General features: G+C 33.2%; 2 protein-coding genes across 2 annotated transcripts; one reads left to right on the plus strand and one right to left on the minus strand.

Moving 5' to 3' along the window:
• Positions 1-6,374: 6,374 nt before the first annotated feature.
• Fbxl4 (F box and leucine-rich-repeat gene 4) lies at positions 6,375-34,880 on the minus strand. The gene is made up of 13 exons (XM_068777331.1): positions 34,578-34,880; positions 33,702-33,795; positions 27,704-27,896; positions 26,478-26,644; positions 23,214-23,335; positions 15,057-15,209; positions 13,985-14,082; positions 12,796-12,905; positions 10,284-10,439; positions 9,769-9,934; positions 8,695-8,880; positions 7,628-7,697; positions 6,375-6,700 (listed from the first exon to the last, which is right to left on the minus strand). Exons 1-13 carry the CDS (start codon positions 34,800-34,802, stop codon positions 6,587-6,589), a joined length of 1,854 nt encoding a protein of 617 aa, XP_068633432.1. The 5' UTR covers positions 34,803-34,880; the 3' UTR covers positions 6,375-6,586.
• Positions 34,881-36,177: 1,297 nt separating this feature from the next.
• Spx (Spliceosomal protein on the X) lies at positions 36,178-40,503 on the plus strand. The gene is made up of 6 exons (XM_068777323.1): positions 36,178-36,316; positions 36,505-36,588; positions 37,810-37,907; positions 38,633-38,809; positions 39,399-39,583; positions 40,023-40,503. Exons 1-6 carry the CDS (start codon positions 36,283-36,285, stop codon positions 40,474-40,476), a joined length of 1,032 nt encoding a protein of 343 aa, XP_068633424.1. The 5' UTR covers positions 36,178-36,282; the 3' UTR covers positions 40,477-40,503.
• Positions 40,504-144,179: the final 103,676 nt, after the last annotated feature.

Below are 144,179 nucleotides of genomic sequence, written 5' to 3' on the forward strand. Positions count from 1 at the left end.
TTGACGTAGCTCGAAGAGTCACACGCCTGAAATGATTAGGGGCGGAACACACCGCTTATCCAACCGGCGATAGTTAGGGGCGAAAATTTCCCAAGTGGCGACCACTAGGTAGACCGAGGAAATAATTAAGATCGTGAGAAAACGCTGGATGTAGACAACGCAGGACTGTAGCGATCTTCGAAGGTGGCCTATGCCCTACAGTGGGCGTCTATTAGCTGACATGTATCAAACCTTCGAGTCCAGAGATTTAAATATTCTTTTTAGATAACTTAAACATTTCCGTGCAATCAACAGTATATAGTTTATTATGATATAATTTGCAACAATTTCTCCAATTCAGCATCTTCGACTTGACGCAGGCTTACCACACAGTTCTTATTGGAAATCTATACGCGGGGCGAAGTCCAGCAGTCGTCTTATAGCTTTAATAATGATAAGCGTCTCCGAATATCTATGACCTTCCTTTACGCCAACATCGAAATCACCGTCTTTGAAGCGATGAAACCAATCAACTTTTTTGACTCGCCATATGCAACAGTGTTTCAATTTTAACCAGACATTTTTAATTAAAACTATATGAGACCACAAACATTAACGTTATAAAGCAGTTTGTTTACCATATGTCTACGTTTGATTCATGACGTTTTAGACGTTAATATAGGGCAACAGCGTAAATTTAGTTGTGCTAATACAAGAGGAAAATTAAAGCAATCCTCAAAATAATAACCTCATCGATTGAATAATCTTAAAGGGTAAGGAGAAATTTAAAATAAAGGTACAGAAGATTTGAATAATATTTTATTACATACGAAATGGTACATCTAGCATATATGTAAACGGATAGAAACATTAATACTTCGCCTTATACCTATGACTGACGTTGCCTAGAAGACATTGCACTGATACCCATCACCAAGGTTTTAGGCAAAGGAATAAAGCTTATCGGCTATAGTGCTACCGAAACCGCAGTACCGTGCCTTAGGCGAGCGTGGCGGGACGGGAGGAAATATCAACATCTTTGTTAGCCCGCTGGCAAGGGTCGCAGCGGCACTCGCACTCTTTCCTCGGCCCCCATTTCTCAGACTTCCTAAGACACGGTACAGCGGTGTCGGCAGCAAAATAACAACGGATTTAAGACATGAAGCTACAAATAACAGTTCATTTCTTATTAAAATTACATTTTTCCGTCTTTATCCTTCCTACAATATGATTTTATTTGTTTATAGCACTTTTTTAAGTCATGAAATGTAATTCTATTGAAAATATAACACGTCTATAAATACTATAAAGTTCATTATGAACTACACTTATGAGAAGAGAAACATACGAAATATACAAAATAGGTTACAGTGTACATCCAAATGCTAGTTAATTATTGGAAATACATTAATTAAATGATCAGACACTGGTAAATTATAAGATAAATTATTTAAATTGATTTTAATAACTTAAAGAATTTGCTATTTCTCTCTCTCTCTCTCTCTATTTATCTATCTCTTTCTCTCTAAGTCTCTTCATGGGTTATTCACATAAACCTGATTTCTCGACTCAGACGTGACGATCAGCATTGTCCTCCAAGATCAGTGTAACTATATACTTGTATTCAAATTTTTTAACTACTTTACGAAAGCTCTAGAAAAACTGCAAAAATCGCGTGATTATGATTTTGTAGAGCCTTGTGTAATAAAAAGGACTGATAGGTTACTAAATAGGGCAAAATATATTATAAATAATTATTAAGAACAAATTTAAGTTAAAGTTTTGGTGCATGAAGTGAAATATGATCCTTCTATTACGATTCGTTCGAAGCTTTTAAGTCCGCCATTAAACACGTTATGTTAATAAATAAATAAACTAGAGGTATAGGAACATTACTAACTTTGAGTTTCTAGAATCCAGTATGAATGTCAGTATTAAAGACGGCAGGAACCTGCTTTAAAGAAATATAAAACCGTGTCTGCAAAAAATAGATATAAAAGTACAATACACAAACAGAGATCTCTCTTAAGTTCTGCTCTCTCTCTACTAACAATACTTGAGGATATTTAAGACTAATGTCAGTCACATCAGAATTCATGTTAGAATTAATCTTTAACACAAATTGGGATTGGCTAGTTGATATAGGCCACATGGATAGCTGGTACCCATGTAAGTCTTCGGAAAACGCTGGATGCCACCCCTAGTGGGAATCTATGGGAGAGGCCTTTATCCAGCAATGGACTTCTTCTAGAATAAAGATGATGATTCGTTATTTGCTTCAGTTATTCCTGAATCACCACTAATAACATATACTAATTTCGATTTTTGGCCACTAACAATAGACATATTATATAAAATATTATTATATAACTTGAATTGACGTGTCGTTTCATTGTGTTATTACTAACTTGAAAAACGTTTGTAAAAGATTATATACAATTATCATTCAGACTTCGTCGATTTTTCTAGGTTACGAAACGTCCTTATAATTACATTAAGGATACTTTAGACAATATAGTACCTAAGACATATAATACATTTACGTCTTAAAAGTTTTAGGAATTATAGAGCGCATACAAAAATAAATTGCATTGTTATAAAATATCGACTTATCGATACATCGTTGTAAAGCACAACACTATCTTTTATATATCGATATTTGCTTGGATGAGTACCGTAATCGGTAAAAACAATTTTTTTTTCAAAAAAATAAAACAAATTCTGTTATGATTTTGAAAAAACTTATGTGATTAAATCAAAACAGTTTTTACATTAAAAGGTTATTTTTTAGACAAACGAGCAATATAATACATATTTCTCTAAATTTCATCAGAATTTCAATAAATATGACAACACGAAAACAACCACTATATCTATTTCGGTTCAGCCAACGATTTATTCAATCTAGTTTTTATTAATGGAAGTTATTATAAGAATTTACCTACAATAAAATATTCTTATATTATGATTGCAAAAAATTACTGAGAAATCAATTTAACTATACATATTTCTAAAAAATATTTCAATAATAGCTAAAAAATACAGATAACGTGTGAAATACAGATCGCCTTTTATATACGATCAGCGTTATAAGCATAGATTTGATATTCGACACCATATTCGCAAAAAGTTATTTATAAGAAATTATGAAGTTGGATACAACGTGTCACTAGAAAATAAAGTAACAAAATGAACTATTAACGTACTATTATTATTCCATTTTTCGAAACAAAAGTGCTTTCCATATCAAGCCAACTCTTCTACTTTAGGTTAATATGGATGCAAATATCCGGTCTCTGGTAGCCTTGTCATATTCCTGTAAGTATTCTATTAAAGAGAGAATACATAAGACTGCAATCATAGACAAACTTTATAAATGCATTCTATGTCGTGTGTATGTGAAATGTGTTTTCTTAACGAAAAACCATCTAGAACCAAGTTTCTTATTTACATTGTCATACAAGACTTTGCAATAAAAAATCTTGTTCTTTTTGACATTGAGAAATGCTTTGTACCTATTTTTATTTACTGCTTCATTGGGTTTTAAGGTTCAGAAAACTTCCAAGCCTTACATCCAAGCCTTTAGTTACTTAATAGGTCCTGCACTCGACGCGGTTTAAAGTTGATGCAATAAAAAAATAGACGTTCACAATTCCTTAGCGGGGTGCACGAAAATTTATTTACTTTCGTTAGTAAAGAAATAAAATGTTTGCTTGCTCATTGACAGTTTTAGGTTAGAACACAGTGTTAGGAGTCGAGACGCAAAGTGCCGCCGCTGCCCAAAACACGTATTCTGACGTTCAAAGGGACGTAATACCTTTTTCGTTTGTGCTTGCAGACTAATTCGTAGTTGAAACTCAACTATAGCGCAAACTTCCATAGCAAGAACTAATCTTCACATTTTATGTGAAAGTGTAAAAATGTCTGGGAACCCAGGTATATATCAAGATGTTTTAACGAATAGTGGGTAGTTAAGAGAAACAGAATAGTATTAATAAATAGTAACAAAGCCAAGGAAGCCATCTAGGTTTCTTCAGCTCAGGTAATTACATTATTTAAAACATTGGATTGGGAGGCCGCAAAGATATTTAATCACTTATACGGATACAACATTAAGTGTCCATTGAGGTGTCCATTGAGTGATAAGGGCCAAAGCAAAAGCCGGGGGTGCCAGAGCTACCGAAACCAGTGTAACCACGCCTTAAGAACGCGCGGCGAGGTGAGATTGGAGGAAAAAATACCATAAGACGTCAGTATTGACTGACCGAACAGAACTTCCGATACTTTCTCTACCAATGAAATATTGTGAGAAAAATCCTATTTTACCGCAGCGCTGTGGACGGTTTTTATCACTTGTTATACGGTAAACACCTAGCTCGCTACATGTACATATAAAGGATAATTTACATTAAAAATATTTAAGTAATCGTAGCAAAGTTAAAAGTACATAAATCAGTCTTTCCGTGAAGATCCGTACTTCTTACTTAATCTAATTCATAAACTGTACTGAAATATTAAAGCCTAAATTTAGAATCACCTAATTACACTAAAACATTTGAGTGCCAGAACAAAATATAATAATTCCGTGTAAGCTAACTTTTCACAAAAGGTCAAACACCGTCAACTATTTAAGCTTGGTGCAATTTTACTAAATATGGCTGTAAAAGCTTTTTCTTTAAAGTTTTTTTTCCAAATTGTGTATCTATTCTTATATAAAAAATGAAAATTCCATGTTCAAGTCAAATCTTACGAAAACATTATTTTTTGGGATAAACAACGAAATATTTTAGATAGTAAATATTTTAAACCACGAAAATATCATGGACTATTTTATTTGAAAACTTTCAACTTCAAAGGCTGTTTACTACAGAAATAAGCGCGATTTAAATCACACAGGCCTAATGGTAGACTTAATTTTAAAGTATCCCAATAATTGTAAAGAATCTCATTGATATTTCTTTACAATAAGTGGAATTATAATGTTTTGTACTGACACTCATCATTTATAAGTAGAGGTACGGAATTTTCGCAAAAAAAATCACCAATTTCGCATTTAAATTTTTCAAACATTTCAAATTTCGCATTAATTTCGCATTTATACTTTAAAACTTATTAAATTTGTGGTAATAGGCATTTTTCGACAAAAATTTTTCAATATTAAAGGTGCATGCCTTAACATTTGACAAGTTTCGTTAATTAAAAAATCGTAAAAAAATTAATATTCGCAACCTTAAGCGTTCTTTTTTAGTTTGTTACGACGACATTGTATATTTTAAAGATGAGTTAAGCGTCCACTATGTAAAGTTGGATGTCAAATACTCTGTATTAGATTCTGCTCCATCAAAAGACGAAAAGTTGCATTTGACGGCCAACAAATTGTCATGCATATTATGATTTATATTTTTATTAATGAGTTCATGGATTAGTCCATTGATGGCAGAGTTCAAAAAAAAGATAAGGCGTTTTTTTAAAAATTAGGGATTTTCAACTGACCAGAGGTCTTTTACACAAAACAAAGAGCTTCTTAACTGATAAGTAAGCCAAGAAATATATCCCGTAGGCCTTAGGGGTCTATGATACGGGGTTGACATCACTGAATTTACCTATGAAAGTGTGTATATTCATCAATTAACTCGTTTAAAAATGACCTTGAAAAACAGAAAAATTGCATACATTTCGCATTTATTCGCATTTATAAGAAATTTTCGCATTTATTCGCATCTATTTCGTAAATACGAAATTTCCGTACCCCTATTTATAAGTCAATAAAAGGGTATTTCCTTGATTTTTAGAGTACTGTTAAGGAGTAATATTATATTTAATTTTTTCAAAGTTTTCAAAAACAAACAGTATGCCATAATAAAAGTTTTAATCAATTCATTATATAATGCTGAGAATATACTGTTCACCTACTGCGACAAACAGAAGTCAATGATTGAATACATTTACAATGATAATAAATAAATTATTATAAAGCTAATTTTTTATAATGATTATAAAAGAATTGATTTAATTATCTTATTGCATTAACAATTATAGTAATGTTGAATTTTAATCATTTCCTTCTTAGCCGATAAAAGCCCACTGCAAGGCATTCAAAGTCAAAGTCTCATTGGGTTACGTTATGCGGAAACCTTTTGTTTACCAGTTTACTCAATAATTAACTGTCATGTCTATAGTAGATTTAAAAAAGGCTTATCTTAAAAGCAACATATTGTCTTGAGAGAGTAAACAAAGTGAGATTCAATGAAATTGTTATTTGCAAATCCAAATGCTATAATATATCAGTAAAACATAATTTTAATAAATATTTTTAGCTTTCGATTTTTAGGTAATTAAAATGGAAAACGAATTTAAACGAATTTGGTTTCGTGGATCGATGAGATAGTCAAAGTGATGATCAATATAATGAAATTAGTAGGAGTCTTATGACTAAGTTATATTTGGAAAAATTCTATAAATATTGATAAATCAATTGACTTCTGATATATACGCAAATAAACTTTACTTCTACACAAAACTCATTGAGCGTTGAATCATGTCATTATGTTTTTCTTAATCATACATATCAATATAAAAATATAAATTATTGCATGAGAATCGCAGGTCATTCTAGACTAGGTATGAGGAACAATTGGTTGGGCTCCCCTCCACTTAGGTTAGCAGACTGGAAGGAGCGCTTGATGCTTACGTGTGGGTATTTTATTCGCCATTCGAGTACCTGCGGGCAAAGGGATTATAAACTTAATATAAAAATAATTACAAAACAAGTTTATTCACAACATCTCGAAGTATTTACCTTAGAGCTCATATTCGTTTGAGAAACAATAATAAAATAGTTTTTTTTTATATTAGTTGCGTAAACACTAGCACATGTACAGGATGATTGATTATTGGTGTAAAAGCTTTAAATGGATAAATGCGTAACTCATTTGTAAGCAAAAAGCTTTATAGCTTTTACACCCATTTTCAAACATGCTGTATAAAGTTAAATATTATATAAGTTAAATTTATTCATATTTCTATAGGAATGCGACAGACCAATAACTTCTGGAAGCAAAAATCCTATAGGTATATATAATAACACATCATTAATTTTAATATGTAGTTATCCGACTTTTGTAGTGGTTTTTATTAATAAATTATCGTAATGTTTTATATCACTATCGAAACCATTGATTCTTGGATTGAGTGTACCATATTTAAATTGACGGCATTTACCCCTATGAAGTTTTTATCTTGTTTGGACTTTGGCTTTGGTTTACCTTTATATTATTTAAATTATTGGCCATCGCTAGCAACTTTCTTTCGACTGCCAGAGCTCGACTAGCGATAAGTCGACGGCGGTGACGAGTGGTGACCAAAAGCCGGAGGACGAGGCATGGGTAGACCCCCCCCCCCACCTCTAGATGAACCTATGACATGGACAAGATCGCGGGATGTCGCTGGATACGAGCAGCGGAAAGAGCAGTCATCGTTGCAATCTTTAAGGGAAGCCTTTAGTCTTCCTATTAGAGATTTACAATGTTGAGCGTTGTTATGCAGTAGAACTAAGTTTTCCTTTGTACCTTTGCTGGCAACACTTACTGCTGGAGTCATATATTGTTAACAGCGAGAACTTAATTGCACACTTTATCACTAGACTTACTTGAGATTCCAAGATCTGGTCACAAAAACTGACGTCCAGTAGTTTCAACTCGCAACAACTGGCTAATATACTGAAAACAGATATATTTTTATATTATACATTAATATTTAATATAACTGGCTGGTTGTAATAAATTTAAATGTTACTTTTATAGGTGATGATGCGATGATGACTTATGACATATATTGACGAAAAAGTTGAAGAATTTGAATTACCTTGTTAATAAAAATAGTGTACTGTGATAAACAGTATTTGATCAAAAGTATTTTTATTAGAACAAATTAAATGTCGTTTATTTGTCGACAAAGATACTCAAGTTATCACAACTTTAAAAGAAATATTTAATTTGTCGGAACTCAATAGTTTCGGCTGACGCTGATAGATGGAGCTAGTAGTTTTCCCGCGTAAGTAAAATAATACACCGCGAGGTAGAATCGACATATTAATCAGTAAAATTGGTATAAAGAAAATATTTCATTTATTACTAATCACATCAACATAACAATTGTAATGATACAAAAGTTTGAAGTAATAAATTTATTTAAAATTTGTGGTTCCGTTGTTCAAACCTTAGTTCTTGTATTACATTTGTTGTCTTTATAATGTATAATGAACTGGGTGTACCCGTTCACGTATTACTGTGTCTAAATAAAAATCTGAACGAAAGTATAGATACCTCAATCATAAATGATAAAAAAATCTTTCAAAAACCTTTCTGTTGATATACCTAATAATTTACCAAATTTTCAGACTGGATGTATGATTTGTAAACATATCAAGTACAGACAGACAAACCCACATTCTTTATACCTCGATTATACCCGCATATAGAAATTATTATCTGTTTACCTTAGTCACGTGAGAAAGTCCTATCGATTTTATTCATGGTTTTTTCATAACTTTCATTAGTTGTATGAGAAGGCCAGCTAAGAACAATTTTACGAAATTTCCATATTCATAAAAAATGTATATTTAAATGAAGCTCTTGTAGATATAAAATTCGGCATTTATTTTTTGGCATTTTAAAAATTATCAAAGAAATGACAGCAAGTAGTTTAAATACATACTCGCTACATATATCGGGAGTAACCGCCCTTACTCCCAGCAGGTCGAGTTGTGCCAATTTCGGTGTCCGCGGAATCAAGGAACGCAGGTCACGATCGCAAACACCGCGTAGGGCTCCAAGGAACAACTTCCGAAGCTCGGTCCCCGCCAGCGAAGCCAACCATTCGCCCGAATTGCCAGCTTGTAAACTGCAATATCAAACATCCTAATTATATTTCTGGAAAGTCAAACAGCCGACATATCGGTGTGGGTTGTCCCCCCACTAGGTCGACCGAAGACGTAGTTAAGCTCCCGGAGAGCTATTGGAAGTTGCCAGCGCCTTGTGGGCGTAATCATCAGATATGATGATGATGAAAGACAATATTATATATTGAACAATAAAACTGATAGTGTTATGTAAAGTAAATAGTAGTTACGCAGGGTTTAGCGGTACAAAGTCGATAGGTATATGACAATCTTGTTTATGTTTAATATTAATAAATACAAGAAAAATGTTGAAAAACACTAGAAATAAAGATAAGATTATTCTACCTTTCTCTAGGCTTCTTAAAATTAGTAATTCCTTTGTGGTAAATAAAAGCAAATAGCTCGAATACTGTATTAAAAGTGATTTCAAAAAAACACATTTAAATCTTTAATTTATACAATTAAAATCGTTAGGAGTGTATATTTTTTTCTTAATGTTAGTTGTTAGTACTGTAAGTATTTTTGTCTTTGATTTGGATCGGTAAAGACCTCAAAGATTTGCTATATATATGAAATATACTGTATTCTATATGCAGGAAATATGCCATATTTTATATGCATGAAATATGCTATATTCTACATGCATGAAATATGCTTTGTGCGTGAAATATGTAATATGATATATGCTATATGAGATAAATATTTTTTACGAGAAAGTTTTAATTCAATATCTAAGTTATAGTTAGTTACATCATACTAAACGCACTTGGCTTTTTTGCATCTGACTTGCTCTGCTACCCAAATGGTATTTGCAGATTCCGAGGGTGCAATCAATTCCAATTATTACGTATAGATTTAATGTAGGTATAATTATAGAAATATACACTTACCACCAGCCCACATCCAACTCTTGGAGCAACTTGCAGTTTCCGAGCGCCCTGATGCCTGTAGCGGTCAACGAGTAGGACTTCCAAAAATCCACGGATATCAGCCCTGGACAATTCGCACCCAGGGCTATCGCGACGTCATCCATTGCGGAAATCATTTTACAAGAACCTGATAACATTGATAGATTTTATTTTTAATTTTAGTAGCAATTATTTATAAGTTGATCTAGCATTAAAACCTCTAAGTCGATACATGTAAATATATACTTAATTCAATGCCAGTTTCTTAAAAATGGTTACATTATTCTTCACGTATACAAGTTATAGCTACAAGTTACCAAAAGCACGACTTTCAATCATTCCGTACTGAGCCGGCGTTGAATTACAACACTACTCTCAAAAGGATGTAATACAGTACTAATCATAATAATAAAAGAGATTCGTAACCATTATATTCCTAATTTAAATTTGTAATATAAGTTAACAAATAGATAAAATATTGAAAAATAAACGCGTACCAACATTAACATGACGTAGGTTAGCGTTGGCGCGTACCGTAGCCACTGCCGCCGCCGTACCGATGTCAGTTCGGTACAAATCCAAACGACGTAAATGTTTCAGCGAGGACAAACAGATCCAATCCGTGCAACCGATTATCGAACGCAAACATAGTTCTGAAACAAAATCACTCAATTCTTAACACCTTCAATATATTATATGCTTTATTACCCACCGTTGAGCCTAACGAACTCCATTCGGGCAAAGCAAAAATCAGGAAATCAAATTTTATTATACATTAGGATTTAAAGTATGTAAATTGTTCTATTTACATATAGAATATAACGATGAATCTTGTATGTGGCTAACGGGAGACTTCTATGGCTTAACCCTTCGTTTGCCACAACATGGCGCCTGCCAGTGTCGGGAACGAATTGTTTAAAATGATAAATGAAATATTATTTTTTATAATTCCTTGGTTTGGTAGTACCTCCAGAGCAATCTATTTTAAACTATATTTTTAAGGTGATTCGATATAATGTAGCCTACTTTATTTTGGACAGATATGACCCGTACGCACCCGAGGAATTCGGACATATATGTACATAGGCAGTTGACAGGTTAAACGATACAGTAAGAGAAAGCTCACCGTTGAGCTTCGTGGCCTTTATGAAAATACTGGATTTTTAACATAGCGTTCTAGGTATTGATATCTTGTACAATAAAATGGAAAGAGTTAGATGTCTTGGAAATATATTAGAGGATAATTTTGTGTATATCATACATGGAGTTGAACACCAATAGTTCTAAAACAAGAATCGCCTCTACGCAATTGTTCACGATAAGATTTTAAAACTAATAAGATGCCACAGAGACATTTATTTACCAAGATAGGTTCAATTTTCTAATCATCAATTTTTAAGATTTAAACGTCAGTTTGTATAATGCTCTTATATCAATGTTTCCTTCTTTGCTTTTAACAATTCTAATCGACAATCCGTTTGGTTAATATACTTTTGACAAATGGCCAAATATGATAAAACATGTATTGTAAGGTTGGCAACATGACCTACTTCGCGAACAATTGCTAATGGTTGGCAACAACAAAACGCATTCCATCGCCACTAGATAGCTACGCGTGATAATGTACTATTTTTGCATTGAATATGGTAATGTGAAATAGGCTTTATTTTGATTCTTGTTATTATTAGACCTCGTTATCTCAAGTGTAACACTTTTATATTTCATCATCGTCATTTCAGCTATAAAACATCCAGAGGTGGAGATTAGGCGAGAGATAGGCTTGCATTAAGTGTCTTCCGACGACCTGTACCAGTTCGTCTGTCCACCTTGAGGGTGAACTTTAGAACTCTAAGACCCCGGCTGCCAACGTTATTTATTGTAAGTTGAACAGTATAAATAACGAAATGTTATCGAAATATTAAAATAAAATATTTTTTTTCCTTTTAATGAAAATTTACTCTATTACTAAGATTATTGTGAAATTGATATGCAAGTGAACCCGTCGGAATTTATTATGGGTTCTTACACTAAGATGCACTTGTATCCCACGTTAACTCTATATTCAAAAAATCATAGCAAAAATAAAGTCATACTGTGATTCTTGTTTCGATCAATTTAGATTCTTCGGGCATTCTCATCAGGTAGACGAGTGATCACTTTTAATGATTCTAACTGTATAATACTATAAAGATAAATATTAATAGAACTATCACTAAGTCTATATTCAATAAAAAATTAGTACTAAGTTATAATAATTGTTGTTTAAAACCTTTCAAACGCAACCGAACATGACTAACCGATGACATCATGTTTACCAAACGATTTTTAGATTAGATTGCTTAAGATACGGGTTGTGTCATATGAAATGTAATTTTAGAACAATAGTGCCATAAAAATCACTTTCCTTGCCTTATCTAGACATATACTAACGTAGATTAGCGAGGTGATTAATACGCATAAACATGAAACTTTCAAGGTAACAAACTTAGCTGTTACACTTGAAGTTACATATGTTATCGCAATTAAGTCTCGACCGTCAATAAGCTGACAGCATTGTCTTGTGCGCTTACGTAATTCAAATAACACCCTAAGTTCACCGCTTTGACAAAAGTCGCAACATCAAGTCACTAATACGCACCGCAAATTTGGGAACCCTTCATGCTATTATTCACGCAAGGGTATAAATATAAATAGCTATGAATTTTGTCAACACTTGTCTGCCGTTCCATATGGAACATATATGCAGTGTGATGCGGGCCGTTTCTAAGTGCACGTATAGGGAATCTATGCAATCCTATGTCAAGCAATGAACTCCTTATAACTGAAATAATGATGATATTTATATTAAATTCTTTCTTAAAATATTTTGGATTTATGTTTATTTGTAATTTAAAACGCAATAAAAATGTAAAGATTGTTGTGTTTTATTTATTGTATGTGTACTTTATTTATACTCTGTTGACGTTTCCAAATAAATAAAATATAATAATAATAAAATATATCACTAACCTTGTAAATAAGCACAGCTCTCGACCACTGTTCTAAGCACTGAATTGTCGACAAATTCACAGCAATTCAATCTCAAGTGTGTTAACTCCGAGCAATTATCTCTCAGGAATCTGCAAATTGATTTTTATTTACTAAAAAAATAATTAATAGTCAAGCTAGTTTAGTGTCTCTACTTTATATATCACATACAGTTTAATATTTAATTGCATTGCTATATTGAATAATTGCATTGCTAAATTGAACAATTACCGTTGTAGATAATAATCGAAATAAATTTTGACAAACACGAAACTTAGTCTTTGAACTCTTATTTTTTACCATTTTCGACGCCATGTTTGAAATTCGTATATTTGTACAGATAAAAAAAATTCTGACATTTATTATATCTCTAGTCTAAAAAATATATCGTCTATTATTTATTACGTTTTTTAGATTGATTACGAAATTATTAATTAATATGATATACGACTAGTTTACTTTGTTATTAACTCTTAAGACACTTTAGAAAATTAATAAGGCTTTTAATCTTGTTATCTTTACTATAAAGCAACATAAAAAGTGTATATTATTAATTAATTTATTGATTTTATTTTTTACTTTGGAAAGTTTCCGACTTGTGTATGTTATTAGAAAAGTGACAAACATTCCTATTTGATAGAAATTAGCTTTAGACGTAGTTTTTTGTAATAACCAACAATATCCTAACTAATTATCTCTAAAAATCCTTCGAGCTGTAATATAATGGTAGTAAAATAAAGGTCTAAACCGACAATGTAATCAAAATGAATCATAATCATAAAAAAAACAATCTGCGAACTTAGTCCATCATCATTATCATCATCATGTCAAGCAATAGACGCCCACTGTAAGACAGAAGCCTCCCACAAAGATGGCCACGGTGACCAATTTTGAGCTGCTCATGATCAGCGACTTGATGTAACCTAGACAATGCCATCGGTTTAAAAATAATTCTTAAAATTACGGTTTACCGAAATTTCGTTTACCAAACATGTGGCATCTGGAAATGAAAATAACAATTCCGTTGAATCGAACAATAGGAATCTTACTTTGTTTTCTCACACAATTCAATACTTCGCTTTTACAAGACTTTTATTAAATCCATAATAGACATGCCAATTAATTATTGAGTAAACAGGTAAACAAAAGGTTTCCGCGTAACGCAACCTACTTGATAACGTAATGAGACTGTATCATGCGATGACTGCCGCACCAGGAGAGGTCGAGCTTCTGTAAGAACTTGCAACGCGTCGCCAAAATCCCCAGAACCTGAAACAACAGTATCAACTGATGCAACCATCTTCATCATGTCACCCGATAGACAACCATGGCAATGCCTCTTCCAAATTTTACTACGATGACCGGTCTTCCGCTTCCCGCAACTTTGATTATGTTGACCATATGAATAATTCTCTTGAATAGATGATAGCCTACTATGTCGTCTCCAATATAGCGATTTTCTGCCATCAAATTACACAGCTAATGTGTCATGCTATTTAAGTTAACATTGATTTTGGTTTTCAAAATTCTCGCTTCTATAACACGGGAGATTAATTCCACGCGCATATGACCTTTTACAAAGCGTAATGTACAAATAGTATACGTTTACCTATATTTGCACAAGTTTGTTTAAATCTAATATTTTAATTTCATAAAAATACGAATGGCACAGTGATTAGACGTACGATGAAATTAATTATGGACTGTATAAATCGCTAATAATTTCACAATGAAAGAAGTTCCCGTCTTGATCTTTAAACCGAGAGGCCATTTTTTGTGAGCACCTTCGTCTTGTCACTACATGTCTCCTTGATAAAAGATCTTTGATCGAAAATCATTGTCAAAAACAATACGTATAGCAAAGCGGGTTCTTACAGTGGTAATGCTGATTAGAAAGAGACGTAGCTTTTTATTATTTAATGGATTGACTGTGTGGGTGCAAGGTATGATGTTCGAGGACTGAGAATCCCATGTTGCAGGTTTAAGAAGATTTCTCTCCCTTTCTAACCAATTTTAAATGGCCTTACCAATTCTTCCTTAGAAGTCCGTTCCGAAAATAGGTCATGTTCACTATTGACAGGTCTGAGAAGTAGAAAATATCTTATACCTCTCGCTTCTACCTTTACCTCGATCAAAATAACTATGAATTAATTTCCAGTTATTTCGTTGACTAGGTCGCAGTATATTTTTACCTTAGTTATGAGCCATTTAAACGATATATGTTAAATATATAACATACACACCTGTGAACGAACGCAATGCCAGTAGGGACGTAGATCGATGCATCGATAGAGTATCGCATCCAGGGCCAGCCTGTTGAAGTGCCTGTTGACTTGAGCACAGCGGCAAAGAGACTGCATATCCAGGTACCTCATTATTGTTAAAATGGTCTCATCCTATAACAAACAAACAGTCAAACACTGTAACAATTTTTTTTATGAAACAATTTAAATTTATTCTAGAAGAGATGTATTATTTTTTTCAATGTAAATTCAATTACAATTTCAAATACGTGTCGGCGTATTTGCGTTATAAATAATTGTTGATGTTAAACAAACATAAGTTGTTTCTTGGAGGGTATAAACAACGACGCACCGACGGCTCAAGAAGATAATCGTTTTGTTGATTTCTGAAGACATTATTACGTTGTTAGTCGAATGTAAGAAGATTCTTCGTAATCTAAATTAAAATATTACTTCCAGTAATTCTCGGACATATTTTAAAAGAAAATTATCGTTAATTCTCTTTAATTTTAACTAAATAAACCTTATGTAATGTTAGACGTCTGTAAGACATATCAAACATCTATTGAAATATGATGGATGTGTTTTCACAGCTTGATTTTAATCCTAGAATAACAAAAGATGTCTTCGCCTTAATTGCAATCAAAAGAGACCAATCCAAACAATTTACACCTTTAGGCCGCGGATCTTGGGAAAACGGTTTATAAAAACCAATATTCCTAGTGTAGTCTCATAATATACTTATGATAATATTTTATGAGGCGAAAATAACCAATAAATAAATAAATTCAAAAAAATATAGGACATTCATAGTGTATTTACAAGGCGTGAAAAAGTGGATATGCTAAAAATCAACTGCTAGAAATTGCTAATTGTAAAACACGGAATCAGATTTTTAGTGAAATCCGCAACACATTGACTTCCATTTACAAAATTTCAAAAAGCACAAAGGTAAATTGATGAAAAAGCCGTGTTATTCATTAAATGACTAGAATCCTTCGCACCTTCGCAATGTAACTTGATTATTTTGATTTCATTTAGACTTTATTTGATAAAGTGTAAATGTATAAATCTGTATTGTTTAAAAGATGTGTTTTTAAAGCTTTTCCCCTTAAAAAAAAATTATCAATGAAAAAAAAGTTGACGATCAATAAGAGTCCTGTAAGATTATCTTGTATCTTTATAGCTAAGTACAATCATCGACTTAAACAGCCCAGCGTTATCCATTCGGATATTTTAGCAAGAATACCTGATAATAACTGATAATCACATCGTGTAATATATATATATATATATATATATAACAAATTATTTACACTACATATGTAAATTAATACTGGCATAGTATATTGTTTAAAAAAAACCTAAAACCTAACCTAACCTAAAAATATTTCATTAAATTTGCTATCAGTGACAGTGATAAGACGATAAGGTTTATCGGTGCATTTTAGTAGTTATAAATTTGATCTAAAACTGTTTTTTACATTATAGCTACTTATACCTACTTCATTAACCGTTATTTGCTATTTAAACAAAAGACAACTCACAAGACACCAGTATAATGAAAGACGAATAAAATTGTCTGCACGTATGATATCGTGCTATGGGAGTCCTGATTGAAATGAAGACGATGATGGTTATGATGAAGGTACAGTCTACGTAAAAATTTAGTCTTTATCGACGAAAAGTAGACTTAAAAAAATTACTCGTAAACACCATTACGCCATTACTTTGACCTCATTCTGATATTGTGACATATTGCGTTTTTATTATAAAATTTTAGGTATTGACAAAAATAATATACGCAATAATAGAAGTTGATACCACTTGTAATTGCGCCTAATGAAGCAATAGCTCGGAATTGTGTCAAAAATGTGCGTCATACAAGGAGTGATATATGATACGAAAACTTTAAAGGGAAGCTATTTTCGTAACGAAGTTTGCATTAATGTTGAAAGTTTGTTCAAGTAATTTAATTTTTAAAAACTAGATTTATTTATCTATCTATATATGATCTGAATCAGATTATATAAAATCAGAATATGACACTATCATCGCAGTCTCCTGGTTCAGGTATTACTTGTGGTTATAGCTTCAACCAACGCTTAGCTTACTTATTTAACATCACCGTTAATTATGTTTAATCTAATGAAGATGTAACTTAACTTAGATCTACTTGGCTAGATTTACCTCGAGACATTAGGACCACAAATATTATAATTATATTTTTAATGTGTTGATATATAATTGTTTAAAATTCTCTGAATTATAACTTATAGGAACTGATGAGAATATTTTTAAAATTAATCGCGTGAAAATTAAACATAAGGGCCTTCTCCGGGGCCGTGTATCTATAAATTAAAAATCTCCCATTATATTTCTTTTGCGTTCAAAACCAACTCAGTTAACTACACACTAGGTGAGCAGTTAAAATGCCCATATATACACAAATACGCACATATATCTATGTATATGTATGTATGTATATATTAAGGGGGCAGAGGGAAGGTACCACGCGTACATGTATTTGTTCATCAAAATCAAACCAAATGTAAAGACAGCGATCGCATCAATGGCGGCGAATTTAAATCGGCGTTCGAAGGTCAGTTCAAAAGCGCAAAGATTATTTAAACCAAAATGTTATTGTCGCCGTAATGGCCAGCAATATGAAGCGTTTTTACGTGGACGCTATACAATCAAATTAATTTAGCAAGTTTACAGTACTTTTATAACCCGTTTTCATGTCTCCCGTATAACAACTTCGTGTGCCTTATAATGCGGGGATCCCCTTGTTATATTTCTGTATTGTGAAGTTTATAATGAATAAACATGAAATTGAACTGTTTGAAAAATTGTCATTTATTTATAGTCTACTTATAGTTATTTATTTATTATAAATTCTTAGTTTGATATCATTAAGACGCACATACTCTGTTCATAATATACTTTTTCCCCAACATTCAATTTAAACAGAATTTAAGGCGTAAAGTCCAACGTGAAACTTTTTTACATTTTGGGTCATACGAAAGCACAAGAGTGCGTTGTACGATACTACTCGTATAACGCGTTTTAATCATAATATGGAACTAACTTAACGCGTTATACGAGAGTTTACAATGATCAGATATTTGGATGCATATTTACAAGAAACAGAAGTGTTGGATTAATATAGAAAACACTTCTGTGTTAAAAATATCTCTGGATGATAATAAACTAATGATACGCTCAATTATACCTTTTGATAATGAGATGCCAAACTACACCGGCTATAACTATTTTGTTTTATTAATTTATATATAAGAATCTAACTTATTTGCTTAAGGAACGCTTTCACAACATACCGAGTCCAACAAAGCAACATTTCTATGACTGACATTTTCGCAATTATAGGAGATAGTAATATTCATAACACAAAACTAACTAAATTGAATTTGGAGCCGTTTACATTATTTCTTGAATAAAATTATATAAGTCAAATATTAGCGTATATCACTGAATGGCAGAAAGGAAAATGCCATGACGTCAATCGTGTGAATTGTTCGCCGCCTGTAGTACTCGATAAATAAACGATCGATAATTAGTACCGATGACACGCAATGTCCGCTTGTCGGTACGAGGCACACGCGTGGCTAGGTCAGGAACGACACACACGCCCCATAAAAAAAGTATTTATTAATATTTATGAAAATGCAAGTATGACCTGCAGTTATTTTTTTAATTTACACTTACTGAAATATTTCAGTCTCCTTTTTATCAACATTTATCCACCAACCTCATCAACATTTAAAAAACAAAACACCTTTGTTAACAAACGACCAATTTTTTTTTGTAGAAATCAAAATACGCATTTGTTTTCAATTTAACATTGTACACTTTATGTAGATATCGATATTTTCGCTATTCATCATCAGTATTTCATGAGTAAGATGTCCGCAGCTGAACAAATGCCTCCCCAATAGCTTTCTAATACTTTAATAAATTTATGAAGACTTTAACAACGTCATCTGCTTAGGAGGTCATTCTACACTGCGCTTGCCAGTCTGTGAGCTTTATTACAAAAACATAGGCACCAGCGGCCACCAGTTCTGCACGCTACGTGGCCTGCTCATTGTCACTTTAACTTGTAATTTCTTTATGTCGGTTACCTTCCTTCATCTACTAATGTAGTATTTGTCTACGAAATAGAATCACTAATTCTATTTCGTTGACAAATACCACTAATAGCTATTTCCAAAGGCGCGTTGAACGACTATGAGTATGCCTCGTGGATTTGATAATATAAAATTAACAAAACCTTGTCCTATTGTAAACTTAACCTAGAATTAAACTGTTACGTCTTGAGTAAATATTTATTTAAAGTATGAAGGTCAAGTTAGTTCAGCTTGAACGGACTGACTAACACCGAGACACTTGTACCACTCGGAATTATGTCAAATAGGTCGAACTCCAGCTGAGTTTATATTAAAAATAGAGGCCTTTATATAATATAGAAGTAAATATTATATTCAATTTGATATATCTTTGATAATATAATGATTCAATGTACATCATCAAATTTTAAAATTATGATGAAATTTGCAACACGTGCTTGGAATGGTACTCAGGAATGGGACTTGATCCAATTTAACTTTTGGTTTTATATATGTTATTTATCGTTGAGTAATTGAAATGTATAAATCAGGATAAAATAATCAGATAGTAAATCAGTTTACTTAAAATGTATGTTACTTCTATTGACCAACGCTCAAGACAATAAAAAAATGTATTTAAAAATTTTAAAAGGATTTATGTGAAATTTTTGTATTTAAACATTAAATTAATTTTTGTTGGACAATCATTAATGTAAATGATTGAGTAGTTTACAGTAATGTAGTGTAAAATTTGAGAGTTTTTCTTGTGTCATTTTATCAATTTAGTTCATGGCTACTGACATCTATTTATCTGATGTATTCCCTACTTCTTTTAGGCACGCCATGACTTACGAACGAATTTACTAATACAACTTTTTATACAAATTTCCTACCACTGTAGAATGTTTCACCGAGGAAAAAAACAACACTAGGCAGAAACTCAGAAAATGTTATGACTATTAAAACTGTGAATAAATTTGCAATAAATTTCGCGCTTGACAGTACACGCGATGACAATTTTAATTAACGTTTAACAGCCGTATCAGCCAGTATTCATAAATCGCAAAACTTATTTACTTAATTGACATTGAATTGATAAATAAAGTTATCACTCATATTACGATAATTTATTTTATTAACTTAGGAATGCGAAAGGCTTAACTTTTGGCAGTACAATCTATCAAAACAGCATAAATAGTATAAAAAGAAGTCTAGTTTGAGTACAATAAAAAAATATTGTTATATTCTCGTAGTAAAACAATCTAGAAGTATTTTCAAGACTATATCGCACTAACTATTAACAAAACGACTGAAGCACGCTAACTGCATGTTAAAAATATTGGCCTTAAAACACAAGAGCCGCGTTATACGATGTTTTTGTGACGTTAATTCACTGTACGTCTCACTGGAATAGTTCCTGCTGATTGGAGTTAGAAAAACGCTAAAGGCGTTTACTTCAATTCTCTTTTTTAATATCTAAACCCGAGAACTCCTTCATGAACCTCAACATGCAGACTCTAATTTTACTGAATCGGAAGACTGCGGAGTTTTTAAGTTTGAGCGGACACTTCTTGGAGTGACCAGGCTCGAATGGCTTAGGGCTTAAACTGTCTCTTAACACGGATTTTGCGTTTCCAATCAGTGCAGTCCGCCCTGCTCAGCACCCTACCTGGGCAGGACGGATCTCAGGTCCATTTATTCGTATATTGACTAACCAAATTAACGAATGCACACTTTTTCGGGGTAAATCATAAATGTTCTTTGTTTCCTGTTTTTTAACCAGGCATTTGTAGTTATTATTTTAAATTATATGCGTAGCTTGGTTGGATATCCGGCATTTCGATTATTCAATGCCTCTTGAATGAAGACTTGTTTTATAAAGAAAGCAAATGCCTTATGTTTTTAATTATTATTTAATTTATTTTGTATTCTTTTGCGTATGTTAAATTGTTTTTTGTATGGTCTATTACCACGAAAATTATTTTTTTTTAAATTTAGTTTGACTCCTGCAATCGTTTACCGTTTTGTTGGTTTTACGTTAATTGTTTTATTTAAATGAAATAATAAACGTGTTTATAAGAATTATACCAATCTGTAATGAAAAACAGTGACGCGTTCAATCGTAATATACTATTCAAAATTACAATTTTACAGAAAGTAGTCTAAAACTTAAAATATTATTTTTTTGTCAGCAAATAAAACGTACTCAGAGTTCTCGACCGAATATAATTCATAAATAATCCATAAGTAAAACTAAATACGTCGGAACCGTCTATCTTGTCACGCGTCAGTTCCACCAGTCATATTTCCAGCTTAAACATAAACCATATGAATATAACCATAAGCTCGAAAACAGGTCAATATTACGTTAACCGAAGATAAATTTAGAAAATTTTCCACAAGTTTTTTTCCAGTTGTTTCTCGGCTGATGCAAAACGCTGAATATTTTAGAACTGTGAATATATTGATATACATTCAGACAAACTGGATAAGGAAAACAAACGTATCATATAACTTCAAAAAAATGCAGTTTTTAAAAAATAAACATTTTTATAAACGTACCTAGTACGTATAATTAGTTTGAGCTAATATTAAAAGAAAAATTCTCGAGTGGCGATAGTTTGGCATCAGATAACAATGGATAGAGCTACGTTCGCAATTTCGAAAGTTCCAGTTCAAATTCAAGATTGGATCAGAAATGAAGAGGTTCGAGCCAAAGTCATCGACATAGGTTGCGAAGAATTGCTCGTTTGAACTGGTAGGGAGCGGTGAAACGTGGTGAACACGAGCCGGTAGACGCGGCGTCAGTAAGACTCCACCAGGTGGACCGGCGAATTAACAACGTCGCAGGAAGTAGCCAGCTGCGTGCAACGCTAGACCGGCCATTAAGACGATCTTAAGGGAAGGCCCATGTCTTGCTGTGTACGTCTATCGGCTGACATAATAATGTTAAATATAGCAAAAACTATACAAGTTACTTAGATATATAAATTACACGCTACCGACCATTATATCTAGTCTTCCCGTTTAAAAAGATAAACATATAAAACGGTATAAATGTATTCAGTGATCCATGTAACATCCATCCCATATCTTATTTAGATTGAAATATTTATAATTTAGTTAGAGTATCTTTAAAGTTACAATAAAACATTTCAGCGCCGTCACGACAAAAAGTAATTACGTAACTAATTAATGAAACCTATTGAAAGAAACAAAAGATCAAAAGAAAATCGGAAAACAGTACAAAGTTTTTATTTTTCTGGCGGATAATACTAAATGTTCGATTAACCAATGTGTGATGAGTATTAAATTGAAGTATTGTCGTGGTTATGTTACTAATTAAAAAACCATGTAAAGCGAAATCAAACATTTTTCCGCTGATACTACTCGCATAGTTCCTTCGAAAAGGATTTATACAAAACATTGTTTTTTTTTAATTACAATAACTAGTATAATTCAGAGATTGACGATGTGGACTCCAAGAGGTCACAATCGGTTACCCAAGGGGTCGTCGTTTTAGGCCATAGACGACCACTGCAAGGCATAGGCCTCACAAAAATATCTATAGAGGGATGGATATACTATAATCGCCACGCTTGGCAGGCGAGTCGGCGATCGCAGTGTAGTATTATGGTACACAGAGGACGCTGCTGTCCATCCTCTAGAAAATCGTTTGTGAGCTTAGACTTACTTCGAGATATTACGACCGCCTTTTATATTTTATTTTATGGACCCGTTATTGAGGCCTCTCATTGTAACCCTGTAGGTATGGGCAGAGACTTTATTATACACTGGGTTCGTAATTCTTTTAGTTTTGTTTCTAATTCGTCTTTCATACTTCACCTTCCTAATCTATCATTCTTTCTCTTTTCCATATCTTTGAAATGTCGTCTCCCATCCTTCTCCACACTTTCCATAATCTAGGATCACCTCATGTAAATTTAATAACTAAACAAAGTAAGAGGAGAATGTAAAGTGATGTATGTTCATGTTCTAAAATTAAAATAAATGTATATAAACTCACCGGTAACATGTGAAACGCGCCGAGCGGAGGTCCCGTGTCGATAAGTTGTTCCTTCTGCTGTACCATCATTGGCGACACTACTTTTTCATGCAAATTCGAAGCTATTACTTTATCGAGGAGCCCTAAAATAAAATTGCACATATTATACAATTGTATCAACATACACGATGATTGGATATAGTTGTGAAAACCTTAAAGGGCTAAATATAAACCTAATTTGTCAGATGAAAGCTTTAAAACTTATACACCTATTTCCAGTCGCCTTGTATAAATTTATCACCCTGAAATACATTTTTTTCTATTGAAATGTGACAGGCCTAACACTTCTGGCAGTACAAACTGCACAGGGGTAGATGGTAAACAATAAATCATTTTAAATGAATTAATGAATACGTTGTTTGTTATTTCGGAAATCATTGATTATTTGATATGATGTACCATACATTAATTGAGAGCAAATGAGCATATAACCACCCTGTATATGCATAAAACTAAATCACTAAGTACTAAGGGGAAAACTAAAAACTATAAAAGCCACCAATTGGATTAAATTTCATATTTTTGTTAATTCACTAGCGAGAAATGGTGACCTAGTAGTAGAGGATTGAGACTAGCTATCGTAAGTCGCGGGTTCGATTCCCGGGATATAATCTTACATAATTCACACATTTGCACTAATTATTTAAGATTGTCAGGATTCACTAAAAAGTTTCCTGAGAATGGGTAGCAGCGTTTTTTAAGTACTGTGACCGCCAACCCGTCTGCCAATCGTGACGATTATAGAATATCACCCCATAGATATCTTTGGGAAGAACCTATACCTTGCAGTAAGTTGCAGTATGGATAAAAAAATCTATGCAAATGAAATATTTAAAAATTATAGGAAATTATAAAAAACAAGAATTGAAACACGTGTTTACTAGACGCTAGACGATAATATGTACAATATAAATCAATTAATTTAATATTAAAAATTTAAAATAATTTTGGTAAATAAGAGTAAATTACATAGCTAGTATATAATAATGATCGAGTCAGTAGTAAATACTCCTAAAATATATTTTAAAGCTAAGAAATTATGGAAGCGGCTATCAGTTTAAACCTAAAGAAAAGGACTATTTTCAGAATCTCTGTTTGCAAATGTACTACGTCATCGTTATTTAGCTCGTTCGCTGGTAGACGCCGCGTGGGCAAGTTCTCCCACTAGGTGGATCGACGACATAAATAAGGTCGAGAGAATTCACTGGATGCAAGCAGCGCGAGACCGGTGATCGTGGCGATTTTTGAGGGAAGCCTATGCCGTTCGTCATCCCACTTGCGAGGAGCCATCCGTCTCATTCGCCCATTCACAAAATAATCTTTAAAGTGCTTTCCGTACTAAGCCAACACTTCAACTTCAGATATCAGCACCCGAATATCCGATCTCTGATAATAAACGTTGGCAATAAATCTTTATCGCCATCCACTTAATTATGACAGACGATATAAATAAAATTTCATTAACATTACTTGGAAAACATACCGATCGATACCAGTTACCTTTTTTTATTAAATCAAATACAATTGCATTGTTGTCAACCTAATATCCTCTGTACACATTTTATATAGTAGATAATCGACATTATGACTTGATTAAATATTAATATTCCCGAACCTTATGTAGTTCGGGTTCGGGAATTTTGAATTAATTTAACTAGGTAAGCCTATATACGGTAGACGTCCTAGGGCTGAAATTATGAATGTTTTTACAAATAATTCTGATCGATAAAATCTATTTTCATACACATTTTTCTAATTTTTAAGAAATTTTATTTAACATGTCAGTTATACTTTTTGTTCGAAAAAAACTAAAGAAGATGCTGGGTGTCACCACCAATCCAAATTGCAATCCTTTGTTCTCTTACCGAGGTGAAAATTTTAGAAGAAAATATACGTAACATACAAAACACAAGTAACATATATATATATACAACTATTAGCGCTTTTATAGGTTCACCATAAACAATTAGACAGAAATAACATTCAAGGATAGCATTTATTTATTACTGTCCCTATTATAATATTTATACCTATTATTAAACGCGTAAAATTAACATTAAAAATAGAAGCAATGAAACTTATGATATAATGCCTGCATTTTAGTACCTTTTAAAATGTTAAAATGATCGAGAAAGGTCACTGAAATAAATTTGTTTCCTGCGAGTAATTAGTATCATATCCATTTAAAGCGTAGTTAATTTGAAATAAACGTAACCGCGGGTGGCCATTAACAAAACGTACATAAAAAAGATTTAAACGCAATATAAAAGCCGGTGTACTGGTTTAATAGTCACCATCTAAAGCTTGATTTACATCACAGTATAATGTTGCCAACAGTTAAAAATTCTTTATACGTACTAAATTATGCAAAGAACGCTCCCTTCAACTCGCATGGATGCACAAAGGCCATATACAAAGTAGAAGATACGTGGAGATGCAAGAAACAAAATGTTGTTATAATGTAGCGAAATAGTCGATAATAATGATCGCGAATAGCTTTTTATAACAAAAATGTACCATTAAATTGTTTTGTTTTTGTAAGAAAATTATCATGACGCCATATTAATTTTCTTGGAATTTCGCAATTTCATAAACCTACTCACCATCCACTTTACGCTCACTAAAATTAAATATGTATTGTTTATTTAATTCGTCAAAAAATAAAACTTTAAAGCTTTTACACCTATTTCCCATCAACATGTATAAAGTAGTCGTTTTTTTTTCTATTGAAATGTGACAGGTCAATAGCTTCATGTAGAACAAAGTCTGAAGAGACAGATATTAAACAATAATTAAATTTAATATGCAGTAATCTGAATTAAGAAAACGGTTTTTTTTCATTACGTTTTTATTTTTCATATGGATATGGTGTACTATTATTATTAAGCTATACATTCACCTCTTTAAAGCTATTGCACCCATAACCAATCAACCTGAATACAAATATATAAGAGATTTGTCATAAAGGTAACAGAACCATAAGACTTAGAGACTTGAATTGTTATAAATATTCAGAACGAAGACACACAGAACTACGAAGAGAAGAAACACTAAGAACAGATATTTTGAAATTCCACCAGCAAATATCTAGTAGTAGGCGGGGCATAGCTAGAACATTTTTGGTGTTATCTCTAGCATATCTACTAAGCACAGGCTGTCTTAGATAAATTTACAAATTAACATAGATTTACATTAATAAAAGTAGAAAAGTGTTATATACACCACGTTTACCTTTATGTGGAGGCGGTTGCGTTTTCTTATAAAACAATGATGAATAAGAGAAGTTGTTTTTCATCTTAATCATACTCGCTGGCTCTCTTCCGCGTAGCAACACAGCATCCAGCTCTGTATAATACGGCAATAGTCGATGGTTGAACTCCAAACGAAGAATCCTGCCCATAGATATTAACGTTAGTTATTTATTTTTAATTTAACCTATAAATCTAAAATAATAAGGAAAATATCTTTAGTTCCGTTCGTCACGCACTGTAACTTGAAACGAATTTCATCTTTCTTTTATAAAATTCCTAATATCTTGGTCTTAAAGTAAAATATAAATTTAAGCGACACTTGGATTTCTAAAGGCGATAAATAAATTGCAAGAGCAATTGACTATTCGTTGCATCCATCTTACAAACTCCATATTTTTCACATGATAAATCGTATTGAAAATCATCCATGTTATTTATTTATACACCGGAAAATATTACTAACAATTTGCACATCAAAAAGAATTACAGCAAACAGCGTGTGTTTGAAATAACCACTTTGTAAAGTCCTGCTTTGATTACTCATAGCTAAAACAAGACGTCTGTTGGCTCAGCCGGTCATCATCATTTGCGTCAGAAAACGTCCACAGCTGGACCTAGATTTACTCTATAGATTTCCCACACATTTGATTAAAAGCAACCTACATCCAGAGTATTCCGACGATCTAAACAAGGTCGTCTGTCCACCTGGTAAATAGATATCCTTCGCTTCACTTCTATTAGATAATAACAGTTAAATAAACAATACTGGCGTAGGCAAGATAATTTTATTTACCGAACAAAATGTATTCAAATAATATTTATAAATTTATTACTCTTGCCTCTTAGATCTTTAAGAGTAAAACGTAAAAGATTTTGTTTCTAATATCAAATCACTTGCTACTAAATGAGTTGTTTAACCCGTTGAAGTCACACTCTTTTTCTGGCATTTATAAAAACTACGTTAATGATTATTATTTCCTATACTGCTACCGAAACCTCTGTACCGCGCCTTAGGTATGCACGCGATGTGACGGAGAGAGGTGTATCATCTGCCAGTCCGGCGGCGTTCATGTTCTTATACTAGGTCTTTAAGTTGTACAGAGGTTTCGTTAGTGCTATAGTTCCAAAATCAACAACATGAACAATTTGACAAATTTATAATTATGTATGTAATATTTAATTTTAGACAAATATCCTTACCTAGTCGGAAAATTAATTTGTTTTATAGGCGGACTGAAGATTCGCGGTTTATCGCCAGCGTATTCGGGTTCGCCTTCCCAAAGCAGGTTCCAAGCACCCAATCCCAACGCCCAGATTCGAACCAACGCACCGGGATTATAGGTCTCGAATACAGCAACTTCCAGTGGGTAAACGTCTCTCTCAAACGATACTTCTGTCAACATCAATAAGACATGTAAAAAAAATATTGGCGAATGTACCACAGTTGGTACACTAGTTGAAATCCCCGTGTATATAATACTATAACTATAACATAGTAATAAAGGCATCAAGATGCGTTTAAACGCAATTATCTTTTACACGGTACGCGTTGTTATATTGATTGTTCCTAACATACTGTGAAGTTGATGTTACTAAAGATGTTTGTTTTATTCAGTGTTCATGTAAACGAATCATTATATTTATATACAATTGTTACCACCCACTATGTTTTTGTTTCATTCACTAGCTTACGGTAATGTTGAAAAGGAACTATGTTAACTCTTTACGGCAAACAGCATTTATTACTAGTTACCAATTTTGTATTTATCAGGGTCATGATGTTTTCCTTCATCACAGAGAAGGGAATATATAATATATTTATTGATATATATTTGCATTATATGTCAACAAAAGCTAATACAGTGAACTGCAATACATTTTAATAAATCATTTATTTATTTATAATCACACTATGGATCATTTATAGTGATGACTACAAGACGCAAATCTAGTAGTCAAGAGAAGAATAGCCCAATTTGATTTTAACTGGAATCAAATTGTAACTCCTTCTCTATTTTTTGGACCAAACTGTCACTGCTGCCCAAATGGCATTAGCAGATTCCGAGGATTTGAGGTTGATAGGCGCATAGGGCGACTAACCTAGGATCTCTTTTACAGTAAAAAAAGTAGCAAAGCTCAAGGACTACCTACGAAGCCTCAGCTCGAAAGTGCTTCGTTTATTTCAGCGGATTGAAAGGCCGCCGTGCTCTTATATGGCTTCAGTGGTCACTCCATGGAGTGAGTAGTTTCAAGGACTTCCATAAAGGGACTTCAGCTATGGCCGTCATTCGTAGATAATATCCCCTTAACGTATCGATACCAGGCCGCCCGAGAGGCCCGAATCTCAGCTTGGTCGATTGCTATTGCCTGGCTAATACGCTGGGAGAAGTGGCGAAAGAAACTTCAGTAATGCTATCTAGTATAACCGAAGTTGGCCTCCCCTGTGAGATACGATTTGACCCCGTTTCTGACGAGACTGGCTAGAAATCGAATGGCGACGATGACGGTGTATAGTGTACGTGGCTTGACTTATCATCGTGTCGTCCGGAAACTTTAGTAGTTGTTACGGTCTCAGGAAAGTGAGGCGTTTGAACACATCACGTGTGGCGCCAATTAATGACTTCGTGCATTGGCCGAACTGGGCGATGTTGCCAGTTCCAAGTCGACTAGCAGCTCTTCGTTGCGTACCTACCACGGTGTGCTCGTTACTCTACGCATAAACCTGTAAGCTCTCCTCTACCTTTAAATATAGCTATGAAGGTTTTTAATGCGTCTTACAAAAAAAACTAAGTAATATTTCTTTTGGAAATACTTTTATAAACGTCCGTAATATAGTAGTGAGGGCGATTTATTCCCATCGTGTATTATCACTTATAATCCTTTCACACTAATGTCTGATTTCATTTCAACTAATATCGACGAACTATTTCAATGTGTTTACTTGGAAAGATTACATGCTATAGAAAGTGTACATATATACTGTTATTGATCGTAGGTACTACCACGGCATTTTTAACTACCCCCGAACAATAGTTTGTTATCATTGAGATAACGACATATGTTGCCTCATGTCTTAAAGCGACGATAAAAAATAGAGTTCCATGGTATCTTGTGTTGCCACCAAACACACCAATCCACCGCATCAAACCACCAATTATAGAATTAATTTTGATATCTGCTCCTCATAACGACTAAACCTTTACCAGAGAATTATTCGACATTTTTCGCAGTACTTTTTAAAACCGTATATCACCCACAGAAACCAAGTTCGGCTTTTTCAGACACCCTCGAATAAGAATTCTAAACGCGATTTGAGTGACTGCCCAAACCGAGGCTCTCTCGTCGTGACACTTCATGGAGCATCTCTCTATGTAACCTCAATGCTCGGTGTACTAATCCAATGAAATATAAAATGTAACTACCCTACTCGGGAATCTCAAGGAAGTCATCGAGACCAGTAGCAGTAAGAAAAACCAAGCTCTGCGAGCTCATTTAGTAAAGCTATAAATGTCAAAGGACATACAGCTTTTCTCGATGACCAATAAAAGCAAGATTTTGTATCATAAATTTGTCATCACCTATATCGTCATTTTAACTGTACAACGTCCACTGTTGGACATAGGTCTTTCCATTCGGATTTTCGATAGGACCGGTTGGTAGCGCCTATGATCCAGCGATTTTCTATGACCTTAATAAGGTCGTATGTCGATCTTGTGGGTAAACGTCATACGAGCCGCTGCACTTTTTATAGCCTTGACATATTAGCATAAAAATAAAAAAAAATCTCCAAACAATTTCATGCACGACCTGCGATCATAAACCCCTACAACTAAGCTACTTATAACGTTATCTTTATAAATATTATAAGCATGACTGCGTTGTTATTAAATTAGAACAATTTAATTAATTCTAATGAGCATTAATACAACGCACAAGGAAGTCTTATTAAAGTAAAAAACGTCAACGCGTTTCGTAACCGAGCAACGCAGGGGACCTAACATGTGCAGTCCATACTTCATAACATGAGAGTACATATAGACTTTCATCCACTGTAGGCAGATTCCGGTGTGTATAAAAACAAATTAGGTAGCGTAACTGGAGACAAGCACGAGTCATATATTTTTTTTAATCAAACGCGTCTGGATACATTGCAATGCATGTACGTGGCGTCACTTCAAAATCATTGCCACGGTTAGTTAAGTTTTTACGGATTAATCTAATATATAAAATTCTCGTGTCACGGTGTTCGACTTGAACTCCTCTGAAACGGCTTGACTGATTTTTACCAAATTTAATATGCGTATTCAGTAGGTCTGAGAATCGGCTATTATCTATTTTCTATACCCCTAAGTGATAAAGGTTGTTCACACTTAATTTTTTTTAACGAAGTTTTTTGTTTTTATTTCTTTATGATACAGCATACAAGAATATATACAACCATAAATTTTCACCCCTCTACGATCAACCGTTATTTTTTATTTGTAAATTAAAATATCATTATTTTTTTGCAAAACAACGTTTGCGGGATCAGCTAGTATAAATATATGCAGGGCACACCGTTCGTGCAGCTTACGGTCGTCGGAGCCGAAAGGTGGCGACCAAGAGCCGGTAGACGCGGCGTAGGTAGGCCCCCACTAGGTCGACAAACGTCATAATTAAGGCCGACCGATCGACCGACGACGACGTCATAGTTAAGGTTGGAATGACGCTGTATACCAGCCACGCAACACCGGCCAATGTGGCGTCTTTTTACAAGGTCTATGCCTAGCAGTTGGCGTCTATGACTAAAATGAATGAAATATTATGTTAAGTGTTTATTTTTTCTTCTCTTCTCTCTCAGTAAAGTACGACCTTCATCGAAGTTGATTTCATGTTTTTTTATTTCTTATTTTATGGTCATTAGTTGATAAATTTAATCATAATATTCTAACATAATACAAGATGAATAATGTTATATTAACAATAACAATACGTTACAGATATTAGTCCCTATGAAGAGTGCAAGAATGAAACTCACAAATAACATCACAATGGAATAAACACATAACCTCGTTATGGTTTTCAATTTTAAATTGTAACTGGCATAAATAACTGGCATTCATTTTTCCAAATTTATATTACATATATATATATATATATACACACATGTCTACATATATATACATACATGTATATACATACATATACATACATACATACATACATATATATATATATATATATATATATATATAAAGTAAACGCGTATTTATTAGCTTTACTAAATATAAGTCGAAAAAGTTTAAGGGCAATAAATTTATAACTGGTACTTAGTATAATTTACCCAAAATTACCCAAAAAAATTTACTCTTAAATGTATATATTTAAGAGTAAATTTTTTTGGGTAATAAAGACAATGTGAAGTAGTTTCTTTCTTTTTTTAGTGTATGGCTTGAAATTGATAAACAAATTTTAAAAATAACCATGGCTTAATGGTGGCTGAGTTATTTAAATAGCTATGTCATGGGTCTCTGTCATCTCCCACATAGATTTGCTATATGACTGGTATGAAGTTGTCTATCCACTGGACATTCTATGCAGCACTTCCAGATTTTTGGTCTAGCTCCAGAGTCATATGCCCCAATCTCTTAAGTATATATGATAGATAGTATATCTACTAGATATATATGCAATGTAATGCAAAATGTAATACACATTGCTTATATATCTAGTATTCATAAAAGTTTTTTCATTTTTTCTTTCCAATCGTTGTGTAAACTACTTATAAGAAATTTAAAATGAAAACTACATTTAAAAAAGTAGATTTATTGAATGAGTCAAATGGAGTATAGCGATAGTCCAAACAGTTATGCATGTGATAAGATTTGCAATGTTTCCATTTCCTTTGAGCAAACTAGGTTATTTAAAATACTGCACTATGCGAAGGCTTGCATTAACAGCTGTAAATAGTTTTTAAGCTTAAAAATCAACATTAATAAAAAGTAGACACTATTTAAATTTTAGTAAAATAATTATAATTTATTCGAGTTATTAATGTTTAATACATTAAGAAAAGAATCATAAAAATGATTGCATGTTCTTTTAAAATTAAAACAATAGTTCAAATTAAAAATCCTAAAATGACCTTCATATTCATTGCAATTATCTGATAAGAGTGTGTCGTTAATAAGTGTGTATAAAAATATTAAAAATGCATTTAAGAATGACATCATGACATACACATAAACAACAATAATAATGAAATGAAATAAAAAGCTTTGACAATATTTATTATGTGTTACCATCTTAAATGTTTAAAAAAGTCAAATATAGATTATGCAATATATATGCAAAATATGTCTTGTTCAAAATTGATATAGCGTAGTTTTTTTTAAGTAATCAGCCAGTTTTCTATAGTAGTTTAATAAGTGCAGTTAAATGTTTGATATGAATTCCAAAAGAAAAAAAAATATTCTTTTAGATTTAGCTAGATAATATTATAAAAACAATAGAAAGATAATTATTAACTGTTTAATATTAATCTTACTTAAATATACTACTTTAATCAAAAAATAACATGAAATTATCATTTAAAAGCAAGGTGGGCTGCATCCCAAAAATCAATGATTTGGTGCTTGAAAGTCATCAATCGACAATAATTGATGCACTGATATTATTGGAAAGTCATTTGGATTACCCCAACTACTTTGGAGGATGTTTTGAGTCTTAAATGTGTCAAGTCTCAATTGGTCAATGTCATGCTGCATTGATTATGCCAAAAGCTCAATTCATATCATTTCGCATCAGCCATATTTACCTCATTTGGCTTCATGCGACTTATGGTTATTTAGCAAACTCAGAAATACAATGCGGAAATGCTGTTTAGACATGACTAAGGAGATAAAACCTAAAAAAAATCAAAGAAGGCTTTAAAGACTATACTGGGAGAAGACTATCCCACCTATTTCGAGGATTGGAAAAAGCAATGGCAAATGTGTATTTTATCTAATGGGGATTACTTAGAAAGGGAAGTTGATTTCAAAGAATAAATAAAAAAAAATTGATTTTATAAAACCAATTCACTTTACTTTTTGATCACAGTATATGTATATTTTTAAATTAATGTCATAATTTTAAACCTTAACAAAAAACAAACAAGGATCAATAGATAGTACTGAAGTAATCACTAGTAATATAATAATGATATAGTAATACTTACCAACATAATCTTGGCTTTGTATTGAGCGACTGTTTTGTGGCATATAATCTTCTTGAAAAGATGGAGCCTCATCCCACCATTTTCCATAAGTCCTCTGTAAAAAAAGAATCATTGTAAGAATCTCTTTTGCTCTCTTATTTATTTTGAAATGATACCTGTATGTGTCAGTGTTATAAAAATCTACAACAAATCTCTTGTACAATTAGTAAAAAAGAAGAGAAAAGAGTATACCTAAAATTAAAGTTTTAAAAAAGACTACATTAGATGAAGTAATGATATGTTCGTAACTATACAAAGTCACTCAAAAGAATTTGTTCTAAAAACACAAAAGATACTTATCATATTAATGATAACTTTGCTATGCAAATCACAAGTTAAATTCATAAATGACAAACAATGACTATATAAGAAAAATATGTAAAACCCAAATAAATATAATTAACATTTGTACAAGACATTAATATATATTATAATTAATTCACCATCCACCACAATTTACATATTATTGTATGTAAACATGTATTGTATGTGTAAATGATAATAATAAAATCAAAAATAATAACTCCTTTTTATATAATTTTTACTTAAACAATTGTTAGAAATCAATGTTTACAAAAAGCAATAAATATATTAATACATATGTTATATAAAGTTTTTTATGAAAACTATCTATAAATGTAAAGTATGAAAACTACACATAAGTAAAGTTTTATTGTATAATTATTATAGTCATTACCTACACTGCGGGCAAACTTAAAACTCATTATTTTATAGATCTAAACTTACGGATTTATTTTTTTGGCAACCAAACTTAAATTGTTATAAAAATATTGGAAATTTCTACGTAATACAATGTAAGTAATTATATAGTTTTACCATAACGAAAGCTTGTGGATAGTCTCCATAATCTGGAAAATTTGAAGGCGGTCCGCGAAGATTGAAAGCAGTATAGGAGACACTAATTTCACTTCCATACTGAGAGCTAAAATCTTCGACGTTTTGAACAAACTGTTCTATTATTTGAGTATTGCTTTCTTCGTTTTCATATTCATTTTCATTAAGCCACAGTAATGAAGATATTATATCAGACGCACTCTGCATTTTCCAAACAAAGATGTCAATTTTTAATAATTACACAGTAGAATACAAATACGATTTTGCCGCAATTTTTCTGAATTCATTCAGAAATATTCAACGATCAATGGACTGTCGTAAACTGACTATTGACAGACTGTCACAAAGCGCTTTTGTTACTGAGTGTAACTGTTTGACGTTCGAATCGTCTAAATATGAAGATAACTGCTGTCATCACAGAAAAATAAGTAGCGTTTCGTTAACTGAATAAATTTTATCAATATCATAAAAATTAAACCAAAACTAGGCTTAAAGTATACTTTACTTTAGCTAAATAAAAGTATACTTTAGCTGCAGCAATAGCTAAGAAATAAGCTGGTAGTTTCGAAGCTATTCAGCATGCATTATTTTATCCAATTTTAAAATCATATACTTCAAGTTAATTGACCGTATCAGAGTTATTAATTAGTAGCCACTTAAATGATAAATAGTTAGGTCAATACAAGGAAACGCATCTACGTGGAAGATATTTTAACTTTTAATACTTGAACATAATTTATTTCTTTCATATCTTCCTGAACGGCAAGCATGGCTAGCGCAGATATATAAAATAATCAGTATAACTGCATTTGTTGCATCCAAAGGCTGCCTGTTATTGGCGTTAATATTTTAAGTCCGTTAAGTTTTTTCTGTATTATTAACTTGAGATATAAAACGAATTAATAAAGTATTTCGTTCGTTTTACTTCATCCATATAATATTTTGCAAATTTTAACAAAAAAACTAGGTGGAATACCAACTCATGTTTACCATCGGTCTCGCTGGACAGTATGTATATGTGTTGAAAATAATTTTTCTATGAATAACTTATGGCAATTGGCCATAATAAAGTTAAATAAAATATTTAAATTGTTAGATTTGAAACGGGGAGACGATGCCTTTGATGATTTGACTCCGTTTTGTATGTCGATTTATATAATATAATAGAGTTTTGGTGGTACGTTCATGAACAGTCCTACTATTAAATTAAACGGATTTGGAAACTATATTGTTAAATAAGAATTGGATAATAAAACATTGGTGATGATCAATCAACATTGAACAATCATCAAGCGAATTATTATATAATTGTTTATCAGGGCTCGTTTAATAGCCAATTTATAATTTACATAATTTATATACCAAATAAACAAGCATATAGTCATTAGGAACAAAGATAAAAGTATTTGAATTTTTCCTCAAACTTAGTTTCTTTTTCAGAAATTGTGATATTTTATTTTAGTTGTGAATTTCCAGAAACGACAATTTTTTATCGTTTGAAAATAAATGATTTATGTAATATTGTAGGTAATAGACACATAAGCCATAGAGAATATAATGCATTAATGTGTACTGCAAACTGTCAAATTTGAGACAAGCGGACGTTGATTTGTTTGGAATTATTCAACAAAATATTTTAAGATTTTCTTTGTTAATGGGAACTTCTTGGATCTTTTGTTAAATAACAATGGCGGCCGGCCCTATCGCTGAAAGGAATCAAGGTATTAAATAGTAATAAAACTTTATGAAGATATCATTTGATGTTTGAGGTTATCAGTTTACAATGTTACTAAATATTTGAATTTGTAAAAAAAGTAAAAGAAACCACAGAATTGTCAAGAAAAAAATAATATGGTGTTTTATAACAGTAAAGTAACTTAACTTATTGTTTACATATAATCAATTTCAGATGCCACAATTTACGTCGGAGGTCTTGATGATAGAGTATCAGAGAGCTTGCTATGGGAGCTATTTGTACAAGCTGGACCAGTGGGTTAGTATCTTAAATGCTTGAAAAAAGTAGTTATATGTCCCATTGTATAAAGAAAATATTGGTGTTAATTTGGGTTTTGTGAAGATGAAGTTTTTGAGTGAAAACTGGTGACATTTCTAAATAGTTATTATATCATGAATATTCCTATATAAACCTACGATGATATAGCTTAAAATAAAAGTAGTAGTTAAAATAAAAAAAATGTTATGATTTGTGATAGATGTCTGTTTTTTGTATTTAAAGCAGACTTTTAAGATAAACTTATTTTTGGTAACAAGTCTCAATAGTACTCGCAGAAGCTTTGGCTTAGATCATTACATTACCCTTTTGCTGTGATACTCAATTGGGGTAATACAGGATTATTTTAGATATAGCTTTAAAGAGGTAAATAAGTATAAAATATGAATGAATAACTGATTTGCTTGTTTATTGGATATATATATATATATATAGTATATAGTATATAATTATTGGAAGATACACCATATCCAAAAATTAAAGGTTTCAGAACCACTAAATAATGTTATGATAATAGTAAAAAAGTTAAATTTTTTGAGTAGTACTTATTTAAATATATTATTGTTAACAATCTATTTCTACAGACTTTGTACTGCCAGAAGATATTGGCCACATTCCAGTAGAAAAAAATAAATTAATGTAATATATTTCAGTGATCACTTTATATAGCGTGAATGGAAATAGGTATAAAAACTTTAAGGTATTTTGCTGATAAATGAGCTATACGTTCACCTCCTTCAAACCTGTTGCATCTGTAATCAATCACACTATTTATAGTATTTTTCATTTTATTAGCTTATAAAGGGTTGCCCATTGTTATTAGTTGGTCACTAGAAATTGGATGTTTTAGTTGCAATCTAGTGCATCCCTTATCTATTGCATCACTATGGTATAAGAAAAATACACAAAATTTTATCATAATTTGCTTTAGTATTTTACTTTATTAACTTAAAGTGTAAGATAGTGAAAGATATGAATACACTATTTTATGTAATAATAATAAATTCCTGCATAACACAGAACATTTTTGAATAAGTAAAACTATTATTTACTTAATTTTTAGGTATCATATTTTTTAGATAGGTTAAGTTATCCTTTGGAAATTATTAATTAATGGAAATTATTAATTATTAATAGGAAATTAAAAATTAAGTTGTTATTAATTAACAATTTGGTTTAAAAATCACACATTTCTATTTACAGTAAATGTGCATATGCCCAAAGACCGTGTAACCCAAACACACCAAGGATATGGATTTGTTGAATTTATGGGTGAAGAGGATGCTGATTATGCTATAAAGGTAATTTTTTTGCTATTATGTGTATATATATTATATTCTTATGCTATTATAATAGGATTCTTATACTATATAATAGGAATATCTGTGATGAATTATTTTTAAATATTTATCAGTAATAGCTTTAATAGTAAAATATATGTACATGTACAATATTTTTTTGTATAAATGACTATCTGTGTATATTTGTAAAGAAAAGATTTACAAATAAGTATATTTAGATACACATCTCTGTAAGTTGCACCTGCTTGGTAATCCCATGTAATGTTGAGAAATTTAGTCATGTAAATCACTCAAGCACCTGGAGGAATTACTACCATGACAAGATTAGAACTCCCATGTTAGCACAATTGCATTGTTAGGAATTTTATAATGTTATATAGATGTTTACCATATATGTTTCGCTTAGTGGACTTTCTAATATATTCTTTATGTTAAAAATATGTTTTAAGACCATGAATAATGTTCATTATATTTAATCAAAAAAAGTAATCTTACATGGATTATTTCATCTACAAATTTTGTAGACGTTTTTAACTTTGCACCAAAAAGTAGTACATTATGCATAGACCATCAAAACTGTTTGTTTTTTAGTACTTTATGACAGAAATTCACATTTCAAATGTTGCTCTTAAATATTTTTTAAAAACAAAACATTTCCCTAGTTTCATATGTAATATTTATTTCATAATGGAAAAAGAACTTTATGCATTTTATAATGTTCTCAGGTTATGAATATGATAAAACTTTATGGCAAGCCGGTAAGAGTAAACAAGGCATCAGCACATCAGAAGAATCTTGACGTGGGAGCTAATGTGTTTATTGGTAATTTAGATCCTGAGGTAGATGAAAAACTACTATATGACACATTCTCTGCTTTTGGAGTTATATTACAAACACCAAAGGTACTTTATATAATATTAATATTGATAAAATACTGGTATGTAGTATGTAAGCATTTATTTCCTGTTTTTTTATTTACAAAAGACTAGATAGAACAAGATGTATCAGTTCTCTCCAAGTCTACCGAGAAAGCCCTCAAGCCTAAAAACGATGTTTAGATTAAGGGTTTGGAGTGTTCCAAATCTGCAGAATCAGTTAATGCCAGTAAGGCAACTAGTAAAGATTTGTCCAAAAATTATATTTTCAATTGAACATTTTAATTAACATTTTCCTTGAAATATGGAATAGTCAATAACAATTTGTGTTAATGAAGGTTGTTAATGAATACGCAAAAATCTTAAAATTGATCCATGTTACTAAAAAGATAAATATAAATCTAAATTGATTTTTTGATTGACATTTTCCTAAAAACTTAATTAACTAGTATTTTAATGCAATTTTCGAAACTATGTGTAAAGTGGTTTCAGATAATTATTAGGTCCATTGATTAAATCTACTATTAATAATTGTAACCATAATATTTAACAGTCATTATATTGTTTACTCAGTATACTTTTTTACTCAAACTTAATAATAAATTACTTTGTACAGGTAATGAGAGATCCCGAAACAGGAAATTCAAAAGCATTTGCTTTCATTAACTTTGCTTCCTTTGAAGCATCAGACGCTGCAATAGAGGCCATGAATAATCAGTATCTTTGTAATAGACCCATTTCTGTGTCTTATGCATTTAAGAAGGATGTTAAAGGAGAGAGGCACGGTTCTGCCGCTGAAAGGTATGCTTCTAATCAACATTTAAACTTTTATATTGCAATTGCCAAAAAATATTAAGAGTAAACAATAAACAAACTCAAAAATTTTAAGCTACTATTCTATTATGTCGATGAAGTTAGTGCTGCTAGTCTTTAAGCTTTTACAGCTTCGCCAGATATCAGTTCATGTAGAAGAAGGGTCTATAAACTATAAAACTACCATTGCTTAACTTTATCTCTGCTCACATCTGATGTTAAACCAAAATATTAGAGATTATATTACTATACCACTACTACTACTACTATTAAATATATTACTTGTAAAGAGTTTGGAAACATTAGCTGATGATGTTTTGTTAAATGAAAACTGTATTGAAATTTTGAGTAATTATGAAGTAAACATCTTATTTAAGGATTATTTTGTTATACAGGAATTTGATAAATAATACTTTTTTCCTTGCAGATTGCTGGCAGCACAAAATCCTCTGTCCCATGCAGATCGTCCGCATCAATTGTTCGCGGACGCGCCTCCTACTATGATGGGTCCGATATTGATGGCACCACCGCCGCCACCGACGCCTTCCCCAATGCCACCACCTGGACCACCTATGAACGCGCGTCCCCCACCTCCATTACCAATGGCGGCACCTCCACCACCTCCTTCCTCAATGCCACCACCAGGGCCCCCACCTCCTCCCGGACCTCCACCACCTCCACCACCATTCCACCACTTCCCGCCTCCTCCATTTGGTCCGCCAGGATTCGGTCCACCTCCTCCACCAGGAGCACGTCCTCCCCCTCCATGGCGGCCACCGCCACCACAGTTCAGGCCGCAGTTCCCGCCACGTGGTCCGCCACCATTTGGACATCCACCATTTCCTCCGCACCATCCGCCTGAACCAAACTATAATTACTAGATGTTTTTAAAATTTAATAAATTTATATTAATACGATTTGTTTTTATTTGATATTTACCAATTTTTGCTAGTCGACTAAATATAATCTAGTTATATCTGAATTGGCAGAGGGCAAGGCCCATTCCACGTGCAATCAATGGCCCCTGGGGCCAAAAGGTTCTAGAGTCGCTGCCATAAGGTGATTGACGCGGCGCGGGTAGGTCCTTCGCTGGACCAACAATAAGTTAAGGTTGCAGAAAGTCGCTGGATGGTTCCTGCGCAAGGCCGGTCATCGCGGCGACCTTTATTATGCCCAACAGCCTTGAAGTTTGTATCTACATTAGTCCTGGATAAATATCATATTGTAGTTGTAAAACCAGTAGAATGACAAAATGATTTTGATGAATGAGAAACTTATACTAAAACTGATGGTGTCAATTATTTCCTATCATAGTTACAGTTCTTACTTTAATAATGAACTTATATAAATAATGGCTCTAATGAATAGTACAATTTTTAATTATTCGCCTACACCGCATACGTGAACGTCTGTGGGCCTCACATAAGCATGTCTTAATGCCATGAGCGTTTTCGAGCCAACCTCGAGAGGTTTGGAAAAAAAACTGGGACATGTGAAAGTTAAAGTTGTAGTAGAATTTATTTTAATTTATAAACAGTCATATAACAATAAATGCCTATTTATCTTGAACATGCTATAACTTATCTTTACTGGTTTCATTCAACTGTTTTCGTACTTTGTAGATTCTACAATGTGAAAGGTTGTTATGAATAATAAATGGAATATTCGACCCAACTCCAACTTATTACTATATCAATTTTAAATCAAGAAAGCAATAAGAACAAAATATTTCCTTTATTTTTAAATTTATTTGTTTGATAATAATCATGTGTATTATTGAGTAGATGAGCATTTAAGTAGTTTTCAATATTCTGTGAAATTGGTAAATTTGTAACCAATTGTGTCATAAGTAAAAAATAATACCAATATTTTACAAATTGAGAACGAATTTTATTTAAACAAGATTTAAAACTTTGTAGAAGGTTTTATGGATAAAACTTGTGCACAAACTAACGTGAAAAATTTCATAAAATGTAACGACTATTGAATCTCTGCTTTTGACAGTTCGCTTTAAACTTCGCGCGTTTGGCAGTTAACGCGCGGCATATTTATATTCTCGTTTGACAGATGCATGTACATCTATCACAAAATCAATTTATTTTATACTTAATTTAAACACATTAATATTTTTGAAAAATGTTACATAATATTTTTTTTCTTTTAAATGCGACAAGGCATTTGCGTCGCTTTGATTGGCGGTCTCCGCAATTTTAACTTTGCGAATATTTTCTTGGCAAAGATCAAATTTATTGACTCCAGTAACGCTACCAAAACGTTCTCTTTAACCACGTGGCCTTGCTAATTATATACGATGGTAATTCTTTGAATTGCAGCTGCAATACTGGAAGCTATATAACATGTACATTTTGCAATTACATTTCATATTTCAATTACCTCCTCTGCAGATCGCATCCCTTGCTTAAGGAACTGTTGTTATGTGTTTACTGGCACCTATTAATTCAATACATCATAGTACAAGCCAATTTTCTAGAAAAGAAAACTCATAAATATAGTAGATGCTATGTTTTATCCGCAAGGCTGGCATCATTCGCTACTAGTCTTATATATATATATTATCTTAGTATTGTTTAAATGAAAAATTTATAAAACAGAGACAGAAACAATGACCCTGGGGTGTCCCCAGGAATTTTATGAGACAGTGTTATCCTTTTCCCATTCCCGGTTAAGACACGCTTCTTGGAGTATGCCTTACAAAACGAACTAGACCTCCACATTAAACTCGGAAGAAACATTCACATTCAAAGCGATCAGAGGAAGGAAAGGCTTGCAGAAGCGTCATGGCATGGCATGTCATGGCTTGCTCACGACTGTATACAATAAATTTTTAAAACGTGGGAATTAAATTGGTTAAATTGTTTCAAAAAATAGATACTAATAGTGTTGAAGTAACGTTGGCATAACTAAATAGTTTAAGAAGGGGCTAGACTCGCCTAAGCACCAATATAATAGCGAGATTATTTCGTATACTAAAATTATTAATTAACTTCAGCTAAGAATTTTTCAACAAACGAAAGAATGAATAGTAATTTAAAATGATTTTTTTTATTAAAAATAATTTTTTAATCACTCGATATTATAATTTAACATTGAATAAATAATTAAATGACGGTTTTATTGGTGTTATCGTGGAATTGTCTAGTTATATTAGTGTATTTAAATCTTTGAAAAAAATAAAACAAAACGTGAAATAAGCAAAGATTTTAAATATTTTATTTATAATACCTTATAAAGACCATTCAAAAGCATTTTACTGTAGCATAACCACTTTGCATCCGTTCCAAGTTTAAATTTCGATAGAAAACGAATAGAATTTCACACCGTAGGGTCGGGAGCAAGAAGCATTTGGGTTAAATCCTTTCAAATAGAAATAGTTTACGAGCCTATCAGGAATTGCGGTCAACGAATGGTTACCCAAGTCTTTATTAAAATACTTAGGTAGCTCTTTTCATTTAATAAAGAATTTTGCTAACGAAATAGTTTGTTTCATTTTACACATTTTAAAATTAAAAGATATAATAACCATACACTAATTACATGGTTTCATTTATATTAAAAAAAGAAAATGACATTAGAATAGCCTTATTTTGACACAAATACTTATCAAAAACGAACTAATTCATTCTACGCAATTATTTTGCGTAATGGAGCTATTCGTTTTGAAAAGTATCTTTTTATTGCATAAACCGTGTATTCCTTTTAAGTTTGCGATAACCAATTAAACTTTAATTTAGACCTTTTTATTCAATTTTGACCCTGAATCAATTAAACTCTGAATTATCGTGATAATACAATTAAAAAAATAACATAAAAGTTGTTTAAAATATTGACTATTTACAACGCAAAGGATTCTTAAGCGAGTATCATTGTACCTTGGGAATATTTTGTAATTTTTGTTGACTGTAATTAAGAATATTTTTGTGTGAAAGTAATCATAAATAAAACCTGTAATGCTGTGTTGTACTTGAGCTTGTTCTCAGATGGTAGTTAACTTGAATTTTATATTGACATCGAATTATTTATACGAATATATATTATTGAAAATTTAATGGAATTCGAAATAGAAATAAAACTTTTATCGTGAATTCAGAATATAAAGCTCCAGGGTCTAAAGTTTATATCGACCGTTTCTTATTGGTTGCGTTCGTCTATGCAGCAACTGGACAGTACGCGCTTTTATGTGGAAAATTGTACTATCTAGTGCTTCGATAGTGATTTAAATGCAAAAATATATTCCTGGAATATACAGTCTATTTTGTTAATGTTTATGCTACGTTAATATGAATTGCGATGCGCTTAGTGTGGAAAAGTGCATGTATGGCCCGTTGATGTTTATTAAAATGTAGCATTTTATTAGATTAGATACATAATTAAATGTTAAGAAGTTTTAAATATCGAAATTTGTATATTATAAACAATCTAAATTGCCTTGTATCATAAATACACTACACTGTTATACACAATGGTTATATATTATTTAATGTGACATTTTTAACGCTTGTTCCAATCTCAAAACTTTGATAAAATAACTAATGTAGTTAAAGGTTATATATATTTATCTAGATATTACGAGATAAAGAAAATGCGATTATTTATAAAAAGTTTTTATTATTATACTTCGTCGTTACCTCCGTATAAGTCAGAAAAATTTATTTGATTATTGTTTAATAGCTATGTAAGGATCATTGCTTTTAGCCTGTAGACGCTCATTGCAAGGTATAGTCCTATATGACATGCTAGACGGGTTGGTGATCGCAGTGTGGTATTATGGTATACAGAGGACCCTCCTGCCTATACTCTGGAAACTTGTTTATGAGCAGTGGCAATCCTACATAACATTAATGCACATGGTGTGAACTGTATAAGACTATATCCGGGAAATCGAACTCGTGGCTTACGATCGCAAGTTTCAGACCACTGTCATGATACAAATTCTAAAATACCTGTGCCTTTGTGCACAAAATATTAAGAACATTAAAAGTTTGAATAAAACGCTTTCGTTATATATAAGAAACACATTTAAAAATTTATTTGATGATATTAGACCTTTATTGTCTTAGTCAATTATATTCAAGAAAGGAGTATATGGTTTTGAGTCTATTGTTCTCAGGACAAAGTCGTAAGTGTCCGAATACCGCAACGAAGTTACCTCAAACCCTTATATCCCTGAACAAGCCTTTAGGTCCATAGGGAAAGTCATAGGATTTCATTATAGAGACGAAGCTTTGGCAACAACCGTCAATGGACGGAAACTTTTGTCTCAAGGTATCGTCTTGTTATTAGTTTATTAAGAATCTTTTGTAGTGATACATACAGCTAAACAACAGTTAATGGAAATTTAACATCAGAAAATAACCTATCATTTACAAAAGGCAAATAAAATTTATAAAAAGTTTCTCGAATCTTCATATTAAATTCGGAGGCACTTTTCCTCTTAACCTATTTTAATTTATTATTCTTACAAATGTAATAATTTTATAAAAGGTAGTATTTTTCATTAATGGCAACACCACTCGACCCCGTCACTCATTTGTGACAACTTCCGGTAAAAGGATTGACAGTGGTGGGGTTAAAACATCGTTTTGATTATTGAGTCGGGAGCTCGGTGACTCGTTCGATAACCATCGAAGTGATAAGTTGTCTATTGGAAACTACTCGTATGCTAGGCCTCTAAGAGTATTAAGAGTGGAATAAAAGTATTTACTGTGCTGTGAATTGGAGTTTTTTTTTAATACAAAGGTCAATAAAAATGAGCGATAGCCTTTATTTCTTTTATTAAACATAGTTCAAGTTTTCGGAGGGCTCGCAGAATTCGTGTCTCAGTTTTTGTTTCAAAGTGTAGATTTATTTTAACTCCGATGAGATACATAGTAATGAGACTTCGAAATGTAATGTTCTGTAAAACATATTCCATGAAATGTTCTTTTATTATAAATAAAGTAGATTTATCGCCTATAAATGTTTTTGGCAATGGAAAATGGCGGGAATAGATAATTACTCGCGCAGGCGGCTAAGCTTCTCAAATGAAATTATCTGCGTAAAATGTTTGGTCCAAAATATACGAACGTGTGCGAATTTACGTAATAGATTTAGTTCAATGTTTAGTTTAAAATTAATATAAGCAGAATAGATTTTGTTTCACATATATAATAATTTTAACCGTTGGACCTCCACTGAGGGCACAAGTGTTTCCCGTAGATTTTAATTAGAACCAGTTGGGAGCGGCTTGAATTCAAAGTCTTCCAATGACCTTAACAAGACCGTCTGTCCAACTTGTCTCATAATTTTTTCGATCTCGTAAATAAATTTTGTACAAGACTCTCTCCATGGCTCACTGAGCACTTGTGAGCTTGCGCATGACACTCGAAGTGAGGGGTCAAATTTCAATGCCGCAGATCATTACTGGTAACATACATTAGTCGTAGACCTTTATTTCTTCTTGTCGTTAGTTGACGAACAAATACATAATTTTACTATAAGTTAGATAAGGATGTATTGTTCGCATTAAACTTTGCCATCTCGAGAAGCGTAGATGTACCAATACCGGCATAAAACTGAGAGAGTGATCAATAAAAGTTTTAATCGAGATACAACTTCTTCATTATTATTCCACATTCTTATATATTTAGAATGCAATTTGAAGAAAAAAAGAAAGAAATTCACGAAGTTTTAATGAACAGGTAAAAGAAAAATAGTAAAGAGAGAGAGATTAATTTTGTAGGTTCAGCTCAAAATGAATATATAAAACTAATATAGGAAGAATATCTACGAGTAGAAATACATTGGGTCGAGGGAAGACGTTTGATGTGGGCAGCGTAAGACCGGTCTTTGCGGAAATCTATCAGCCTTGGAGTGGGAATTTATCGGCTGAAAAGATGATGAAGATATTTGAAAACACACCATTTATTGGCTTGCAAACAATATGGTTTCCGGCCGAGGTGGGACTATTTCCTCAGTATTTTAAATAACAGTCTCACTTCTATTATATCGGACTGTATTAATGTGAAAGAGAAGCGTATGTCAGTATTCCAAGACTTTTCGAAGATCTGTGAGACTTGAGAATATTGACATTAAGAGAATAGTATACGATTGACCCTGAAGCTATTTAGCGAATCGAACCCAGCATGTTCGAGTAAGGTAATAATCTAGTTCGAAAATCAAGTTCTCAGAAATTTCGTGTTGATAATTTTGCAAATAAATATTATCTAATATATAAAATTCTCGTGTCACGGTGTTCGAACTTGAACTCCTCTGAAACGGCTTGACTGATTTTTACGAAATTTAATATGCGTATTCAGTAGGTCTGAGAATCGGCTACTATCTATTTTCTATACCCCTGAGTGATAAATGTTGTTCACACTTAAATTTTTTTTTTATTTTTTTAACGAAATTTTTTGTTTTTATTTTTTATGATACAGCATACAAGAATACATACAACCATAAATTTTCACCCCTCTACGATCAACCCTTATTTTTTATTTGTAAATTAAAATATCATTTTTTTTTTGCAAAACAACGTTTGCGGGATCAGCTAGTTATTATATAATAAAAGAAGTAAAAACGTATCGAACTCTTACTCAGCTACGTCCTGCAGTGTAGATTAACTCGTACCACAGCGCCGTTTTTCAGTAAGGAACATAATGTAGCAATAATCCGACCATGTACGCAACGCACGGCATACTGAGCAGAATAAAAGTTTCGCTTACATACTTCAAGTATTCAAAACTCATTAACATATGTTTAGATATAAAACTACAAGGAAAGAAAGGAAGTATATAAGATATTTATGGCTGAATATTATTGTTTGCTAATCATAATATAAGAATAAATAAAATTAAATATAATAAATAAGAAAAATATATATTCCAGGACACAATATTCGCAAACTCGCAGAGATTTATTGTACTCGTATGTTGTTACTACTCGATGGAAAACTGTAAGTTAAGTTAGATCTAATGTGGTTGGTAAGTTTGGTAAGTTAGGTGTTATTTACTTGTGATAGACATCTGGGTTGAGCCGGACTAACAATCGGCTGAACGAAACTCTACTTTTCCGCATGTACATTACTAAAACCGTTATCACCTGTTCTCTGTGCAATAGCGTCCGACATACGGTGCCTAATTACGGCACGATCATCATCGTAATCATTATGTGAACATCTGGCATCCTCTACAATAGTATATCTCTTGTAAATAGCAAAAACTCAAAATAAACTTTAACATCTTAAGTCGTCATCGATGTCTTTTTCCATTTGTCTTTCCCTCTGTTTACGATGGTGGTACTCCTTTTAAAATATTATTGTTGTCTTATTTCTGCTAATCTATGAGAAGAGGAGTTAAAAAAGCGTTTTCATACTAATAATATCTGAGAGCTTTCGTTCAGTTAGGTAAAGCGACAACTTCACCCAGAGCTCATCATCCATAGCCGAAAACATGAGCGTCGGAGGTGGATATATCATGCCTACGTATCCGAAAGAATTTCCGTAGTTGTAACTAAGTTCGAGAAGTTTTAGCTTTAGTAAAATAAAAAAAGTAAAAAAGGTAATAGCAGAAATTATTGGAACAAAAATATGAGCATTGTATGATCTATTATACAAGTACTGCTAAAATCAAATTAGTGTAAAGGACATAAACAATGCTCGGTATTCCATTTCGTATTGCATTTTAAAGTGTGTAATAAACTTGCGTTGTTTAAAATCTAAATAAGAGCAATTTGTGTGTGATAAATGTTTAGTTTCGCCTGTATATTTACAACGTGAAAATTTGTAAAGGAAAAACTCGTAAATTTATAAAGGCACGGGTCGTATTTCGTTAAAAGGTGATCGTTACTCTTTCTGATTGATGAACTTAGTTCCCAACTGCCATTGAGTTAAATACAGATACCTGGATTCATTTCATCAAAGTTTGAGGTTAATTTTAAAAAGTATAATATCCGAAGTTTCTGTCGCACTTCATTTGTTTTTTTTATCTTACTTTATTGTAAATCTTATAAACAAGACAGAAACGATTCAAAAACATAATTAGCAGTCAAATCGCATTTCCCAATTACTTATAGATAAACCGTGGATGGATTTATTTAATTATTTAAAATTATCATTTACATCAAAATATCATCATTTAGTCGTCGATTTGTAAGTCTATCACGATGAAAATAATTAATAATGTCAAAAATTTATCATTACCTTTGCACGAGGCTCGAAAACTTGTATCGCAGAGATCAAAGTAGATACAAATACATTCGATTTATTTTATTTACAATCCTTATTTTGTATTACATACAACAAACAATTACATTATTTGTCAAAGAGTAAATCTGTGTATCAGTGTGTGTGTGCGTAATCTTGTGTCTGATACTCTACCATACATTAATTGCACAGCATATAAGCAACACATTCATCGCTTCAAAGCTTTTTCACGTGTACACAGCATTTTGTATAAAAGGATCTTGAGTGTTTACGACTTTTAATAACAATTCGATTCACAGAAGGTCTTGAAAACTAACATTCTGAACAAGAAAACATTCGTATATTATTAGTTAGCAGAAATATTTGTTCAGAAAATACAATAAAACGTATGTTTACTTTAAAACAGATTTTCTTTTATATTATTTTACCAAAGAGATTAATTTTATTACAAAAGCAGGTAAACTCATTACGTAATGAAATTGATTACTAACAAAATATATTTAGCGAACTTAATTAAGGTCGAAATCATTACAAAAATTGCTTTTATAAAACAAGAGAGCCGTTCATTCAACAAGTCGTCTTTTCACAAAACTGTTCTTTTGTAATTTTACTTAGCAAATAGCTAAAATGTTTGTGATTAAATGGACGATTCTCTTCTTTTATTTGAATATCAGTAATGTATTAACTGTGTCGTAAGTCGGAAAAATTGTTTACATTTTTCTGTTAAGTAACAGCTTTCTTTCTGATTTTTCCTAAGTTTATCTTTCTTTGCGTAAACGTAAATAAAGTTTGTCGTAAAAATCGGTTTTCTGTTTGCATTATTTTACGACCATTTTGGATTCTTGTATGTGTAGTTATGCGCTTTGGCAAAACAAACCAATTCATCATCATTATTTCAGTAGCAAGCCCTCTGCTTCTGGATATAGGCGCCTCTCATATTTCCAATATGACTGGTTAGAATCAGTTTGTATCCAGTTTTGCGACGACCTTATCAAGATCGTCTGTCGATCTTTTGAGTCGACATTCGACGCAGGGCAGGTCGTTTAGTCTTCATAGAACTTTAACGCCTCAATACCTATTCGTTCTGCGAGCTATGGTGATTGCTCATTGCCATTTTAACTTGCCAATCGGCGGAGCTACGTCGATTCCTCTACGGATCTCCTAATAATTTTAGTATAAGAAAGGGTAAAATTTGAAAATATAATATAAAGATCTAACGATATCATGTGAAAATACGTCATATGAACGTCATATAATAAGTCATATGAACTTTTTCAAAACCAGCCTTTGACATACAGGTTTTGAAAAACGTTCATATGATGTATCTATTACGTTTTACGTAACGGATGGTTTTACTAAACTCTATTTTTAACATGGCCCTAGAAATAGTATACTAATTATGTAATCTTATATTTTATGTAATTATCTTATGATGGAACCGGCCAACAGTCGCTGGCAAGGATGGGAGCTGCCTGCTTTCAGCATCTTCGACAACCTTAACGAGGCTCTCAGTCCTCGTTGAGGGTGGATATCGTACGCTGCGCTTGCCAGTTTCCGGTTCATTGTTGCTACGTGAAAGGTGGCATCTTTCTAGTAAAACTAAATGTCTGTTAAAAAAACCGTTATCATGATTACTAATTACTTATTGTACTATAGTAGATCGGTGTGCAAGTTTCTAGATGATAGGATTTTTGCTGCTGCATCGATTAATTTTGGCATTTTATCCATGAAGTCAAGGTAGGCTCTGGATACGGACAGTACCAGTTACATTGGCGATCTGCGAAAGAGTCTTCGATGATGATGATTATAATCTTAACTTTGTGATTAGTGACCTGAACTGGCTAATTACATTGTGAATTATTATTTATTAGTATTTGTTGAACCTGATTCGGCTTTCAAGTCAAATTTTTAATCCTACCAAGCTAAGTAATATAATAACAAATTCATAATTTTTGTTTAATTTCAATATTACTTGAAGAATTTTCATTAAGGAAAGCTTTGCTTCAGCTGAAACTTTCAGTGACCACTAGTCTTGGAACGAACTATTTTCGTTTGAAAGTATTTACCGACGATGTTTCCAAAGATTTTGAGAGAAATGAAATTATTCAACGGGCTATTAATAGAAGCTTGGACAACATGTTTATTACTATTTTCCTTATATAATTTATTTCTATCATTTTTATCTTAGATAGTTCATAGTGATGATTTCTTTATCTATGTCAGAAGAGCGACGTTTTTAAACTAGAATCGGATTGAGCTTTCTTATAATGGCATTCTTCCATGTAAATGTACGATCTGAGAAAAGCCCACAACAAACTCTGTTACCATAATATATATATACATATACATATATATGTATATGCATATATATGTATATATATATATATATACATGTATACATATGTATGTATATATATTTACACGTATTAAAAAGGACAACATGAAACATGATGTTAAAGTTTTTTAGACTCTTTAGTAATTATGGGAACAATTTCCCGTTGTACGAAAAAAACCCAAGAAAATCTGAAGTGTAAAAAGGTGGTTCCCTAACCCTTTAAACAAAGGGGTTAGGGAACCACCTAAGGTTAGGGTTCGATTTTCAGAAGAAGTTTAATTTGTATAATTTAAACATTACGACTACTCACTATCGGTAGCTAATCGTAATAAAAATCTATCTAAGGAAAGGTGTTAGGAGTTTTGCTGTGTCTTCTATCTCAATCCGGTAAATTAGTTTTTACTTGGCGATAGCATTGTGTATAAAACTTTTATACAAATCTATGTAAGGAAATGTAGAGTTCGTGTGAGAAGGCACAGATAAGGTATAATTTGGATAATTCTAATAATAGCCCTTTGTCTAACTTATTAATAAATGATAGTTTTTGCTCGAATTAATGAGAATGTTCAAATCATATTTCAGATTCGGTCGCGGTCTTTTTATTATATGCTATATAGGATAGGCCATAATTAAGCTTCTTTAGTTTTTTTTGAATAACTACCTGCAAGCAGCACTTAGTGAGTACAACTTCATGATCTGATAGCGGAAGGACAGGGTGTTGTCACGCATCTAATGTCAGTGTGGTCGTACGAGAAACGTTCCCTAGAAAAGTCATGACAAAGTGGCATAACATTGAGTCTAATAACACGAAGTCACCTACTGATTTTTTCAGTCTTCTGTAACTATCCAAAAACTCATTTTAATTAAACCAAAATACGTGAATAAATAACGACGGTACCTTGCAGGCGTGTTTTTGAAAACATTGAGACCCACGTGAAACAATATTCTCATAAATCTGGAAAATATGTTGAAGATATAATTTTCGAAAAATAAATATCATTCCTTCCTTTTCTAATAAACAAATATAAATATAAATTTAAGCAAAACATAAATTCTAGCATTACTTTTAAAAGTAAATTTTTGGATGTTTTTATTCGGACTTCTTTTTTATTGTCGAAAGTAATTTGCCTGTCGCAGTTTAATACTTAAATAAATAAAACCTGTTTCAAGATAGTCACTTTATACAGGGTCAGAGCAAATAGGTTCCTACTAATTCGCGTGCTTCATTTTTGACTACATTGTCGATTTCTACCGGGCGAGTCGGTGGTCAAAAGAAACTATTGATTTAAGGTCTTGATAAAAAATAACGGTTACTGATGGTTACGTACACTGTAGGACTTTTGTATTAAAAAAGTCATGCGTCATATTTTCAGCCTGAAATATCTATTCCGTTAGTTAATATCCTTATATATTATCAAGTTAATAGTTAATACGGAGTGATTTGTTATGGGTGTAGAAGTTTTAAAGAGGCGAATATATAGCTCATTTGTCAGTAAAACATTAAAACTTTTACTCATATTTTCAATGACCCTGTATAAAGTGATCACCCAGGAAGTCTTTTGTAATATGACAGGTTAAATAACTTCTTGCAATAAAAAATTTGCAAATATTCACTAATTATTTTAATACTTTTTAAAAACGCTTTTTTACTACATTATTACCACGTTCTTTATTATTTCTGAAACTATTGATTTTATAGAGTATACCGTACATGATTTGAAAACAAATAAGCTATACGTTCACCCCTATAAAGGTTTTACATCTATAAACAATCACGATGTATAGCAAATTAATTTTATCTTCCGACAAACTTCTTTTTTGTGCCCAATAATGTTTTTATTTTTAAATAAATGCACTTTTTTACAAGATATTTGTTGAGTAAAGTTAATGTAATAATTCGTATTTTTTAATTAAGATACGCTCCCAGCTTTTTTCTTTATTCTTCTTAATAAAATTAATTCTCAGTAAACGGCAATAAAATAGTTGATGCCACTGATTACTTCTACCAGTCCATTAAACTAACAGAAACGACTTCACCGTAAATAGACAAGGGCTATCGGCCCCTCTTCACTTAATATCATTAGTTAATGTTGGTGGTTGATCTCGCTGAGATTTAATCAGGGAGCGAGCTGAAATAAATCCATTACTTCGAACAGACGCAGTGATTGCGACGTAATTATCTATCCCCTTCGTTCTATGCGCTTCTGGTATTAAACGCAATGTCAATGTTTACATCTACGTATTGTTTACGTTTCTTTTAAATAATTTCCAGGGTTATAAGTAACAGGTGTAAAAGCTGAGGCAAATGTTCATTTGTCAGAAAAGAAAACAATTAAAGCTCTTCTTGTACCCATTTTCAATCCCCCCGTATAAAGTGATCACTTTATAATATGTTATACACTTAATTTTTTTTTAAATAATTTAACAAACGTTCTGGCCGTAAAAAGCCTGCTCTTAAACAATGATTAATTTTAATATATAATAATTTAAAATTTGAAAACGCTGTTTCTTACTTAAGTTATGAATTAAAATGTATGATTTATGGCTATCCATAAATCAATGTGTTGCTTTGAAATGAACTATACATTCACTTTTCGAAGCTTCTACACCTGTAACTAATCAACTTGTACACGCGTTATGCGGGTGTGAAATTTCCCTTGCACTTATCTGTTAGTTCTTTGATAGCGAGGTAAATCAAAGTCAGGCTTGATCAATGTGTTACACATTACAAATATATAACTCCCAACAGCAATAATAGACAAAATTAAACAAAAACAAACAAAAGATTTGATATCACAACTCACTTAAAATTCGACGTAGACCTTTTCGAGACAAGTACTACTAGACTGCGATGCCTGACTCTCTTTTTCAAGACTCTCTTTATTTGCGAAGTAGCTTGAATTAAGTCGGTGACGAAATAATGATATTACATTTTATGTTATTTAATTTTACTAATAATTAATATAACGTAAATGTGAAAACCTATAAATTGTTGTTTCGGATTTATTAATTATTAAAATGTTTGTTAGATGTCGATTTTACAATAATTAAATTGTACAGTAATATAGAGAGAAATATAAAATAATTCAAAGGAAAGGTTATTGTGATAAGTTATATAAGTGATAAGTTTTATGGAATTCAAACTTTGTGCAAATATTTAAGAAAAGAAAAAAGCCTATAAGATAAGAAATAAATATATGACTGCCACTGTTCACAAACAAGTTTTGAGAAGATGGGTTGCTGCATGCTCTGCGTACCATAATGCCACACTGATCACCAACCCACCCGCCAAATGTGGCGATTATGGTATTGGGCGTCCATGGGCTAAAACGACGATGATATTGTCCACAAAACGTACCAATAATTTTATTAAAGATAATAATATAAAATTTAGTTTTCGTTACTCATTTGTTATTCAAAACCACGCAAATTTCATTATGGGGTCGGATAATGAGGATACGTAACGTTTGAATAAAATAGCATTTAGGATTTATTAAAGAATATCAATGAATTTGTCCATGTATTTTATAGTCAATTAATATAACTTTTATAATTATAACATAAGCAAAAGTAATTATTATTTAAAGTAAAAATGATGCTATTTCTATTTACATTGAATTAATATGTGATTTGTCTTTTTTATTAAAAATTATCGTGGTCACTATTGCGTACATGTATAAAATTAAAAAGTTTCTATGTACGGTTTAGTAGTTTAAAAATTTTAATAATAAAACGTATATCTTAATCCACAATTTATGTTATAATAAACAATAACGTATATTCTCAACATTTTGTAACATGTTACATTTATTTATTCTAAATAGGTACGTCAACATTAAAACAAATACAAGTATACATTAGTTGTGTATTCTATAGTACAAAATTAAATATGGTTACCTATTGTAGGCATTCACAGTCCTGGCCATAATTATGTTAGCTTATATGTAAATATTAAAAGAATAAAACTAAAAATAGTTTTTATCGTTTGTTTAAGTAATAATAAAACTTGAAACTAACAATCTATATTATATTAATTATTGCCAAGATTTTTTATTTTCGTCATAGTGATATTATACAAAAAAGAAAGTAAATGAATTTCGTAATTTAAATTGTTGTATATTTATTTAAAAGCACGCATTTATATTTGAACGCAATTTTCATTTCCACTTTCATTTTCTCTTGAAATCTTGAGACTTTAATGTAGTATTCCCCTTGTCTAAATCACAGCTGTGCATGAGCGGTACTTCCCAAAAGTTATATGCTTTTACTGTTTCTAAGTAATTACATTTGAGTGCGGCGTGCCTTAACACTCCAAGAGGTATCCAAGAGTTTAATTTTAGGGGCCAAAATGGACTTACATGCCTATTGTTCTGGAATTTATACTTTACACTGACTTCATCGTGTACTATTAAAGACAAATAATGAACATACTTTATGAAACGAAAACTTAAAACTTGTAAATTAAAAAGTGACAAAACTAATAAACAGTAAACAAATACGTTAGTACTTTAATAGCAAAAGTACAAATGTCTATACTATATATAAAATATTTGTGTATATTGTACATTTATATTGACAAAGTTGGCAGTATGTATTTTTTTATTTTTGGCACTCGCAAATATAAATGTAAGTCCTGACAGATATGTTAAAGTCGTCGGATAACTAGATTCAGGTCGCTTCCAATCGATAATGAGAAGAAAATGTGATATTCGAATAAAAATACTAGATTACTACTATGTATTTACGAAGGAAATTATTAATTCATACGAAGTATCAAGTTTTTTAAGTATAAATCCCATAGTGCTATAATTCTGTTTTAATATAATTTAATTTAAATTTGAAGTAATGTCCAGAAATTTAACGATGGATATTTTTTTTGAAATTATTACGCCGTATTTAAATGCAAGTAATTAAATGATTTTGTTTTCTATAAAAATAGACTTAGCTGCAGTGCGACTGCTACGTTAACAGTTCATTATCTTCATTATCATTTCAGCAACAAGAGGTCCACTGCAGGATAATGGCCACCTTGATAAGGTTCCATGTGATACAAACATCTTTTTTTAGGTCCTAGTGCGGGGCTCATGGACCTGCAAACGCAGCATAAGAGGTTTTTCTACCTACAGTAAATAGGACGTCGTTAAGATCATTGGAAGACGTTGGATGCAGGCTTCTAATCAGTCTTTTTGGATATTTATGAAGGAGCTCTATGTCCAGCAGTAGACGGATAGCTTATGGTTGAAATAATGATGATGAACTCTGTTTATCTACCCTTATATTCTATAACTTCCTGGTAATTTATTTTTATTTACTCCCAAGGTGGACAGCCTACGTTGTTAAGGTATAAATAATATGAATGAAGAAGATAAGCAGCTTCCAATCGATCACCGGAAATGTTATTTGGAAGCCTTATGTCTAGCATGGGACTTACTACGACTAAACTTATGACTTCGGTAAAATTAAAAAAAATCCGGAGTCTCGTTAATACAACTATTAAAAATCTAGCGATTATTCGACCCTTTGAAATCGTGAATGGAGCAGCTGATCTCTTACGATCAAAACTGACGCGAAACCAATAAAATACAGTTCGCAAGCAAAAAATTGTGAATAATAGGCCATTATGTTAATGAGCTTCTGAAACAATTAAGGCTTAGAGGGTCACTGGCTTTGTTAAAGCATTAGGTTAGAAACAATTCCGTATGAACCTTCTTTAAACATAATTTTTACATAACAGTAAAGTTTAAAGAAATAAAATAAGTAGTTCAACAGATAATTTGTGAACAGGCATAATTAGGCAATTAAGAGAAAGTATTCTTTTTACATGCATGCATTTTTATGTAAATATACAACTCTTTTTTTAGATAATTGATTCATTCATTTTAATAATAAAAATGTATAAGGTTTAACCTTTATGGGCTGTAGCACAAAAATTTAACGTTCTTTTTTCAAATGAATAGAGCACTAAACAAAGTTTGTTAAAGATGTACGTCTTCGTGAGTTTATGCCAGTTAACTTTCTATTCAAAACGAAGGCAATAGTAACTTAAAAACGGAAAACTTTATTGAGAAAAATTGCACGTCTGTGCTTTACAAAACATAAAATATTCGAAAGGAAACACTTTGTATAAACCTAAAAATATTGTATTCGGTCGCAAGCAATTTATTACAAAAGTATTGAGTTTACAGAAAATATATAAATTATTATGTTATTAGGTTTCTCGAGGCTGATTTTAATATTCATAACTCTACAAGCCTTTTGGTTTAGATATATTAAAACTTGTATACAGTTTGTTTTTTATCCCCATTTTCATTCAACGATTTATATTGTTTCAAACCTTGTAATACTAATGATTATAATAAATATCATAAAAGAAAAACTAAGATTGGAAGTGAAAGTGTGAGGGAGAGTAATAGCAATAACAATATTACACTACAAAACACTACACCAGGAATGTCTGTGAGAGTGTATTAAACTATAATAACATTTGGACTGCTGGGCAGTTTTAGATAACAATTAGAGAAGATTAAATAAGGACAATGGGTTAAAACTAAGGTATATATATCAGTAAGGAACAAAAACAAAACAAAAATGAAATGAAAATCAAAAAAAATAAGATGCCACAACAATAAAATATGCTTGTCAAAATTTTGTTAGTGTGTAAGTTGTCGTTTTAGATTATAGACGCCCACTACAAGGCATAAGCCTTTTCCGATGATATCAATGAGGAAATATACTTTAATCGCCAGCTTTGGTAGGTGGGTTGGCGATCGCAATTTAGTATTATGGTACGCAGACGACGCTGATACCCGTTCTCTGGAAATTTATTTGTGAGTACTGACAATCTTGCGTAATTAATGTACGAAGTGTGAATTACACAAAGAAGAAGATTATATTACCGGATTCAAATTGGTGACTTACGATCGTGTGTCTCAGTCCTCTACCGCTGGGCTACCACTGCTTTAGTGTGTAAGTAGGATAAATTTATCAAACCTTTTGTTATGATATTCATTAGCTTTCCTTCGGTTTTGGTTGTATAATTTTAATTTTATTAGTTGTTATATAAATATAGTTTCATATTGAAGTAAAAGTGATGAGCGAATACTTTTCGGTTTGGAGGCATTGATATTACAAGTATACATTTATTCGTTAACAACAAAAGAATTTCAAACATTTAGATATTATTTGTGACCAGTTTTACTATAATAAAATAATTTGTTGCATTTAAAAACAAGGAATGAATAACGTTCGATATTAATTCAAAAAACTTTTTATCGGTCGTATAAGCCCGTAAACGCCCACTGGCCCCCGCCCAGACCTCCTCCGAATATGTCATATATATGGGGGGATATACCATAATCGCCACGTTTGGCAGGCGGGTTGGCGATCACAGTGTGGCATTATGGTACACAGAGGATGCTACTGCCTATCTTATTGAAACTTGTTTTGTGAGCAGTGGCAACCCTATACAATTAATGCCTAAAATGTGGATTATGAACCCGCGACATACGATCGCATGTCTTAGGCCTGTACCACAAACTAGGCTACCCACTCCTCAAGTGTCATTTGTGACCAATTTTACAATAATAAAATAATTTGTGACATATAAAAGCAAAGATTTAATTTATTGTTAATTTATGTTCGATATTAATTCAAAGAAATTGAACATTTTACATGATTAATGTTCAACTAAATAATAAGATTTTTGGGTAAGAAGATTCTTCGGCCTTCGTGTAGTCGAGTGATACTTTATGTTGTCAAAAACTTGTAAAGTACTATAATTAATCTCCATAAGACCGGCTATGACACCGATTAATCATCCGCTAAGGGCAACGTTATTACTCTAAACATTAACAAGGCGTTAATATGCCTCAAACTTTATATCGTAACGTTCATATAATTTATAAGAGATAAAGTTGAAATATTTTATCAGGTCTTTTCATAAGTTGTTTTCGGTAAAAAGTCACATATAATTTTAAAACTAATTTAATTTTTAAGATCTAAATATTGTCATTTGTCTTTCACATTTCGTATCTTTCAGGTTATAGATGAATTATTATCATTATGTTAGCCGATAGACGCTTCTAGAAATAGGACATCTGAAATGATCGCTACGATGACTGATCTTGAACTGCCTGTATCCAGCTAGTTTTTAGCATTGACAATTACTGAATGCCTTAGCAGAAAAACTGCATGTCTTTTGCGAAAAACAATTCATTTAGTGAAGGATAGAGGGAAGTGTAATTAGCGTAATAAAGTAAGATTGTAGGAAATTAAAAATAAAACCAAACAAAAAAGACATGTAAAACTTTAAAGGGAAGATTCACAAGACATATAGTAAGAGAGAATAATGAAGAGTGGTATCCTAGGAACGGAATATTAAAGAAAAGGAAAATTCAGACTATGGTACAATGATCTCTAAAAAGATGCTGGTTCATAATGAAGGAGAACAGCAAGGAAAAGCGGAATAAGGAAAAGTTCAGAGGAGGCTTTTTGTCGAAGGACAAGCTGCTGATTGAAAAACCGATCAGCTGTTTAATATATATGTAAAAATGTGTATAAAAATCTAGTAATTTAAAACAATTTAGTATCAGAACGATAAACCAACATTAAATAGTTTAATATATGCAAAATTGTAAACAGGAATAAAGGGTTATTATTTTTTATTTATTAATTTCTTCGAAACATCTTCGAACATCTTCGAAACATTTTTTACCTCAACAAAATTGCTGAAGTGCTTCTCTGTGTGTGGTACATTGATGCGAAAAGATGATAAATACCCAGGCCGGGGTATCAAGGTGTGAGCAGGCTATTTCAAGGTGAGTATCAAAGGTTTTGTGAGGGGAGCATTGTAGTGTACGAAAATCACTTCGTCGTTTCTTCTAGCTTAATCTTGTAAATAATACTATGTTGGCGCTAGCGTTGTGTATAAAGGTTTTGCTATACTTTTTTATGATATATCAAAGCGCTAATTGTTATTTTATTGAAATTACCACGTTTAAACTGTCGAAAACACGTCTTCTATTCTAAACGATAGAGCCTTTTTCTATATTATTCTACCATTTACTAGCAAACGATGATTTTCATGGGTCTTTTTTTTTGATGAATTAAGAAATCGTGAGGCAAAAGTTTTAGGTATGAAACTAGTGATGATCGCTGAATCATAAAACAAAGACGATATTATTTGACACTCAACTTCATGTCCGATGTCTATATCAAATTAAAAGACAGCTTACTTTACGCTAGTGTCATTTCTTAATTAAAGCGAAAAATCTTGTACATATACCAGGTATGTGTTTGTACTCTTTTATTGCAAAATATTTTACAAGGTGACTGTTTAGTAAGTTTTAAAGGGGTGATTGTACGCGATTTCTTAGCAAAAAGCTTAAAGCTTTTATTACCTTTGTCATCCTCCTGTATAAAGTGATCACAATGATTCGATAAGATCATTTCTAGCAAAACAACATCTCCAGGAACAGATAGTAAACAATAATTCATTTTAGTATGTTGTTATACCAATTTTCAAAGACACCGCTAATTATTGTGAAACTATTATTTTTACGGATTGAGTGCACCATACAATAAATAAGCAGCAAATGAACTCAAATGCATTCACCCCATTCTTTTTGCACCTATTTTCAATCACTCCGTATATTTAACTCTGCTTAAAGAATTATTAACAATGAAATATATTATAATAATATTAGAATTTTTTAGTGCAAACAGTCCTACTGTGCGAACTTCATAAAGAAACTCGACTGGGGAAATACATCTTAACATATTTCTAACGAATTATAATAAAGCGCAAATAGATATGATATTTTTATTCACCTTTTTTAATAGATGAGGTTTTGATTTCCTTTGTTCAAAGATGCATTTCTAGTTCTTCTGTTGAATTTTTAAAATATACGTGCAGCAATAACAGTCCAACGCTTGGGATTTCTCTTGTTTTCTTCGGTATCTTTCTCTGCTAAGGATGTTCTTTATGGATGGAAGTTTTCGCATTAAGGCATAGGGTTACGAAAACGATTTTCAATACGACTGGTTGGAAGCAGCCTTTATCCTGCGTCATCCTACAACTTTAACAAAGTCGTATGTCCACTTTATATATGTTATACATATTTTTAGCTTTGTACTAAAATACCTCTTCTATTAATTCGCTGTTTAGTTTAGAGTGAGAGTCGCGTATACAAAATTCATTAAGCCTTGCATGAACAATTATCTACACAAAACAGCTCGTAATTACACGCCTGCCGACGACACTCCCGAGAGCTCGTTTCGGGCTCATTACAAGGATTGTTTAACTCAAATCATAAATCTGACGTCAGTATTTATTATGATATAGTACAACTCGACGCCAATTCTTAACAAAAACACAGAATAAGAGATTAATATTGTGATAATAAGACTTATTAATGCAATTGGTATTATTTTAAGTCCTTTTAATTGTTTTATTGTTACTGCACTGTAATCTAAAGCCTTTCTTATTGTAACATCCCGACAGAAGACATATTCAAACGAAATCAAATCTAAGGATTTAGTACGTACACAAGCCACATTTGGATTATAAATACATGATCGTCGTAACGTGACGAATGTAGGCCATTTCCTACCTGTCTTCATGGTGTGAGAACGTATATGTCCGTCTATGTAGTGGACATCCTCCGCTAATATGATGGTAATAATGATTACCATCTTCGTATCACCTCGTAGACGCCCATTGCGAGGTATAAACCTACCAGAGATATTTATGGTTGGGATATATCACGCTTGGCAGGCGGGTTGGCGATTGTACTGTGGTATTATGGGACGCAGAGGACGCTGCTGCTCATCCTCTGTAAACTTGTTTGTGAGCAGCGGCAATCCTATATAATTAATTCATAAAATGTGAATTATACAAGACTACATCCCGGCAATCTAAATCGCGACTTACGATCGCAAGTTTCAGTGTTCTACCGTGAGGTTACTAACTGATTACTATCGAAAATTGTCTAAATAAGTAATATTTTGAGTCACTATGAATAAGCGATGTATGATGGACGTATTTCTATCAACTATTTTGAAATTCAAAACCTAACATAAAGCCGTTTTCGTCTTCGTCTCCGTAGATGTAAGATGATTAGCCTTATTAGCAAATAGTTTTTTATTTAACGTTTTTTATCCTCGTTTGAGTACAATATCGCCTGATGGTACTGGTCGATGAAGTACGTAGACTTAGCAGATCCTCCTATTCACTCAGATCTTAGGTGCTTTCACTATATGTAGGTGCATAAATTGTACTAACTACTGCATTGGGATAAAGGATATTTACGAAAGAAACTGACTGAGATTGTTGTGGATTTTTCTTCGACCAGGGTGCGTTCGAAATCCTCGAGCCTCATGAAGTATGATATTATAGTAGAGCTCTATTTGATTCTTATTTCTTTCAACTTAAAGTCTTTTAGTATTCTTCTTATGACGTACACACGTAATCGTAATAAGAGAACTAAAAGAATAGAATATAAGATAGACTAGTTCCTGAAAAAGAAACTTGCCAATAATGTCTACAATGTACAGTGACAAACGGTAACACGATTTCATACACGAAAAAAGTGTTATATTTTTATAGACAGTACAAACAGGCGTGAAAACAACTGTCTCCAGTAAAATATTTGTGACGTAATTTAAAAAAAATACTTCATTTTTATTTACGTCATTAAAATTTTTAAAATAAAAATATGACAGTTATAAATGACAGTATTTAATGATTGTCTTTACTTGTCGATCATTGCCTAGAAGAATTTTATAGGTAAACTTTCATTTATACAAATTTATCTTAATTCTTTAAAAATTACGACTTTCTAAAAAAGCAGATTTATATGTTATTATAACACTTACTAAAAAGCGTATTTAATTGCATGCCATTCATTCGTGTTATGTGTAAACAGTAATAAATATAAAGTGTGAAACACCAAGTTTTAGGCAGCTCCCTTAGAGCAAACATGTTTTCACTGTCGAATGTTTAAAACAAAGTTCAGTTATAGATCAAGATAAACAAACTGAGGTGCTGTCAAAAAGTTTAAGCGCCATCTTGAAATTTGGCATCAAAACATTTTATGTTCTCCTGTAAGAGTAACTGAAATTTTCATTTATTTAGTAGGCACTAATATGTTACGAAACACTGTTTTTTATTCTTTAATGTAAAAAAAAAGAATACATAAAAGATACAAAAGGATAAACTACACCTTTCACAGGTTTTTTTCTAGCAAACCCATTATGAGAAATAATGGCAAAGCGAGTATTGTGTACAATGAAAGAAAAATAAACGTAAGTACAAAAATTATGAAAAGACAAGTTTAAATGCATTATATTATTACAATATGCGCTAAAATATATTGATAATCACGTATCTATATATAAGTAAGCTCCTAGTATATAACACCGTTGTGAAGCCTATCCGGTTATACGGCATCCAGGAAGGAGAATTCATTAGATGACTGTGGCCAAAGCTATCAGGCGTTAACTCACTCGTCGCCCCAATCCCCTATCTTCTGGATTATTCTGCCAACGTGGTTACGAGATTAAAGAGAAATCACGTATTTTTAACGAAATAGTAAGCCTTAGTCTCCTACTCTGTTAAAACGTCATCATCACATCAACGGTGAGGCACCCACTGCTGGATATTAACCTTCTCTATATGTTTTCAATAAGATCGGTTGGAAGCGGCCTACATAAAAAGTTTCTGACATTCTAAAAAGGTCATTTATAATCCGTCAAGGTGAACGTTCTTTGAACTATTGATATATATGTATATATTTATATATGTGTATATATATGTAGATATATACATAAAGGTAAATATGTATGTATATGTGTTCTATGTGTATATGTGAATGTAGAAGACAGTCTAAGAAGCGTGCGTGAGAAAAATAATTAAGACTAGACAAGAAGACTTATAGAAATGAAATAAGAAAAAGGTCTTCAAAAAAATGTTTATTAGGATTAATTAAATAAAAAGAATATCATCATTTGTAATGTGTGTGTGTAAAATCACAATAATTATGTTTATACCTACCAGCTCTTTCGACCCGTGTACATTATTTTAGCATAAACTTTTACTAGGCAATAGAACTTGACTTGACATTGACTGGAATAGCAATGACATACATAATATGAAAGTTTTCGAGATCGGTAATCATTAGTAGAATAAGTAGTATTATTAAGTGAAAAATTATTAGTTATTTTATTTATATTCCCGTAGAATCAAAAAATGAAAAAAAAAAAATTAAATTAAATGAAAAAATTAAAACTAGGAATGAACTGAAATTTGTATCCATTGTATTCAAAAAACATTTGTGTTCAATTGTTTGTTTAAGAATTCACTTTGAAATATCGCATGACACACATACAATTGGAATTTTTTAAGCGTAAAATTATTTATGAAATAAGCAAGAATCAGCCCGATAAAGTAATAAAGTAATATTTAATAGAATCAGGCGTTATTTTGCGGAAGTCCATCCTAAGTAAGAAAAGGACCAATATAAAGCTACTTCCGCACATGCAGACTACAACTGTATATGCAGAAGTTGCTATATATTGGTCCTTTTCTTACTAAGTGATAATGTAATACATAATATATTTTAATAGGTTTTTAAATTAAAAAAGGAGTCGTTTTCTTTTATTGCCTTTAAAAAAATTTAGCATATTTATTAAGCAATAATTGCATAATATTAATTGTAAAGTTCACTTACATTTGTTTTGCATATAAACTTGTTATACGTTTTATCACCAAAAATTATCGTTATATCACTAATAAGCCAAAAAAAATTACAAACATTTTCATGAGTACATCGTTCATATTTTATCATTATAGCAGGCCAATCATTATAATAGCCTAGACAAGTCATCATTATTTAGTCATCCACTGGAGATAGGCTTTCTAAGATTTACAATACGATCGGAAGAGCCCTGCATCTAGCGTTTGTCAACCAACTTAACAAGATCACCTGTTCATCTTGTGGGTGGGCGTTCCGTGGTCTCCATTCTAAAACTTTAACTAACTTTTACCAGTAGCCATTTGTCATTGAAACAAGTACTAACGTATTATTTAATAGGAGTTTTTAACAAGAACTTTATTTTGGATATCACAAACACGGGTTCAACGACAAAATTATATATCACAACACATGTACACGTAATTTAAATGAAACCAATCCCCATTATTTAAATTTATACTCAACTGTACATTAGACGCCCCACTCGAGCAATTTTTGCAACAGGATTAATTTTTGGTGAAACTATGTTATAAATAGAGTCTAAACAGTTACGAATGAATCAATTACAGCCTGAAAACTTCGAAACGAGAGTAAATATTTTATCACATGAACCTATACCTATATGCGTGATTTTAAGGGATGTGTGTCGAATATATATCTTTTATTTATTAATGCTCATACTTCTCTTTTTTTAATTTGAGAAGGTTTTTGTAGAAAAACTAATTAATATTATAGATCATTACAAGGCGTTTTCGTTTGTGTTATGTATTAAAGGGTGTATAAAAAGGCGTCCTGAATTTTAAAGAATTCTAATATGATTTTCAGTAAGTAATTAAAACACAACATCTATCTTTCTTTCCGACAGTCCGACTAAGTATTGACAAGTTACCAAATTCAGATAATTACCAATACTTGAAAAATATTTAATGTATACAAAAATAAAACAACTTCAAAGTAATTGAATATTTTTAAAGTTGTGATTATTCTACATATATGTATATATAACTGTGTTACAAAAAATCTTAAAATATAGCTGACCAACATTTTGTAGCTTCAGCGATTGAAGCGCTAAAATCGTTCACATCGCTGTGAAGGAAGATGTTGCAATATTTTAAACAACACTTTATTTAATTGTTTCCGGAAATTTATAAATGTATGTACCATGGTATTGTAATCGATCAGTTACAAATTTCCTACTATGATGTTCATTTGGATTTACTGCGATTTTGATATAATAAATTATTTAATACTAAGACAATTGCAAAACATAAAATGTAAAATTTATTTGTTTTCAGCATGTTTTTTCGGTTCGGTAAAATGTTTTCAATTGTTAGTGGCAGTGTGTCACACACCTAACGTTTAATTACGCGCCACTACTCAACCAGTCCGTGATGTACGACTCTTTACCCTGCGCTATACTTTACGGTTCGGGCTAGAGACCCTCTCGTTCTGATAATTATCTCTATTCAAACGATTTGCATTAAGACTTTAACTGACATTCAAAATTCGCACAGATCTTTTCGTCCACATAAATTTTCATAAAAATCATTGTAACTAATAATTACTTTTTTAATGATATCAAGTATACTATAATTAACTTAGAGATTTATTCTCCTATTTTTTAAAAGCATAGTTTTGATAAAAACGGTGGGCTTTTGGCGATGAATAGAGTAATAAATTAAAGAAAGTTATAATTTAAGAAGTTGAAAATTTGCTACCGATTGGGCAAATGTAATGTTTCAGTAGGCTCCAAGCTGCCATTTTCAAAGAAAAGAATTGTCACGATTATTATTAATGAACAGTAATTGCAATAAATCTACAGATATGTTGAAGAAAAACGTATATCAAATAACGTAAATAAAACATATTATCTCACCTATTTGTTTCCGATGAATTTTATAAGAAGGTCCAAGATCATCCAGAGAGCAACGGAGAGAGCTGTGCGCGGAGGTTCGCGTATCGAATCAGAAATAAGGGTCACGATAGTAGCTCTAAGAATTGCTCGTCCGAAGTGACACCGGGCTCTGCATATCGTTTGTACAACCGATAGCTGATGGGGCTGAAAAGTTCCTGAATGGTGACCACGAGGAGATAGACGCGGCGTGAGTAGGTGCTTCACACACACACACAATCCTCCTAGGATTGATGATATAATCAAGCTGGTCGGAAGTCGATGGATGCGGACAGCGTATGACATTGAGCAATCTTGAATGAATGAATTCGGATCCAATGTTTCGTATAATATAACGATAATATTTATGATCTCTCTGCACCTAATCGACAGCTTTCATCATCACTGTTTCTACTTCCTACTTGACTTTTAGTGAAGTTATTGAAGATAAATTACAATTAAATCAATTATTTAATTGTAAATTACAAAAAGTACATCTTTATCCACGATAGGCACTGGCTATGATATTAATACTGTGATTATATTATTTAATAAAGCGATCAAAAAGTAAGGTGAATTTGTTTATAAAATCTTTATTCTTTATTTATTATTCCAAACCAACCTCATTTCTTTTACCTTCTTTTTATCTTAGTCTGATAAAACGCACTTTTGCTAACGGTTTTTCCAGTCCTCGAATCTGTTGTACTAGCCTTTTTCCGGAATAGTCTTTGATTCTGTTTTGATCTCTTCAGTCGCTGAATCGCCAGGTGTGGCACTGAGCCGAATCATGCAAATATGGTGGTTGCGGAATGATTTAAGTCAAGTTATTGAGGCATTTCCGTAAATCAGCAATTTTAGCATGATTTAAGACTCGAAGAGTTCGGTACACAAAACACCCTCCAAAATGGTATGGGCTGAGCCAAATGATATTCGATTTTTGACAAACAGAGGCTTGGAAAATGTTATAGACAGTTCTACCAACTTTGGATAGAATAATTACCCGCCTTCCTGAGTAATGGCCGGTAATTTTAAATCACAATTTCACCTTAGTTTTTGTTCAAAGTATTATATCTTTATGATGAATTTCAATACTAATGACTAATGATAATACTTCTACCGAAAATCCGCCTCTTGTTGTTATTAGCTTCGCTTTAAAGACAAAAAATTGCGGTATTTATCAATTAATTGTCAAGGAAGTCGTTTGTTTTTTTCTAATCGCCGCTAAGAAAGTAAATTAAGGGACGGACATTTAGACTTATGGAGAGCTGTTACGAAATAACAATGCCTCCGATCCTCAATCTAAATGAGCTAAGAGATTTAATTGTCGAAGCTAAGAGTTAGGCGAAATAAATTACCTATGGATTTAATTAAGGCTTTAAATGGATCTAACATTATTTATATGTTGTTCTTAAACGAACAAATGATTTAATTACAAAGATCAATTACTTAAGGACACAAGGGTCCAATTTTTTGGTATCATAAAGTAAAGACGTATGTGATATAATTCTGTGATAGCTAGTAATGCTCCATCCAATCCATCGCAAGGATAAATAAAAGTTCAATTTTACTTATTAAAAGTAAAATCCTGTTTAGAATTTTGTTTATTACTTTTAAAATTCTGCGAATTTAGTAGTTTAACGAATAGTTGAGTTAAAACACGTCTATATAAAAAATCAATGTTTATTTATATTTTTTAATTAATAAATTAAAATAACTATTTTACTAGACGATGGGGTCCTAAGGTGATGAAGGACCTGGAGACATCGGGCCAGAAACACAGTGTAGAATGCCTACACGGTGAATATACGACCTTGTCAGGTTATCCGAATATGCTGAATGCAAGCCGTGTTCAACCGGTACTATTAAAAATCTATAGGGAAAACCATTCTCTAGCAGTAAACGTCTTCAGTTTAAATGATGATCACGATGACCAGGTAAATATTATGTTAAGATAAATAAATTCTCAGCATTCCATGGAATGAATGAGCGGACGACAGGTCGATCGCTTTAAAGAGAGAGGCCAGGTACGGTGCTTGGGTCAAATGACACCTTTTGTTTTGGCGTAAACCTTCACAAACCACATTTCTCTCTCTACCTTGCCAAGTTTTGAATGACTCTACCAATGCTGCTAAGGAAGACCGTTCCAAAATTAAACTGATGATAGACCTAAATCATTCCATAGAACATAGAGCAATTTCGCTGTTACCCTATACCTTTCGCCCACCTACTTCCACCACTAAAAAATTCACTATTTTATTATTCATTTGCTAGAGATATGAGTTCCGCAGTGGACAATAAGTTCTATTAATTCTACATACTTCAATGTTCTTGAAAATCGAAAATGTACGAAGTCACAGCCAAAATTGTTAATTTTTTAAAGCCAAAGTTAAAAACATTTTTTTATGCCCGGGGTATATTAAAATTATCTTCTCTTAAAAAGAATGGTATTGACCTTTAAAAAAGAAAAGCCAAAAAATTTCTCAACGTACGGAATGTCAATAAAGGAGGTAATAAATACAACCGTACTCCATTTTGTGCGGTGTCAGACAATGTATAGAATATTAATGTGGGTTATCCTTTGTGACATTATTTGGTAAAATATAAATAAAGACGAAGCCAGGTAGATTTATTTAAATCATTGATTTTATATATGGTTTAAATCAAGATTGCATAGTAAAATAAATTTTAATTATTTTTATCACCACTTCAGCAGTTGGACGTGTATGCTGGACATAGGCCGCCTCTTCAGATTTTCAATAGGATTATTTGGATTCGGTCAACATTCAGCGTCTTCCGATTATCTTAAAAAGGTCGTCTGTCCACCTTGTGGGAGGACACTGCGCTCGCTGTATGTTGTCCCCACTACAGAACCTTAAAGCTTTTAAACTTATCAAATAATTTAATAATAAGTATTGTTTTTTTTTTTTACTACAATAACAAGCAAAGACATACTTATATTTATCACTGTATATTCATTTTTATTTATATATTTATACACTCTTTTTACAACCATGCAATGACGGACTTTATTCCTTTGAGGCATTCTTCACCAGTCAATTCAAAAACTTTGTTTGTATTGTATTTTAACTGTGTAGTTTATAATAAGTACACCGTATTGTTAATATTTATGTTTAACAATTTCCAACCCCTACTGTCACTTGATGAATCTCCGCTCTATTTTCTTCTTAACCGGGTCCAACCAATAGTATGAAAAAATAGTCTCTTGCGATAAGGCCACCGTTTTGCCTATTTCATCTGATTTATTTTTATTTCCTATGTTAATGTATAAAAAAGGGAAATACATAAATAAATAACATAAACAGTTCTTTAAATAGAAATGCTTTTTTCAGTAGCAAAATAGTACAAAAACTTCGTATACGTTTGTTTTTTGGAGCGTTTTGGAATGTGCATATAATAAATTAATCCATTCATCTATCTTTAAAATAAAAACAAAACTTGTACAGAGCACTCGGCTTTATTACAAAATTTTATTTTAGCGGTCTGTTTTGTTAAATTCATATTTTTATAACTTTAAAACAATCATAATAAAGGGTGAGTAACAATAGAATACACTTTTTTGTTCAAATAATTTATTGCAAACAATGTTCCTAACTCAATGAGCATGACTTCATGACTTGGTTCCAGCAGGGTAGGGTCACCAATCCCACATCTCTTAGCCTAGAGATCGCGCGAGAAAAGTCATATTAAAAAGGGCTCAGATTTGTTGCCTTTTGATGTTGAGGATATCTCAATGAATTCTTCCTATTTCTTTCTGTTACGTCCAGCAAATATTTCTTAAATTAAAACAAAACATTCGAGAAGAAATGGCGGCGGTTGAAATAGTTTAAACTTGTAGCAACTTGCCTCTAGAATGTTTCCGAGGATCTGTAGGATACGTCAATGATATAATTTAAAAAACAATTCTTTCTTTATTTAATTAAATTCGTCAAAGCATAATGTTTATTTTTTATTATAGCCCATCCTATCCATAAGAAAGTATTAAAGCTTTATTTTTTGTCATATACGAAAGCTTAAAATTAAAATACCTACAAATAAATGCCTAGTGTGGTATGAGTATATACCAAACCAAACCGTAAGAGAAGAGGTAACTCGCACAGGTTATGATTGTCAACAATGAGTTAAAGCAAAATGATGAAAATGAGAATTTGTTTTACACTACGCTGGCATTTATATCTTTATTTACTCGTAGTATCCAGTACGTTGACCTAATGGTTTATAGTAATCAATTTTCAATAGAGTGTTTTTATGTACGTACAAAAAAATCAATGTACAAAAAATGGATTTTTCCAGGGAATTGCCAAAAGTCACACTTTTTCTATTACAGTTAAAAATTTCATTACAATTACATACTACCTAAAAGTGATTCGATGAACTTTAAATGATTTTCATAAGTTCCTTTACTTGTCTATTGGTTATAAAAACATATTTTAGAGTAAAAATAGTTTTTTCCTTTAACAATACTTTTCTTAGTTCGCAAAAATACTATCGTAGATATTTAGTTTACAGGTAAATGAACAAAATGAAGCATGTTTAAATATTAGATTTAATGTTTCGTCTTAAAATTTTAAAGCTGAAGGTAAATCTGTAAAAATGCTTAAATATTTAAGCAAAAATCTTGATATAACGTATAAGTTAGAAAACTTAAAATGTTTTTGTATCACCGTTGTCGTTGTCAGATTAAAGTCACTGCTAATGTTTTCTTTCTTGGAATTAAATATTAAGAAAAAATAATAGTTCAAATTCTTAATATTTTTTATAAGAAAAATCTTTGTAGGAATATCACAAAAAAATCTTTTTTGGTAAATAAATGATAAAATTTGTTTAGTGAACCCGTTGGGAATATAAGATGACATTAATAGTAGCCATGTCACAGAGTATTAACGATATTAGATAAAACAACATCCTGTTTTTTATTTTAATGATGTAAATTTTATTTCTAGTAAAGAGCATTAATTAAAAATAATTAAGTGCACATTTACGTGATAAGCTTATCTGAAAATATTTCTAGAGTTGAAACAGGGTAAGCCTCCTCTGTAAAATTTATAGCTCATGAACAATGGACCCTTAATCTCGTGTGACTTGTGTGATTTAATTCACTAAGTACACACGCAAATTTCACACTGGAGCAGACAATGGCTTGAGCACCTTTATATTTAAAATAAGCTTTTACTTCCGGGTTAAGAACCTTCACATAAATATGTGCATGTACCGGATCTTATGTTTTTTTATTATATTCAGATGAAAATATTACGCGTGTAATAAGGAAACGTAAATAATTACATTTTAGAGGTTTACCACCCGAGCGCGCAAAGGCGAGGATTTTGATGAAGGTGTGATCGAGTATTCACATATTCAACCAGACTTTTTCTAATTTACGCGACCCTAATATAATGGCAGCGAACCACATTACTGATGGCGTTTGAAATCAAATCGGCGTTCGAATTTCAATTTGAATGCGCAATAATGATTTAAGACAAAAATTATTGTGGCTATTGTGGCCAGCAATGACAAGCATTTTTACGTGAACGCTGCAAGGATTTTTACGCCCGGAAGTCCGTGAGTGCGTAATTGAAAACCAAAGGGTGCTATTCGATAGAAAAATTTCAAGTTTAGAACGTATTGCTACAAATTAAAAAAAATTAAAACTGGTAATGAATAACATCATCTTTATTTTCATATATCTCACATAATGTATTACACACAGTTTAGGGTGTACATAAATACAAATATATACATTTTTATAAACACATACTATAGAAACACACACACACCCATGCATGGATATATATATATATATATATATATATATATATATATATATATATATATATATATATATATATTGTAGCTGGCGTTTTCAACTTCATCTTAACTGAATTCGCGGAATTGAGAGATTGACGAATTTAACATAATAAATCTAGTCTGATTTCGTCAGTTGAATAAAGATGTTCCCACGAAGGTGGGATATACTTGTGCGAATATATAATGTTATTAATGTAAGTGTATAATATGAGATGAAAGCGATGACTACTCGACGATCTTAGGTGGGCCTATGTTCGCTTTCGCTGTGAGCTGAGGCGGGTGCGGAATCATCTCTCCGGGCTTACATATTTACACGTGAATTAGAAAAAATTATATAATACATACCGCTTGTAATAAAAACAAATAAACTGTACATACTATTGAAGACTGAAATTTATTATTATTATTATAATCACGTCTCTCGTACAATTGACAATGTTTTGTTAGTTCTGTTATTACACGTAAACCCTTTGACTTGTTTGTAAATATTATATGTTTTTATTATATATCTAACACAACTCTTAAGTATATATTTTTTGCAGATTGAGAAAGATGAAATGTAATGTTTAAGTCCATTTGCAAAATAGTTCATATATTAGATAATTCAAAATGAACATATAAATAAATGAATAAAGTTAATCATTAAAAGAGAAGTTCACCTAAAAAATATAGGGAATGTACATATAATTAAATAAAAGTAATTTGTACTATTAAAAATAATTGATGGACTGACGAAATAAGTCAAGGTCATCGTGGCTATCTTTGGCCTATGATGATGAAAAGTAATTAGTATAAAGAAATATTCCCTTTCTTTGTATTGGTTCCCTATAAATATAAAAAATTAATGTAAAGAAAGAGAACAGAAGAATAATGAGAGAAAAATAACACAGAAAAATTTTTGCTTGATTTTCAATAGTTTCTCTAATCGGACTCCGAAATTATGTCTATCAATACTTCCCGTAACGTCACATAAAATCTTTCATCGACGGTGAATATTTTATTCATAACGCAACTCACCTGTAATTTCACAATTTAATCCGCATAGATCATACATTAAATTTAAAATATCACACAAAAGCTTTTGTTATTTAAATAAGCCTCTTATTTTCGCGGTTTAGAGTCCGCTTGAACACTTTCCTACATAAAATGATAAATTAATATGTATTATTCAATGGTTATAACAGTTAAGTATAGATTATTTGTATTTTTTCACACTGAGCAAAAAAAGTCGGAAATCCCATGTTGATATGTATATTTTTGATTTCGGTAGCTTTTTGCGCAGTCATTTTTTTGTTAGTGGGACCCAAACAGAGAGTGGTATAGTATACAAATCTCTCACTGCGGCTACATTTTAGTCGTCGATTGTTTTTTCGAGATAGCTGCTTTACACTTCTCACGTTTATGCATCTTCTACTAATCCTTTCATTATTTTGTAATAATTTCTGTATCGACGGGTACTTTTATTATTGAGACGTCTAGAAGATCTATCCATAAACGTCTTCAAAGGGACCAACAAAATTACCATCAGAAACAGATTGCTTAACAATTGACCGCTAAGATGAAAAAAATCAATGAATAATACGTTTTTATTAACAAACAGGTGCACATTTCTGTCATAGAAAAAAGTACATTGGTTTTAATATTACACATATTATATGACTTTGTCAAGTTTTTCGAAAAACTTAAACCTATGTCCAGCAGTGAAAGTTCTGCTGCTAAAATGACGATAATAACGATATCAATTCATTCAAGCTTTTTGATTCGAAATTAGTACTTCTATAAGTAATATTTACTATCAATATATTAATTTGCAAGTAAAATTACGTAAAAAATATTTATATATTGATAAGTAAATGGTTAAAAATTTTTTGTTATCTATCAAATTATCATTACGAAATCATTTTGTTACGAAATAGATATTTCTAATAAAAAATTACATTTGGTATATTCTTATATACCTCTAGTAAGTCATAATTTAAAGTCGTTTGATATATTTAGAGAAATAAAAATGTTAATATTTCTTTTTTATGAGTATAAATTAAATCTAGAAAATTTTGTTAATTATTTCATCCGCTGAATATAAATGTAAGCATGAAACTTACACCATCGGAAACAAAGAGAGAGGTTTCCGTCCAAAAGCCGTTAGCTTTTAAGTCGTAATTCACTATAAAAGACCGGCCTTTTTAGCCGCCCCAACATTTTTCTTAATAGCAGGAAAACACTGATGTTTATCTACCTTAGTAAAAATATAGATACATCTAAATATCTTTATATCTACATTATTATATTAATCAATTATCAATGTAAAAGCATTTAGAGTCGACACGCTTAATTATTCTTATGCGCTTACTTAATGAGATCATGATTATTTTAGTCACATCGTCTAAAATATCTTTCAGATCTTTCGGAAATCTCGAATATCTTTCGCAAGATCAAAAGAAGATCAAATTGATATTTGAATGAAGTCCATAAGATAATACACGCAACTGAAATCCGCAACATATCGATAAATAAAGGGAAAGAGAAAATGAAAATGATGAATGAAGAAATATTATACAAAACAGTATTACAAACTTTTATTTTATATGGAGAATATGATGACCTCTATGATAATAAACTTCCTAAACTTAGAGTGATATCTAGAAACACTAGGAAGTAAATATAAGGCTTTAGACTGAATGCCAACAAAAGGTCGTCTATAGTAGTAGGTAAATGTTATCCAAGATAATCTAAATAAAAATAAAAATTTTATAATTTTCCTTGTTATAGATATGTTACGATGAGATTGTAGGTTAGACTAAACACAAACAATTTGAAGTTCATAAAACCCCTCTGATAGCCAGCCTAACAAGTAGGTGATCCGTGGATAAAGGCTGAATCCTGGGCACATTTGGGTAAGAAATATAGTCAAAAACTATATAAATACATTTGTTCGTGATAAGATCGTTTGGATTCAAGCTGAATCCTACTGGTCCTATTGGAAAATATGGGGAGGTATATGTCCATCCGCGATCGTGTAACGGCTATTATAATGCTTGGAGACACTGTTTTGAGTATATGGTGAAGAAAAATACTTTTTTTGTAGACCAGCAAGGATCTCTGTGAAAACCAAAACAAAGTCAACTTTCTGTTTAATCTTACAAAAGTTCTGTAGGACTTCGTATGAAGTTAGGTATTATATTTTTTGACATAATGCCAATATGATTATGTTTAATCAACGAAGTAGCATTTGGAAATCAATACACAGGAATTAAATTACCTAGTTCAACCATTACCTTTGTAGTCAAACAATGGAATAGGGGAGCATCAATCCTTTTCTTATGATAATTAAAATCTAAATAAACAATTTTTTGTACACGTTGATTATACCTTTTACTTTTACTAACTCGTTCAACGAATATATATTTGTTTGAAATCTTAAATATTCTTAGCTTTGTATAATTTTAAGCCTGCATACCTCTCTTGTGTAGCCCTTGCCACATAATTAAAATTCACGAAACAAAGAATAAATACAGTATTATGCTGGAGGTAAAGTTTTTAAATCTTTAATGGTTTTTTTTTGTAATTTTTATGAAGTAAAATACGAAGGTTTTGAACAGTATATATTGCCGATGCTGACTTATGGATCTGATACATGGATGTTTTTGATGGGTCTTGTAAAAAAGCCTAAGCTAACCAAGAGTGCAATGGAAAGGGCTATGCTCAGAGCTTAATTAAAACAAAAATGAAGAGACTTGCAGAAACAAAGTCACCGATTTCGCACATAGAATTGGTCGTGGAAATAGCATTGGGCGAAGCATATCGCTCGTGCAACCGCTAACGGAGCCGTCAATAAGGATGAAAGTTTTTCGACTCCGACTTCAAACATGTGAAGGCGGCGTAGATAGGCTTCGCAATAAGTGGGTGGATGACAGGTCTTAGTGGCGATATTTGGATGTCTTTGCCTTGCAACGGGCTGACATAATGATGATGATGAAAATATAGTTAAATAATAAAAAATCGAAGGTATTTAGTGATAAAAGCAAACAAAAATTAGAAAAACTATGGTACGAATAATACAAATAGATAAATTTTAAATTTACTAGTTTATTTTTATAAAGCAAGCTTAACGTCAGGGATACAGAAAGCTTAAACCGTAGCACCAACAAACATTTGCATGCAGCATAGAAATGTTTTCAAAGTTCGTTAACACCTTGAATAATCGCAGTTGCTAACTAAAACAAAACAGAAGGTATTCAGGCTTATTTAAATGTTAAATGATTCTAAACATATTTAAGCTACTAAATCATTTTTCGCACGCAGATTTTTACGAATAAAATATGGCCAAATCTCTGATTCGCCAAAATTAATACGATTTTTTTTATAGATCCCTTATAAATTTGAAATTATTTCTGTAAATCCTAAACAGTTTTATATAAGTGAACGTATTAATGTGATTCCGTTACTTTTGAGGACACATTGTCAAAAGATGAAAAGACCAATGAATAAAGATTCATCATCTGCAGAACTTTCTCTGCTGGACTTTCTGCGGGTGAAATGATGATGGTATTTCTAGCTAAAGAAATTAAGCAGTAATTAGAAATGATATTTATTTCTTCGTTAAAAAAAATACAAATTTTGTTCCCTTTTTCTAAAAGGAAATATGGTTTATAAGTAGCATCTTTACACATCTCTTCCTTCGCGTTAATAATGTAGTAAAAGTTTCTACTCGAGAAGCGGCTTTTCAGCTGTCATTCACTTTTCCATGACGTATATTACGCAGAATTTCCGTGAATAAAGTACAGCGGAGATAGAAATAAACCATCTATTTGCATAATTAAACACGTTTTTTTTTACCTTGCATATAATATTCAACCCGTGTTAAAACTTATATCTCTTTTATTTACAAAATGTTTTTATTTATTTGATTTCGCTGTGAGCTAAAATAGGAAATTAGGAGATTTACAGGCGAACCGTGGTTACCGATGTAGCTTAAATAATTGCTCGTCTGAAATGACAGTGGTAGGAGCACATCACTCGTGCAACCGATGGCTGTTTGGGCCGAAAGGTTCACGAGTGACGACCACGAGCAAGGGGCGTACCACGGCGTCGTTATGCCTCCGACTAGGTTGATCGAAGACACAGTTAAAGTCGGGATGTCGTTGTTAAAGCGGGAAGTCGTTGGATGTGAGGGGCGATGTTTGATGAGGGCTTTGAATTAAGCGTCTATCTGCTGAAAAGACGAAAAAGAATAATTACAAATAGAGGCGTCAAGGTCGATGTTAGTTAAAAATTATCTAATAGATTCAGGCGATACTTTGCGCAAGTCCATCCAAAGTAAGAAAAGAACTAATATATAGCTACTTCCGCTATGCAGCAGTAGTCGTGCAATTAAGTGCACCGCCCGCGGCCCGCTGATAAATGCGCATGCGGCAAACAATGCGAGTTACACAACTACCACCGCTAATTCACTGAACACGTGTTTCACCCTTCCACGGGCCTTCTTCAGGAGTAATGTTACACCGATTAGTGCCAAACATCGAGTGCACTTTATTGCACGACTACTGTTGCATAATGGAAGTAGCTGTATATTAGTCTTTTTCTTAGTTATAAATGAGTCACAACAACAATATTATGTAGTCACAATACAATTTCTGGTACCAATGTCTCCATACCTATGTCATCGCAACGAAATAAAGTACACACATAGATGCTATGCTGCCAAGTCTGTTTAAAGTGTTTTTTTGAATGTTGCTATTAATATATTACAATTTATACTTTGATTTTAAAACATTTCCCTTCAATATGTAAAATAATTTGGAATTCTACATAAACAGTCAAAATTCTGTTATTTATAAACATCAGTTAATTACACGTCTGCGACATATTCCGAAAGGAAAAAAACTTCAAATTCAAGTGAAAAAAAATTAAATGCTTCTAATGAAACAAATTGTACCTCTAAATTGCAATGCTTTGAGATATTTTTTTACATCATGCTAACCCGTGGAATCTTAAATCGATGAAGTTGTTTTTAAATAGTTTTGTAAAGAGACATTATTTTTAAAGTTCTTACTTTTTTATTAAATGATCTTTCGTCTTTTTAAAAGATTGTTAAATTCTTGACTTTCTTTTCATAATTTTCTAATTTTAAATTTTCATAGAGAATCTCTGTCATTGAGTAATTATATTGTACAAAGGAAGTTTCACTTAAACGACAACCTTTACCATAATAGACAAACGCTTATCGGAGAATGTGGGCAACCACGTATAAAACATATATTATTAAGTTATTTAATTTAATGTAATAGTGGTATAAGTTTTTTTTTAATTTAATAAAATAAAAACTTTTCATCACCATTTCTGACGTAGGACCTTGTAGCATTAGACAGCTGGGTGTAAGCTATCTCCAAAGGTTTTCGATAGGAATGGTAGAAAGCGGCCTCTGAAACAGATTGATGCCTTGTGTATAGCCGGTAGACGGTAGAGTTTAAAAAACACTTTTCTATCTGTTCCGAGACAAGTTAGAATGGTATGGAACAAGTTTTCCAATGCCTCTGTTATATGTTACATGTTTAATTTTTATAATAATGTTATGAACATAAATAACCTGATATAGGAATATGCCTCCTGCATGTTTTGCTTTGTGTGTAAGATATGCTCTTAGAAAATTAAATTATAAAGGCTCTATTGAATTCCTTTTTCCTTTGTCGTGGACTATTGAAAATATCTTCTGTTCAGTATAGTCATGTAGCTAAGTGAATTACTTTAATATAATGCTTCTACTTATATGAAGTTTAATATTTTTCAAGTATAACTATTTTGTTATTTGTGTGCACTATCTAAACTTTTTTCTTTTTTCTCCACGTATTCGTACTTGACATTTAAATTTCAGTTCTGGCCAGTACACAAAAAAAATTGACTCTGAGCAATCATCAACTAAAATGTTCCTTCCATAGTAGTAACTTTACTCAATTTTTCTTTCCAATGCATTCTATTTTTATTTGGAATGCACTCCCCGTCGATGTTAGGAGGATCAAGACTCGTTGCGCGTTCGAAAGTTGTTGCTTGACATGCTGACAGATCCAACATGATTATTGGATTTTATTATTAATTATTTTCATGTAAACAGTATATGTAGATATTCACATGAATTACATTATATTTATATACCATTTATTAGTAAACATTAGTATATCTGTATTTGGTGTTTTTTTAACTTCGTTTTTTCTTTCACTTATAATATATTTACTTATTGAACCTACTTTAATTTTATTTCCGTACCGCCCAAAGAGTTACTGGTAGAAGACGGTTTCCGCATTAAATTAGCCTTTATACATATGTTGTATACGAATTGTTGTAATAAATAAATTATCAAATAATTATATACATGTACCAGTTAGAGCAAAGTATGTATTGTGCTTTTATTACGCCGCGAGCAAGTTTCTATAGTGGCACATTTGTTATAGTGGTACTCTTATTTATTATAAAGTTATTTTTTATACATACATAAGATTATAATTCGAATAAGTAAATTCTACATTTCCCCTTACAGTTCTGAAAAACATAACAAACACTGAACAACAAATATTATTCTATGTTCATTTTCTATCTGCGATACAGAAAAATATGGTATGGTTCACAATAATTTGAACTAGGAGATTATTTTGAATTCTTTAAATTAAACAGTTATCTTTTTTTACTGGTATCATAAAGTTTATTAAGACGATTCTAGTAGTAGTTTCACAGAACAAAACAATGACTAGCGTTGAACATTAAGTGTGACTTTATGTTAGAATAAATTTTAGTTTTTAGCCAGCACCTAAGTGCACTTTAGCGAAGACAACGGCGTCGATAACGCGGTTAAGGTTTTTCAATAGCCTACCATTACAGTCAATCCTTTGCCCTAATGAAACTATTACCATCAGGGCGACGCTGTCCAGACGGCTTCTAAAATGAACATTTTAATACGATTTGCTCTCACTTCCCTTCGAATAATAAAGTTGTCGATTTTATACAATATTTTTATTTTATGCATAGCAACATTGTAAGTGTTTTCCGGCACTGATATTAAAGTGTCAAGAACCTCAATTAAAGAATAGTGGACTTGATATTTTAACGAAATACCTGGTAAACTATTCTTCTTTTTCTTTTTCAGCCAATAGACACCAGCTATAACGAATAGGCCTCTCTCAAAGATCTCCACGATGACTAATTTTACGCTGAGCGTATCCAGTGATTTTCCACAATTTTAACCAAGTCATATGGAGAGCCTACCCACGCTGCGTCTACCGATGTTCCCCACCCACAGACATTCCAGACGAGCAATTCTTCGAGCTACGTCTGGCGTCTGGCTAACCTTAAGCGTTCTTATAAGTCCCACCGTAAGCAACCATATGTCAGATCCATAAGTTTGTACAGGCAACACGCACTGGTATAGTTTATAAAGTGAAAAGTTAGATGCAATGTAATATAAAACTTTCATTTAAATTCTTTTTCCTTTATATAGTTATTTCTGTAGAGACTATTTCTAACTATTAATGCAACCATGTAAATACACAACATATAACTATGTATTCTTAAAAGTGTCCAGTTTTAATTTTTACTAGTTTAATATTGCACTTAAACTGACCAAATATAAAACATACTAACAAACGCTAAAGAAATGCTTTGATGGTTGGCACATAAACCACAGGAGACGCCAATACCCGGATTATAATGATCGACAATATTCTCTCAAAACTTAACGACGTTATATTGAATTAGACTTGATATGAATTCACTATACATATGACATGTGTCAGTTTTGGTAAGGTAATGTTGAAGACTATGCTCCAGGGATCCCATTCATCGGATTTGTAATACATTGACGTTATGGTTGAGTATTATGTTTTGCTGGAACAAAATTATCGTATGTAGTTTAAGCCATATAGAAGTTTTAGAGCGAATTAACGCTATTCGTGATTTTGAAAGCAATGGCACCGAATGAATATTCTGATTATAAGCTCATAATGCAATAAGCTCTTATGAATATGCATGAAGAGGTCTAGTCGAGCTGATATATTATACAACATAAACATTATAATATCAAGTATTATACTCTAGCGTTAGCCTGCGACTTCATCCATATACATTTTCTTGCGGTTTACTTAATTGCATTTATTATGGTATACTATTTATATACTGACATATTTATTATCGTCTAAAGCTATGGAAATATCGCTGTTCAACAAAAAATTAAATTAAGCGAACTTTATAGTGATCGTATTATTTTAATTTATTGGATTAATACTAAACAACGATTACTTAATAACAAAACAGGTTTTTCACTTTAGACTACTAATAATGAGATTAAATTTTTATTTAATTTTTATGTTATTTACTTAATAGTAAGTATACAAAAGGAAAAAAGTTATTGTATTTACTATTTTTTTATGTAATAAGATACGAGTATTTCATTTAAATGCATCCTACCACGTACCAATAGTTTTATTTTGATATATTATGTGTTTCATTTATTTGTATGTGAAAAGAGAAGTAATTTTCTTTAGTTGTAGTTTTGCCTTTTTTATACTTAACAACCTTTGACGTGTCTTCACGATTATATGTGATTAAAGTTAGTCGTATTTATTAAGGCGTTAGTAAGTTTTTGATTGGCAAGACTGGTGATTATTTCTTTATATTATGCGTGACAAGGTGATTATTTTTTTATTTATTTAGTAGCCATCATACACTTCACGTTGCCTTGTGTGGGTTAAATTTCATAAAACATAATGAGATTATTTAGCAAGTAAAAAAAAACTGGCTAAGTTTTATACTTACGCGAACTGCAGTTTGAAAATATACATGTTGTAATTAACGCCCCTTCAATTCCGTCACGGGTGGAATTTCGTAAAATCCATTCTTAATGGATTTCTTCTACAAGAAAGGAATATCCTCACAACCTTTTTAAGTCTTTATACCTTATAATTATAGAGATACCGTGATGAGTCATAAGTGGAAATATTCATATATATTTAATACTCTATAATAATTGAATAGAATCAATGACAATAGTAAAGTAAAATCAGTTATTTCAGTTGAATAGACTTATTTGATCTTTTAAACACCTAATACTATTTAGTTCATAAATAGTCCATTGTTGTGATATGATAATGCTTATGACCGAGTGGGATAAGTGGATAATTCAACGCAGGGTATAATGGGTTCTTAACGAGGCCTATTGAGATATTACAAAGGTTCGAATTTGATAAGATTTAGTGGTACTATTTAACCCGATGAATAGATTTCTATTTAACGAAAATTTGGAGATTTTGATGGTGTTTTTCAACGGATAAATTTAATTATATTAATTTAATAATACGTCACTTACTAAATTAAATATTTAATAGAATCAGGCGTTATTTTGCGGAATTCCATCCTAAATAAGAAAAGGACCAATATTTAGTCACTTCCGCACATGAAGTCGTAGTCGTGCAACAAAGTGCACCGCCCGCCAGCCCGCTGATAAATGTGCATGCGGCAAACAATGCGAATTACACAACTACTACTGTTAAATCACTCAACACGTGTTTCACCCCTCCAGGGGGCATCTTCAGGAGTTATGTTACACCCATTAGTGCCCAGTGCAAAGTCTGTGTTTGTCACTAATCGGTGGCTAAATATTGGTCCTTTTCTTACTAACTAAATTAATTTGGTTAATTTTATTAAGAATTGGAGCTTTAATAGCTTTGATCAATTAATATTTTTTTATATAAGTTACAAGACAATATCTTATGCAATATGCAACATTTGCGCACTATGAAATAAATAGATTAACTTTGTAAACAATACTTTTTTAAACCGAAGCACACTAATCATTTTCATCTAGTGATAAATGGGTGATAGTGATGATGTTCACCAAAATTATCTGTTAGCAGAGAGACCATCGTAATCAATATACCAGAGAACAAGTTTATATTAAAAAAACTGCTATAGAAAGCGCAGTTAAATGGGTGTGAAAAGAAAGGACGGGTTCGTCTTGCCATGCGCGTACCTAAGACACGGTACAGCGGTTTCGGTAGCACCGAACCACGGGATCCTATTAAGAATTGACAGACTGAAGAAAAATTGTTACATTAGTCTTAAAAAAAAGTAAATTTTTTAATTACGATAAACGATTTGTTTATCAGAAATTGATTATCAAACTGATTCATACAGATGAGAAATTATGGAGGTGGCTTCAATGATTTGCTTAGTGATAAATTAAAAAGCTTCAAGTCTGCCGTTAAACTAGTATACTTAGGAATAATTACCCGTACCACTTAATTATTTATGCCTAGGAATATTTTCGAAGCAAAAGTTCTTTCCATAATAAGCCAATGCCTCAAATAAGTTAATTTTTAAGAGTAAATTTGCATAATATGGCATAATATCAAAACAGACTCTAATACGTAATACGAATGCAAAAATTGTTTCGTAAAAGAAAGTAAGCAAATACGGCTTAAGAGTTCTTTTGAAATCGTGGCCGTCCAATTTATCTCGTTAATGGAACAACAAAGCACTCTTAACCAATAATTACTTCCGTTAGATCATTCAATACGGGAAAACTATTCCTTGTTGAAAAGAAACTGGTTTGTTATTCGCTATTTAATCTCTTGAGTGCCATTACTGACTTATATATTTGTGGTATACGATAGTAATTTAAATAAAAAAATGTGTTGTGTTTACGTTTCAGTCATATTTTGTCTTTTATGTTAAGTATTATGTGAAAATAAATTAATACATAAAAATAGTATATGTAAGCTCTCTTGGTAGTTATGATTATTACTCTGCTTATTAATTACTGAGCGACTCGTTTAAAGGAAATATGTTATATAAAATATCAGGTTATATCAGTAAATATCTTAGGTTGATGATGATCACGATGAAACGAAAAATACGAAGGTTTACAGTCTTTTTTAACGATTTCTTGTCAAGGTTTGACCTCCAACTCACCTAATGTAAAACGACGACCATATCGTCGAAGATGAAGCACGTAGTGGTACACGCTTAGTGGATATTTATTCACTTTGACCCTGAAGAGATCTACCTGGGTTATAGTTCTCGGGAAATAAAGAAACCGGCACATCGTTCCATACTCGGGTTATGCAGATCAGAAACGTGAGTTGAAAGGCTTGGTACGCGTCCAAGGAAATTACATAGTGGCAGTGGGTCGACTTCCTACTTGTCATATAGAGAAATGAGGATAGTGGGTATAAGATGAATGAATAATAGTGGGAAAAGGTCTTGAAGTTCCGAAGCGCATTCCCCAAAATGAATCCTGTCAAAAATTGACACGCTCATACCGATGGTGTCAATGGCTGATGGCTGAGAAGTTTCTTAGAAACTTATTCATCACCTATAAGTCAAACAGCACGATTCTTAAAGTTATTAACTCTTACGCGCATCAGGGAAAAACATTCAATATTAGTAAATTAAATTATTTAATGAGAAAACCTTTAGTTTTTACTAAAAAGTAATTAGTAAGCAAATATAAATAAATAATAGAAACTACATATCTGCGATTATTATTCATTTATCAATCGAAATATGGGACGACTTACGTTTTCAGCCGTAAAATCGATGTGGTGAATACGATTATTTCGATAATTTACCGTAAACCACGTACATTAATGATAGATGAATGTACATTTTTTTACATTAATAATTCAGTTTACACTGTTATTTAAGTAATGCATACAATATAATATGAACTGATTCTTAACATTGAGACGATGTATTGTTCAAGGTGATGAACAGTTGATAATGATTTAGCTGTCATTATTTATTTACTATAAATTTTATCTAGATTTAAGCATTAAATTTAATTAATCATTTTTATTGTGTTGACTTCCTATGATTTTTATGTTTTAGAAAGAGACGTAAATTCTCGCTATTCTATGGACTTATCATGCGAGTGTTGGTTCCATCGCGTTGACCCGAGTAACAGGTTTAAGGTTGCCTCCTTTCTAATCAATAATAATTTTAAATAATCCTATTCAAGCTGCTTTGGAAGCCCGTTACTAAAGTGATTTAATGTGGAGTGTGAGTTAGTGATCGCAGTGTGATATTATGGCATGCAGAAGGTGCTGCTGCCTATCCACTGGTAACTAGCTTGTGTACAATCCTATATAATTAATGTTCTGAGTGTGACTTACCAGTTGTTTTAAAATACTTTGTGATTTTTCTATTTTACTACAATTTTTTAAATATTTTATTTCATAGAATCCTCTCTTGCCGTCATTTCACCCAAAAGATTTTTATTAGAGGGCATAAGCCCTTCCCAAAGTTATCTATGGAGCGATATACCATAATCGCCAGGCTCGAGAGTGCTGCTACCCATCCTCTGGAAACTTGTTTGTGAGCAATAGAAATCCTATATAATCAATGCACATACAATTTATTTAAGGTTGTATTCCAAGATTGAGCCTGCGACCTACGCTTGTAAGTTTCAGTCCTCTATTGCTAGGCTACACAGTTCATTCTAGTTTAGAAAACCTAAATTCTAGTCTGACAGGTTCAAGAGAGATATAGATTGGATACTATGAATTCAGATAGTCGTAGTACTCGTTTTTTACCTCTGGTTTTTTTTATATTACAAATGTTTTAATATTTGTTATATTTTAATGATTCACATGGAAGAACTGAACTAACTTAACATGGACAAAACTTAACAGGAACACAAATTTGCTTTTAAAAGCTGAAGTGTATATTACAGTTAGTCTTGCGATGTGATTGATGGGTTGTCAAGCTATGTACAATCTTTAACTTGTAATAACAGATTGACGCGCTGCATCTGCCGGAACGATGACGCTGTTTGACTTACGATGTGCCTAAAACCTGTAGCCACGATTAATGTCTGTCTACCGAATAGAGAGTTTGGTACAGAAACGATAATAAATTTCAACTGTATAGGAACATAAAATTACTAAACATGTAGCACGTTTATTTATTTTTTTCGTTAAAGAGGGAGCAATGTAAAATATATAAAAAACAATAATCGCTTTATTGTACAGTTTGGTTGTTTAAATGTATTAAAGTTTATTACTATGAATGTATAGTATAGTATACATTTATCAGCAAAAAGCTTTAAAGCTTATTTATCGATTTCATATCACCGTTTATCAAGTGATTACTCTGAAATTTGTATTTTAGTATGTGACAGGCAAAACTTCTTGCCGTGCAAAGTGTGCAGGGACAGATCGTCTTTCGTGAGCAATGTAGAACAAAATGCAAACATTAATAGCAATTGTAAATATTACAAAGTCATTTTAAAAAAGCCAAAAGCAAGTATTATAAATGAAAAATATATTGGAAAGTAAAAAACAGATGTTAGCAGAAATTTATTAAATATTAAAACAAAATTTTTAATCTATTTTTCAACCGCAATTACCATGAATATCCAAAAGGTTTTTACGTTATTAAATCAAAGTTTCAGTATTTGAAAGTCATATTTCAAGAAACGAATAATTTTTGATGAAATTTATTTTCAGAGTTAAATATTAAAGAATTTTCACAATACAATCATTATGAATTTCATAATTCTCAGTACATAAAGCTCGGGCTGTGATGAAGAAAAATCCAATTTCCTTTACTTGGCATATGAAAAGACTAAAGAAATTTTCTTATTACGGACAATTTTTTTCATAAATAAATGTTCGTCTAACATAAATTGCTCTATTTATTTTATCGTAAAGAAAATTTAAAACGACAAATAAAATGTCTACTTTTATTTAAATATCAAAAACGAATAGGCACCATCTACTAGGCACCAGCTAACCGAAATTAGTATCTAGCTTTTATTAATTTTTTGTTCAAGTATTTTTAACACAATGTATATATAACGATGAATTTAATACCGAAGATATTTTCTACCAGTTAATAGTTTGGGCGATGCAGAGATAAGTTAATGAATTTTGGTGAAATAAGTAAACACCATTAACGAGAATTTAGTATAGTTGAACTAAAGAAACTAATGTCGTCGATCTGATTGAGAAGTTGAAGTAGAAGTAAGCAGGTCACATGGTGCGCAAAACGGAAGGCCGCTTGGACCTGAAGGTTGTGAATCCGTGGACAGATGATCTTGTTAAAGTTGTCGGTATAAGCAAGATGCCTGTCGCTTCTAACTAGTACTTCTAACCTATCCTATTGGAAATCATTGGTCGGCAGTGGACGTTCTAAAACCGAAATAACAAAACAACTTTATGATATATTGTCACTGCAATATATAACTTAAAATTAAGCTTACTTTAATTTGTAACGCGCTATTTACCGAGAACTAACAAGAAACTTGAATTTCGGAGACTTGTGAATTTTCGGAATTTTTAACTTGGACACATTCTTATTAATTTTCGTTAAAACTAGAACAATTCATATCCAAACATATTTTTCCTGAAATAGAGTAATATGTCTTTTAGCAGAGCCTGTGCTTAGTAAATTTCTAGAAAATTCTATGTACATACCAAGAGATAAATTTACCGAGTCGATATGTGTTTTTGATGATGATAATAGCTAATCGAATTAATTACAGACTTAAAACTATTAAACTGAAATATAGAAACTAAGTAGATCCGCTATTGTTATTAAAATTTTAACGCTACACAATAGTGATTCTTGTATTATTTTTACTTTTCCCAAATGTAGTCTTATGTGCATGTTGTAATATAATTTGCTGGAACCCCGATAACAATGGCATAATAAATTATGATTGATGAATCAGCTCGCCCTCTAATATTTTTCCAAAATGTAATTACGTACGACGTTCCTATATCATCCTCACATGAATTATTAATTTTAATCTTTTACCTCCTTACTTGTACGCAATCATATAATGCATACTATTTGTTAACACTTTTACTAATATCGGTTAGTAACAACAAAAAAGTAAAAGAGAAGCTAAGTATATTTGTATAATTACTAATGTTTTTCAATATATTTTAATATCAGGCGCATCCGAGTTTAATGTTTCATTTGCTAATATAAAATAATAAATAATATAATAAACCCATATAGGTTACCAAATTAGTATTGTCAGTTAGAAAAGTTGTCAAGTAAAATGTTTCCGTATTTAATTTTTTCTTGGTCGTGCGTCGTGGTCGTTTCTTTAGTTGTAAAAATCATTTCATAAATAAAAAAATGTTAGTTTATTATCTATTGCCTTGTAACGTGTACTCCATACATAGGTTGATTGTCTTGAAATTGTAAGAGCTTTAAAGGGTTAATGTATAGATCATCGTTACGAAAAAGCGTATATTTTACTATATGTTTTTGCAGACTTTGTACTTGTGTCTTTGTGTTTATGTAGAAGTAATTGGAATGTCGTATTCCAATCGAAAAATGAAAAAAATTGGGATTGGGACTAGGTATAAAAGATTTTGGCTATCAAATAAGTTATACATTCACCTTTTTAAAGATTGCACACTTATAACCAATCATTCTATACATCGAATCGAATTAGAATGTACAATACGTGTATAAATCATATTTACTAAAAAAAAAAAAACTAATAACGACACTCTGTTTGTGTGTTATGTTTACTTGAAAAGCAATATCACGTCCTTGTTTCAACAAATAAATTGTAATTGGAATCCTAACCCCTGATATAGGGGGTTGTAAGTTATACCTCAAAGGGCCCGCAGACATTTACTTTTCTTTCGCTGAATGTCGACCCTTCGAATAGAAAATATATTGTAACACTAGGTCTTTCAATCGACTTCGTGGGCGTGGAGATTGCTTTGCTATTTTATACCTAACTAGTAACTCTGACAGACCTTATTCTATAAAAATTAATACAATAATAAAAATAAAATAAAAAAAATTAATATAATAATCATAGGTATTTAAGAAGGATACGTTTATTTGTCGTTTTAATTTATTAATAATGTGGATTACCCAACGTATTATTTTTTTAAATAATGAAATTGAATTAGCATTGTTTTTCGGCTAAGAGTTCCAAAGTTATTGACCCCACAAGAACAAAATCGACCTCCCAATGGTCGAATGAAAACAAATTTTAGGGCCACTGAAGTCTAAAAATCGACACTTAAATTAACATTAAACTAGTTTTGAAATGTTCAAGATATTGTATAAGTTACATTAGGTGTACCAACTCGTTATAAGAATAAACAATATTTTTTTTTAAACAACTGGCGCAAGTCATAAAAAGTGAAATAGTTCGTATTTTACAAGTCTTTAATGATCTGTTTTATGTTACAGTGCAAGTATTTGTAGTATATACTGTTTCTGCATTTCATCATCATTTCTGCCATAGGAAGTTCACTGTGGGACCATAGCTCCCCCCATAGATTGGTAGTACAATACTCCCTTATAGATAAGGCGGAGCACATCGCTCGTGTAAACTATGGCCATTAGGGTTCTCGAGTGGCGACCACAGGCCGCGAACGCGGCGTAGCCAAGCCCCACTAGGTGGAACGACGATAAAAACGTCGAAAGTCGCAGGATACAGGGAGCGCAAGACGGGTCATCGTAACGATCTTTGGGGGCGGCATGTGCCTTGCAATGGGCTTCTATCGGGTGAAAAAAACAAGGAGATATCCGTATTAATAATTCAGCGATTAATTATGTAAATAAGTTTATTAGGACCAAAGGCTTTAAAACATTTAATTGTACAATTTAGGAATTTACGTTGAGCTCAAATTTCCGTATTTCCGTTCTAATACCCTCATTTGTTTGTTTACGCGATAACTTTAATGAAGGCAAGCATCTCGTGAGATTGTTTTGGTAAGGGATGTAAACAATATTATTGCTCAGCTTCTACTTATTGCTATTTATTGTATATTTTTTATGATTGATTTTATGAATTAATAGACTTTTGTATTTTTGTATTAAATAGAGTAAGCAGATAACGTTGAAAAAGTTATCTCCTTACTATATTAATAGATGAATACGACGCGTACGCCTTCTTTTAACAGTGACACCTTTGTAAAATTCTTTTTTACTTATAACAAAATAAATTTTGACGTCTGTAGTGAAATTATTGGATGTAAATCACATCATCTTTTATCTTGAAATGCAAACTGAAAGAGATGTCGGGTTCCATGGTGGTCAAGGTGGCAGTATACATAATCCACTAATTTCAGCAAGGGGAGCACAAGAACACGGGGAGTTTATCAAAAGGGAGAGTACAGAAACACAGGAAGTATAACAGCTGGGGAAGGACGGCAACACAGGGAGTACAGCTACATAAAGTAGTTTTGTATTGCTGTGGTACATCGTGGCAGGTGGTGAGGCCCCGAACGTGGAAGCTCCAACAGTATAGTTGGTGTATTCTATATGAGATTCCAGAACGAAAGTATTGAGAACGTTCAACTTTTGGGATTAGATTGGTCTTCCCTTTATATGCACTTGAAAGAAAGGTTATGCTCATAGCGTAATTTGCAAGGCCATTCTCGCAAGAACTAACCTAACCTTAAAGACATTGTTTGATCCTGAGCACTGAAGACATAATTACCACCATTCCCATGATATTCGCGACAATTTTTTCAAATTTCAATCATTCTTTTCGATTCCCTTTTTTACCGTCTACGTTTCTGCGCTATAAGCAAAACAGAAAACACTAAGCATTAATCATCAACATCTTGTGAACTTCTTTGCAATTTCTCAATAAAATAAGGTGGTGGAAATCCCACCTACTTAGTTAATTCTTCTTCACTGAGCGTCATGTCATCATCATTTCAGTCTTAACACTTTGGCTGCTGAATGTAGGCCTTTCTTTAGATTTTCAATAGGAACTATTGGAAGCGGTCATCCAGCGACTTCCGACAACCTTAACAAAGTCGTCTGTCCACTTTGAATGTGGACATCTTACGCTGCGCTATGCTATATTTTAATACCTTATACAAATATGCTTATGGTGTATATCGACGCGAATAAAAAACCACATCTGTTACTACGTAGTTCCTGCACTCTTCATTCAATTATTAAGAATCGCAACAATGAAAACAATCCACAAACCAAAAAGAAACCCAATCAATCACTCAGCTCAGCTGAAAAAGCTAAAATTGGCTGCATGCAGTCCGCCTAACCTGAAATGTAAACGAATACAGCCCGCGCAGTTTGCGGATAGGATTTGCAATAGCGCTCATATTGATAGCGTCCATTCATTTTGCTTTTCTATCTAGTCTTATTTCACACTATCCGATCTGTTAGGATTTTGTTAAAAGTTTCTGTAGTTACGGTCATACGAGATGATAAATTTGTACTCGATAATCTAGTTTTTAGATGACTACGTATCTTTCTGATACTATCTGTATATGTTTTTGTTTAAGTGTATTTTAAACAAATTAACCCAGAATTAATATCTTTGATCGATATTCTCTTCCTATGCATGGCGTTCTGCTTCTGAATAAACTCCGTAATTAGAGAATCAGCAAACTGTTATATGTTTTGCGGCAGAATCAACGTAACTTCCTTTTTATAGAGTATACAGTACATATACATCAATGTTATTAATAATAATAATATAATATGTATAGTATTTATCACGCGTATGTAAAACTTAGTATTAAATAATAATACCTACCTAATAATCTCTGCACCGCCTTGGGTTGACTGGTAAAGAAAGCTTATAAGCCATTACACGACGTATGAAAATATTGATTAAATAAATAAATGAATAAATAGTTGTATTATTTTAAATAACTTATTACAGGACAAAACAAACATGTATTTTCAACTGTATTCCTATAAAACTGCCATGTAAAAATATTGGACTGTTTATTTCAGTAAAGAGTTAGGAGGATTAACATGTTGAAATGGCAGGACGTAGCTGTAGTAGCCACATAGAGGACAGAACAGATGGGCACTGCCACCCACAGGGTTTAGAGTGGAGACCACAGACCGGCAAGCCCAGCGCAGGACTGTAGACGTGGTGGACAGACGACCTTGTTAAAGTCTTGGAAAGACGGAGGATTTTGACTCAGGCGTTTTCCAACCGGTCCCATAGGAAATATCTGGAAATCCATGTCCAGCATAGGATTTCTTACGGCTTAAATGATGATGGAAGAGGTAATGGTAATTGTAGCAATAAAAAAAACAGAGGCGGATGATAAATAACTGTCAATATGCTAATACGGTTAAGAATTTAAGACAATACAAATGTTTTCTAACATTTCTCTCCAGTCGCTGAACGAATTCGCTGTTATGATGATGATGATGAAATGTATTCATACTTTATAATATTAATTCATTTTATGTTTTTTAGTATAATTATCACATGTAAAATAACTCAATTTGCTTATTAAAAAAACAAAAGAATTGTATAAAATTCGCATTCTATATTTGAATGTATATAAACAGAAAATGCTATTTTGAAAGCTTAAACTGCTATTCACCGTATGTTCTTATTTGTTCAATTCAGTGTATCATGGAATAAGTTTCCTGTTTATTCGGTGTAACAGCCTCATTTGCCGCCGGAAGTATTGAGAGGATATTGGATGCGCTCGTTTGTGCTGCAACCGGACGGTATGACTTTGTTAGCAAAGTCCAGCTCTAAAACTGCAATACCTACTTCCTTTGCGACTTGTTACGCAAAATTTATTTCTCCAGGTAGATATTTCTTTGGTAAAATGATATAATAAATTTAAACTCGGGGTATCATTTCACAAAACACGCTGGCAAAATATATTATTCGTGATTGTTTTTTATTATTTATTCTACCATTGTGTTACGGTGGTGACATATAGATCTGAGACATGGTTGTTTACAGTGGGCCTTATAAGAAGGTTCTAGGTAACCCAAAGACCAATGGCGTAGGCTATGTCTGCTTGTGCAACCAACGGTCGTTGGAATCTATAAGGTTATCGAATGGCGACTTCGAGCCGGTAGACGCCGTATCCTTTCCTTATGAATGTAAAAACCTTAATAAATCATTTATCTTTTTCTTCACACTGATTATAACATATATACATTTACCTTTACAAACTTAATTAAGGAATACATATTTGTTTAAAACCCTAAATATTCGGAACTTTGAACAATTTTAAGCCCGTATACTCCTTTTGTATACCTCTTACCACATAATTAAAATTTACGAAACAATAAATACGCTGTATTATGCTGAAACTAAATATTTTAACCTATAAAGGTTCTTTTTATTTTTGTCAAGTAAAATACCGCAATGTCCTTAGACGAAGATCTTTGACCAGTCTACGATGCGCCATATCAGAAAGCTTAAGCTCACCCTAAGGAGATGTTTATGCTCGGAGCTTTAGTGAGATATTGAATCAAAAATAAAGTGATCTGCAGAGGTATTAAATTCACTGATGTAACTTAAAGACTTGTGCGTCTGAAGTGGCATGGTTTGTGTAACTGTTAGAGCCGGAGTCGCTGGACGAGGGCAGCCCAGAACTGGTCTCGGAGGCGATCTTTGTCAGAGGCCTATTCCTTGCGGTAGAAGTATATTGACTGTCATGATAATAATGATGAAGTGTACCTTTTAAAATATTACAGATCAGACAAATTTATATTAAACATTGAGGATCGAAATTAGTTCATGTGTAGCGATTTGCGTCTTATTAGCTATAAACATTAAAATAGCATAGAAGTTACAGAAGTTTACTATAGTGACAAATTTGCCAAGTTTATATTTTAAAATAGGTTTTACATAACTATCCAGTAAGAAATTTTTTTGTAAAACTTTGTACAAACATAGAAAAATAATTATAAAAGTTACAATTCCATTTTCAAAATTACAGTACACTATTTATTATCACATGATGCATGGATTAATTTCGAAATAAAATTTTCGCGCTATTCCACAATACGGGTATATCAAGCGAAACGTACTTGACGTTGCTGCAAACAAAATCCTTTATTATGTGGCGCAAATACGCGAATATTTTAAATGAAAATCGAATTTCATTATTGTTACACGTGAAAGGCACCAGAATCAAAATGTAATTTATTCTATTCTATTGAAAAACAGGCTGAATAATTGTGACAAAAATTAAAAAAAAATTATCTAAATTGTAACTAATAGATTGAATTACGAGAAAATATTAATTATAGTTAAAAATGCTTACATTTTTGTAAAAATGTAGTATAATGATGAACGTCAATTGTTGAACTTCAAAAAAAAATGTTTTTTTTTTTAAATTCCATCTATTCGTATTGATTAAGTAATACTTTAAAATTTGTACTAGGCATGTAAACTTTTTTGTTGTATTTTCAACATAAAAATACAAAATACAAAATACTTTATAATTGTATAATTTATATATGTAATTCGTTTATCTCTTGTATATGCAACTTATCTAGTTCTTAGTTGAGGCATCAATATCACACTTAAAATTATGATGAACCTTAAAAGGGCTCGGAGAAATGAACTTCAATAATATTTAGTTTTTTTTTTTAAACCAAGAACTAAGGTCGTAGACATAACTCGAAGAATTACTTGCCTGAAGTCTTTGGGGTCGATAGCTGGCTGAAACCACCACATGTATGGTTAGACCCTCCACTAGGCAAACCGACGACATAGTCCCCCCCTTACTTCTCTTGATGGACCAGGTCTGAATGCGGGCAGAGCAAGACTAGTCATCGTGGCGTACGTTGGGGGAGGCCAGTCTTTGGAGGAGGGATGATGGCAAACATATTCATGCTGATCAATCGTTCATTCTTCGTGTGTAACAAACATTTTGTATTCCTAAAACAACTTTAAAAGTGCGGTTAAACATCGTTAACAAATGTCAGTTGGCCTAATTAAGAAATTTGCGCCACCTCGTTACGGACGGGGTAAAGCAAGTTCATTAGCGTTATTCAGTTAAACGATATTCTTTCTTTAAAATAACTAGAAACTAAAAGTAGCTTATGTATAAAGACCAGCATAACTTAATTCATAAAAAGAAAAAAAACTTCTATCTAATATGAAGTGAAATATGTCAAAAGTTAAAAATTGTAGATTAACTACTACTGTGCAATATCAAATTCTTAAAAGCAACAGTAGATCCATTCCCGCATTCTTAATGCAGCTATTTGCAATAGCATCTATGATCTGTAAATAAGATTTTTATAAATTCTAATCTCGTTTCTCTCTAATTCTTGACCCCGGAATTGCGACATTGCGATGAAGACACAGGTGCTACTTACGAATTCTCGTGTGTACCGTTAAAATATGTCCATGACACATAAAAATGGTTAAAATAATCTTATGTAATATGATTGCACGTGAATTTACGATTAGAGCTAAAACTAGGAGGAAGCGTGGAGAGTAGCACCATCATTTCTTTCATAGGATACAAAGACTGTCACCGCATGTTTTTGGGGTTTTGACGAAAAATTAAAAGGTTGTAAATAAGAAAAATGTAACATAGGTCGTTTAAGAATAAGGACAAAATAATAAATAAATTAATATAATTATATAACAAAAGTGTAAGAGTCCTGAAAATATTAAAAAATTGTAAAAACACAAGCTGTGACAAAATATGATAATAAGTGAAATAAACAAAAATTAAAATTGAGACTATACCAAAAGAGTGTGGTGAAGAGAAGCGAGGTGTAAATGAAATGTAAATAAACGGTAAGAGAATGAAAAAGAATATGAAGAACGGAATGATAAAAAAAACATAAAGTGTAAAAATTATTTAAAATAAAAAGAATGTCTGTCCTCAATATGATAGGGGTGCAAGAGGCCCATAAAAATCTGTCTTTACCAATCTCGTACATATGCAAGCGACTTTCTCACTACTGGTACCAGTCATCGTCATTATCATTTTAGTAACAGGACGTCCACCATTGAACATCGGCCTACCCTATTGAAATCGAAACAGTTCTCCTTACGTTTTGTTTGCTATACAATACATATATTCTATAAATGTTAATTTTATTAAAAATATTCGTGTTATATATTGTATTATTAAGTAGTATGTAAGGTTGAAGTTGACATACGTTTTATAAATAAATAAATTAAAATGTTTAGACAAAACAGTATTGTACACAACAAGCAGGTAAAATTTACTGATATCGCTGTATTTCTCTGACCTACTTCTGCGACGGAGTTAAATTTAAACATAAGATATATCGTGACTTGTGTTTCCACGCCATTGTGTTTAAACAAGCACCGGGATAACAAACCTTTTTATATAAATTTGTTTACACTGCAAATGTACGTTTTGTATATGGTTCATTTTACTTTTCATCGAATACAAGCCAATTAAACAGCGTAAACTTTGTTATTTCTGCTCAGAACTTTTATGACATTGCTTTACGATGTTTGGGTTTAGCAAATATAATCTTTAGTATGATAAATACTATTGCGATTTATTTATTAATAAAGTAAGCCTGATTTTGCAAGAAACAGCATTTATATTTGGAGACAAATCAAACTGGAAAATCAATGTTGTATTCTGATATAAAAAGAACCGTAGCGGATAAATTTATCAGTTTTAAGGTAATTATGTTATTTTGTTATCAAATACTTTGTTCTGAGGAATTTTACAACTCAAAATCTTAGTATGCTTAGATTCGTTAGATATGTAAAAGTGTTAAGTAATAGTTATAAACACAATTAGTTTGATATTTATTTTTCAAATTAAACATGGTTTTGAGAACCAACACACGTTTCTTGGTTTTTGGCTCGCACACTTATACAGATAGTTAATAAGATTCATCTTATCTGTTGTTGAATGAAATAAATAAATAATTCAACTTACCGCTCGCATAACTGGAAGTGACTTTAATCAAAATTCATCAGACTATCTCGAATAATTTGTATTTCTCAGGTAGCTCGGAGAGGTGTTTATATTCACAGAGTATTATTACTCAAGGCGATTTATTTTTATATTTCTCATTTATAACATAATTTACTTTTGCTGTGTCATTCATGTTGTATGTTTACATTAAACCACATTCCTCTTATATATTAGTTTGTTAAAATATTACATTTTAAAAGTTATGTTAATTATAGAAATTAACAAAATTACTTGATCTTATGTTTGCTTGATGAAGTGAGCAGTTCATAAAAAATACTTTTGCCAACTTTATCATCGTTGTTATTGTTTCAGCCCATACACGCCTACTGCACGGCCTAGGCCTCCCCAAATGATATCTGTGGGGGATATACCATAATCGCCACATTTGGCAGGCGAGTTGGCGATCGCAGTGAGGTATTATGGTACGCAGAGGATGTTGCTGACCATTCTCTGAAAACTTGTTTATAAGAAATGGCAATTCTTAATGCACAGTGTGAATTATATAAGACTGTTTCCGAGAATCTGCGACCTACGATCGCAAATGTCAATCTTCTATCGCTGTGCTACCGCTACTCACTTATACCTGAACAGTAATTACTTGTGAGCGTTAAATTAGATTGAGCCTCACTATGATCGAATTTTTCAACCTAAAACTACGAAGATACCTAAAGCATTCTGATCTGAAAATAGTGCACAAAATACTCCAACAGTTTTTTTGTGGTTATTTCAACAATATCCACAATTCAGTGGTAAAGCTCAATTAAAGCTAAGCTTTATTATCACAAAGGATTTTTAATTGAATATGTTGCGAAACTGAGTTTGTTAGGTAAATCATAAATATGGATAGGGATTTTTTTATTGCATATATTGCGGAACTGAGTTTGTTAGGTAAATCTTAAATATGGATGGCTAAGAAAAACTACAGTATCGACTATCATATACTAATTATCTTGTTATTGAATTGAACATTGATTTCAGTCATTTTAATATAAGGCATGGTTAACTTTTCCTCGTTACATAAATTATAGGAATTAAACTAATGTACTATGTACTATTTACTATTGACTTTTGAGACACATTGTTACATTTTTTTGGCGTAGATACGCCAGAAGGAATAATTTTCTTTGCGTATCTACTCACTAAATTCCAGCTAACAGTTAAGCAAGTGCACTGCAGGTAAATAACATCGCACTACACTTCGAGTACGTTACTCCAACACAACTGAAACTCCCATTGCTATTCGCATCCAAGAGTACCAAGTCGATCTGCCTTATGATGATAAGGTTACCATCCTTAACCTTAAAACTCATTAGACTAACTTGCTACTCAACATCTTTTTTTCATCTTTTTGTTTTATTAACTTCTTAAATATCATCGCCATCATCATCATTGTAGCTGAAGGTTTTTGCGACTGTTTTGTTGAATGAAACGTGTCGAAATTGAATATGTGTAAATAGATAAACGAATAAATCATTGACACTAAAATAATTTAAGTAAAACAGTTGACATAGGATATTTCATTCAATGCGATCGTAAAATTCTTATTATTAAAATTCTAATTTGCTTCATTGTCACTAAAGAGAAATGAATTTAAATACTCCGCAAGTGGTACAGTAAACAGGAACGAACTATCAACATTTTTGCCTCCAAAGGAGTTATTAAATAGATTCTATACAGAAGAAAAGTAGGAGAGAATAAGTACCGGTAATTGCAGAGTAGGGAGTTTACCCCCTAAGTGGATAAACGACCTTGGCAAAGTCGTTGGAATACAATGAAAGATGGCCTCTTCGCAAAAATCCTATTGGAAATTTATGGGGGAGGCTTCAATATAGTACAGGCGTTCTGCGTCCAGTCCAGTCTTGCACACGATGAAGATGATGATAGAAGGTTTGGTGTAAATACGGTGCTAGGCAAGGTAAAAAATTGTACCTAGCGTACTTTTTATACATATTGTTTATTTATTTTTAATGTTCAGTAGTGGACGTTTCACGGTTCAAATGATGATGCTTTGTTTGAAGTGAAAAAAAAACTATATTACGTGAAAGTTTTTTATTTAAACAATTATAAGGAATTCCTGTGAGGTACAGAAAGCCATTTTATACAATTTCGTCTTAAATAACTGAAAAGCAAAACGTATGAGAGACATACAAATTCTTAAAATGTTTTGCACGGAAACGTTTGAAGCAAAGCTAGATAAAAGCAACTGCGGCTACTTAACCAGATTGCTTCGAAAACCTCGCTCACCACATTTATTCTCTGAGATAAAGTTCTGCTAATATCAGTGTACTTTTCATGAAAACGACTCCTTTAAGAAGAAAATGTAAAGACGTTTGCAACAGTTGAATAATACGTGTGAGATATTTATTTATTATTTCGTAAGTTTCATAAATTAGATAAATTGTTATTAAGTAATCTAATATTTACCTCTGGAGGTCTGAGGAGGAAAGTTCACAAATAAGGTTTTCGAGCTTGTTGAAATCGCTGGAATTGTTTTTATATTTCAAGTCATGAAGATTTGAAGGCGATATATTCAGATGGCTCCGCTTAGGACGACCCTCCGCCACGACCAGTTTATTGCGTAGCATTGAACTCCATGACAGTAAGAAAACAAAGAAGTATAGTTAATGGTAAGTTAAAAGTAGTAGTAGTAGTTCTTTTTCTTTATCAAAGATCGCCACCATGACCGATCCTGCGCTGCGCGACCTTAACTTGGTTAATAGTATAGTTAAAACGTATTATAACTTAATTATCCATATTTAATGGACTCTGCTACAATGGTAGATGTACTTGATGCCAAAAACGGCCAGCAAATAATAAAAAATCGCTAGGGGACTCGGGATGCAATTTCCATATATTCAGTGACAGGTCAAATAAATGTAACTTGAGTAAAATGTGCCCCATTATTGTGAAGAAACTATCTTTATAATACTATATAAATGTAACATTGGCTGCCTATAAACCGTTGTTTTTTTACAAATCCATAATTAAATTAAAAATTAAAAAAAAACATTGATTGTATTTAGTAATGTGTATTACCAGATTTAAGTTATTTATGTAGACGAGCACATTAGAAGAAGATTTCTTAAGGTTAGTGTTAGTGACACATTCTACTTTAAAAAATTCAGCTTTCATTTTAAAATAATCGACGTCGTATATGTTTTAACAATTTATTTAGCTTCTTTACTGTTTATACAGAAATTCACGTGCGGGCTTGTTTAGAAAAACAATATTTAACTAAATTGCCTTTTAAAACGTAAATCAAAATATACCGTTAATAATAATATGTTTAACAAATTACCACGCTTTCTGTGGTTTTTAATTAAAGGTAATTTCCGACCATTCTGTTGCTTTGATGCCGTATTCCAATTACTCGGTAATGATTTGACCGCTGAAATATTTGTTATGCGGATTAAAATATAGTTGTTCAAATAGCTATCGGTCTATCTAGGTTATATATCTCGATAATCGAGAAAAACCGGAGGTATTGACTGAAGCTAATTAAGTGTTTCGTAGCATTTTTAACTTATTTACGATCTTTGTTTGAAGTGTAAACGGAACGCTATACATATTTAATACATTTAATAACAATCTACGCTTCAAGATGAATTATTGTAAATAGATATTTTAGTTAACAGATAATAGTAAATTCATAAGTTTTGCGTTTCTCGTATCTAACAAAATTATTTTCACCATTCAATATTTCTATGTATTATAATAGATGAAAAGGAGGAAAAATTCGAATTATCAACAAATTTCGACGGTACCTTATGGCGCTTAAGCCTAATGTATAAACTTTTTAGCAAGTCCCATATTATTCTAGAACTTTAAAACTGTGTTTTTACTCTCAAACTGCTGTAACAAATGGTAAAAGGAATTAAAGAACGTTTATGTAATGTAAGCGTAATCCATAAAGTAATACATATCTTTCTACCATATTGCGATGTGTACAAACATAGAAGATAATACATAAGAATATAAATATTTGAATTATTCTAAGGTACAATAACATGTAGGTGTATGATAATACTATATATATATATATATATATATATATATATATATATATATATATATATATATATATATATATAATATGTAAATAAAAACGATATTGTTTTGGTAGGAATAATCATATTTTATTACTTAAAAAACCCATTTGAAATCATTTTGTTAACAAAGTTATTATTTACAAATGAAACTGAAATTATTTCTTGTCCTTTATGAAGTTGATCTACGCAAAATTACAATTTCAAAGTTTAGAAGTAATTACAACATTTACTATTCATTTGGTGTTAATTGACCTCTTTCAAAGTACGCTTGTAAATGAGTGATAAATCAAAATTCTATTGTAGGTATGAAAAGTTTTTTTGTTAATTAAAATACTAATATATATCAAGAAAAATTAAATTTTAATAGATTATTAATCATTTTCCTAGTAAACAATATATGGTCGTAACGCTTTGTAGATTTATATTGTATATTTTTACTTTTACATAATACTCTTTATATCTATATTAGAAAAAAATACACAGTAGCTAAAACAGGCAACTATATGAAAATTGAAGAAGCAATAAACATATTTACATATACCTTTATATATGTATGTAGTGATCTCACTAACACTAGTCACTTTATTTAAATTGTTATTTGCCAAAATTTTTATTTACATTTATTTTAATACAAAAGATTTTATTTACATAAACCTAAACACCTAAATTAATTTCAAATATATCTACTTATAATTGTATATATGTATTCAATAAATAAATATTCGAGGGTCAAACTGACAAATCGACATTGTACGCAACGTTTATTTTAGCAGTTTAGCTGCGACATTTGCTTGCGGGCCGGCTACGTAGGTCACGGCCCGCCGTCGCCCGCGCAACCCCCGCTCACGAAGTGCAGCGGCTGCGCCGGCGCGGAATCCAGTCTCGGTACGATTTTGGCGCGGAGCGCATGTCAGTTTGCCCCTCAACTTTCTCGCACAAATACGTTGGTTTTAGTATAAGTTTTCCCATTCTGCCCTCGCACCTTCTATTATTCTAAAAAGCTTGCTACGTACCCACGCACGCATGCTTTAGTGGTGACCACCTTTGGAACAAATGGCGAATGAGGAGAACAAGAACAAAGGATCGGATGAACACGTGCTGAATCGCGTCGCGGTAAAGGTACCGCCGTTCTACGCGGCAAAGCCAAAACTGTGGTTTGCGACGTTGGAGAGCCAGTTTGTTTTAGCTAACATAACGTCCGATGCAACAAAGTATCATCATGCAGTCTCACAGCTGGAACCGCAGTATGCGGAAATCGTCGAAGATATTGTTGAGGGCCCGGCCGCGACGAACAAATACGAAACACTGAAAAATGAACTAATCAAGCGGTTGTCTGCGTCTCGGGAGCGACAGGTACAGCAATTGCTTCACCATGAAGAGCTGGGTGATAGCAAGCCATCACAGTTCCTGCGTCGGTTAAAGAGCCTGGCCGGTTCTGGTGTACCGGATGATCTGCTCAGAACCCTCTGGGCCAGTCGTCTGCCTAGCAGTGTGCAGCCCATCATCGCGTCTCAGGCCAAAATGACGCTGGATGAAGTCGCCGAGCTCGCAGATCAGGTCCTAGATGCGGTGTCACCGACCTCTCAGATTGCAGGAATTTCGGGTACGTCTTCTGGTGGATCTAGTGAGATAGCCGCATTGACCCGACAAATACAAGCATTGACGGAAAAAGTCGACCGTATGTCGCGGTCAAAGTCAAAAAATCGGAATTTCTCAAAACGTCGAGGTCGTTCATCAGCATCATCCACTAGGTCTCACTCAAACTATAGAAAGTTCCCAATCTGTTGGTACCATAGCAAGTTCGCGGACTCAGCAAATAAGTGTGTCAAGCCCTGCGATTTTACGGGAAACGCAAAAGGCAGTCGGTGATGGCGGCCGACGACTGCTCGACTACCGGTCGCCTATTCGTCACGGATAAACGAACTAAACTACAGTTACTAGTCGATACAGGAAGTGACTTGTGTGTGTTTCCCCGTAAATATTTAAAACAATATCGCTCAAAAACAAATTTCGAGTTGTGTGCTGCGAATGGCTCAATTATTCACACTTACGGTTTTTACAACTTAGTGCTTAATCTAGGCTTGCGCCGTGACTTTTCGTGGAATTTTATTGTAGCTGACGTTACGAGGGCGATAATAGGCGTTGATTTCCTTTCACACTACAATATTATAGTAGATGTACGAAACCAGCGACTCATCGACGGCGTCACAACGCTCGCGACTGTAGCGTCACTCGCGAATACTAACGAGAGTATTTCTTCGGTGAAGGTGATATCTGGTCACTCGGTGTATCACGACATACTTGCCAAATTCCCTAAAGTCACTCGCCCACACGGCGTTCATCGCACACTGACTCACAACACAGTTCACCACATCCGCACTACACCTGGGCCACCGGTCTCTTGCACACCACGGAGGCTTGCGCCTGATAAACTTAAGATTGCCAAGTCGGAGTTTGAGGCGATGTTGCAGAACGGTACCTGCCGTCCTTCGAAGTCTGCATGGGCTTCACCCCTCCACCTAGCCCCCAAGAAGGACAACGGGTGGCGTCCTTGTGGGGATTACCGCATGCTGAATGCCCGAACTGTACCCGACAGGTACCCTATCAAACACATACACGACTTTTCCCATTGTTTGTCAGGTTGCACAATCTTTTCTACCATTGACCTGGTAAAAGCCTACAACCAGATCCCCGTGCATCCGGATGACATCGCGAAGACAGCCATCACGACGCCGTTCGGTCTGTACGAATTTCCTTATATGACGTTCGGACTTCGTAATGCCGGACAGACGTTTCAGCGCTTCGTCGATGAGATGCTACGGGGCCTGGATTTCACCTACGCTTACCTGGACGATTTTCTTGTATTTTCTAGGGACCAGAAGACGCACGAAGATCACTTGCGACAACTTTTCGCTAGGCTGAAGCAGTACGGCATGGTCGTCAATACTGCCAAATGTGTGTTTGGCGCGCCGGAAGTCACTTTTTTGGGCTATCGCATTTCAGGTAAAGGTACCACACCGCTGCCGGCGAAGGTTGAGGCGATCAAGGTTTTCCCTGTCCCTAAAACAGTGAAAGAACTTCGTAGGTTCCTCGGGATGGTAAACTTTTACCGCAGGTTCATCCCAAGTGCAGCTTCACAACAAGCTCCTCTCAACGCGCTTCTCACAGGATCAGTGAAAGGCTCACATCCTGTTGATATTACTGGACAGTCGCTCGAGGCTTTTGAGACATGTAAAGAAGGCCTATGTCAGGCCGCCTTGCTGGCTCATCCCAGCTGTGACGCTAGATTAGCGCTTGTCACCGACGCGTCCGATAAGGCTATTGGCGCCGTCTTGCAGCAGCAGTCGAGGAACTATAGGTCGTGGGAGCCACTAGCATTTTTCTCTCGTGGGCTGAGTTCTTCTCAGCAAAAATACTCGCCCTACGACCGAGAGCTGCTCGCCGTATATGAAAGTATAAAATACTTTCGCCACATGCTCGAGGCCCGAGTCTTCACGGTCTATACAGACCATAAGCCGCTGATTTACGCCTTTCACAATAGGAAAGAAAACTGCTCGCCCAGACAGTTCCGGCACCTGGATCTGATCGCGCAGTTTACCACCGATATACAGCACATATCCGGTAAAGACAATGTGGTGGCCGATACCCTCTCGCGAGTTGCAGAAATTTCCCAGCCAGTAGATCCGGAGCAGCTGGCAGTCGCTCAGCACTCCGATCCAGAGCTTACTCAACTCGCAGAAGGCTCCACGTCACTGTGCCTGAAAAAACTTAAGGTTCCAGGCTGCAACACGGAGCTGTTCTGCGACGTCAGTACCAACGTGGTACGGCCCTTCGTCCCCAAGATGCTACGGAGACGGGTATTTGAGAGCCTTCATTCTCTCAGTCACCCCGGGGCTAATGCAACAGCCAAACTAGTCTCCGAGCGTTACGTGTGGCCAGAGGTAAAAAAAGATTGCAGGAGCTGGGTGCGAACGTGTTTAGCGTGTCAGCGTTCGAAAATTACACGCCACACAAGCGCTCCCGTTGGCACCTTCAAACTTCCTGCAGCCCGTTTCAAGTTCGTCCATATCGACCTGGTAGGACCATTGCCTCTGTCACAAGGTTTTAGGTATTGTCTCACCGCCATCGACCGCTTTACGCGTTGGCCTGAGGCAATTCCTTTGGCAGATATTTCAGCCGAGACAGTGGCACGAGCCCTACTCAGTGGCTGGATATCCCGATTTGGTTGTCCTGCTGACATCGTTACCGATCGTGGCAGGCAGTTTGAATCCGCGTTATTTAAGAATCTTTCACGCATTTCTGGATTCAACCACCGCCGTACCACTGCCTATCATCCGGCCTGCAATGGTCTCGTGGAAAGATTCCATCGACAGTTGAAGTCTGCCATAGTCTGTCACGGTGATAGGAATTGGGTAGAATCTCTTCCGCTTGTTTTGTTGGGTGTTCGAAGTGCCTACAAGGAAGACCTGCACGCTACCTCAGCCGAGCTAGTATATGGCGAACCACTACGCCTGCCAGGTGAATTTTTTGACTCAAAGGCCGACTATACCCTAGACTTGATGGAGTTTACGTCAAGACTACGGAGTATAATTCAGAGCTTGAAGCCTTCACCTGCAGCTCGCCATAGTGGTACGCGTCCGACGTTCGTTTTTAAGGAGTTAGCCACTTGCAGTCACGTATTCTTGCGTGACTGTACTGACGGCGGTACCTTAAAACCCGCGTATACCGGACCGTACGAGGTGCTTCAGCGTGACGATAAAGTTTTCGCTATCCTGGTCAATGGTAAAAAAGTCACAGTATCGGTAGACCGAGTTAAGCCCGCTTACATACTACGTGACACAGACACCACTCCATGCACACCTACTAAACACACAACACACACAGCAACACATTCAACTAATTCCACTCTTACAACACAGACACAATCACATGACACACGCAAACACGATACAAAAACACATGTGACACGCTCAGGAAACCAGAGCTCACCAGATCCTGAGAAAAATACTCACACTACGCGATCTGGACGAAAAGTAAGGTTTCCTAACTATTATCGCCCTTGACGGTCTCAAGGGGGGGCTGATGTAGTGATCTCACTAACACTAGTCACTTTATTTAAATTGTTATTTGCCAAAATTTTTATTTACATTTATTTTAATACAAAAGATTTTATTTACATAAACCTAAACACCTAAATTAATTTCAAATATATCTACTTATAATTGTATATATGTATTCAATAAATAAATATTCGAGGGTCAAACTGACAAATCGACATTGTACGCAACGTTTATTTTAGCAGTTTAGCTGCGACATTTGCTTGCGGGCCGGCTACGTAGGTCACGGCCCGCCGTCGCCCGCGCAACCCCCGCTCACGAAGTGCAGCGGCTGCGCCGGCGCGGAATCCAGTCTCGGTACGATTTTGGCGCGGAGCGCATGTCAGTTTGCCCCTCAACTTTCTCGCACAAATACGTTGGTTTTAGTATAAGTTTTCCCATTCTGCCCTCGCACCTTCTATTATTCTAAAAAGCTTGCTACGTACCCACGCACGCATGCTTTATGTACATATATATTTAGGTAGCCATACATTAATTAATTTTTAATGAATAATAATTCATGATTATAAACACGACAATACATGGAAATATATAATTAACTTTCTTTTCGTTTACCTGCCTAAGAGAGAATAAAGAAAACAGGAAAAAAATACTTAATGGACAAATAATCTATTGTCATTTAAATATTTCTCTTTTATTCTCTTAAAAATTCGTAAATATACTTTAGAAAGTCGAACTAATTGGAATAACAGATTGGCTTTTATTCTATATTTATATCAAGTTCCATTTTTTTTAATTATGGTTAAAAGAAACATGTTATAGAATGTATGTAAGCAATAAATATAGTCAAGGTGTCTTCCAGTTATGTCGAAAGGTTATATTTTCAATGCATGCATCTTTGGCAACGGTTCTCGGTAGTCGTAGACCGGACTAACATAATTTATAACGGATCTAAATATTGTTCTGGCCAGCGTGGCATTTTGTTTTCAAATAAGAGCAAGAGCGAATAATATAGTGGGATAAAAATAGAGTCATGTATCTTTTTAGCAAACGGATATGCTGTATTCGTATGAATTTGATCAAAATTACTAGAAATTATATAACTATTTCATTGTTTAGTGAAAAATAAGCAAGGATGTGTTTACATGGTGGCAAAATATCAGTCTACATTTTTTTAACGCATAGCTGGCATGCGCAGCGTGTCCTGCGTTTACATAATGTTAACAGACGACCTAATAAAGGTCGTCAGAAACGGTGGATGCAAATTTCTTCCAATAAATCTTATTGGTATTCTATGGAAGAGGCCATTTCCAGCAGTGGATGTCCTATGGTTGAAACGGTGTTGATGACCAGTCCTTTTTACTGTACGAACACCTTTGCTCTTGTTTTTATGTTTAAAGTTCGTTCCCTTGCGGAGTTTTTAAATTGAATTCTGTTTACTGACAATGAAGCAAATAATGAATAATTTTAGGATCGCGTGAATGAAATATCTTATGTAAACTGTTTTACTTGATTTAAGTATATTAGGGTCAATTATAACAATTAAAGTCACATGTAGAATTTCGACACGTAAGTTGTTACTTGCACACCTTTTAGAAAAAAAAATAATTTTAAGCCGGTGGCATGGTATCAACTAAAAAAAAGTTCACGAAAATTTTTTTGTAAATATTTAATATAAAAAAAATTGTTACATTTCCTTTTAGATGTATTATTTCAATTTTTTTGGTATCCAATGAAGTTTCAATAAATAAAAATTAAATAAATATCAATCTATTACACGTCATACACGTTTTTTTAATTAGTTTTAAAATGTTTTATTTGTATAAATTACATTAAAAATATTGGAAAGTAAAAGTATTCAGCAAAATTTAGTGTTTATGTTTGTACGAACTGACGGAATATACATTGAAATATAAATTAATGTTTTATTTTACATGAACAAAAGCAATTGATATATCTGTAATTTGTAATAAGGGGAAAAATCCATGTTTTAATTCAGCCTTTGTTATCTAGTCTCTATTTTTCAGGCGAATCCTTAATTAGATTGACTCAAACAACCCTCTGTTTGTCATGAAAATTCCTCGCAGTAACAACCGTGGAACTTCATTGCCCTAGTTTTCGGGCTATTTATAGCGTGATTTTGATTTTCTAAGTAGAGAGCATGACAGCGTACGACGTTGTTGTAATTGAATATGGTAATGGGTCGTCGGTAACATGACTGTGGTTAGTGACTGGGTTCTTACTTAAAATTTAAAGGATTTATTACTGCGGTATTCATTATTGGCGTTAATTAGAGATGTATCAAATGTTATCAAATATCGAAATCACTAATAATGATTATATAATACTGAAATAGATTATTGTTAGTGAATAAGAATATATCTCATATATTATTTTTGTAATGAGACTACTGTTACTATTGTTAATGTATAAATATCTGCTAGTTGTAACTTTTACGTAATAGATAAATAAGATAAAATAAACTTATAGATAAATAAAGAAAAATAATAATTTAATAAATAATAAAATAAAATAAGTTTATAGTGGTGCTTATATGCTACCATCAATTACTTAATGATCGTGTGTCTTGTTGTGGATAATAAGGAACATTGTTGCTATTATATATATATATATACACATATATATATATATATATATATATACACCAAAAAAATTTTAGCGATGTTTTATACCTATAAGAGGTATAGTTTGAAAACATTGATTTTTTTACACGAACGCCCTTGGGAATAGAATTTTATAAAATTCTTTCTTAGCTGATCTCTACTAAGGAATATTATTTCAAAATTTTAAGTTTTTATGCATTATTATTAAAGAGATTTTAAGATGACTAAGTGAATTTAATATGTAATATATATATATATATATACACACACACACACATATATATATATATATATATATATATATATATATATATATATATATATATATATATATTACAGATTATGTAAAACTGTTTAACTTCATAACTTTACCTGTAATGTACTAACAAAATCTCATACATCGTCATCATCTCATAAATCATTATATTCCCTCTTGAATGCTAATTAATTTATATTAAATTAAATGTATATAATTATACTTTACCACGTATCAGACGTATTTGGAAATGTATTTCATACTGATTTAACTATACTTATATAAATGAATTGACTTTCACTCTTAAAATGACTAAATGCTTCAGTAGGTCAAAGGCTGATTTGTAATCTTCGCTACTACTTCCACCGCATATAAATTCACTTTGAATTTATTTCTGATTATTTTAGTGAGTAAGTACTTATTGACCTTATTAGTGTGGGTTAAAGTCTAGGCAGCGGTCGAAGGTCGCGGGTTCCCAGGATAAAATTTTGGGCATTAATTATGCAGAATTGCCACTGCTCACAAACAAGTTCCCAAAAGATGGGCACCAGCGTCGTTTGTTTACCACAATACCACACTGCGATCGCGCACCCACCTGTCCAACGTGGCGATTATGGTACACCCCATGGGCGGAAACAGCGACGACGTAATCCTAAGAATATACTTGTTTACCATATTTTATTAGTATTCATTGTCATGTTCTTGAAATTGAAATGAGACCAAAAAAACGTTAATTCATATATTCAAGGATTGTATATTGTTCCCCATCCGTGTTCATCATAAGTGTCTAAACATAAGTTGCCTCCAGGATAAGATTTGGCTTTTGGTTGTATTTTTATTTTTTAGTCTTCCTTAATAAGCTATAGTTTAGAACTACGTATTTATTTAATACAAAAATCGTAAGAAATTATTATTAGCTTTATCCACGCTGTATGAACTCAAAAATATGCATTAGTTTTCACGTGAAATACTAGCTACTGCTGTATTCGAATCGCATATTCTAAGTACTCTTTGTCTATCCGACTCTTTTGTCTTTACTTCTTCCTGTTCACAGCAGAACCCTAATCAAGAAACTAGACAAATGATACTTGAAACAAATTATCTCTCGCAAGAGCGTAACTTGAAACGTAGCAAGAATTTCACAATTTCCTTTATTAAATTCGAGTTTCATTTCAGTCATAGAACTAATATAATAATAGTATGATAAATAAAAACCATGTTAAGTTTAGATAAAAAATAGTGTCTGGTATACCGCTGAAGTAAATAATTAGCTACGTTCAGAATTCATGTCACTGCGACCTGGTCCTATTGGAAATTTAAGGGGGAGGTCGTAGGGGGAGTTCGATAGTCAAGTTTACATCATACGACTGAAATGGTGATGATAATATGTGAACATTTCGAAATTTATAAAGAACTTAATTGATAACTATGTTCATTCTAATATTTTGTTTTACAAAAAGTTCTTCTTCTGTTGCAAAAATCTTATGCAGGCAGCTTAATACAAATGTTTGTTAAAAAAAATGTTGGAAAAATATCGTAAACCTGTAAAAATATCATTATGTTTAAAGTTTCTTACTATCGTTTTACAACTTTCAGGGATTAAATATAAATCTGAGTTAGGATCCCAACTTTCGAAATGCTATTATCATTCCCACACACAGCGGGTGTCAAGAAAATTAACGAAGAGGAAAATGTGACATTTCCTTTCGTTGTAGTGTGTGCGCGATATGCCCCATTAGTTAAAAAATTAAGATCAAATTTAGAACTTATTCTAAAATCGAATTGATGACCGAAACGTTAACTTCGAAGGGGATTTTTTCATCTCAGTTGACTCTTCTCTTATGAAAGTTGAGTCCGTCTTAAAACGGCTTGACGGAATCGATGACAAGCTCTTTCAATACTATCCTTACTACTTTTGTTAGGGCAGTAGTAATGCAGACTCCAGTTATCAATTTAACTTAATAAGACGAGCGGGCACGTGGTCGTGTACTTGTCTTTTACTGTCTTCTTTCAGGCAGTAGTTTGAAGATGTTAAATAGTTATATGTGCGTGGTGAGCCTAAGTCACATACTTCCTGGTGAAAAAAAGCATATACTGGAGAGTTAGGATATAATTTTGACCCCAGGCTAATTTATATAGTAATAGCACAATGAAATTAGTTTTCCTAAACATGTGCTCACCTAGAAAATTCGCTGAAAACATTTTCAATGTGCTTTTAATTGAAACCTATTTTCTAAACAAGAAATTTCCATTAAAGACTCGTTCATTTAATTCTGTTTAAGATCGGAATCGATATTTTCATTCACATGAATTTCACTCAATAATTAAGAAGAATTTTTTTTAAAGTAATTTTCTTTCTATGCGTATATTTAATTAATTTATATTACCACGTAAATTTTTGCAAAAAGATTTAATATTTGATTGGTTGTCAAAGTATGTAAATATGATGGACATGTGATGTTTGATTCCGCCATATTGCAGCGATGTTACTTTAAAAATTCATTTTGTTACAATTTTGAAATTGTCACTTACGCAAATAAATTTCAATTTCATGAAAAACTAGAACCAATTTATGAAAACGTTCTACTCTTTTGTCGCATAGGAAATGATTTCTGGTATTAATTATAATGGATTTTCTATATCGAACTCTTGAAAATATGTTAAGAAAATATTTAACTATATATATGAGCAGTGGTGACCCAGCAAGGACTTTGATTCGTGATCGCAGGTCGCGGATGCGATTCCCGGGATATAATATTATATAACTCACACTTTGTACATTAATTACATAGGGTTGCCACTACTCACAAATATGTTTTCAGAGGATGGGTAGCAGAGGGGTCTGCATACCATAATACCATACTGCGATCACCAACCTATCTGCCAAGCGTTGCGATTATGTTTAACCCCCATAGATACCTCTGGGGAAGGCCACTATTGCAGTGGGCGCCTAAGGCTGGAACGATGACGACGATGTAATTCGCAAAAGTATTTTTTTATAAACTGCTACTTTATATCCGGGAATAGAATGGGTGTAGAAGGTAATTTATTTAATTGACTTAGGTGTTGTGTAAGTAAATTTGTCGAAGTCTGTGTGCTCTCTGAGGAAGCAGTAACGGTCGCACAGCCGGCACAGGGCTGGCAATGGTAGCTCTTTGCTCAACCGTTTGTCAACAAGCAACAAAGACAAAGTTTCTCTGACAAGGAAAGGATAAATATACTACAAGGAAGAATAGACGTTGTGATTCTGGTAGCAAAATCTGTATAACTATATTCTTGCCATTTTTGAAATTTAAATCCTTGAAGAAATTTTTTGATTAATAAATTTACTTTAAAATAAAGAATAAAGTTTCTTTTGATGACGAATTAATACCATATATATTTAATGTTGTTTTCTCTGTTCTTGTGAATATATTATTTATAGAAAATAATATTTTAATTCGTATACTGTGTATATATACTAGGTACCTGCAGTACCGGTGTTATATAATATAAGTATTTACTTACACGTATGTATATACATATAATTTTCAACAAAGGAAACGTAAAAAGTGCTGTCCTTTCATAGATTTTTCTTTTTTGTTTCATTTAATATACGTCATAATTATTTCTATACAAAAATTGCATTTTTTAAAATAAATTAAAGAAATTGTCGAGCTGTGTGTCTTCAATTAACGTGCGGTAAAGAATGACTAATAATAATGAACGTTCCATATTATGTGGGCGAGAGAGTCGCCACAAATTCTTTGTCAACATTGTTATAATTTGAAATAATGTATAATATCACTCATAAATGTATAAATGCAAATCAGTCTAAAATAACAAAGACCTTTTTGCATTTACACATTTATCTTCTGCGTATGGCATAATATAAACATACTAATTAGATGGATTGGATAAAACCATTATTTATTAAATCCAAACTGCTTAATTGTTTTCACATAACGCCTCTTAATTGCGTACCCTGATGACGACGTTTCCGAGAGCGTGGTTCGGCCTCATTAAAAGCATCGCTTGGTTTAAATCAATAACGAAACCGACTTTAAGTTAATTATTTTGATGAAAGATTAATTATTATTTACGCAAGTTAATATCACCCATATTTTGATGCGCACAACTTCTTTGTGGAAAAAATCGTCATCGGAATTTTTAATATATGTTTGGTAAAAGGTGTAAAAGATTTAGGGGCTAATGTAATAGTTCGTTTGCTGTATGTGGAAATTTATGTATGTAACACAACATTAATAAGCCATGGTTTCAGACATAAAATACGTAATGATAATATAGGAAAAAAGAGTGTTCAAAATTCGGATTACTGCATATTGAAATTGGTTAATATTAAAAATGGCTTAAATACAATCTAGCCGTGCAGACTTTGTAGTGCTTAAGGTTTTTTGGCCTGCCACTTCCCAATAGAAACAATAAATTTATGCAACATGTTTCAGAGGAATCACTTTATAAAGGATGATTGAAAATAGGTGCAAAAGCTTTAAAGTTTTTTGTTGACAAATGAGATATATATCCATTTAAAGTTTTTACATCTATAATCATCTATAGATGTAATCACCGAAAAAATCCTCTAAAATACAAAAGTAAATATAAAATACATTTTAAAAATCAAAGTGTTTTCCTTATAATCACTATTGACGTGTATGTATTATTAAAAATAACTGCAAACAAAATATCGAAGTGCAAACATGGAAAGCCTTTTAAAATGGAAACCGAATTTAAAACGAAATAGCTTCGGAGAAGATAATGATTTTAATTTATTTAGTAAATTGCATTTCATGCGGTATTATTCTGTTGTCCGAGATATTTTAACGATGTATTTTAAATGGAAATGAGAATAAAAAAGCATTGCGCTCTGAAATTGTTTCCACATATTGTAATTTCATCGTATCTTTATATTAATAGCAAGAGCTTAGCATTAATACTCTAGATTCTGCGACTGATCTCAGCTGGAAAAATTTCAATTTCTAATAGTTTATTGAAAAAATAGTACTTCATTACATTTGTATTTTTATTACAAATATTATTCACGTGTGTATATATAAGTATCTGTACTTATTATAATATTTCGGCATCGACTATTTTTTACTTATTTATTGAATCTATACAGATTAATGACTATACAGATGTTAACCTCCGTGTCTTTGTTATTACAATTACAGTCAATATTTCCGTATTTTTTTTGCTCACGTTTTTGCATGTATGCAGTTTTTTATTATTATTAAGCTAAGTTACTCTAGTCTTTAAAACTATTTTCTAACTAAAATCTTAAACTATATAAAACTTAATTAAAGTTAACTAATTAATGTGTTTTTTTTTTTGAGTCTTGTTTGTTTTCCAAAACTCCGTAACAATATTGAGTCCTCAACCTTACTCCGTATCCTCGGGTTTTACGTCAGCATCTGTGCGGTGGTTGCCGATTTAGCCAGATCGATGAATCTTGCGATCGCATCTTGAGACTTATTCGTGTAATACCCGCACGATTTCGAGTGACTTGATATTGCTACAACCGCGTGATGGATACTGTTATACAGCCTGATGGTGTCTGTTCGACGAATAACGATGACCGCCTCGCTCTATGCCTCTGAGCCTCGTGGATGGTAAGCGTCCTTGAAACTGCCTCTATACCGTTGCCTTGGGTTGTAAGATGTTGTTTATCGGCCTGGAACATTTCTCCGTTTCGGTTACATCTGAAGATGGTCTCTGTTCAGGAGTGGACGTTTTGTGGCTGAAATAATGACGAGTTACTACTACACTAGTTATGTAAACCTTATTACCACTGATTATTTTTGGAAAAAATCGTGAATTCTGCGAAGGTGACTGAGCAATAAGGTTCGTCTTAAAAGAAAAGTTTTCAGAGCGACTAAATCCGTTTAACTTTTATACACTTCACAATTCAAGTTTTAAGTATTAAGCTATCCAAGTTCGGGCGATAATTGCGCTGGGCGGCGAAGGGTCTAAAGGAAGGTGCTCAAGTACAGCGGAGCGTAAAAAATATTTTTGATTGATGAGGCTTTAAAAAATTCCTGGAAGTTTGCAAGTTATTGGAATTTATGTTAAAATTACTTTTTTTAAAGTACATAACGTCTGCTGCGGTCGGCAGAAATAAACTTTTATAAAAGTTTATTTGAGGTTGCTTACCAAATTGTTTTCATTTAATATGCATCGCTATTAAACATTCATGTTTTAACAAAACAAATCTTTGCTAGAGTCTGTTTATACATTCTTTAAAATATTAAGATTTCTGGTGCCAGTTTCGTGATAAACATCTAGTAATTTAATTAGTAAAATCGAAATTTTCTTAAACTTGCCACAAATTCCTCAGGTGTTTCCAAATCAAAAATCTTTCTTAAACCATTTTGCCGTATCAATACAGCCGTACCAGTACAATCTAAAAGATACGTTGCCTTGTTTCGACATTTGCATTGATTGCATTGATACACTTGCTACATAAAGTTGAAAAAATGATTTTATTATTGTTTCGTTTCGTAATATATGGAGTATGGCTGAAATAAATTTTCTGCTTTTGAAACTTGGACCAATTTAACATTTCTTTTGTGATTATCAAATGTTCGTAAATTTGTAACCTAAAAAGAGTTTCAAATAAAAATGAAACGTCAAGCGAATATTGTTTAAACAGTAGGCACTAGTATAGCAAATGTACGGTTAGTCTCTAAGTTTTAGAGCTTTCAGGAGCATTCTGAAAGTGTTTTAAGAATGAACAGTCTCCAAGAATTAATGAAATTATTTAAAAACAAAGGGTGTTGAGGACCGAAATTTCCTTTTTTAATTCATAACTGACAGTAATGGTTATTATCATTTTAATGTCAACATTTAAAGAACGAAAATTGAATTAAGTTCTCACATATCTTAAGTAGATCTTACGTGCGTAAAAGCCCGTTATGTGGTCTGCTGTGCTGTTTATAAAGCTTGGATCACGTAAAAGGATTTATTCTTCTATTGAATTTACGCTAAATAAATACAGATAAGATATTATGATAACAAAATCAGATGTCAAAATTATTGTCAACAGTAAAAAATAAAAAAAAAAATACGCCTTATTTGACACTGCGTTCTGCAATGTTAAAGATAGGAACAGGTGTCACATCACAACATAATGAAGACGAAGATTACTCCGTGTGTAGGGGACCACGACCCTCGGCAATAAGGATAACGATGCGCAGAGGAGAATAAAAAATACCTTCTACTTACCGTTTTACAATTCTAAAGAATCTACGTACAAAGTTATATACATAAATAATGATTTATGCAAATAAATAAATCGTTGATTTATTTTCAAGCCACATTGTGTATTCTAGTTTAATTTTGTATAATAAGCTACGAATGGTCGAGGGGTCTTTGAGCTTCCGGAGTCACGGATTATTAAGTGCAGAGTAGGATGTCCACGCATAAGGTGCACGTAAGATCTTGTTAAAGTCAACGGAGGAAGCTGTATGTAGGCTGGTCACGACCAGTCTAGTTGGAAATTCTTAGGGAAAGCCTATGTTCAGTGGAAAGAACACGATTGAAATCATGCTTATGTTTAAGTTATTGTTAGCATTTTTAATGTTAGACTACTACAAAGTGTCATTACCAGACGGTAAGCAAACATTATCATCATTATTTTAAGGCGTTCACTGTTAGACATAGGTATACCTTATAGATTTCCGATTGGACAGTTTGAAGCGTCCTGTTTCCATGCTAATGCAATTTTTATATATACCAATGCTAGACAAAGTCATTTGAAATACGAAATGGTGTCTCTTATCAATCTAACGTTTGCACTAGCTAGGGCACAATCAAACCCAATGTTAAATGTACAGTAAGGCTTAGAGTAGCGGATACTTTTTTAATAAATTTTTCACCATTGTAATGTTAAATTACCGGGCCGTTAAATTAAATACATTTAAACGCTAACCTAGTGTGAAATCAATTTAAAGCATATCTCCTGTTTGTAATAAGGGGAAGAACCCCATTTCCGCAGTGGCATTGTTTATACCTCAGTTTGATTAATATACAGTTATCTTACGACACGCACGTCTAGCTTTGATTTAAGTTATGTATAGACACGCAGCGCTTGTTGGGGATCAAATCTGACGGGGAGATGCTGGGACAGTAACAGGATAAATACTTAAGGGATTTCAAAAATTTAATAGATTTATTTATAATTTATATATTTTTTACAATAGCTGTTTAGCATCTTTGTTATTTTTTTTTAAATATTATCACGTGTTTAAGTGATAAGATTCATAAAATTTTTAAACTTTGGGTTTTTATGATTATTTTTTCTTTTTGAAACATCGGAGAAAAACCAGTATAAACAGTTTTCTTCTTCATCATTATCATCATTATCGTCATATAAGCCACAGTTCGAAATAGGCCTTCCTCCATAAATTTCTTATAAGGCTGGTTGGGGCTAGCCCGCTTCCAGCGTTTAAGGCTATCTTAACGAGATTATCTGTCTACCTTGATGCTCTAGTGGCTATCTTTTTTACACGCTATGCTATGCTGCTATGCTGCAACTTCAATTTTTTTTTATTACTAGTCCGCTACCAACGGTGGCGTTTTGCTAATAAGTTCTGTTCTCTCATTTCTGTGTTAATTCTTCCTATGTTTCATGAAGGATCCGCTTATCCATTCCTTTTTCTCAACTTTGCTTTATACTGAACGTCTTCGTCTATTAGTTCGCTGCTTTCCATATCTTCAATAATCATAGCACTATATAGGTTGGAGTAAAATTTATCTAAGAGTAATGGAAACTTAATGCGTCTTTTGATCATGGTAGGTACATTGCGATGGCAATATTTGTCTTCGAACAGAAGAATAATTTCTGTTTAGGATTAAGGCTATCTTACAAACTTCTGTTCAGCATAACACTTACCATGAGATAAATAACTTGTTCTTATCTCCACATATTACATGTTTATAGGTATTACAGGTATTATAGGTACATTGAAAGCCATCTTGGATTGTAGAAATATATATATATATATATATATATATATATATATATATATATATATATTTATCATCTTCATCTTTGTTTATTTATAAAGTATTATGTTAAGCATCTACAAGACACAAGTAGATATAAATTAGCTATAGATTGTTATGTAAATATGTTTCATTTATGAATATTGATTTATGTACATGTAGAGATGTATAGACGTATGACTCGACCTTAATAGGGTCTCAGCAAGCATAAAAGCTAGTTCAAAATGTAGGCATCGATAAATTACACCTTTGAAAGGAGCATCGGTACGAAACTTTGCTTTACGAGGACAAGCATCTGGTTCCGTAACACCGAAGTAAACAAAGACGGAGGAACGTGAATGTATACATACATACCTTTTAATGTATGTTTACAGGTTATGGATATAATAAAATATAATGTAAACTTTCTTTTACAGATTAAATTGAGATTTCAACAACTTAAAAAAAAAATTTCAATGCTTTAAAACATTTAAGAGATGTCTGTGGTCTGAAACTGCAGGGTTGTAAAGGAAAATATGTAAAGTTGTTAACACAGACATAATTAATGACCGAGCGAAGATAAGCGGGCCCTGTCATCAGATTATAGGTAGAAATGCGCCGTACAAAAGAAATCTCTTGCTTGGTACTCACTTCTAATGAAAGGTGTCGTCTGTTTTATTTCTTAAACCAATATATATTTTCAATTTATTAATTGAAATAAGTAATTATGCCTACCGTCATGATAATATATACATACCTATAAACATATTTTACCAGCACATATATTTAATTAATATACTAAAATTATCTTTAAAATATACCAATTATCAGTTTCCCTAATTTACTACTAAAAAACTAAAAAAAAAATGATTAGAAGTAGCTGTACATGTTGAAAACGACGCTCTACATATTTTTGATGTTTTAGATTTCTAAGGAATCGTAAATGTATTTTACTTGTGTTTAGTTTTGAGTGTGAGGGTGTGTGTAAGTGCTCATATGTCGTATTTGATACATCAATCGTTTTTGTCACGACACTTACATTTGTAAATACCGCAGACAGGTTATTATTATATTAGTAAATTACATAAACAACTCTGTATGAGTTTCATATAAAAATGTCTATTTGACAGTTTTTATTTCTTTCTTTACGATTACAGTATGCCATGTAATAGACAGGAACTATTTTGCAGACTAGGCCTAGTTTAAAGGCCTGTGATGACAATAAAAAAATAGAATAAATGACAATAAATAAATAGTAAACAGTATTAGTATTTTATAACACATGGTAACAGCCAACAGCAAAGCAACCTAACCTTACAATAATATTAATACAAAGTTAGTCTAAGTTTACCAAAAAGTTCAGTTTTAACTTGAACGAAATGTTTGTTTGTATGTTTTAGTTCTCTAGCTATTTTGTAATATTTTTTTATCAAAGATATCTATGGCGGGAGATACCATAATCGCCACGTTAAGCAGGTGGTTTGGCGATCGCAGTATGGTAATATGGTTGCTGACGCTGTTGCCCATTTCTCTGGAAACATCTTTGTGAGCACTAAGAATCCTGTAAAATTATGTAATAAGTGTGAATTGTATAAGATTGTATCCCGGAAATCAAACCTGTGTATATAAATATCACTGGGTTACTACTGCTCGAACAATAAAACAATGTTAAACAAAAAAAGATTATTATTTTATAAGATTTAACAGACGTTCTTTAAAATCTTATTCGACTCAATAGATATTTTTGTAACTAAAATTGTATTTGTATAAATTTAATAAAAACGGGTAAATTTATCGTTGCTCTGACGTTTTTCCGATCGTTGACCCCGAGTTTCCCTAAGGCGCGATACAAATTAAAGAAGGGTCCCGTATTTATTAGGAGAACAGCGCAGCAGGAAATGACGAAATTAGGGTAGAACACGATCGTCACCGGTCCCTCTTGTTTATTAACATTTTCGGCTTTACGTCAAAACAAGCAGCGTAGCACTTGTGCATAAGTATATTGTTCTCGTTACTAAGTGTGTAATGTTCAATTTTAAGTAAGCTTTGTTGGCAGTCACTGCGTCAAATACTGACATTCAAAGACTCGTTGATTAACTGGTGCTAACTTAGTGACGAAAGTTGGAAGTAAATAATTATGTCAAGGTTTTGGGTAAATAAATATGTCAAGGTTTTTCAAGAAAGAAATGACTTCCATTGATTAACAAAAAATATTTAGAGTTGAAATTAATCGGAGTTCGTTTTGCTTAAAGTGATTTTTACAAGTAAAGTAAAACAGACAGAAACTTTATATTTTTATTAAGTTTTCATTATTAAATATACTATTTCTTATACATATTTTCTCTTAGTTTTGAACTCTTTATTATATTATGGTAGTTTAAAAAAAATTAAACCATGTCGCTGTGTCCAAATTCAAATATTTACATACATCTCCGATCGTCTATAATATTTTAAGTATTGTATTTAAAAGTTTTTATTGATTAATTAATTAGTAAATGTTTGTTGAAATAAATCTCTCGTTTCGGTTATCTTTGGATCCTTATAAAATTAAAATTTATTATATTAAAGAACCTCGGTATCGTACATTAAGATACAAATAAGAAAACAAATGGCTTGATATTGGCAAAAGAAAAATAAGAAAAGATATTATGTATAACTTGATTATATATAACTATACTATAACTTAGCCATAACGAGTATGATTGCGAGCCCAACTATTTCACACAATTTTTCTTAATATATCAAAGAAAATAACTTAGATAACTCACAAATATAAAATAATAAAATAAAATAATAATAATGATAATTTGGATGACTCACAAAATTTTATCGTTTCACATTACACTACCCTTTTGTAACTCTATTAGTACAATATTTCTAATCAGATGCGAACTGTGAATTAGTTTACTTCATCAACAATGTAGTATAAGAAAAAACGTATTGCTTCTTTTTTTTATTAAATATCCTAAAGAGTAATAAATTCATTCGTGTTACATAATATGCATGATTTTAGTTGTTGAACGGACATAACTGCACTTAGGTCTCCTCAATAGATTTAAATTAGGATAGTTTAGGTTATTTAATCGTTTATTACTTTAATTATTTTTTTTTAATTATTTTATTTAAATTATTTTAATCAATATAAAGTCATCATCGTACTATTTTAATATATTAGGGGGACCGGAAAGTAAAGTCGTTTCTGTCGACATATTTTACAGAAAAACCGATTGATTTTACAGCTCCGGCATTAAAAATTTGTATACTAGATGGCAAAAGGTTGTTGATAACGAAGGTGAATATACTCGTATTGTTGAACAGAAATAAAAACTTGTTAAAAATGTAGCAGTGTGAATTTAACTTAATAAAGTGGTATTATTTTCTGGTCCCTTTAATATAACTGATGGTTTATTAAAGATAAGCTATAAATTTTTGTGAACAAAATCAAACATTGCCAATGTCCCATTTACACATTGTAAATAATGATTTTAAACATTCAATATTTTTCCAAACTTAAATTTTGTTAAAATTTAATTTTCACATAAACATTTTTCTAAAATTAAATATTGTAAATAATGAATGGCAAATATGCAATATTTTTATGCATTGGTAATATTTCACGATTATATGAATATTTTTCTACAACCAGAAACTCGCAATATTGTAAATAATAAATGACAGATATTCCGGATTTCATATAGAATGAAATATTTATAATATTCAATTCAAGAAAAGTACTGAATTTAAACAAAAAAACGTTATGTTTAAGAAAAAAAAGGCTAGGAATGTTTTGTAAGTAAAACAATGAGAAATACATCTCAACTTAAAAAATTTGGCTCCGGGCCACAGGACACGACAAACGAATTCCTTTGTAGAGATGAGACGGTTTTATTGTGACGCTAACCAACGTAGAAATGAACACTTTGATAACTAAATTTTTATTTTTTTTATTTTTATGATTGCAGTAATCAAAATTAACGCATACATCAAAACATCTTCAACATTATTATGGAACTGTGTCTTAATAATTATCATTATCCTATTATTAGAACTTTAAGTTACGATAAATAATAAAAAAATGACTGTAGGGCTTTTATTTGCTACTGTCTGACCTAGAAACTGTTATCATGTCCTAACTAAGAATTATTAATTCTAATTTAAATTGAAAAAGTTATTTAAAAAATGCTTTGTTTTGAATTTTGATACACAAAATTGTTTATTCTTTTTTGTTGCGTTAGTAATTAATGTTAGGTTGTTTATTAAAACGGAAACATCATCATCATCGGCATGTCAGCCGTAGGACGTTCAATGCTAGACATGGGCCTTCTTAATAGATGTCTTATAGAACTAATTGGAAGCTGCATTCAGCGTCAACGGCAACATTCATAAAGTCGTCTATCAACCGTATAAGTGGTTGTACTTAGTAGTGCCTGACAGTCCATGGTATCTGCTGCGGATTAAGCAACCTGAAGTCCTCAGAGGTCTACTGTTTTGCGAGCAATTTGTCTTACTCATTAACACTTCAACTTAATAATGTAGAAACTTGAAAAAACCGAATATTATTTACCATATGATAAAATGAATTTAAATGATAACGCTACAAACATCGACTGGTCTTGTTACCAAATAATTTCATATGCAATCCGTAAGACTTCTACTTTTATGAGCCAAATCAAATGCCGAGTGTTGTAACTGTCCTAAGCATAAACGTGTCAATAATTTCAAATTTTGAATACAAGCAATTTTGTGCAGAATTAATTCAAGGCTGATCAGCATCTTACGGAACTAGATATATTTAAACAATACACATACGTATATATGTGTATGTATAAATAAATATACACATATGTAAATGGGTGTATATAGTACCACACATAATGTGATTTTTGTTAGTCATGTGATTACTTTGTAACATTTTTACTTTTGTATGTAATTGTTAAATGAAACCAATACGAGTACAAGATTGGAATAAATCAATAATGTTTCGATTCAATCAAAGGAAGAATGTAATTTAAAAACAAAAATTGTACAAAGAAAACCCACACAGAAAGTAATTATGTTGTGGTTGAAATCAATTAGATACCGTTTTTGATGTCACCGTTCGGAATCAATTTACTAACGAGAATAATTCCAAAAAATATTCGTTCGAACTATTCAACGTTCATCGGATGAAATGTACAAAGGATTCGAAGAATTTTTCATATCATACCTTCGATTTTTGCCGAATATTTTTACTATGTAACTATATACCGCTGTACATGTATATATGCTACACATGTATGTAAAATGGAATGTCAAATATTTCTAGTTGCCTTAAGAGGTCTTGGACAAATGTGTTACTTTTCATGACTTATGGCATTGAAACGTGGTCTCTCACTTCACTCATTTGCAGAGGTTTAAGATCGAGATATCTCAACTCGATCGATTAAAGAATGGTGAGGTCTGTAGATGAACGAAAGCAATTGATATAGCCCCGCGGGTTGGCAAGCTAAAGCAACAATGGGCAGTCCATATAAAACTGATGGTCACTGTGGACTTAAGTTTACAAACTGGAGATCATTGCCTGGAAAGTGTAGTGTAAGCATAAGATGGACTGACAACCTCGTCAAAGTTTTCGAAAGATGATGTTTGCAGGCCGGTTTTTAACAGTCCTATTTGGCGTCATATCTCCGAGAGTATACGATTTGCTGCTCAATTGAAGATTACGATAATTCCATTGTATTCAACTTTATAATCTGTGGCAGCTGTGATACTGTGCGGTATCTTGAGTTCCTGCGAAGCGAGGTTGGGTACAGAGTGCACAGCCGTGTGCGCAGGCAACGGACATCGATGACGTCTATGCTCGCTAGCATCGGTCGTCCTGGTGACAACTTGGTTACAGCGGTGAACGCGTGTATTTTTCTTTGTTAATTTCTTTACCGTGCGATCTATTATAATTGTCTGTCATACCTCCAATAAAGTGATATTTACAAAATAATTCATTGAAGATTGTTAACTAGATTAAGTTGTGATTCACCTAATAATAGGCGATGATTGCGACTTACTGATCCTATTAATCTGTTCGGCTAGGAAACTGAGATTGCCATTTAAACCCTAGAGACTGAAAGCGACATTGCCCATAACAATGTTTTAAGCGTAAATGGCTTCAGCATTTAGAAACGTCAATTACGAATGAGTCCCTCGAAAGCGCTGCAAAGCACTTCACTGTTCCTCGTATCTAAGCTGGACTGTCGCCAAACTTGCAAATTAAGGTGCACTTTATGTACTGTGTATAGTGACGGGACATGTTTTATTTGCTGACAGCTCCGCTATTTGGATTCAGACTCCTAATGTGAGTATTTACCATAAATTTTACAACTGAACACTTGAATGCAATCGTATAATTGTTTCACCAATGTTAAGTAATAACTTAATATCTTATTACAGTTATGAAAAGGATATTTACTGTTTATTAGATAATGAGATGTACAAGACATGTTGCGCCTTGTCAGTTTTCTTGTTGATGTTTCTGCTGTTAGCCTTGCGGGCTTTCACAGCTTCGTCGGATACAGGGCTCGCGGATCGAAGACCCGCGAGCTAAATAAATTTTTTAGACTATCCTACTGCCGTCTCTCGACGCGTGGTTGCGCTGCGAGGGACTTGCTGGTATTGCTGCGGCTTCCTCCTTCGATGGCGGTGATGGAGTCTGCGTCGGCGTTATCTTCTGTCTTGATCTTGATTTTCTTCTCGCTACTGCCTCCTGGCAGTAGCTGTTCGGTGTGCCCTCTTGGTTGGGCGTGTCTTGGCCACTTTGAGAGTGGCCTTTTTGGTGGGGGCCCCCCTTGGTGTTTTCGGGGAGCGTTTTTTAATACCTTTCGGGGTCGGAGCGTCCTCGTCCGGTATTGCGTGACGGGGCCTACGCTTTGCTGTGGTTGCGTTGCTGTCTGGTTCGTAGTCGGCCGCTTGGGCCACCAGACTGTTCGGATGATGTACGGCGTCCTGGAAGTATCTCCTTGACGCCTCTCCGAAGAATTCTTGAATGGTTGGGAGGTTCAGGTCGCTATGAAGATCGACGTTCCTCTGGTAGGGCTCCGCTCCGGTTGCTTTCCGGATGAAGCGGTTTTGGATCACTTGCAGGTGATTCAATTTTGACTCACTGACGTGAGCGAAGACTACGCTCGCGTACGACATTATGGGTCGCACGCAAGCCTTGTAAATGTGGATTTTGTGCCTCAGCGCTAGTTTGCTGGAGGCACAGAGTAGAGGGTGGAGTTTACCCAATACAAAGGCGGCTTTGTTCCTCACGGTTTTGATGTGAGGTGAGAAGTTTAGGCGGGAGTCCAGGGTGACTCCTAGATATTTGACCGATGCCTTCCATGGGATTGGTCGGTCGAAGAGTGTGATATTCCCGAGTTTCCTTTTCTCGGGTATTGGCTTGAGTCGGGGCATTTGCTTCCTTCCGAACTTCTGGCCGAAGAGAACGGCTTCGCTCTTGTCCGGGTTGATGTCTATCCTCCACTTCCGGAACCATTCGCCTAGGCGGTTGGCGGCGGTCTGGAGTCTAATCGTGATTCGGCCCTGGTGCATGTCTGTGTAGAACAGGGCCGTGTCATCCGCGAACATGGCTAGTCCGACTTGGGGGTCTTTCGGTATATCGCTGGTGTACAGCGAGAATAGGAGCGGTGAGAGGCAGGAGCCTTGTGGTACTCCTGCCAGGAGCGGTCGTCTGGAGGACCGGGCGCCTTCCACACGATATCTGAACGTGCGGTTCTTCAAGAAGGCTTGTATGGTGAGCACAAGCCTGTCGGGCACCTTGAGTTGATAGAGCTTATATATTAAGCCCTCGTGCCAAACTTTGTCGAACGCTTTTTCGACATCGAAGAAAAGTGCGCCGGTGAGGACGGGTTTCTTCTTGGATCTTGCTTGACCTGACAGTATGTGTTCTGTCAGTCTGTGTACTTGATGTACACATGAGTGCTTCGGCCTGAACCCGAACTGTTCGTCCGGGATGAGGTTTTGGCCGAATGCGAAGTTCTTCAATCTTGACAGGATGATTCTCTCGTACACTTTTCCCATGGTGCAGAGGAGGCTGATGGGGCGATAGCTGCTTGGCAGCTCCCTGGGCTTGGCCGGCTTGTGGATGCCGATGACCACCGCTTCCTTCCACTCGTCAGGGAAGGTGCAGTTGGCCAGCAGGACGTTGAATATACCTGCAAGCAGAGTTAGTAGCTGCCCGGGCAAGGCTCGGAGCACCTTGTTGGTGATGCCGTCCGGCCCGGGTGCCTTATTAGGTTTGAGACCGTCGATGATCTCAGCGACTTCTACCTCCGTTACCTTTGGTAATTCTTCGCCCTCCGGGGGGAGGGCGGATCTCCTACTTACTTCTGTATTGACCAGATGTAAGTGCATAGGGTCTGTGTAGTGTGTAGATGGAGTACACTGGTTCTCTAGGCTGTCGGCTAAACATTCGGCCTTCTCCAGATCATCGAAGGCGGGATCGGCGTTGTTTGTCCTAACTAAGGGAGGGATGGTTGCGCAGTTGTTGGTCTTCAGGCTTCGAGCCAACCGCCAGAAGGCGTTTTTTGACGGTTCAAGGTCTCGAAGCAGCGCATCCCACTTGTCATGTCTATAGTCTGAGACGCGCGCTTTCACTAGCCTTTGTAGGCGGCGCAATCTCTGTTTGTTCTCCCCGGAGGGGTGTCTGTCGTGTCGCCTCATAACGGCATTCTTTTCTCTGATCAGTCCTCGAATGGAGCCTGGGAGAGCCCCGAGTCGGTGTTCCGACTCGGGTATCTCCCTTGTGGCTTCTTCGATCGCCGATGAGAGATGGGCTGTTAAAGATTTGATCGCTCGGCATGCTGTGTCGGGCGTGTCAATTGTGTCTGGGATCTCGTCCAGATGCTGGGAGTTCGTGGCCTCGAGTTTGATCCCGAGGCTACGCCAGTTGACGACGGTTTTGGTCAGAGGGACCTCACCGCCGGACTGGCCCAGTTTCATAATGACTGGTCGGTGGTCCGATGTAAGATCTTGGACCACCTTCATAGCTGCTACTTCTAGTGTTATATTTTTGAGCAGCGCTATATCTATAATGGACGGCCGATGAGTGGCGTTATGCGCGTACCTCGTCGGCTTATTCGGAGCGGCTATGTCAAAGTTTAGTGTCTCCGCTAGGCTGAAGAGCACCTTACCGTTTTGATTTGAGCTTGACGTGTTCCAGGAGGTGTGTTTACTGTTGAGATCACCTGCCAGAAGCACTGCTGGACCCAGATTTATAATGGATTCTAGGTCCGATTCTAACATTGTTTTTCCGCACGGTTGGTATGCAGAAACTATTACTAGGGGCTGATGGCCCGTCAATGCCACTTTGCAGATGGTGGCTTCTAAATTAACTAGAGGAGGGGGTGTGATAGGCACACAGTGAAGCTTCCTCTTGTAATAGATCAGGGTGCCGCCCTTTGGTCCGGTCAGCCTGTCTTGCCTAGCTATGTCGTAGTTTGCTATTTTTGGATCGCGCGTTGCGGGTTTTAGGAAAGTTTCCTGTATGAGCATGATGTCTACATCATGTTCCCTGAGAAACAAGCCGATCTCGTCCCTCTGTGACTGGAGTCCGTCCGCGTTAAAGTACGCGACAGTTAGTGTTTTTGGTTTGGTCCTTGTTTTAGTTGTACTATCCATAGTGGTTAGTAACAGATTTAATGCTCTGCTTTCAGAGCCCTGATGGTTGCGGCGTGTTTGACCACCACCTCCATCCTTTCTTTCCACCCGCTGGCGGCGTGGAGGTCTTTTGAGAGCGCTAATACGCTATCTATATCTATGCAGTCCAGGAATCCCGTTAAGGATTCCAGTCCCGCGCCTAGGTCGGTCTTACCTAGTTTCTTGGTTGCTGGAGCTGGTGGTTGCGGCCTTGCGGCCGCCGCAGCTCGAGCTGGCTGCGTTCCCGGCAGGGGCTTAGCCCATGCCGAGACCCTTGGTGCCGGAGCCGGGCGCCAGGGCGCCGGCGGCGGCTGGGTGGCGGTTGTGGTGCCGCGCGTTTCCTGGAGGGGGCGGTGCTGATAGCGCTGGTTGCGCTTAGCTCCCCCGCGGTGCCTGCGTGGGGCTTTGGAGCACCCGCGGTAGTTCGCAGGATGCCCCTCGGCCTTGCACAGGCAGCATGTGGGTGGGTCGGCCGAGTTGGCCTGTCGGTCGCACTTAATTGTGCTGTGGTCCCCGTCGCATTTGACGCATCGGGGGCGCGCGTAGCAATTACGCGCTGAATGGCCGTACAGTTGGCAGTTGTGGCACTGCCCTATTTGGCCCTTCCTGTGCGGGGCCTCTACTCTAATCCCGCTCAACTTGCACAACGTTTTCACGTTGTACACTTTTTTGCCCTCCGGGGAGAGCTCTATCGTCACCATGAGTAGTGGGATAGGTTCCTTTGTCCTTGAATTGGACATTCTGTAGACACTCCTGACTGGGATGCCTTGAGCTTTCAGGTCTTCAAACGCAAGACCCGCGTCGACTTCCAAGGGGATGCCTCTAATGACCACCCTCAGTTGCTTATCCTCTGGGAGGGCATAGGTGTGGAAACCTATGCTCTGGGCCCTGAGGTGTTTAGTGACTTTACGGTAGTCTTCTACCGTACCTAGATTGATAACAATACCCTGTTGGGTGTTTTTTGCCTTAGGGCATGAAATTTTATTCCTCGCTATCCACTGGGATAGCTCATCCCATTTGCCCTTCTCCTGCAGGATGATGGGCGGAGGGGGCTTGGGACCCCTGGGTTCGATCTCTGGGGGAGCCTTGCGCTCCGTCTGGGCCACTTTCTTAGGCGGCGACGCGCCTGGAGATGGGAGGACCGAGGTGTCCTCGGTTTCACTTTTTTTGAGCGCACGTTTGCGCTTTTTAGTAACGAGGGTGAAGCCCTCGTCACCTGTCGAGTTAACATGTTGTTCGACCTCCATGTCGGAGCCGCTGGACTCTGACTCTGAGGTCGTTTTGGACCTCCCGTAGGAGGTGGAGGGCCGGCCCTGCGGGGTCGGACGGGTCTCTGGCCTGTGTGCGGCCTTTGGGTTTTTTTCCGGCACTGCTGTGCCGTCGTCGGTTTCGCTTCCTAGGAAGCGTTTATGCTTCGCTATGAAGCCTTCCCATAGTTTGGGGTGAGATTCCTGGAGGAAGAGGACTAGGTGCCTCCCTAGTTCTTCCATCTTGGTGCTGTTGGATGGTCGCGTTAGTTACTCCCCGCCTAGCGGCAGGGAGAGAGAGTCTTTCCTCCCTCGGTAGCCTGCTCGCTTGCGCGGCAGCCACCAACGGGAGGTAAGGGCGTCGAATTGGTCTCCCAAGGGAGACGAAATAAATGGTGTACTTACCCCACTGGAACCCAGCGGCGTTTTCCACCTCAGCGTGGCACGTGCACACTCACACACTCGGGCGCTCTGAGCGCACCGTCGGCTGCGCGCACTTGCACAAGACACGACCGCCCGGCGGGCTGTCGCGTCGAACACTGAATCACACAACTACTCGTCGGTAACTTTGGCGGGCAGCATGGGCTGCCGGGGACTGCACTATGGGAGCGCACGTCCGTCCGCGTCGACTACCTGCGAGCGAGTCTTCCAGCTCTCTGTTTCGCTTCTCTGTTTTCTGTTGCGCCTTGTAACACCCCTTTTTACTTATATGCTGTCATCGTCATCGTCATTTCAGTCTTTGATAGCAACAGATGGATATCCAGTTGCAACAGTGGGAAGCGGCCTGCATTTAGCGCCATCTGACGGTCTTTATAAGGACGTCTATCCAACTTTTGGCTGGACGTTCTACGCTGTGCTTCTAGGTCTTTGGTCTCTACTCTAGAACCTTAAGGCTGTGGTAATTTCATCTGTCCACTATTGGGCTTGCCTACTACTATTTTAACTCATGTCCAATGTAGTGCAATATTAATATTTCTAACGTTTTGAGTAGTTAAACATCTGAGTATTGCCAATAAATAGGAGGAGGCTGTTAGCACAGCAAATGGAGGTACTAATACAAATGAAAACATAAATGATTTATAGAAGTGAGATCACATAAGTGTTTGGTCTATACAGTTTTCATTTTTTTATTTTGCTTGTATTTTTGGTGGAAATTATAATGACAAATAATTAAATTAAATAACAAACACTATATTAACTATTTTATTACATTAGTACAACACTTGTATCAAAGAATCATATTTTGTATTACAAAAATACAGTATTAGTTTATTTAAACATAGTATTAGTAATTCCTTTAAAACAGTGCAGATTAATTACGCGTTACAGAAAAAAACGCGGTAAGACCTTATTCGTATAACGCACTCATATGACTCAGTATAATGCATTTTGATGATTGACATGATTCAATTTAAACTTTTCTCGTTAAACAGTTTTTAAAATGAAAATTCTGTAAAAACTGTTATAAACTAAATGTTTCATTTAAATTAAATAAATAGCTTATGCACAAAACAGTTACTTTAAAATAAATTACTTAATTCCTAAGACAGTTTAATTAATATAAATTTCATACCACAGAAATCTATTTACGGAAATCCCCATGCTATGTGCTATTAGCGGGAAATATATTTAACATATTTTTTTATTTGAAAACCTGCTATAAAACTATCGTGTTAATAATAACTAATTATTATATTTTGTTGAAAAACTTTTGTAATCATTTTTACACCTCAGTTTTTCATAATGAACTATTGTCGAAAAATTTCGCCTGTAGAAATGTTTATCTAAGTAAACATATTTTATCTTATGTCCTCAAAGGCGGTCGACCGTAACAAAGCTTTTAAATAAATCCATCTTTTCATATTTAAATTTGAAAGAGAGGATTAAAAGTTGAAACAATGCAAACATTATACATAGTTCAGTTTTATTTGAAGCTTGGAAACCTATTCAGTATTACGTGAGTCAATCAACTCCGGAGCGAACAAAAACGAACACGTATTACAAGTTTCCTAGAATAATTATAGAAGGCAAACAACGTGTTATTACTGAGCATTAACAGGAAACTTTCGTGTGATTGAACGTAATTTTCAGCAATCTAGTTTTAGTCCAAACCCATTATTTTCATATTCAAAGTTATTTTTGCGTCTAAATTACAGTTACATGGTTATTAAGATTATTGAAAAACAGCTGTTGGTATATTTAATATTTTTCTTTACTGTTTTGTGATAATAGTCACATTTAACGTGTAGACATTTGAAAAAAATGTTCTGTAATGATAATAATAATAAGAAGCTTTCGTATCTAGTATTGGACAATGGAATAGAGACCACAGGCCGGGAAGCGCAGCGTAGAACCTCCGCCCACGAAGTGGACAGACGACCTTGCTAAGGTCATTGGAAGGCACTGGATGTTTGCTGCTTCCAACCGGTCCGGGTCCGGGTCCGGTTAGCAATCTACGAGGGAGGCCTTTGTACTGTAGTGAACGTTTTACGTCTGAAATTATGACGATGATTGAATAATTCTTAACCTATAAGCAAATTTTTTCTTGTTTCTGTTGCAAGTTTGCTTTAGTACCAAATACGACGTAATTAAAATTATTCAATCATACTTTTTTCATTTCCGAGTTTGCTAAAAATACCGCGAAACCCTCCTACGAAATTTAATTTATAAAATTAAAGTAGAAAGGGTTGTGATACCTGAAGTATTTCAGAAATAAATTTAATTTGAAACGGTTTCGAAATGGTGCCAGCAAGTCAAGTGAGATATTCAATTACATTTTGCTATTTGACCGACTACGATTAAATTTCTACTCGATTTCACGTAAAGTTTAAAAATTACAAGCGAATGGAAATAAAGTTCATTGTGTTATATTTGATGGGAGATTTGGGGTAGCAAACCGGATTCGGGATACAAGCCTGTGGCTTAGATAAGAAAGACTTTGTATTGAAAAAAGTTTTCATTCCTTTTACTAATTAACCAATGACCTACTAATTCATATCCATAAATGAATAATCTTAACATCTTACACTAAAATTACACATTGCGTGCGTGGCAATATACGCATTTTTTGTATCATTATTTTATTTCTCCATCTTTATTAACACAAAATTACAATAAATGTCATCTATTACAATAGATATATACATTTTAAAATATATATTTTATTAAATAAGTGTTTCACGTTTATTATTAGTTGTATGTAATCGTTTAAAAAATTTAAGAGAATATAAACCCGTTTATTTTCGCATTATTTCACTATTCACAACGTCTATTTGAATCGATATTATGAAGAAATCCTTGTAAAACAAACACGATCCTTTCACGAGAAATCGGTGACCGAAAATTTCCGCAGAGATGAACTCGAAGAAGGCATTACACGTGTATAAATACACATAGAAAAATGTTCTGTGCGTAACGACGATACTCCTTCGTAAATTATCACGGAACCGTAATGAGGAAAGATCTCGCTTTTATAAAAATAAAATATAGAAGAAGTAGCCAATACGGTAGAAATTATTGAAAGTAATTGAGAATAAGCTTCAGTATATCCATTATTCAATAGCAGACCTTGCAAGAAAGTTTTGTAACCACTGAAAGTAAGAAAGAGAGAAAGTTTATAGCTGGCTTACATTTACGACACAATTACTACAAGTAAATTATGCTTCAGAATATTGAAATTATTAAAACATTACAGGCGAGATATTGTAAAAAGTAAAAGTAAGCATTACTCAGCTAAGTTACTGCAGTACAGCTTATGTTGTATAGAACTACAGAGATGATTTTCGATAAAGAGAATGGAATTTGATTTTTGATTTTTTATATGGTCAGTGGTATACTGAAGATCGCGAATAATAAAAAAATAATAAAAATGTACGATTTATATTCGTATACGTATTAATGCAAATATACAATTTTCGCATCTCGGTGGTAAATTCAATCTAAAAATATTAGCACTGCGATATCTATTTTGATTGTTTTTCGATTTGGATTACTTTGTTTTAGTTAGTGGGGTATAATAGTTAGCAAAATTATTAAGTTAGTAACATTTGCCACGTATTGCCTGCCACAAGTAATGAACAAAATTGCAGAATTTTGTATATTAAAATATTGGATAATATCAATTTGATCAAGGCACCATGAAAAGCTTACAGTTCTTAGCTTTATATGAAATCTGTGATGATTAAATAGAAAATAATGACATGACAGAAATATGAATTAGATAATTCTTCAGAGACGTAAAATTTCATGGATTCGCTGAGTTGTAGAGAAAGTGACCACCATCAGTTTCGTGACCAATGAGCCAATCAAATTTTAATTAATTCCACCGTTGCTACTTCAGCAGTTTGTTCAAGAAACTACAACAGTAAAATTTTATTGAAAACCTTAAATGAATGTTGCGTTAGCTATTCTTAAAAATACTGAATTTGTAATAGTTGCTTCGGAATATAATTTAATGTATCTCTTTGACTTAGTATATGTACCAAATGCAATATTTATTAAAATGAACATGATAATACTTATGTGTCACCTCTTGGGCCCTCATTAGTGTGATCACAGTAGCTCTTCATGGCATTGAGAAAGGCTACAGTCGGAACACTACGAGATGAAACCAGGAATAAGGTGTTCCATAAATGAACAAAAGTAATCGACCTAACCCAGCGGATTCGTTGAAATGAAAGTGAACAGGTGTCACAGTGGACCTGAGCAGATGGTCACTGGGACCTTAAGGCTTTAGAGCGGAGCCTACAGACCGACCGCTCACAATATAGATAGATAATCTTAAGTTTGTGGGAAGCAGAGCAAGCCACAAGCAATGCAGGTCACTTCAAAGCGGTTTTATTAGAAATCAGTTACGCACGAAGGCCCATGTCTAGCAGTGAACGTTCTAAGGCTGAAATGATAATAACGATGAAGAAAAAGTATATTTTGTATTAGTCAAATCTTCACTACTAAGACGTTGCTCTTTTAAACTATACTATAATTATAGCAATTATTCTCAAATCCCTTGATCGCTTAATGCTCATATTTTTTTTTAATAATATTTTGTGTATTTCTTATAGTGGACTTACAGACATACGGTACGTAGTCAGCATGAGATAAAACTTATTGATCGGATTAAAGTTTCGGCAATCTCGGTTCCGACATGATACAGAGGAAACGTTCAACGAAAAAGTTTTTATCGGCTAAACATCTGTGTAATGTCAGTTATGTGAAATTTCCGAAGAGACTGCTCTTAAGTTTTGTGGTTAGAGTTTATGATCAAAGTATTCGTTTTCGTGATACCAGTGCAGTGTTGTTGTAAACAATATTATTGTCTATATAGGAACGATAAAACAAACATAACTGTGATACGGTACTTTTATAACGCGCTTTCATAGTACGCGATTTGATGTCCTTCGTATAATAAATATTTCACCATGCAGCACAGGGCGATTTTCAAAGCTATACTTTACACTATGAGATTTATAATAACTTATAAGTAGAGGTACGGAATTTTCGTATTTACGAAATAGATACGAATAAATGCGAAATTTTAACATAAATGCGAATAAATGCGAAATGTATGATAATGTTCGTATGATGGATTGTTAATTATTATCGTATCTCCCGAGTTGCGACTCGCGCCAATTGAACTTGAGCGAAGTTCGTTTCGGACGAAACGGTCGATACGACTTTTTGGACAGGAACTGACTCGACAGGACGAAAGCTTTTCGAAAATTCCTTCTTTCCAAGAAATTCCTCAAAATAAGCTAATTGATGGATATGCGCACTTTCATAAGTTATTCATCGGTCTGTCATTTTAACCCTTTGACTGCGGAGTTATTTTTTCAAAAACGATCGCAAGGGACTGAATTTTTACAGCAAATTTCAGAAACTTTTAATGCTAAATAAATATTTGTATTATACCATTAAACAAAATACTATTTTGCTTTCGTCTTCTGTTTAAATAAATGCATACTTTTAAAAAATTATACTTTTTTATGCACAAATCAATTTTAAATGACAATAAATTAACTAAAATTGTATTAAATATTCCGATATTTAAACATGAACTTAAATAAAGAAAGATTATCTTGGTCTCGGATCCTAGTAAAAATATTTTATTAAAAAAAGCATTAATTTTTAAAATTTTTGATAAAACATATTTGAATATGTTTAATAGAAAAAAGTCAAATAATTTAAATATCGTGGTAATTTTTTTTTATTATTTCCCTTTGTTCTTCCTTTATAGTCATTAAAGAATCTCTTTTTACTGACATTTCTTAATTATTTTAATAAAAACGCGTTTCTATCGTTTTTATGCCATTATACTCATTTAAACAAATAATTTGAATGTTTTTATTTCATTTTATAATGTTTTTAGTGTTTCCTACATTTTAACATTTTTTTTCTGTTAAACGCATATAAGCGTTCATCGCATCAAAGGGTTAAATGAAAACCCCAATGTAAAGGACAAATTATTGGCTGTCAAATGCAACTTCAAGTCTTTTGCTGAAGCAGCATTACAGAGTATTTGGAGTCCAACCAACAGCGTGGACGCTGAACGCTTTTTCAACATATACAATGTCGTCGTAACAGACCGAAGAACGACGCTTAAGGAGTCGAGTGTTGAAATTTCTACAATGTTATCTTTTAATTAATTAAAAATATTTAATTTTAAGCCTTTACTTTACAATTTTGTATTTTGTAAAACTTTATTTTCATATTTAGTAATAAAATTGCTAAACAAGTATTTTTGTTTTGTAAAAATCTAATTTGCCCAATTTTTTTTTTTACTTCGAAATTATAAATGCGAAATTTATGCGAAATTTGCAAATTTTGAAAAATATAAATGCGAAATTGGTGATTTTTTTTTGCGAAAATTCCGTACCTCTACTTATAAGCATTAAAAAACACAAAAGGTTTCCAACTTTATATATCTGTTAATTTATAAAGATTTGTACAGTATTTATTTAACATCCAGGAAACAACACAATGTGCCGATTGTAATTTTATTAAATTTGATAAAAGATTTGTATATATTGCGTTATACGGTATAGTATGAGCGCGTTGTACAAGAATTCTCATACAACGTGATTTATCATTACGTGGAACTTATCTACTGTGTTATTGGGGAAAATTAATGCCTATAGTAAGGAGATGAAAAATTTTTGTCGACTGAAAAATGACACAAAACTCTCTTTCTAAATAATGTGAAAGCCTGAGTTTTAAAACAGAAAATGCTGAAAAGATCTACGCCTGTTTCTATAATTTTATAACGTTTGTTATAAATTCAACTGTACGTATATACTTCTATATACATTTTTGGTGGAGGCCTATGTCTTGTGGTGAGTGTCTAAGAGCGTGTCTGGGTATAATAAATCTCCATTAATTTTTTTTATTTATTAATATCATTTAGTATTCTGATTATTTACCTATTTTATTAACAATAGCATTTTAATTATAAATTAATGAAATTTTATGATCGTCAACAAAACATAGTGTTATAAAAACAATGTTTAAAAACCCGACTTCTTTAAATGTCATGTTAAAAATTAATGTTTATACCTATATATATTCTGAAAGTTAAACCAGGTCTTACAAAACAAGGAGCGAAGGATGTACGTTAGAAATTGGCGTAATGGACTTTGTAAGCTTGTAGTTTATACGCGTAATTTGAGTTAAACCGGAAGGACGCCATTCTTTGACCTCAAGTAAGACTTTACAGCCATTATGGTGTAGAGTTGCAGTGTAAAAGGTTTTCGTTATCGCACAAATTTTTCGATGCCTTAATTTTAAAATGGAATTGTATTGTATGTAACTAAATGAACATTTGAATGAAAACTGTTTAGAATTTTTGGTAATACTATAATATAAAAATCATATTGTTAACTATACTTTAAAAAGTATTTATAAAGTATTTATAAAGATAAATCTTAGAATCAATTTCACAGTGGACAGTGATACATCACTTCGTTATGCTTTATTTTGCTATATAATGCATAGTTTTTCTTTTTTACGGGGTAAATTAAAAATATATATTTTTTAAATTAGTAGTAATTTTCTTTATAAAACAAATATATTTTATTATTGTTTTTATTTTCAGTAAAATAATAATTTTAGACAGTGAACATCATTATAATTAATTCAGGCGTATGACACAAGCTTCCTATACAGATTATTAATAGAATCGGTTGAAAGAGACCATAATGGCTCGCGAAAATAATCACTCTGTGTTTGGCACTAATCGGTGTAACATGACTCCTGAAGATGCTCCGTGGAGGGGTGAAACACGTGTTGAGTGATTTGACGGTGGCGGTTGTGTAATTCGCATTGTTTGCCGCTTACGCATTTATCAGCGGGCTGGCGGGCGGTGCACTTTGTTGCGAGACTACCACTGCATGTGCGGAAGTGGCTAAATATTGGTCCTTTTCTTACTTAGAGATCGTAAGTCAGCATCAACGACCGTTGTTAAGTTCAACCATAAGATGCACTTGCCTGTCTGTGGTCTCAACTAAAGAAACTTAAGACTTAAGGCAGTATGGTATAGTTTAGGGGAACACAAGATATTCAGTTATTTACAAATATCGATATGCGCTCATTTTTGCTTCGTTGACGATTTATTAATATTACAATGTTTCAAGGGACAGGAGTAGAATAGTTAGATACTGACTGCTTACAAACAATGCTATCAGAAATTCATAATTTATAATTACTTATCAGTAATCTTGTATGTTTTATATTGTACAACCTTTAAAACAAGAATTATAATTACTTTTTATTTCTTTAAAAAAACTACAGAAAGGGCAACGAGAGATACTGAAATATTTATTGGAGTTATACATATAAAATTTTCGTTAGACAATTTCTACTATATTGTATATATTATATCTAAAAAGCCTCGTTAAAGATCCATTATACGTTTTCCATTTATTTTTCCGATCTCCGGGGATATTAAGCTTTACCATATTTCATAAAAGTTACGCCTAAAACGCCTAACTTCTTTAAATGTGAATATCTTTTAATGACATCGTATTTTTAATGTTTTCTTATATATTTAGTTTAAAACATACGTTAATAAATAGAATTAAAGTGTTAACATATATTTCATGTAAGGTTTTTTCGTATTAAATTGATATAATTTTTATTAATACTATTTCCTTCTCTTCTATTACCTTCTGAAACGCGCGAACTTCCTGACGATGACTCTAATGTGGTATGAGATGGATCTCTGTCCACTATCTTTGATACTTTCTCTACAATCAACATGCGTCTCCAGTTATTGAGAGGGTTTTTATTCCCTGAAATATCTGAACCAAAAGAGCAACCTGCGTACGTTTCCAATAACTGATACGTGCAAGTCTTTTGATTGTTTGGTTTGTTACTACAGCGTTTACCTTGCGGTAGAACTCATATTCGAAGACTTCACGGAATTTTAGATTTTCCGTAGTAACAAATAGAACGCGACGCGTTACAGATAGATGAAATGATTCATCTATACCGACATTTTTTTGAACTCTCAACTAATGAATAACTAATTTAAAAATAAATGTGAGTTTCAATGTGAAAAAAAAAGTTAATTTGGAAATCCTATATGACACACATTAAGTTCAAAATGGCCTTCATTAAATTAAAAAATTGAAATGTTAACCTATAATTAATAATGTTAATTTTATACCGGTTAAATCGTTACATAGGATTCAAGCTTATTTTCAGACAGAAATGTAACATGAATCCAATATTTATTTAATATTAACTGTTGAGATTTAAAAAAAAAATTATTCGCAATAAATATAGGTTGTTGTAAATAATCTATGTATTTATTTACTTCTACACTATTGATAAATTTTACGATATTCGTGGTTTGTACATCGTATCGAGTAATAATTTTTTAAATAGCCTTATTCTATGCAAGTTGTGCACAACATTGAAATATAAAAGGTTGTCAAATATCTCCCTTCCGCCTTTTTGTCTTTTGAATTTCGCGGCTATGTACAAAGCGCAACAGAGCTCGTATCTGGCAATACTATACATAATTTGAAAGGTCTTGACATAACCTACAAAACGACGCTATGCATGATTAGTTTGGATATTGCGTTCAACAGTTATAGACGTGTAAACATGGAGTTCACTAACGCCGAAATTCGCGCTATTTTAAAGTTTTCTTTCGTTAAAGGCAAATCCGCTAGAGAAACGTTCCGTGAGATTAATGGTGTTTTGGGGGATAGTACTCTATCACTTCGAACCGCGGAGGAATGGTTTCGACGATTAAGAGCCGGCGAAAACGACACCATGGATAAGCCAGCCGGCGGAAGACCTGTGACGACAAATACCGATCAAATCATGGACTACATCGAGTTAGACCGGCATGTGGCATCTCGTGACATCGCCCAGGAGATGGGACCAAACCATTTTAAACCATCTGCAGAAGGTTGGATACAAAAAAAAGCTTGATGTTTGGGTGCCGCATGATTTGACGCAAAAAAACCTTCTGGACCGAATTAACGCCTGCGATATGCTGCTGAAACGGAACGAACTCGACCCATTCTTGAAGCGGATAGTGACTGGCGACGAAAAATGGATCACATACGACAATATCAAGCGAAAACGGTCGTGGTCGAAGGCCGGTGAATCGTCCCAAACAGTGGCCAAGCCGGGATTGACGGCCAGGAAGGTTTTGGTGTGTGTTTGGTGGGATTGGAAGGGAATCATCCACTATGAGCTGCTCCCATATGGCCAGACGCTTAATTCTACCATCTACTGCGAACAACTGAACCGCTTGAAGCAGGCGATCGACCAGAAGCGTCCAGAATTGGCCAACAGGAAGGGTGTAGTGTTCCACCAGGACAACGCCAGACCACACACTTCGTTGATGACTCGTCAGAAGCTACGGGAGCTCGGATATCTTCGGAGGTTTTATCACATCCACCATAGAGCCCGGACATAGCACCAAGTGATTACCACCTGTTCCTGTGCATGGCGAACGCCCTTGGTGGTGTAAAGTTGAACTCAAAAGAGGTTTGTGAAAAGTGGCTGTCCGAGTTCTTCGCAAATAAGGAGGGGGGCTTCTACGAGGGAGGTATTATAAAGTTGCCGTCTAGATGGAAACAGAACAAAACGGCGCATATTTGAACTGAATCCGATCACTGTAACACTTTTTATAAAGCATTGAATAAAGAGCAAAAAAGCGGAAGGGAGATATTTGACAACCTGTTATAACGAGTAAATTGTTCCTAAAAAGAGAGTCATAGTGGGACTTTGAGGTTTATTCTATAAATTGAAAATCAATTACCGGCTTTACTGGTTGGGAAATATTTTTATAAAAGGTAATTATATTTTTATTTAAATAATTATTTATATTTCAATGAATGTATATATATATATATATATAAATATATATACATATATATATATATATATATAAATGAAAGCTATGAGGGTTTCAAAATTTCACAACGATCTCTATCGAATTTTTTATGACCCATAATATTTCGGGAATAGTATACTACAGAATTAACCCATAATTTCTTATGTTTACTAGCCGTAAACATTTCAGAGAAAGTTTCTTACGCTTAGAAAATTAAACAGAATTTTTCAAAGTTGGTTACTAGAACGTTCCATGACCTACTTTTATTAACATTCGTTCCGTTCCTAGAGGTAATTAAGTTAATCACAAGCGGACCAAAAGCATTATGTTTACGGTGAAAAATTAAATATTTAATTTTAAAGGTTTACGGCATTTATTGTACATAAACAAAAAATAATTTAAAAAATGTAGCAATATATGTCAAGAATTTGTATTCGAATGCTCTTCGTATTTGTGTATTAGTATGTATTCTTTGTATATTAGTATGTATTATATTAGTAGTTAAAACTAAATATTTTTATTATTTCACAAAAATAAAAACATAAGAAGGTTTATAAGATATTGAATATACAACAACGAAAGGAGGCAGTTTTTTAAATTAATTATAGAAGATATGTTTCATTCTTTGGAAATGCGACATGAAGCGCAGTATCTCGTTCGCAGTCAGCGCCGGAAAAATATTCTCGAGATTTCTCTACAAGATCGAATCTGGAATGTAGAGATCTGTAGACAAACTAAAGTACCGACGTAGCCTGTTGAATATGCAAGTGGAAGTGGTCTGGCTGAACGTCCTTTGGCTGAAATGAACATAATGTTGATAGTAATATTATGAACACAACTACCACAAGACGTCCACCCACAACGTGTTAAGCTCGGCGGAAGGCGCTAGGTGCAGACTGCTGCCTACCTAGGAGGAGGTCTATGTCCACTGGTAGATAGTCCTACGGAAGATATTCTGATGATACTGCGAATCGTTTACTAGATCGTTTTAAATGCTACATTCAAACCTGGACATAATTATGTAAGCGTTATATTTTCGGCGGCAGAAATAGTCCTTTAAAAAGACCCGTCATTAATATAAATAACGATATTTTAAATCTATTTAAAGCTTTAGATATTTCTATAAAAAATAAATGTTATGAAACAATAACATTATGTGTGATATGTAACACTTTCCATTTATTTCTGAACATCACGGAATTTACTTGTTTGAAATAACAGATAACAAACATTGTTTCAAAGCAAAACAGTATTTTCACGTGTTGCAGTGTAGTTTATCCAATTTCAAGGGAAAACAAACCACTCTCACGTAAAAATAGCGTAAAAAAATTGTGCAACTTTTAACAGATTTTGTAACAAAATATATATTAACGTGCTCGTATATTTTTCGTACAGAAGTAAAATAATCAAGAAAGGTATAATTAGAAAAATAAATGTTAACTGAATAAATAACTGTATTAAGGAAATGACTGAGTGATATGAAAGAAACAACGGTTAAAAAGTATATGCAAATGCTTATTTAAATAAAGATGTTTTGGGTGCGCTGTGTGCTTTTCTGGTTTTACGTATTTAAGACTGGTGAAGGATAGGAGGCTCAATTCCACTCTAGTTTTTTTTAATTGGTCTCTTCTGCTATTTTTCTTTTGACTTAGATTTAAATGTAATCCTCATAGAATCATTTACTGTGATCATTTGTACGTTACGAGAAAAATACCAGAAGAGCCGAATTTGTTACAAATTACAATCTGATTGAGATTCTCTATAATAGCATTCTTCAATTTAAAGCTAATGTCGCGTGTTGCGAATGTGAGTGATGCACCCTGATTTGAGTAGAGCCCAAAAAAAAACTATGGATTTTTAGGGATCACTTTTACAAATATGCTTAACTCAATACTTAATTCGCAACCCTTGTTATAACTCCAAAAACGTCTTACATTTTGAAATATTTTTTAAAAATGATTTTGTTTAACGATTTTCTTAAATTTGATGTTTGAAATAAACCTTACACAGGAGTGTATCCATAATACCGCACACAATTTCCACAAAAGGTTTACTAATTTTATGAAGCCTAGCGAAAGATATAATAGGCTTATGTTTTATTAATGATACAAAGTGTACAATCGTGTAGAAAGATTAATCAATTTGTTTTACAAATATTCTTATTATTAAATTAGTAGGCCTCAGCGCTGTTTATTTCATTTTGTTTGTGTCCAAGAAATATGTCGATGAATATAAAAAAATTGTATGTATATTATATACCCTTTATATATAAAACATCTTTTAACTGTTAAAAGATTATTTTTTAAACTAATACTGCTGGTAATATTATCCAATAGTTCCCGGGGATAAAATAGATAATACGTACTTTTCCAGACAATCCTAGTGATATTTCGCTAATGCCGCCTCGACAGGTTTTGTATTAGATATTTAATACGGCTTGTGGTATGTTATTAATAGCTTTGGACCCGTGAAATGAAATATGTATATTTGTTTATTAAACTATTTTCTACTTAATTGGGACTGAAGCAATATTAAGCAATGCTGGTTTAAAGAATTTTTTTAATGTAATATTAATCCTTATAAGTGATTATAATAAATTTTATGTCTGTTTAACGTATTTTACATTTAAATATACGTTATATAAAACGAAGGTCTAGGACTAATGTTTATTTTCGATAAAGGTAGTGAAACGTAGTCTCTCCAGGCCTCATTGGCAACCTTGCAGTCGCTCTACGAGTCATGGAGAGGGCAACGCTCAGGATTTCTTTACGATAACGAATCAGCAATGAGGAGACCCAAGGATAATCGAAAGTAACTGATATTATCGACGGATTAGCAAGTGGCAATGGCAGACCAAATAGTGATCATAACGGATACTAGTGCCTTAAGAATCTGGAGTGGAGACCACGAATCGGCAAGCGCAGCGTATGACTTTCCCTCATAAGGGAAAGACCATGTTATGGTCACCCGAAGAATGCTGGGTGCAGGCTACTTCCAACCGGTTCTATTGGAAATATGACACATTTCCAGAAATAGACTTTCTACGACTGAAATGAAGATAATAATGATGAAAAAGTTGTTGATGATGATGTACAGATATGTTATTGTTTATATGTATATGTATGTATAGATATTTCATTCCGTTTCTATTATAATTAATTAAAAAATTGATTACTAAATGTATTGCTTATTTATCAAATAACTATTTAAGTTAAATTAATGCGATCCAATAATCCCGAATAAGTATATTATGATATAAAAGTAGAAAATATTCTTCATCTAAAGATATAAGGCTTCAATCAAAATTCATTGAACCATTCCAATCATTTGTATGTTCAACGTAACTCCGAAAGCTATTTTTATTCAAAAGATATTGTTGGTGATTTTCTTTTTTATGTTTCTCGGCGTTTCACGTTTCATTGTCCTCTATAAATATTTGCTGCATCATTTTCAATGAATTGCTAATTAACTTTTTACAAATATTGCGTTCTTAGATATATTATTCAGTTATGTAAACAGTACACTTGTATTGTCATATTTAATACAATTAAAAATAGTATAAGCACTACAAACTAACAAGAAGTTATAATTATTTCAACGAAATTGAACTAAATACAAATAAACTCATGAGATTTTCTCTAGAAGCACAA

Source organism: Battus philenor, unplaced genomic scaffold (assembly GCF_028537555.1).
Source record: "Battus philenor isolate CCGP_79_NKW_IND1 unplaced genomic scaffold, ilBatPhil1.0.hap1 SCAF_13, whole genome shotgun sequence".
NCBI classification, from domain to species: Eukaryota; Metazoa; Arthropoda; class Insecta; order Lepidoptera; family Papilionidae; genus Battus; species Battus philenor.

Bases quoted from the DNA above. Each gene is read 5' to 3' on its own strand.
- Spx (XM_068777323.1), top strand. From the start codon at position 36,283: ATGGCGGCCGGCCCTATCGCTGAAAGGAATCAAG. The intron at 36,317-36,504 runs GTATTAAATAGT...AATCAATTTCAG, and splicing joins TATCGCTGAAAGGAATCAAG to ATGCCACAATTTACGTCGGA. The intron at 37,908-38,632 runs GTAATTTTTTTG...TAATGTTCTCAG, and splicing joins ATGCTGATTATGCTATAAAG to GTTATGAATATGATAAAACT.
- Fbxl4 (XM_068777331.1), bottom strand. From the start codon at position 34,802: ATGCAGAGTGCGTCTGATATAATATCTTCATTACTGTGGCTTAATGAA. The intron at 23,336-26,477 runs GTGGTGTATATA...ATTTTATTTTAG, and splicing joins GCCTCCACATAAAGGTAAAC to GGCTCCTCGATAAAGTAATA. The intron at 9,935-10,283 runs GTACGCGTTTAT...CAATGTTATCAG, and splicing joins CCTACGTCATGTTAATGTTG to GTTCTTGTAAAATGATTTCC.